Source organism: Salvelinus alpinus, chromosome 30 (genome assembly GCF_045679555.1).
Source record: "Salvelinus alpinus chromosome 30, SLU_Salpinus.1, whole genome shotgun sequence".
In the NCBI taxonomy this organism is placed as follows: domain Eukaryota; kingdom Metazoa; phylum Chordata; class Actinopteri; order Salmoniformes; family Salmonidae; genus Salvelinus; species Salvelinus alpinus.
In genome coordinates this window covers 46,143,611-46,287,789 of record NC_092115.1, presented here as the reverse complement: position 1 = coordinate 46,287,789, position 144,179 = coordinate 46,143,611, and the positions used below count along the sequence as shown (strand labels likewise).

At 43.5% G+C, this 144,179-nt stretch overlaps 2 protein-coding genes across 2 annotated transcripts; one reads left to right on the top strand and one right to left on the bottom strand.

Moving 5' to 3' along the window:
* Positions 1-18,063: 18,063 nt before the first annotated feature.
* On the bottom strand, positions 18,064-23,289 carry LOC139560237 (protein shisa-like-2A). The gene is made up of 3 exons (XM_071376824.1): positions 23,108-23,289; positions 18,809-18,950; positions 18,064-18,234 (listed from the first exon to the last, which is right to left on the bottom strand). Exons 1-3 carry the CDS (start codon positions 23,287-23,289, stop codon positions 18,064-18,066), a joined length of 495 nt encoding a protein of 164 aa, XP_071232925.1.
* A 19,279-nt stretch (positions 23,290-42,568) lies between these two features.
* LOC139560157 (excitatory amino acid transporter 5-like) lies at positions 42,569-121,127 on the top strand. The gene is made up of 11 exons (XM_071376702.1): positions 42,569-43,028; positions 50,021-50,100; positions 94,856-95,071; positions 101,325-101,367; positions 102,335-102,569; positions 102,965-103,064; positions 105,355-105,588; positions 107,074-107,268; positions 114,844-114,978; positions 115,322-115,421; positions 117,973-121,127. The coding sequence occupies exons 1-11, from the start codon at positions 42,888-42,890 to the stop codon at positions 118,216-118,218; spliced, it is 1,725 nt and encodes a 574-aa protein (XP_071232803.1). The 5' UTR covers positions 42,569-42,887; the 3' UTR covers positions 118,219-121,127.
* Positions 121,128-144,179: the final 23,052 nt, after the last annotated feature.

The window sequence follows — 144,179 nt, the reverse complement described above, 5'->3', positions numbered from 1 at the left end:
GTCAAAATAAAACGGATGTAAGCGGCCCTGTTGAGACAGTTGCCGTGGTTACGACAGCGTCACACAGACTGATTCAGACCGGGGACCCTGATGTGCTCTGACGCTTTTCGTCGGACACACACACACACACTAGTCTGTTGAACAACGTGCCTCAGTCTGTCATACAGCGGAGAGACATTATATTGTGTTTTTTCCCCCTGCAAAACCATTTCCTCTCCTGCCACTCGTGAGTGATTTTTCTCACACTGATGTAATGCTGATTTACGAGTTATTTAGACGGAGCTGAAGTTGAGCTTTTGCTTTAACGTTGTTCTCCAGATGCATTTTCTCCTCTTCAGAAAGGTGGGGATATCTACTAAGTCCTAGATCAACCATCATGAGCTTTATGATCTTTTCAAGGGGCAATCTGCAGTTCAAACAATAACGAAGCATAGGCCCCACCACTGTTTTGGTAAAGTAATGAGGGTTGGGGCTGGAGGAATGTAACCACTTCAAATTCATAGACATGGCTATGGATGTAAAGACTGACCATCCATGACATCAACATAGTTTTAACCATGTTTTGAGACTGTACAGTGTTTGTTTACATTCGCACAAACACATGGACTAGCCAGCCAAATAGAATAAGTAGCCAGCCAGACTCCCCCTGGGTTAATACATTTTTGCCGAACAAGCTCTATTTTGGTGGCCCTTGATTCCATCCAAAATACTCAGTGAAATGATTGAATACTTTATTGAGTTTACCTCGCAGATTGGAAAAAGGTTACATTTAAAATCAAACAAATTGTGTTGAAGGCCACTTTTTCAAATGACAAAATGGGTCTCTAAAATCAAACAGAACAGATGCTCAATTAAGTTCTGGGTCCACACGTGTTAAGGGAACAGAGAGAACGACATCAGTTAAATGACTGAATTTAAGTGTCGCAACTCTCTTTTGTGAATAAAAAAAAATATGACCCACAGATTTCTTCTTAACGGTCCAATGCAGCCATTTTTCTATCAATATCAAATCATTTCTCAGTAAAAATTAAGTACCTTACTGTAATATTAAAAAATGGGAGAAAAACAGAAAACTAGCTGTTATTGGCAGAGATGTTTGGAACTGCCTTTGTTATTGGTCTGTTAACCAATTTACCGCATGGTGATGTCACCATGGAAAGACAAAACTCCCGCCCATGCAAGCTATCTGATTAAAAGGTCCTGTGTAGATTATATTTTCTACCAGCAACTATAAGAAAATTACCGATCAAAATGTTTCACACTTTTACAGTGTTAGTTTCATCAGCTGTTGTACAATATGATATAAAACACAGACAAACTTCATTTTGACTGCACTGGGCCTTTAAAGAATCCATTGAGATTCTGCTGACTTCCACAGGCTTTGAGCTTCCTTTTAATATACATTTGATCAGTTATTTGCAATACAGGGATGATTGAAGAATGAAGCAGGTGTTGAACGTGGGCCATGCTACACAGAAAGCAGCAGTTGACTACACCATTGTCAACACTTTGATTAAATCAGTAGACCTATAGCAATATCTTGGAAAATATATAAGTATCATTAGCTTTTAAAACAATTCAATCTGTTTTCTTTTATCATTTTTTGGACCACAGTGAGGCTCTCTCTCCACTAGCCTACCTGTTTTTCCTGCAGTGAGGAAGATTCACCATCTTCATTTAATTTTTTGCTAGTCATTTATCTGCTGATAATCGGCAAAAAGCCAAATGAACAGCTCTCTTACCGATCTGGTAGGCTACTGACGAGTCACTCACTTCTATTGGACTTCATATGGAAAATAAAAAGGAGATCTTTAGGTTACTTGTCCCGATGCGATATAATAGACATAACTACATTGTGTGATTTATGAATGGCAAGGATACAGTGCCTTTAAGAAAAACATGATTTTTTAGCTCTTTTACATTTTTTTTTAAATCCTGAAAAACTCCCCAGTCCTTAAAGATTACAAGCATACCCATAACATGATGTAACCACCACTATGCTTGAAAATATGTAGAGTGATACTCTGTAATGTGTTTGTTTGGATTTGCACCAAACGTAACACTTTATATCGTATTACTTTAGAGCCTTGTTGCAAACAGGATGCATGTTTTGGAATATTTGTACTCTGTACATGCTTCCTTCTATTCACTCTGTCAATTAGTTTAGTATTGTGGAGTAACTACAATGTTATTGATCCATCCTCAGTTCTCCTATCACACCCATTCAACTCTAACTGTTTTAAAGTTACCATTGGCCTTCTGGTGAAATCCCTGAGTGGTTTCCTTCCTTTCCGGGCCACTGAATTAGGAAGGACGCCTTTATCTTTGTAGTGACTGGGTGTATTTACAATGCATTCAGAAAGTATTCAGACCACTTGACTTTTTCCACATTTTGTTACGTTACAGCCTTATTCTAAAATTGATTAATTGTTGTGGCTGTGTGCTTAGGGTCATTGTCCTGTTGGAAGGTGAACCTTCGCCCCCAGTCTAAGGATCGCTCTGGAGCAGGTTTTCATCAAGGATCTCGCTGTACTTTCCTCTGTTCATCTTTCCCTTGATCCTGACTAGTCTCCCAGTCCCTGCCGCTGAAAAATATCCCCACAGCATGATGCTGCCACCACCATGCTTCACCGTAGGGATGGTGCCAGGTTTCCTCCAGACATTACGCTTGGCCAAATAGTTCAATCTTGGTTTCATCAGACCAGAGAATCTTGTTTCTCATGGTCTGAGAGTCCTTTAGGTGCCTTTTGGCAAACTCCAAGCAGGCAGTCATGTGCCTTTTACTGAGGAGTGGCTCCCGTCTGGCCACTACCATAATGGTCTGATTGGTGGAGTGCTGCAGAGATGGTTGTACTTCTGGAAGGTTCTCCCATCTCCACAGAGGAACTCTGGATCTCTGTCAGAGTGACCATTGAGTTCTTGGTCACCTTCCTGACCAAGGCCCTTCTCCCCCGATTACTCAGTTTGGCCGGGCAGCCAGCTCTAGGAAGAGTCTTGGTGGTTCCAAACGTCTTCCATTTAAGAATGATGGAGGCCACTGTGTTCTTGGGGACCTTCAATGCTGCAAAAGAAATGTGGTACCCTTCCCCAGATCTGTGCCTCGACACAATCCTGTCTCGGAGCTCTACGGACAATTCCTTCGACCTCATGGCTTGTTTTTTGCTCTGACATGCACTGTTAACTGTGGGACCTTATATAGACAGCTGTGTGCCTTTCCCAATCATGTCCAATCAATTGAATTTACCACAGGTGGACTCCAATCAAGTTGTAGAAACATCTCAAGGATGACCAATGGAAACAAGATGCACGTGAGTTCAATTTCGAGTCTCATAGCAAAGGGTCGGAATACTTATGTAAATAAGGAATTTCTGTTATTTATTTTTAATACATTTGATAACATTTATAAAAACCTGTTTTTCGCTTTGTCATTATGGGGTATTGTGTGTAGATTGATGAGGGAAAAAATAATTTCATCCCATTTTAGAATAAGGCTGTACGTAACAAAATGTGGAAAAAGGCAATGGGTCTGAATACTTTCCGAATGTGTGGAAGAAACAGGCTCGTTTGGCCGACGATGTTTCTGACTCCTCAGATACAGAGAACTGAACACACACACACACACACACACACACACACACACACACACACACACACACACACACACACACACACACACACACACACACACACACACACACACACACACACACACACACACACACACACACACACACACACACACACACACACACACACACACACACACACACACACACACACAGACAGACAGAGGCATGCAAACACACTGACATACACGCAAGCACAGACACTGTCTTGGCTGGGAAGTGTATAGCAGAACAGTCACATGCTGAACAGGTTATGATGCTAAGTGACTGGGGTTTTCATGGGGCCCATGGATGATTGAGTTCACATGCAGCATATGTATTAGCGTAGTTATAATCTCTACTCTTTTGTAGTATCTAGTTACATTCCAAATATTTTAATTAAACTGACCTGTACAGACCACACAAGTTGAGGGAGATGCCATAGAAATAGAATGAGATAGAACCCATTCTAGTTCTGTGGATGATACTGTACATGTTTTTCACTCTAGGTTGAAAACCAATGGCCACTAGATGGCCATGCTGCAAAGAGAAATACACTGAGTGTACAGAACATTATGAACACCTGCACTTTCCATCACAAAGCTATGTCACTTGTTAAATCCACTTCAACCAGTGCAGATGAAGGAGAGGAGACGGGTTAAAGAAGGATTTTTAAGCCTTGAGACATGGTTTGCGTATGTGTGCCATTCAGAGGGTGAATGAAAAAGACAAAATATTTAATAAGTTCATTTGGGGTATGGTAGTAGGTGCCAAGCGCACCGGTTTGTGTCAAGAACTGCAACGCTGCTGGGTTTTTCACGCTCAACAGTTTCCTGTGTGTATCAAGAATGATCCACCACCCAAATGACATCCAGCCAACTTGACACAACTGTGTGTAACAGTATAACTTTAGTACCGTCCCCTCGCCCTGACACGGGCGCGAACCAGGGACCCTCTGCACACATCGACAACAGTCACCCACGAAGCGTCGTTACCCATCGCTCCACAAAAGCCGCGGCCCTTGCAGAGCAAGGTGCAACACTACTTCTAGGTTTCAGAGCAAGTGACGTAACTGATTGAAACGCTAGTAGCGCGTACCCGCTAACTAGCTAGCCATTTCACATCCGTTACACTCACCCCCCTTTCAACCTCCTCCTTTTCCGCAGCAACCAGTGATCCGGGTCAACAGCATCAATGTAACAGTATAACTTTAGTACCGTCCCCTCGCCCTGACACGGGCGCGAACCAGGGACCCTCTGCACACATCGACAACTGTCACCCACGAAGCGTCGTTACCCATCGCTCCACAAAAGCCGCGGCCCTTGCAGAGCAAGGGGCAACACTACTTCTAGGTTTCAGAGCAAGTGACGTAACTGATTGAAACGCTAGTAGCGCGTACCCGCTAACTAGCTAGCCATTTCACATCCGTTACATGTGGGAAGCATTGGAGTCAACATGGGCCAGCATCCCTGTGGAACGCTTTCGCCACCTTGTAGAGTCCATGCCCTGACAAATTGTGTTTTTTTTCTGAGGGCAAAAGGGGGAGGGGGATGTAACTCAATATTAAAAAGGTGATCTTAATTTTTTGTGCACTCAGTGTACATATTCTTCTATACATTACATTGCAGCCTGGCATAGTATTTATCTAACTTCCTGATGTTAAAGATATTCTACGGTACTTTTGTATACTTTTCAGCCAGTAGTTTTGAAAGTAGTGCCTACGAGCCAAGAATGGGTACTACGCCACAAATGTGCAGATACTGTATGTGCGCCATGTCATTGCTCTCTCTCACTCTACTGTGTGTGCATCTTGCTAGCTACCACTCAAATGGCGAGGGGCTGAAGTTCATTGGCTGAAACTCTAATATCTAGGGGGATGGCCCACATGGGGGTAAATGTAAAGGAAAATGACACGCACAACTTCCAGAAAACTGTTGCATTCAAAGTAGGGATTTCCTGGCTAGTTGAGGTAAGACAGTAATTCTGCTCATACAGTCGAAGTCGGTAGTTAACATACACTTAGGTTGGAGTCATTAAAACTCGTTTTTCAACCACTCCACACGTCTTGTTAATAAACTATAGTTTTGGCAAGTCGGTTAGGACATCTACTTTGTGCATGACACAAGTAATCTTTCCAACAATTGTTTACAGACAGATTATTTCACTTAATCACAATTCCAGTGGGTCAGAAGTTCACATACACTAAGTTGACTGAGCCTTTAAACAGCTTGGAAAATTCCAGAAAATAATGTCATGGCTTTAGAAGCTTCTGATAAGCTAATTGACAACATTTGAGTCAATTGGAAGTCTACCTGTGGATGTATTTCAAGGCCTACCTTCAAACTCAGTGCCTCTTTGCTTGACATCATGGGAAAATCAAAAGAAATCAGCCAAGACCTAAGGAAAAAAATGTAGACCTCCACAAGTCTTGTTCATCCTTGGGAGCTATTTCCAAACGCCTGAAGGTACCACGTTCATCTGTACAAACAATAGTACGCAAGTAAAAACACCATGGGACCACGCAGCTGTCATACCGCTCAGATAGGAGACGCGTTCTGTCTCCTAGAGATGAACGTACTTTGGTGCGAAAAGTGCAAATCAATCCCAGAAAAACAGCAAAGGACCTTGTGAAGATGCTGGAGGAAACAGGTACAAAAGTATCTATATCCACAGTAAAAACAAGTCCTCTATCGACATAACCTGAAAGGCCGCTCAGCAAGAAAGAAGCCACTGCTCCAAAACCGTCATAAAAAAAGCCAGACTACAGTTTGCAACTGCACATGGGAACAAAGATCGTACTTTTTTGAGAAATGTCCTCTGGTCAAAAATAGAACTGTTTGGCCATAATGACCATCATTATGTTTGGAGGAAAAAGGGGGAGGCTTGCAAGCCAAAGAACACCATCCCAACCGTGAAGCACAGGGGTGGCAGCATCATGTTGTGGGGGTGCTTTGCTGCAGGAGGGACTGGTGCACTTCACAAAATAGATGGTGTCATGAGGGAGTAAAATGATGTGGATATATTGAAGCAACATCTCAAGACATCAGTCAGGAAGTTAAAGCTTGGTCGCAAATGGGTCTTCCACATGGACAATGACCCCAAGCATACTTTCAAAGTTGTGGCAAAACGGCTTAAGGACAACAAAGGCAAGGTGTTGGAGTGGCCATCACAAAGCCCTGACCTCAATCCTATAGAAAATCTGTGGGCAGAACTGAAACAGCGTGTGCGTGCAAGGAGGCCTACAAACCTGACTCAGTTACACCAGCTCTGTCAGGAGGAATGGGCCAAAATTCACCCAACGTATTGTGGGAAGCTTGTGGAAGGCTTCCCGAAACGCTTGACCCAAGTCAAACAATTTAAAGGCAATGCTACCAAATACTAATTGAGTGTATGTAAACTTCTGACCCACTGGGAATGTGATGAAAGAAATAAAAGCTGAAATAAATCAATCTCTCCTATTATTCTGACATTTCACATTCTTAAAATAAAGTGGTGATCCTAACTGACCTAAGACAGGGAATTTTACTAGGATTAAATGTCAGGAATTGTGACAAACTGAGTTTAAATGCATTTGGCTAAGGTGTATGTAAACTTCCGACTTCAACTGTATATTATGCAACTACACATTGACACATCCAGCCCAAATCGGGAGGTTTAAAAAAGACACACTTGTCGCCAATGTTCTGGAAGCATGTCTTTAAGTCTCTGTACATGACAGATAGTTCCAATAGTCTCTCCCTCCTCTAGTTCACCACTCCCCACACAGAAAATTGTTTATATATTAAGTATTATTAAATGATTCTTATTTATTCTGTATATAGATAATATATTCAATCACCTCATTAATTATATCTATTATTGCACATATATCTCCTCCAGTTTAAACTTTGTATGTTTAGTGGTATTCTATATCTTTTATGAAGAGGTCAATTTACTGAATATTTAAAATAGGTAGGATACGATGGTGGCGAGAATTATGATCTTTTCGTGGTCACAACATGCCTTTCACCATAATGTTGGAGAGATTGTTCCGTTTTAAACGCATATTTGTCTTATTTAGGGTTGATTCTGTGCTGAAGTAAAGCTTTGTATCACAGTTACTTTGTCTCAATCTGTGTTCTTAATTTTTTGTGCACTCAGTGTACATATTCTTCTATACATTACATTGCAGCCTGGCATAGTATTTATCTAACTTCCTGATGTTAAAAATATTCTACGGTACTTTTGTATACTTTTCAGCCAGTAGTTTTGAAAGTAGTGCCTACGAGCCAAAAATGGGTACTACGCCACAAATGTGCAGATACTGTCTGTGCGCCATGTCATTGCTCTCTACTGTGTGTGCATCTTGCTAGCTACCACTCAAATGGCGAGAATTCTGATCTTTTCGTGGTCACAACATGCCTTTCACCATAATGTTGGAGAGATTGTTCCTTTTTAAACACATATTTGTCTTATTTAGGGTTGATTCTGTGCTGAATTAAAGCTTTGTATCGCAGTTACTTTGACTCAATCTGTTCTATTTGCCGACAATGTGAAATGATAGTCAGGTTTATACAGAGGTGTAATCCCTAGGAACCAAACGTAAGCAATCGAAGCAAAAGGGGACGGACCTAGCTTTTTTTGTCCAATAAGAAATGCTTGTCTTTGTTTTTCTGTTGCAAAGCGTTTTGCTTTGGTGTGCCCTTATGAATACACCCTCAGGTTTGCTTGTAAAGTAAGTACAATACACCACTTGTCATATCCACTAGGGGGATGTCTTTCACCACTTGGAATCCTTATTCGGCTGGTTCAAATCAAATCAAATTGTATTTGTCATATGCGCCGAATACAATAGGTGTAGACCTTACTGTGAAATGCTTAAGAAAATATTTACTAAGTAAACTAAAATAAGAAATGTAACGCAGCATTATCATGGAAACAAAGACCAACTAGGGCCATGATCCCAGGTTATATATATATATATATATATACACACAAACACTACCGGTCAAAAGTTTTAGAAAACCTACTCATTCAAGGATATTTCTTTATTTTTACTATTTTCTACATTGTAGATTAATAGTGAAGACATCAAAACTACGAAATAACACATATGGAATCATGTAGTAAACAAAAAAGTGTTAAACAAATCAAAATATATTTTATATTTTGGATTCTTCAAAGTAGCCATCATTTGCCTTGATGACAGCTTTGCACACTCATGGCATTCTCTCAACCAGCTTCATGAGGTAGTCACCTGGAATGCATTTCAATTAACAGGTGTGCCTTCTTAAAAGTTAATTTGTGGAATTTCTTTCCTTCTTAATGCGTTTGAGCCAATCAGTTGTGTTGTGACCAGGTGGGGGGATACAGAAGATAGCCCTATTTGGTAAAATACCAAGTCCATATTATGGCAAGAACAGCTCAAATAAGCAAAGAGAAACAACAGTCCATCATTACTTTAAGACATGAAGGTCAGTCAATCCGAAAAATTTCAAGAACTTTCGAAAGTTTCTTCAATTGCAGTCGCAAAAAACATCAAGCGCTATGATGAAACTGGCTCTCATAAGGACCGCCACAAGAATGGAAAACCCAGAGTTACCTCTGCTGCAGAGGATAAGTTCATTAGAGTTACCAACCTCAGAAATTGCATCCCAAATAAATTCTTCACAGAGTTCAAGTAGCAGACACATCTCAACATCAACTGTTGAAAGGAGACTGTGTGAATCAGGTCTTCATGGTCGAATTGCTGCAAAGAAACCTTGACTAAAGGACACCAATAAGAAGAAGAGACTTGCTTAGACCAAGAAACATGAGCAATGGACATTAGACCGGTGGAAATTTGTCCTTTGGTCTGGAGTCTAAATTGGAGATATTTGGTTCCAACCGCCGTGTCTTTGTGAGACGGGGTGTGGGTGAACGGATGATCTCTGCATGTGTATTTCCCACCGTAAAGCATGGAGGAGGTGTTATGGTGTGGGGGTGTTTTGCTGGTAAAACTGTCTGTGATCACACTTAACCAGCATGGCAACCACAGCATTCGGCAGCAATACGCTATCCCATCTGGTTTGCGCTTAATGGGACTATCATTTGTTTTTCAACAGGACAATGACCTTAAACACACCTCCGGGCTGTGTAAGGGCTATTTGACCAAGGAGAGTGATTGAGTGCTGCATCAGATGACCTGGCCTCCACAATCACCCGACCTTAACCCAACTGAGATGGTCTGGGATGAGTCGGACCGCAGAGTGAAGGAAAAGCAGCCAACAAGCATATGTGGGAACTCCTTCAAGACTGTTAGAAAGGCATTCCAGGTGACTACCTCATGAAGCTGGTTGAGAGAATGCCAAGAGTGTGCAAAGCTGTCGTCAAGGCAAAACTGTATATATACACACTACCAGCAAAACACTAGTCTCAATGTCAACAGTGGAGAGGTGACTCTGGGATGCTGGCCTTCTAGGCAGAGTTCCTCTTTCCAGTGTCTGTGTTCTTTTGCCCATCTTAATCTTTTCTTTTTATTGTCCAGTCTGAGATATGGCTTTTTCTTTGCAACTCTGTCTAGAAGACGAGCATCCCGGAGTCGCCTCTTCACTGTTGACGTTGAGACTGGTGTTTTGCGGGTACTATTTAATTTAGCTGCCAGTTGAGGACTTGTGAGGCGTCTGTTTCTCAAACTAGACACTCTAATGTACTTGTCCTCTTGCTCAGTTGTGCACCGGGGCCTCCCATTCCTCTTTCTTTTCTGGTTAGAGCCAGTTTGCGCTGTTCTGTGAAGGGAGTAGTACACAGCGCTGTACAAGGTCTTTTTCTTGGCAATTTCTCGCATGGAATAACCTTCTTTTCTCAGAACAAGAATAGACTGACGAGTTTCAGAAGAAAGTTCTTTGTTTCTGGCCATTTTGAGCCTGTAATTAAACCCACAAGTGTTGATGTTCCAGATACTCAACTAGTCTAAAGAAGGCCAGTTTTATTGCTTCTTTAATCAGAACAACATTTTTCAACTGTGCTAACATAATTGCAAAAGGGTTTTCTAATGATCAGTTAGCCTTTTAAAATGATAAACTTGGATTAGCTAACACAACGTGCCATTGGAACACAGGAGTGATGGTTGCTGATAATGGGCCTCTGTACGCTTATGTAGATATTCCCTTACAAATTAGCTGTTTCCAGCTACAATAGTCATTTACAACATTAGCAATGTCTACACTGTATTTCTGATCAATTTGAGGTCATTTTAATGGACAAAAAATATGCTTTTCTTTCAAAAACAAGGACATTTCTAAGTGACCCCAAACTTTTGAACAGTAGTGTATGTAATTTCCAGCTGCAGACTAGTAATTTTACGTCTGCTCTTATTCTGTAGTGATCGATAGTCTCAGAGTTGAACCATTTCCAGCTGCGTAGTCAAAACTACAGCTGTATGGTCTCCATGGCCTACAGAGTTGTAGTTCTTAGCAATTTCAACATGTAGCGTCAGCTCCATATTTTCTGGTCTAATGGTCTATAGAATTGTAGCCATTCTAACATGGGGACTCCGTCCCGGCGTTCTCTGACCTAATGTAAATTTTGTAGGAAGTGGGTTTTCTACTCTGTGGAAGAAGGGGCGGTTCTACGCCTAATGTGATGTCTGGGCTCACAGGGGTGTGGTCACTGACTAGTTAACCTTTATATGAAAATACATACTCTCATTAAGAAGGTTAACATCACATTACATCTTTTCACAAATAGTTTCATGTTTAATCACATACATTTCACAATATTTAGATGTAAACCTGACAGCTAGGAAATTTCCACTTTAATACAGTTATGTGTGTTTCCTGTCCTTCATGATATCACCAAATGATACACACTCATCATAACTGTCCCTGAAGTGTCCACGGACCATTCCCACAAATATTGTTTAATTATTCAAACTTTTGATGTCCATGTGTCTCTCTGTGTTCCACAGTTTACATTCTAATCTTGAACACTACAGAGCATAGGGGCAGCGTATTTTATGACCAACCATAAAACAGCCAACCTCCCGCTCTCCCCCTCTACGAGAGCGATCACGCTGTAGAGCAGACCCACTGTAACCTGATCCTTTAGATCACAGGTGTCAAACTCATTCCACGGGGGGCCGAGTGTCTGCGGGTTTTCGCTCCTCCCTTGTACTTGATTGATGAATTAACATCACTAATTAGTTAGGAACTCCCCACACCTGGTTGTCTAGGGCTTTATTGAAAGGAAAAACCAAAAACCTGCAGACACTAGGCCCTCCGTGGAATGAGTTTGACACCCCTGCTTTAGATCGTCACAGGAAAGTTATGACAGTGGGGTATTGTTTGTAGATTGATGAGGGGAAAAAAACAATTTAATCAATTCTACAATAAGGCTGTAACGTAACAAAATGTTGAAAAAGCCAACGGGTCTGAATACTTTCCGAATGCACTGTAGGCACCTGGCCCCCCTACAGTGTGCAGGACCCCATTGGTTCGCACAACTTATTTTTCTCATTTTCCGTCCGAAAGCTTGAATAAAAAGCCAATACAAAGTAACAAGATGTGATATCATGTCACATAAAAGTTCATTACTTACAGGCTTTAGGAAATGGTACAGAGATTGATGGGTAGGGGAGCGGGAAAGGAGGTGGACCCATGTTCCCCGCTTCAATTCAAGCAGGCTTTAGTCACCCACTTGGCTTCAGTCATCCACAAGATTGAAGAGGGAGACAAATCCAACTATGGCCTCCTTGTCAAGCCTCTCGCACTGGGCAGACAGGGATCCTGGGATGGACATCTCACACAGGTTCCTCACATACGGTGCTGGATCAAGGGTGACCTCATTGAAAAGGAGATCCAGGAGCCTGTCTACGTAGCCCGTAATGTATTTGAAAAGGGAAATGTTTATAAAACGGTGTCGTGACATGACTATCGTTAATGTGATGACTGCTATTTATCGAATAATTACTTACTACGTTTAAATTAATCATGTAACAATTAACCCATTAATTGTTGTTTACCATGTTACTCTCTCCCGACTTAAACTCTAAAGATGATCTAAATAAACCCAGCAAAAAAGAAACGTCCTCTCACTGTCAACTGTGTTTATTTTCAGCAAATGTGTAAATATTTGTATGAACATAACAAGATTCAACAACTGAGACATAAACTGAACAAGTTCCACAGACATGTGACTAACAGAAATGGAATAATGTGTCCCTGAACAAAGGGGGGGGTCAAAATCAAAAGTAACAGTCAGTATCTGGTGTGGCCACCAGCTGCATTAAATACTGCAGTGGTCCCAGACGTGCTCAATGGGATTGAGATCCGGAGTCTTTGCTGGCCATGGCAGAACACTGACATTCCTGTCTTGCAGGAAATCACGCACAGAACGAGCAGTATGGCTGGTGGAATTGTCATGCTGGAGGGTGATGTCAGGATGAGCCTGCAGGAAGGGTACCACATGAGGGAGGAGGATGTCTTCCCTGTAACGCACAGCGTTGAGATTGCCTGCAATGACACCAAGCTCAGTCCGATGATGCTGTGACACACCGCCCCAGACCATGACGGACCCTCCACCTCCAAATCGATCCCGCTCCAGAGTACAGGCCTCGGTGTAACGCTCATTCCTTCGACGATAAACGCGAATCCGACCATCCCCCCCGGTGGCTGGGGTGCCGCAGGCGGTGTAGTAACCAACGAGTAGCCAGCTGTTGAAGCTTAAATTGTTCTGGAGCCTTATTATTCACCTTTCTTTTGAGACTTTTTCAGAGGACATTCTCTTGATTGCAAGCAGTTTTCCCCCCAAACAATGCACAAAGAAATATAAAACGAATTGAATAGAGACATTGGTGATTTTGTCTGTGTAGTCAGATCGAAAATATTAGGATATGTTATTGACATTGTGTTGTTGATATTGAATGCAATTGACATAGAACTGATTAAATAGCCTACGCTGTGTGATTTAGTTTGTTTAATTTCCCTATGACGTGGGCCGCTATTATGTTCTGTCCTGGTGACTATTAGCTACTCACAGTTCAGTTGCAGTTGCCTAATCGTGCCTAACGGGCGGGCCAGCCGTGGGGCCTAAATCATAAAGACCATGGTGATTGTCAGAAACCTGTAGGCTACTATTCGAAGAAATTGGATGATATGGCGTTGGGATGGGGTCCCTGTCTCAGAGCTATGCAGGCTACTTACGTCGCTGTGTTGATGGTGGCATCGCTTGTTCTCGACCAACAGCTTACCATCAAGTGTCCACATGCTGTTCATACTCTTTTGACAATGAATTGAGCTGCACAGGTCACAGCTGCTCCATGGAACAAATGGTTGACTGTGTTGGAGGCTCCTAACATCATCATACAACGTGGCACACCATGGAATCCAGCTACTCTGATGCTTCCTCCAGATACCACATTCCTTGAACACGACTGCTGTGAGTCGGTTTTGGATCAGCTCTCTTGATGGGTTTATTAAGAGTCATTCGTTGGAAAACCCTGAGTTTGACTTATACACAGATGGTTCAAGCATTGTGGAGGAGGGTGTGAGGAAGGCAGGCTTGGCAGTTACTACAATGGACAATGTGATCGTGACAGGCACGCTACCTGCAGGAACATCAGCACAGGGGGCGGAATTGGTGGCTTTGATAGAAGCACGCAAACAGGCTGAAGGAAAAACAGCTAATATCAGAGACTCAAGGTATGCTTTTGGTGTTACACATGATTTTGGAAGAATATGGAAAAACTGAGGATTCATGACATCACTGGGAGCTCCTGTGAAGAATGGACCAGAGGCTATGGCTCTACTGATTGCGCTCCAGTTACCTGGACAAGTTGCGATTTTGAAAACACATGGAGAAATCATAGACAGACAAGTAAAAGAGGCGTGGGGAATAATTCCCGAGGGGGGACATGACGTAGTGCCAGAACAGTGGGCGATGGTCATAAAAAACATGTAACAGACACATTAGGGCCAAAGTCCAGGGAAAATCACGATGGATACATGGCGCTCATTGCAAGGCTGTCCATTTTGACGACAAAGCGGAGCCTGGAGAATAAAGAACTGATTGATTAGCAGTCGGGGGTCAATCTCGGGTGAAGAAGCATTGTAAGATGATCAGAACCTGATAAGCTTCTATGTTGTACACCGCAGTCATCCTATTAGGGATATCTAGGTGAAATGTCCAACTTTTCCCTGAAAATCGGGTGATGCTTACTTTGGGAAATCTAGGTGAAATATCAATTTCTCTTGAAACCAGGACATGTTTTTTTTCACTTTTTTGTTTCCTTCCTTACAGGTTATGAGAATCTATCATTTGAGGCTGCATCAATATCCCTTGACGCGAGGACTGTACCTGAAATGATACAAGATCCCCGGTGAAGTGTTCATTAGAGACGTCCTTATCAACCAGTGGAACAGAAGAAGAATTCCTCACTACCGGCAGACTGTCAGAATATAATTTCTAATAGTTATCTATGTGGGACTGATACCAGTGTGGAAGAGCTGGTCACGTTTAAAGGACTTGGTGAATGATTACCTTGCCGATAGGATGATTGATTATTATTGTCTTGCAGACAATTTTTCTTTTGGGTGTTTCCTCCTAATACAGGATGTGGTAGGAATCGTAAGGGACATCATCATTACACCTGTTAATACTTATTTTCTATGACTTTGTTTGAAATCTATTTCTTATTGCAACAGCAAGTATAATATGCACTTTGTGTTTTATGGAAATGCAAGGTGTTTAATGTGAATGATTTTATGCTTACTGCTGTTTTTTTATACTGTCTTTTTTCATGTTTTCTATTGTTTCTTTTTAAAATGGTCTAGGGGGAGTGTAAGAATATTTTAATATATATTAATATATATTAATATATATATTTTAAGGAATTAACAATCAATAGAAATCAACCCAATGGGTTAGAGTCATGGGAGGAATTTGTCTAGGCATTACGCCTGAAACAGGATACTTGTTATTTGTCCATTGGCCCAGTTTTATTGCCAGGAATTCTAATTGGTCAACCATAGGCTAGAGTTGGGTTATAAAACTACATCCTGTCTCTTTGTTCTGTGGAGAGAATCATTGAGGACAGGGGAGAATGAACATCTTCCTCTCAGCATAACATCTATGATTTGTCCTCTTTGAATAAACCAATTTCCCCCCCCCTGATTTGGGGTCTGTGTTATTGAAGAGTAACATCAACTGCTAACACTGGCTACCTATCAATAATAAAAAATAATAACACTTGTGCTGTCTGGTTTGCTTAATATAAGGATTTTATTTTATATTTTAGCATTTCCATTTCCATTTGATACTTAAGTATATTTAAAACAAATACTTTTAGACTTTTACTCAAGTAGTATTCTACTGGGTGACTTTCACTTTTACTTTTTCTATTAAGGTATCTTTACTTTTACTCAAGACTGAAAATTGAATACTTTTTCCACCACTTGCAGAGCGGCACCAGAATTAAAAACACGTCTTAACTTTTTGTAGTTAATAAATCCAATGTGAAACGTGATAACTATAGTATCCCTAGCTAACATTGAAAAAGCTAATCCATTCTTCTCTAATGAAAAATCTCTCTCCCTATCTTCTGAATGTCAGCAATCCTACTGTAGCCTTTGCCTTGGAGAGGGAGGGGCAGGTAGTCTACACATGCACAGTGCACACACACCGGCAAAGATTTTCAGCTGATAGGCAGACACTGGAAGAAGTTTTTGAGTGACAAAGTAAGGGCATTGAATAGGTGCTTATTTTTTATTTTTTTGTGGGACTTGAAAGAAATGCCTGGCATGTAAAATAACCAGAACAGTATAGATCACGTTCGATCCCGGTTATTTTTCTGTTCATCAAAACATTATTTTCCCGTTTAGGTTTTGGTCCCTGAACTGGTTCCAACCCCGGATGAACATACCCTCACATAAAAGGTGACATTCTGTACTGTCGCCTCATATGAAACATTTGATTTCTCCAAAATGCCAGAGTATAGAGCCAAATTGAACATTTAGCTTCACTGTCCAAATAAATACGCAGGGGAGTGTATTTGTACATTTACCGTTTACCAAACACCCACCCTTAGAGGAAAACTAGTGTGTGAAATGAGCTCCTAAAGAGAAGCTGCAGAATGATCAGAAGAGAGAGAGCGACACAGTGGAATCTGAATGCCTTAGGCAACCTCCCACACAACATCTAGTTTCAAGTTTTACATTTACATTTACATTTAAGTCATTTAGCAGACGCTCTTATCCAGAGCGACTTACAAATTGGTGCATTCACCTTATGATATCCAGTGGAACAACCACTTTACAATAGTGCATCTAACTCTTTTAAGGGGTGGGGGGGGGGTTAGAAGGATTACTTTATCCTATCCTAGGTATTCCTTAAAGAGGTGGGGTTTCAGGTGTCTCCGGAAGGTGGTGATTGACTCCGCTGACCTGGCGTCGTGAGGGAGTTTGTTCCACCATTGGGGTGCCAGAGCAGCGAACAGTTTTGACTGGGCTGAGCGGGAACTGTACTTCCTCAGAGGTAGGGAGGCGAGCAGGCCAGAGGTGGATGAACGCAGTGCCCTTGTTTGGGTGTAGGGCCTGATCAGAGCCTGAAGGTACGGAGGTGCCGTTCCCCTCACAGCTCCGTAGGCAAGCACCATGGTCTTGTAGCGGATGCGAGCTTCAACTGGAAGCCAGTGGAGAGAGCGGAGGAGCGGGGTGACGTGAGAGAACTTGGGAAAGTTGAACACCAGACGGGCTGCGGCGTTCTGGATGAGTTGTAGGGGTTTAATGGCACAGGCAGGGAGCCCAGCCAACAGCGAGTTGCAGTAATCCAGACGGGAGATGACAAGTGCCTGGATTAGGACCTGCGCCGCTTCCTGCGTGAGGCAGGGTCGTACTCTGCGAATGTTGTAGAGCATGAACCTACAGGAACGGGTCACCGCCTTGATGTTAGTTGAGAACGACAGGGTGTTGTCCAGGATCACGCCAAGGTTCTTAGCACTCTGGGAGGAGGACACAATGGAGTTGTCAACCGTGATGGCGAGATCATGGAACGGGCAGTCCTTCCCCGGGAGGAAGAGCAGCTCCGTCTTGCCGAGGTTCAGCTTGAGGTGGTGATCCGTCATCCACACTGATATGTCTGCCAGACATGCAGAGATGCGATTCACCACCTGGTTATCAGAGGGGGGAAAGGAGAAGATTAATTGTGTGTCGTTTTATTAGTCATATGTATGGGATACGCATGGTAAACATCATCTAACTAAACTCTTACTTGCAGGCCCCTTCTCAACAATACAACAACAATAAAAACAATACAAGAAAATAATATGAACATAAAGTGAATGGCAGTGGAATCGAATAAACATTTTTGCATAAGTATAATACAGTCCAATATTTACTTGTGTATTGGGGAAGGGGGGTGTGGAATACGTCTGAATAAGATTTTCCATGCCCTTTTACATCTGAGTCGAAACCTCCAAGCCCTTCTAAGCTCCCTAAAAAGTGCACTATGAAGGGCCCTCCATATTGACGGTGGCCATGAAGCCCCTCTGGAACAGTCTCTCGGGGTTGGGTGGCTGGTTGTCACAGTCCAGCTTCCTGCCGAGGAAGTGCATCCTGAAGCCCTGGCGGCCGGTGGGATGGGCTGGGCCGGAGTGACTGGGGTCCTCACTGGGGTCCAAAAGCACGCACGCACGCACGCACGCACGCACGCACGCACGCACGCACGCACGCACGCACGCACGCACGCACGCACGCACGCACACACACACACACACACACACACACACACACACACACACACACACACACACACACACACACACACACACACACACACACACACACACACACACACACACACACACACACACACACACACACACACACACACACACACACAGCAGCTTTACTTGTTCATAGTGGGACAGACACTTGTCTTCTTGCTGTCTTCTTTTTTAATTCTTTTTTAATTCCCAACCCCTCGGACACCACATATACACCCCTAGATTAGGCTAGGGGTGAAGAAGGGCAGAACGGTAGTAGATGCCACCAGTTTCTTCTCATCAGCCCAGAAGATTCAAACCGCCAGCCCTTCAGTTACTGGCCCGTTTCGCTAAGCTCAAGGTTCATTATTATAATGACATGTCGCTAGCTAGCCCATCGTCATGGTATGTCACTGGCTAGTCTATGATAATGACATGTCGCTAGCTAGTCTATGATAACAAAATATCGCCACCCCTGGCCAGATATGTTACCTGGTGCTCGTAGCGGCAGGCTATTGTCAAGGCGACTGGGCTTTGTGGCGATGAAGAGGTAGCAGAGAACAAATACGGTGATGAGGAAGGCCAGTAGGACCACCGCTGCTATGGACAGACCTATCAGAGCCCCAACACTGGGGAGGAAGGGAAGGGGGAGAGAGGGAGAGGAGGGGAGTGGGGAATAGAGAGAGAGAGAGAGAGTGATTGTGAGACGGGAAATCAAAGGGAGAGAGGGAAAATAGGAAAATAAGAGTGAAAGGGAGCGAGAGCCAGGGAGAGAAAAAATCACTTTCTCTATACCTGACAATGGTACTGTTGGATTTCTATGAGATATTTGCCACACAGCCACCTTAATCCATATTCACGACCCATAACAGACACCCTATTGGCCCTATGGGCTCTGGTTACAAGAAGTGCACTAACTAGGCAATAGGGTGCCATTTCGGATGCAGGCTTATTCATATGTGAGCAGCAGCCTTCCTGTAAGGACCTATCCCATTATAAGAAGATATCCCATTATCCCAATGGAAGACTCATCTCAGGAATAACAAACAGCCAGGGGCCACAATCATAGCAACACAGGTTGTGCCCTAAATGGCACCCTATCTCTTTTATAGTGCAGTACTTTTGACCAGAGCTACTTCAATAGAAGAAACTTGAAAAACTTGAGTTTCTATGGAGGTATGAATCAGACCAAAATGAAATGAAATAGAATGTTAAGATTGCTTATCAGAAATTGATAAGGTCATTCTCTCATTAGATGATTCATATTATGATGAAATCTCAACGCCCATTATTGGGGGAAACCAGTTTCCCATGATTTCAACTTTTTCTATTGAATTTTTCACATTTCGTTTTAATTGAGGTATTTATCACTTTCCATACGAATGGGATATAATAAGTAGCCTATGTATAGAGACCACCAAAAACTTCTGCAAACCCAAAATTCCATTGAAATGTGAATATACTATACATTTATTATCAGTAGTCTAAAAATAACCTTTATTCTAGTGTAGTAGCCTTTTCCTGCAGTCAATGACCATGGGTGGTGTCAGGTTTTGGCCAGGACTATTATGGTTTTGGTCACTAGATGTCCCCATTGCACCTTTTTTGTACCTTTTGTTTTTCTTGCTCTAATTATTGTTTGCACCTGTAAGTCATTCCCTTGTTAGTATTTAAACCCTGTGTGTTCCTCAGTTCCTTGCTCAGTGTTTGTATGTTAGCACCCAGCCCCAGCCTTTGTGAACATATATTCTCTAGTTGGATTTTCCAGAGGTTCTCTGGTTTTGTTCTTGTTTATTTTTTGATTAGTCTTTTGAGGTTTGTTTTTTCCCTGCTGTTCTTACCACTTTGTGGATTTATAATTTTGGCCTTAAGATTTTTCCTTTATTAAACCTCCATCTCTAGTACTGCTGTGTCTGCCTCATCTTCTGGGTTCTGCCAATTATTAGTGACTGTTTCTCGCACCGGGTCCTGACAGGTGGATCATTATTCATATTTGCATAATTTCACAATGAAGCTTATTTAAAAATAATGAAACAAAATTTATGTCAAACAGTTTTGTTGTATTTCATGTAAAGTAAAGTGTAATATTGGGATGCAAACTCAAAATGGAATACATTTCCACTCTATATTTTTTAAGCCCATAAACATGCGTGTGAGGTAGATTTGGTTAAGACTAACAATCACTCGGTGTGTCCCTGGCTTAGCCCACTGCAGTAAACTTATATTATTATGTGTGCGCATTGGAGTGGAGGATAAAAATGCTCAAGCTTTCTCATCTTGTAGTTTCTTGAGATTGACCCAAAATATGTGCAAAAGACAACGGAATTCTTACCGTTTTTTCCTACTGCTTACACACAAAATCTTTTCATGTCACACGATTTTTGAAACCTCTCACTCAAAGTGCAAAACTACACACCAAATATCCAAAACCATAAGCTATTTCTCAGCCTTTGACTCAGTTGTCAATTGCATAAAACACTTTTTTCAAAACACTACACACAATTCTCTACCTAAAACACAAAAATCGAACAGGAAGTGACTTGCTTTCCTTTTCCAAACACAACCAATCAAAATGCTACACTTATTCACCAGGTCACACACTCCTCACATGTGCAAACACTAATAGCTTAACTGATCACTAACCAATCACTGCTTTACTGTAGTATAGGCCTATAAATAGGTCAAAGGTCAGATTACCTGTTTTGAACAATGGATGCCAACAATGGACAGAGAGCAAGAGGAGTAGGAGGGAGAGGAAGAGGAAGAAGAGGACGAGGGCGAAGAAGAGAAGGAAGGAGAGCCATCTCTGATGAGATTAGGGCAACACTTGTTGATCATGTGATCAACCACGGTTTGACCATGAGAGAGGCTGGATTGAGAGTCCAGCCCAACTTGAGTTGATTTACAGTGGCGTCCATAATTCGAACATTCAGAAATGAGAACAGGTATGCAACTATCTAAATGACTATTTTAGCATTACAGTAATGTACTGTAAAATACGTATGACTGCATAGTATTGCATAAACATTTGTAACTCTAAGCCATCCATTTACTGCACTGCATTGAATGAATGAGGTTGGTTATCATGCTGTACTACATTTTTTGTACATTGTTTACAGTTCCTATGCTGAACACATACTGTGTTTGAATTCTGTACAGAGTGGAAAGGCAAAGACATCATGGAGGACGAGGACGCTTGTTTACAGATGTACAAGAGACTGCAATTATAAATATGGTTTTGGCCAACAATGCAATTAGGATTGAGAGATAAGAGAGCATATCTTGAATAATGACACCATATTTAACAACATCAATGCTGTAAGCCTGTCGACCATACAACGCATCCTCCAACGGCACCGAGTGATGATGAAACAACTTTACAAGGTGCCATTTGAGAGAAACTCTGACAGTCAAGAATATGCGACATGACTTTGTAGAGGTATGTATGCAACACTACTTCCAGTACTTCAGACATACCATATTTACTCATCTGTATATCCTTTTGTCTGTTACAGAGAGTATTGGAGCTGGATGCCCATGTAATTGGTTGGCTTCAACCTCACCAAAACCAGGCGCCGCGGAATAAATGTAATAGGACAGAGGGCTTTTGTCCCTAGACAGTGTCCCTGGACAGCGTGGGGGTAATATAACTATGTGTGCTGCCATCACTCAAAACGGGGTCCTCCATCACAATGCCACACTGGCCATACAACACCGGCCATATGCTCACTTTTCTAGATGCAATTTACACAATGCTTGTCCCTGATCCAGATCAGGAGCCTGCTAGATTTGTGGTTTTATGGGACAACGTTAATTTTCACCGGGCTGTTCTGGTCCAAAACTGGTTTGCCACCCATCCACAATTTGTAGTTTTGTACCTACCCCCATATTTACCTTTTCTAAATCCCATAGAGGAATTCTTCTCAGCCTGGCGCTGGAAAGTGTATGATCGCCAACCCTATGCCAGCATGCCGCTTCTCCAGGCAATGGAGGACGCATGTGGGGACATAGAGGTTGCCTCTCTCCAAGGTTGGATTCGCCACGCTAGGAGATACTTCCCTCGATGTTTGGCAAGAGAAAACGTATCTTGTGATGTAGACGAAGTATTGTGGCCAGACCCAGGCCGGAGAAGAGATGAAGCATAGCTTAGCACTGGTGACTGCCCCCCCCCCCCCCTACCAATTCCTGGACTACCCCCCCGGGACCCCACACACACAATTGTGTTCTTTACTGTATTCTAAAGAATATACTTTTGGTTTACATATGTTTATGGTTTTGTTGTATGATACTGTATACAACAGTAATGTTTGGCCTAATAAATATTTTCTGTTTCTACATTGCATTGGTGTTTACAGTGTACTTGTTACCCCTCTCAGCAGATTACTTTCACTGTAGAACATTGTATTGAAATGTAGATATAAGCCTATGAAAGACCAAAGAGCTTTAGATTTAGAACAACAGTGTTTACATGGTATATCCAAAAATGTACTATTATGAAAGCAGTGTTTTGCCATTTGATGCAAATGCTTCATTCTGACATGTGTTTATGGCATTTTGAATGCAGTGTTCCATTTTGAAGGAGACGTGAGGCATTTTGCATTTTGTGTGTGCAGTTTTGGGAATTGTGTGTAGAGTTTTGAAAAAAGGAGACAGTTTTGAAAACGTGTGTAAGCAGTTGGAAAAAAATGTAATACCATAGTTTACACTCATGTTGTCGTTTCTTGAGAATCCAAAAAGATAGGGGCAAAGCCCACCATCAGAGGCGTTGTAAAGATCCCTTACATACCTGAGCCACCACATGTATCCATACTCGTGAGGGAAAAAGCTGTTGGGATCATTACAGCAATACTTGATATCGTTAAATCCACAGCAGAACGCCGCGCGCGTATCGCCCCCCGCTTTAGGACAAGAAGAACCATTCACAAACACATTATCTGCGCTGTAGTAGCTCGTGCACTCTGCACTCATGCTGGTAGAAAATACACTCTCCGGGAGAAAAGACCGTGAGATCATTTCCTTAGATGTTAATGCAAGGGTTTCATTCCAATGCCGTCCACATAAGTGTCCCTTGCTCTGCTGAAAAGTGTAATGCATTTAGTTCGAGCATGCCAGTGAAATGGGATAAAACTTCGCATTTCGTCCTGCCATATAGAATTCTAGAGTCCCACCTCCATCTTTCTCTCTCCATCACTTAATTAAGAAAAAACGTAGCAGAATACACAAACAATATTTCTGAGTGAACTCTATCTAATCCAGATCTTCCTTTGTTGTTACAAGCCTTTCTCAAGACCAGTCTCCTTTGTGGAGCTGTCTGTCTGCTGAAGTGTTGATAAAACAGAAAAGCGCTCACCGGCGCATTCTTATAGTCGATACGTTACACACCTCTTAGCGCAACACCACACCGTGGCTACTGTCAGTTCGTTCCGGCCAATATAGCTTTTAGCTATATGTATCAGCCAACAGTCTGTCTCTCAACCAAAAGACTGGACGACCATTACTGACGTGAAGATACTAGAAGGCCTACACATTTGATGTAAAGATCCAATACCGAGTTAAACCAGCATATTTTTTCCTGGCTGCTGCTCTGTGGCTGATTGTCGTTTAGTCATTCATCACACCTCACTGACCAGCTGAGATTAGCACTCTGCTTGATAGATAGATTTTATTTGTCAGTAAAAACAAACTAAAACACAGTAAATAACACAAAGTCAGAGACTTAATTTCCATTGGTGTCCCTAGCGTCATGGACTCTGGTGATGATCAGGCCAACTAAATGGTACTGTAGACCTCAGAGCTACTGTATGTAAATATACACTGAGTAGACCAAACTTTCGGAACACCCTCCTAATATGGAGTTCACCTGGGCAGTTTATGTCATGGAAAGAGCAGGTGTCCTTAATGTTTTGTTTACTGAGTGTATGCCTCTGGTAGCTAGACCTCAGAACGGAATCAGATGAAAGTCTCACAGGTCAAAATATTGGCCTCAATCTCTTGAGTAAAGTCTGACGACTAATCTGAAAGTAACATGTACTGTCAGGGGACGACTGGGACCACAAACCGGACCATTTCTGTCCTCAAGGGCCCCATTATTAGCCAGATAATTGTCATTTTGCACAAAACCCCCAAGTTAGACAGGCCCACTAGGTTAAAAATGGCATTTTCCAGATGGCCAGTCCGCCCCTGCAGACTGCTGTGGGATACAGCCTCTTTCTCATCAGAATTTCCTTTCTATTCATGTATAGATTTATGGTTTTGTATAGCATTTGTTGACCTGCAGACTGAAGAGTCAAGGCCATTTTCAAGCAATCATTATCCATGGTCCTTTATTCGTGTATTGGTGATAGTTATTTACTCTGAGTAGTCTGTAACACATCATGTATTTCATGTACACTGTAGTTGTTTGAGACTTTCTTTCATGACTAATCCATTCTATTATTTTAATTGAGGTTAATGCATTCCTTGTTTTACAATGTAATTCTTTGATTGAATATACACTTATAATTGAGTAGGTCTATTGGTAGTTGTTACATACACTATACACATAGCATATGCTTTGGTCCCACCTTGACATCCCTGATCTGCTGCCTCGATAGATTCATTCTAGAACATTAGTCGCCAGGACTACCTATTTGTTTCTAGTCTCTTAATAATTGCAGAACAGTGCAAGTTAGACACATGTTCATTATAGTCATACCTAGTGCTGACGCAAGCCTCGCTACCTTGACTAGATCCTCTAGAGACATTTATTCACCTAATATTGGAGATATTGATTAATGTTGTTTATTATTATATTCAACATCATTTCTACATAATGGTTGGATCATTTCCATCCAACTACAAGAACAGCCCTTAGCCGTGGAATACAAACAGTGTAGCTATTCCCTCCGCAAGGCAATCAAACAAGCAAAGCGTCAGTATAGAGACAAAGTAGAGTCGCAATTCAACGGCTCAGACACGAGACGTATGTGGGTAGGGTCTACAGACAATCACGGACAGCAAAAGGAAAACCAGCCACGTAGCGGACACCAACGTCTTGCTTTCCGGACAAGATAAACACCTTCTTTACACGCTTTGAGGATAACACAGTGCCACCGGCATGGCCTGCAACCAACGACTGTGGGCTCTCCTTCTCAGTGGCCGATGTGAGCAAGACATTTAAGCGTGTTAACCCTCGCAAGGCTGCTGGCCCAGACGGCATCCCTAGCCGCGTCCTCAGAGCATTGCGCAGACCAGCTGGCTGGTGTGTTTACGGACATATTCAATCTTTCCCTTTCCCAGTATGCATGCTTCAAGATGGCCACCATTGTTCCTGTACCTAAGAAAGCCAAGGTAACTTAACTAAATGACTATCGCCATAGCACTCACTTCTATCATTATGAAGTGCTTTGAGAGACTTGTCAAGTATCATATCACTTTTACCTTACCTGTCATCCTAGACTCACTTCAATTTGTGTACCGCCTCAATAGATCCACAGACGATGCAATTACCATCACACTGCACACTGCCCTATCCCATCTGGACAAGAGGAATACCTACGTAAGAATGCTGTTCATTGACTATAGTTCAGCATTCAACACCATAGTACCCTCCAAGCTCATCATTAAGCTCGAGGCCCTCGGTCTGAACCCCGCCCTGTGCAACTGGGTCCTGGACTTCCTGACAGGCCGCCCACAGGTGGTGAATGTAGGAAACAACACCTCCACTTTGCTGACCCTCAACACTGGGGCACCACAAGGGTGCGTGCCTAGCCCCCTCCTGTACTCCCTATTCACCCATGACTGCGTGGCCAAGCACGCCTCCAACTCAATCATCAAGTTTGCAGATGACACAACTGTAGTAGGCTTGATTACCAACAATGACGAGACAGCTTACAGGGAGCAGGTGAGGGTTCTGTGAGTGTGGTGCCAGGAAAATAACCTTTCACTCAACGTCAACAAAACAAAGGAGAATCTCGTGGACTTCAGGAAACAACGGAGGGAGCACCCCACTATCCACAATGACGGGACCGCAGTGGAGAAGGTGGAAAGCTTCAAGTTCCTCAGCGTACACATCACTGACAAACTGAAATGGTCTACCCACACAGAAAGTGTGGTGAAGAAGGTGCAACAGCGCCTCTTCAACCCCAGGTGGCTGAAGAAATTTGGCTTGGCACCTAAAATCCTCACAAACTTTTACAGATGCACAATTGAGAGCATTGTTAGACATTACTTGTTAGATATTACTGCCCTGACAGAGCTAGAAACACAAGCATTTCACTTCACCTGCAATTACATCTGCTAGACACGTGTATGTGACCAATAACATTTGATTTGATTTGATAAGGTGCGGTAATCAGAGCAGGTGGTCAGTCCAGTTCAAGTGTTCAGCAATCTGATGGCTTGTAGATAGAAAGTCTCTGAGCCTGTTGATATCAGACCTCATGCTTCGATACCGTCTGCCCGATGGTAAGTGAGAGAACAGCTCGTGGCTGGGGTGTGTGGGGTTCCTTGATGAGGCTGCGTGCCTTTTTAGGCACGGTTTCGATTAGATGTCCTGGATGGGTGGAAGCACGGTCCCAATGATGTACTGGGCCATCTTCACCACCCGCTGGAGGGCCTTGCGGTCATGGACGGATAAATTCCCGTACCAGGCCGTGATGCCTCCGGTCAGGACGCTCTCAACGGTGCAGCGGTAGTATTTGGAGAGGACCCGGAGCGGCATGCCGAATTTCTTCAGCCGCCTTAGGAAGTAGAGATGCTGTCAAGTCAAGGGCATAAATGTCACGACTTCCGCCGAAGTCGGCTCCTCTCCTTGTTCGGGCGGTGTCCGGCGGTCGACGTCACCGGCTTTCTAGCCATCGCCGCTCCATTTTTCATTTATCCATTTGTATTGTCTTGTTTTGCACACCTGGCTTTCATTCCCCAATTACACTGCATGTATTTATTCCTCTGTTCCCCCTCATGTCTTTGTGTGATATTGTTTGTGTGTTACGTGTTTTTTGTAACGCGCCAGGCTGGCGTTCGTTATTTCCGTGTTATTTCATGAGGCTTGTTTGAATTGTTTAAAATTCATGTTTTGTGACTGTTTTTGCGCGCTTTACACTTTGCCTTGTTGGCTGGAGGTTTTTGACGCAGCTGCGTCCGTCTGTAATCTTTCTCCTGCCGAAATAAAGTGTGCGCCTGTTAACAATTCTCTGCTCTCCTGCACCTGACTTCACCACAAGTACGCACACGCCTGACAATAAATACTTTTTAAGGGCACTATGTAAAAAAAGGCTTCATAATTCATAAAGGTCATGTTAACTGACTGATATTCTCACAGAACAAAAAGGATACAATCTCCTAAGCCTGTGTTAACCTCAGACCTTATTTTTGTTGTTTATCCCAAAACCCCTTTCTTTCCACATAGATTTTCCCATTGGAAAGGCTGAACGAACCGGTTTTTAGAACTACAAGTTGGCAGCTCTATGGCTAGTACTTTCTTATTGGGGATAAAAAACAGATTACCATAATTTTTTCGATTCATTATTCCATGTAACAAATCAAATGTTAAACCACATATTCATCTTTCATTTCAGTTCATGAAACATGGGACCAACACTTTACATGTTGCGTTTATATTTTTGTTCAGTATATTTAGGAATAGCTTATTATTAGCCACCCATTCTAAAACTGACTGCAGCTTTTTGTTAAGGGTTGCAGTGATTTAACTTTCTGTGGTAGTATAATGTTGAGTCATCAGTGTACATAGACAAACAGACTTTATTCAAGGCTAGTGGTAGGACATTAGTCAAAATAGAGAACAGTAGAGGGCCAAGGCTGCTGCCTTGAGGTATACCACACTTTACCTGGTTTATGTTAGCATCTTCTACCAAGGATTACCGTTTTGGTCCTATACCTACTGAGAATTCAGATATCCACAAAGGACGGCGTCAATATGTACACTACCGGTTAAAAGTTTCAGAACACCTACTCATTCAAGGGTTTTTCTTTATTTGTACTATTTTCTACATTGTAGAATAATAGTGAAGACATCAACATTATGAAATAACACATATGGAATCATGTAGTAACCAAAACAGTGTTAAACAAATCAAAAATATATTTGAGATTTGAGATTTTTCAAATAGCCACCCTTTGCCTTGATGACAGCTTTGCACACTTGGCATTATCTCAACGAGCTTCACCTGGAATGCTTTTCCAACAGTCTTGAAGAAGTTCCCACATATGCTGAGCACTTGTTGCTTGCTTTTCCTTCACTCTGCAGTTCGACTCATCCCAAACCATCTCAATTTGGTTGAGGTCAGGGGATTGTGTAGGCCAGGTCATCTGATGCAGTACTCCATCACTCTCCTTCTTGGTAAAATAGCCCTTACACAGCCTGGAGGTGTGTTAGGTCATTGTCCTGTTGAAAAACAAATGATAGTCTCACTAAGCCCAAACCAGATGGGGTGGCGTATCGCTGCAGAATGCTGTGGTAGCCATTCTGGTTAAGTGTGCCTTGAATTCTAAATTAAATCAAAGACAGTGTCACCAGCAAAGCACCCCCATACCATAAACACCTCCTCCTCCATGCTTTACGGTGGGAAATACACTACCAGTCAAAAGTTTTAGAACACCTACTCATTCAAGGGTTTTTCTTTATTTTTACTATATTCTACATTGTAGCAGAATAATGAAGATATCAAAACTTTGAAATAACACATATGGAATCATGTAGTAAACAAAAAAGCATTAAACAAATCAATATTTTATATGTGAGATTCTTCAAATAGCCACCCTTTGCCTTGATGACAGCTTTGTACACTCTAGGCATTCTCTCAACTAGCTTCATGAGCTAGTCACCTGGAATGCATTACAATTAACAGCTGTGCCTTCTTAAAAGTTAATTTGTGGATTTTCTTTCCTTCATAATGCGTTTGAGCCAATCAGTTGTGTTGTGACAAGGTAGGGGGGTATACAGAAGATAGCCCTATTTGGTAAAAGACCAAGTCCATATTATGGCAAGAACAGCTCAAATAAACAAAGAGAAACGACAGTCCATCAATACTTTAAGACATGAAGGTCAGTCAATACGGTACATTTCAAGAACTTTGAAGTGCAGTCGCAAAAACCATCAAGCGCTATGATGAAACTGTCTCTCATGAGGACCGCCACAGGAATGGAAGACCCAGAGTTACCTCTGCTGCAGAGGATAAGTTCATTAGAGTTACCAGCCTCAGAAATTGCAGCCCAAATAAATGCTTCGCGGAGTTCAAGTAACAAACACATCTCAACATCAACTGTTTAGAAGAGACTTTTATAGGCCATCTCACATGCAGTTTTCATGACCTGAAAAGCATGACACACACACGCACAGGGAGGAGGAGGAAGGAGGAGTGAAAGGAGGAGGAGGATGGGGAGCTGTTCATAAGAGGTGGGTGAGATCCCCAAGGCCAGTATTCATTCATCATCTCATCTCTAATTTTCTCCTCTCTCGTCATACCCCTCCCATTCTCTCTCCCCCCTCTCTTCCTTGCTCTGACATAACATTTACATAAGTAGTCAGACCCAGTACTTTGTTGAAGCACCTTTGGCAGCAATTTCACCCTCGGGTCTTATTGGGTATGACGCTACTAGCTTGGCACACCTGTATTTGGGGAGTTTCTCCAACTCTTCTTTACAGATAATCTCAAGCTCTGTCAGGTTGGATGGGGAGCGTCGCTGCACAGCTATTTTCAGGTCTCTCCAGAGATGTTCGATTGGGTTCAAGTCCGGGCTCTGTCTGGGTCACTCAAGGACATTCAGAAACGTATGCCAAAGCCACTCCTGCGTTGACTTAGCTGTGTGCTTAGGGTCGTTGTCCTGTTGGAAGGTGAACCTTTGCCCCAGTCTGAGGTCCCTCCATTAATCTCTCCCTCTATCCTGACCATTCTCCCAGTCCCTGCTGCTGAAAAACATCCCCACAGCATGATGCTGCCACCACCATGTTTCACCGTAGGGATGGTGCCAGGTATCCTCCACACGTGACGCTTGGCTTTCAGGACAAAGAGTTGAATCTTAGTTTCATCAGACCAGAGAATCTTGTTTCTCATTGTCTGAGAGTCCTTTAGGTACCTTTTGGCAAACTCCAAGCGGGCTGTCATGTGCCTTTTACTGAGGAGTGGCTTCTGTCTGGCCACTCTACCATAAAGACCAGGTTGGTGGAGTGCTGCAGAGATGGTTGTCCTTCTGGAAGGTTATCCCATCTCCACAGAGGAACTCTGGAGCTCTGTCAGAGTGACCAATGGGGTCTTGACCAAGGCCCTTCTCCCTGATTGCTCAGTTTGGCCTAATTGCTAATGTTTTGTACACTCAGTGTATGACAGACTGGGAATAGGCTATAATCTTATTCCTCAACTCTGAGAAACAGCAGTCATTCATAACGCATTGTTTAGCATGCTAGCTCTGGTAAATAGTGAATTAGTTTGAAAAATTCCAAGTATGTGAGGATCTGTACTGGTATGTGTTTGGACTCAAAGGACATGACCAGTGGATGTTGAACATGTTGGTCAGATATTGTAAATGAATGAGGGACAGATAGACCAGCCCTCAATGGTCATTTTAATCCCAGATTATCTCCTGAGTCCAATCCTTATACAGGACAAAATTGGCAAAAGAAAGGGATTATTTGTCCATTGGTGTAGGGAATGTTGGTTGGGGGATGTGGTGGAGAAGGCATGTTCATCATGCTCTCACGCACACACAAGCGTGGGCACAGCTTTGTTTTCATCAAATTTCTGAACTTTTTGGAGCATAAAAATGTTTGCCCATGTGCCTCATGAGTGGCGCAGCGGTCTTAGGCACTGCATTGCAGTGCTTGAGGCGACACTACAGACCTGGGTTCGATTCCAGGCTGTGTCACAACCAGCCGTGACTGGAAGATGCATAGGGTGGTGCACAATTGGCCCAGCATTGTCTGGGTTAGGGGAGGCTTTGGCTGGGGGGGGCTTCACTTGTCTCATTGTGCTCTAGCAAGTCTTGTGGCGGGCCGGGCGCCTGCAGGCTGACTTCGGTTGTCAGCTGAATGGTGTTTCCTCCAATAAATATGACCATTAAAAATCCTATTTTCCCTAATCATAACCCCAATACTCCTATCCCTCTAGTGAGATAACATATAGAATTGTTTTCATATTGGCATGCCACGGATCATTTGGCTATTTGATTTAGAATTTAGAAAATTATATTAAAAAATGATTTGATAACATATTGAATTTGGCCTTAGCCCATATAGCCCATTGAATAACACATTCATAAACGGCAAAAAAGACAGTCAAAGAATACATCATAAGAAATCCTCCAACCAGGATTTCGGTAAAACCAGGGTCCAAAAAACAAAAATATTTCGGTAAAACCATGAGTCCAAAAAACAAAAATATTTTGTGAGCTTTCTTATATCTCCTAGATATACAGTGCATTCGGATAGTACTCAGACACCTTGACTTTTTACACATTTTGTTACTTTACAGCCTTATTCTAAAATTGGTTAAATTCGTTTTTTTCCTCATCAATCTACACACAACACCCCATAATCACAAAGTGTATACTATATTTGTTTACATCTCTGTTAGTGAGCATCCATCCTTCTGACAGGTGTGGCATATCAAGAAGCTGATTAAACAGAATGATCATTACACAGGTCCACCTTGTGCTGGGGAATATAAAAGGCCACTAAAATATGCCGTTTTTTCACACAACGCAATGCCACAGACATCTCAAGTTTTGAGGGAGTGTGCAATTGACATGCTGTCTGCAGGAATGCCCACCAGAGCTGTTGTCAGAGAATTTAATGTTAATTTATCTACCATAAGCTGTCCAACCATACTAAAAACCGCAGACCAAGTGTAACCACGCCAGCCCAGGACTTCCATATCCGGCTTCTTCACCCGCGGGATTGTCTGAGACCAGTCACCTGGACAGCTGATGAAACTGAGTAGTATATCTGTCTGTAATAAAGCCCTTTTGTGGGGAAAAACTCATTCTAATTGGCTGGGCCTGGCTCCCCAGTGGGTGGGCCTATACCCTCCTAGGCCCACCAATGGCTCCGCCCCTGCCCAGTCATGTGAAATCCAGAGATTAGGGCATAATGAATTTATTTCAATTGACTGATTTCCTTATATGAACTGTAACTCAGTACATTCTTGAAATTGTTGCATGTTGCATTTACATTTTTCTTCATTATAGATGTTCTTTCTGCCTCTCTGTCTGACTACCTCTCTCACATATTCCAAGGGCCAATATTCATTAGGCCTAAACTCAATGGTGAGTACTGCATAACTTCTCCGTATTTAACTTCTCCGTTTTTACCATAAATGTTCTGTTTCCTGGCAGTACAAGTGTGGCACCATGTTATGGTATTCCGCTAAAATCCACCTACATCACCATAAATATATGGTTGCAGAACAATTTACCTTCACAATCACGGCTTCAACAAAACAAACACCACAAAAACAACATTTACTTCTCTCTTTTAGATTTTTTTTTATAAACAAACAAACATTATGGGGCCACACTGTTGACCAATTGAAGATAAGGACTGAGTGCCTGTAATTTACCCCCCCCCCCCCCTCTCTTCCCCCCCTCACTGTGTAGCATTTCAACTAGATGACCTCTGTGTGTCACATACAGAGATCCCCAACCAACAGAGTAGATACAATAGCAGAGAGTACCACAGACGAGAGATGATTAAACAGAGCTTCGGGAGCTGTGGGACTCAATCAGGATTATGATTTTGGTATGTTATAATGTTATCTCTGTTTAGTTTAGTTAGCGTGAGTAGGCCTTGCTGTGAGCAGAGAGCATTACACTCGTAGAAAAAAGTTTCCATATAGAACAAAAAGTGTTCTGTCGCTTGCTTCATATATGGAACCCCTAAAAGTTTGATATAGAACCCTTTAATAGGGTTCTTTGTTCAGAACACCAAGGGTTCTTCTTCACGGAACCAAAATTGGTTCCATATAGAACCCTGTATGGTGACATTTATGAAATATGGCTACTACTAATGAATAATTATTTTTAGCAAAGAATATAATAGAATAAACAAGTAATGGACAAAATAATACCAGCATAGTTTTGAAATAGTATTGTCATTATATGCAAACATAGTTTGGAAATATGCACTGGGGGCCAGGGAGGCATCTCTGTTTAAATAATGGACCACGCCAATCTTGGTACCAACTCTAACTTCTTTATGGAACAGTCAGCTACAGTACGGGTTGTTGCCTGGCTGGTTCCTGAGGAGATTAAAAAATGAGCACTAACATGAGAAATGAGAAATAAGCATTTGTAAATCTGCTAAAATGAATACAAAATGCTCTGCAAACATATACTTATTATGATGTAGAAGAACAACTTACATGTAGCTGTTGTCAGCAGCAGCCAAAAGAGAGATCCTTTGCCTCTGATAGTTGGTTACTTCCAGACTGAGCAAAACATAGATAGTGTGTTAAAAGTCATGTAATGATTAACGAGCCTATTGAATCACCCAGAGTTATTATACATAATTTATTATGACTAATTTAGATACATACATGCTCTGTCAGCTCACTGCCCATTACATACATTCAACAGGGGTCAGCAACAGTCTAATGGCTTCATGAAACCTAATAGTTCCCTCATCTGACTCCACACTGAAACACTGAAATTAAAGTAATAATTAGCTAATTGGCAATGTCAGGCTTGGTCTGTAGCTCCATATGCCATAATACAAATTAAGTTTATTTAAAAGAGTTAGCTGGCTAGCTTGTAAAACGGCAAATTAAAGTAGCCTGGCTTTTTCCTGAGCGAACTATCTTACAAACGGTACTCAAATTCTAATACAACTTTATTTATCTAGCCTATAGTTTATCATTTGACTTTGGCTTCATTTATTTGAATCAAAAAAGAATTCGATCTCCCCCTGCCATAAAGAGTCATGCAGCAGCATCATTAATATTGATATATATGTCAATGCAAAACAGCTAAAACTGATGAATTGCTGCATCAGATGACCTGGCCTCCACAATCACCCAACCTCAACCCAATTGAGATGGCTTGGGATGAGTTGTAGGAAAAGCTAAGGAAAAGCAGCCAACAAGTGCTCACCATATGTGGGAACTCCTTCAAGACTGTTGGAAAAGCATTCCAGGTGATGCTGGTTGAGAGAACGCCAAGAGTGTACAAGGCTGTCATCAAGGCAAAGGGTGGCTACTATGAGTTATTTCATAGTTTTGATGTCTTCACTGTTATTATTTGTGTTTTATCTGTCGGCTCTGTGCTTTAACTCAGGATCTGTGTGTAGTTAATCCGACCCTCTCTGCCTAGTCGTCGCCATTTTTACCTGTTGTTGCTGTGTTAGACTAGCACCCTGTTATTGCTGCTGTTATCTTACCTGTTGTTTTAGCTAGCTCTCCCAATCAAGACCTGCAATCACTTTATGCCTTATTGTATGTCTCTCTCAAATATCAATATGCCTTGCATACTGTTGTTCAGGCTAGTTTTCATTATCATTGTTTTGGTTTGCAATGGACCCTGTAGTTCCACTCTCCGTACCTCTGATACCCCCTTTGTCCCACCCCCCACACATGCGGTGACCTCACCCATTGAGACCAGCATGTCCAGAGATACAACCTCTCTTATCATCACCCAGTGCCTGGGCTTGCCTCCGCTGTACCCGCGCCCCTCCATACCCCTGTCTGCACATTATGCCCAGAATCTATTCTACCACGCCCATAAATCTGCTCCTTTTATTCTTTGTCCCCAACGCTCTAGGCGACCAGTTTTGATAGCCTTTAGCCGCACCCTCATCCTACTACTCCTCTGTTCCTCGGGTGATGTGGAGGTAAACCCAGGCCCTGCATGTCCCCAGTCACCCTCATTTGTTGACTTCTGCGATCGAAAAAGCCTTGGCCTCATGCATGTCAACATCAGAAGCCTCCTCCCTAAGTTTGCCTTACTCACCGCTTTAGCACACTCTGCCAATCCTGATGTCCTTGCCGTGTCCGAATCCTGGCTTAGGAAGGCCACCAAAAATTCTGAGATTTCCATACCCAACTATAACACTTTCCGTCAAGATAGAACTGCCAAAGGGGGAGGAGTTGCAATCTACTGCAGAGATAGCCTGCAAAGTTCTGTCATACTTTCCAGGTCTATGCCCAAACAGTTCGAACTTCTAATTTTAAAAATTAATCTCTCCAGAAATAAGTCTCTCACTGTTGCCGCCTGCTACCGACCCCCCTCAGCTCCCAGCTGTGCCCTGGACACCATCTGTGAATTGATCGCTCCCCATCTAGCTTCAGAGTTTGTTCTGTTAGGTGACCTAAACTGGGTTATGCTTAACACCCCGGCAGTCCTACAATCCAAGCTTGATGCCCTCAATCTCACACAAATCATCAAGGAACCCACCAGGTACAACCCTAAATCCGTAAACATGGGCACCCTAATAGACATTATCCTGACCAACCTGCCCTCCAAATACACCTCTGCTGTCTTCAATCAAGATCTCAGCGATCACTGCCTCATTGCCTGTATCCGCCACGGGTCCGCGGTCAAACGACCACCCCTCATCACTCATCACTGCGCAGCACGCGCTCCAGCAGGTGTATCTCACTGATCATCCCTAAAGCTAAAACCTCATTTGGACGCCTTTCCTTCCAGTTCTCTGCTGCCTGCGACTGGAACGAATTGCAAAAATCTCTGAAGTTGGAGACTTTTATCTCCCTCAACAACTTTAAAAATCTGCTATCCGAGCAGCTAACCGATCGCTGCAGCTGTACATAGTCCATCTGTAAACTACCCACCCAATTTACCTACCTCATCCCCCATACTGCTTTTATTTATTTACTTTTCTGCTCTTTTGCACACCAGTATCTCTTCTTGCACATGATCATCTGATGATTTATCACTCCAGTGTTAATCTGCTAAATTGTAATTATTCGATTTATTGCCTACCTCATGCCTTTTGCACACATTGTATATAGATTCTCTTTTTTTCTACCATGTTATTGACTTGTTTATTGTTTACTCCATGTGTAACTCTGTGTTGTCTGTTCACACTGCTATGCTTTATCTTGGCCAGGTCGCAGTTGCAAATGAGAACTTGTTCTCAACTAGCCTACCTGGTTAAATAAAGGTGAAATAAAAAAAATTAATAAAAAATTCTATAATGTAGAAAATAGTAACATTAAAGAAAAACCCTTGAAAGACTAGGTGTGACCAAACTTTTGACTGGTACTGTATATAGAACCTTTATTAGTAATGTGTTCTTCAATCTCGTCCAAATAACCAAAAGGTTCTATTTAGAATTCCAAATAACTGTTTTTTCTAAGTGTACAGTATGGCGTGCGTGTGTGTGTGTGTGTGTGTGTGTGTGTGCCTGTGCTAGTGTGTGTGTGTCTGCTTGCTTGATCTGTGCTTTTGTAAGCGTTCTGTAGGTGCACACAGGCATTCGTGTGTGTGTGTGTCATCATACGCCCCAATCTGGGAATCCTGAGCACACAGCTGTATGTAGGATTACCATTACTATAATATAATCCCAAAGCTTGTTAAAATGTTAAGATAATACGAAATGCCATTTTCCCCTCATGGGGCTAAATGCTCCTAGGTTATTTTATTTCCTGGGCTGTATAAAAGGGGCAATCTGCTGTTAAAATAACAACAAAGGCACCACCCCGACTCTGTTTTGGTAAACAGCGGAGGGACAGTGCTGGAGAAATGCAACCACTCTCAAATTCATAGACAGCTATGGATGCAAGTACTGACCATCCATAGTTTGAGGATATACAGTGTTACAGTGATACAGTTGTAAAGCAAGCTTATATTTTGCGTTCTGATGGGATACGACAGTTGAACTAAGCTCATGAGGCAATTATAAGTTATATTCCTCAATACGTAATACAGTGCAATCGGAAAGTATTCAGACCACTTGACTTTTCCACGTTTTGTTACGTTACAGCCTTATTCTAAAATGTATTAAATTGTTTTTTTTCTTTCTCATCAATCTACACACAGTACCCCATAATGACAAAGGAAAAACTGTTTACATTTTTACTAATGATTAAAAAAAATCTACTGAAATCACAGTACAGTCGTGGCCAAAGGTTTTGAGAATGACACAAATATACATTTTCACAAAGTCTGCTGCCTCAGTGTCTTTAGATATTTTTGTCAGATGTTACAATGGTATACTGAAGTATAATTACAAGCATTTCACAAGTGTCAAAGGCTTTTATTGACAATTACATGAAGTTGATGCAAATAGTCAATATTTGCAGTGTTGACCCTTCTTTTTCAAGACCTCTTTAATTCGCCCTGGCTTGCTGTCAATTAACTTCTGGGCCACATCCTGACTGATGGCAGCCCATTCTTGCATAATCAATGCTTGGAGTTTGTCAGAATTTGTGGGTTTTGTTTGTCCACCCGCCTCTTGAAGATTGACAACAAGTTCTCAATGGGATTAAGTTTCCTGGCCATGGACCCAAAATATCGATGTTTTGTTCCCCAAGCCACTTAGTTATCACTTTTACCTTATAGCAAGGTGCTCCATCATGCTGGAAAAGGCATTGTTCATCACCAAACTGTTCCTGGATGGTTGGGAGAAGTTGCTCTTGGAGGATGTGTTGGTACCATTCTTTATTCATGGCTGTGTTCTTAGGCAAAATTGTGAGTGAGCCCACTCCCTTGGCTGAGAAGCAACCCCACACATGAATGTTCTCAGGATGCTTTACTGTTGGCATGACACAGGACTGATGGTAGCGCTCACTTTGTCTTCTCCGGACAAGCTTTTTTCCGGGTGCCCAAAACAATCGTAAAGGGGATTCACCAGAGAAAATGACTTTACCCCAGTCCTCAGCAGTCCAATCCCTGTACCTTTTGCAGAATACCAGTCTGTCACTGATGTTTTTCCTGGAGAGAAGTGGCTTCTTTGCTGCCCTTCTTGACACCAGGCCATCCTCCAAAAGTCTTCGCCTCACTGTGCGTGCAGATGCACTCACACCTGCCTGCTGCCATTCCTGAGCAAGCTCTGTACTGGTGGTGCCCCGATCCTGCAGCTGAATCAACTTTAAGAGATGGTCCTGGCACTTGCTGGACTTTCTTGGGTGCCCTGAAGCCTTGTTCACAACAATTGAACCGCTCTCCTTGAAGTTCTTGATGATTCGATAAATGAATGATTTAGTTTACTGGCAGCAATATCCTTGCCTGTGAAGCCCTTTTTGTGCAAAGCAATGATGACGGCACGTGTTTCCTTGCAGGTAACCATGGCTGACAGAGGAAGAACAATGATTCCAAGCACCATCCTCCTTTTGAAGCATCTAGTCTGTTATTTGAATTCAATCAGCATGACAGAGTGATCTCCAGCCTTGTCCTCGTCAACACTCACACATGTGTTAACGAGAGAATCACTGACATGATGTCAGCTGGTCCTTTTGTGGCGGGGCTGAAATGTTTTTTTGGGATTCAGTTCATTTTCATGGCAAAGATTGACTTTGCAATTAATTGCAATTCATCTGATCACTCTTCATAACATTCTGGAGTATATGCAAATTGCCATCATACAAACTGAGGCAGCAGACTTTGTGAAAATTAATATTTGTGTCATTCTCAAAACTTTTGGCCACCACTGTACATAAATACTCAGACCCTTTATTCAGTACTTTGTTGAAGCACATTTGGCAGTGATTACAGTCTTCTTGGGTATTACGCTGCAAGCTTGGAACACCTGTATTTGGGGAGTTTCTCCAGAGAATCTTATTTTTCATGGTCTGAGTCCTTTAGGTGCTGTTTTGGCAAACTCCAAGCGGGCTGTTATGTGCCTTTTACTGAGGAGTGGCTTCCGTTTGGCTTCCGTCTGTGAAACAATTAAAGGGGTCTGAATACTTTCTGAATGCACTGTATATACAGTACCAGTCAAAAGTTTGGACACACCTACTCATTCAAGGGGTTTTCTTTATTTTTTACTATTTTCTACATTGTTGAATAATAGTGAAGACATAAAAACTATGAAACAACACATATGGAATCATGTAGCAACCAAAAAAGTGTTAAACAAATCACACTCTTTGCATTCTCTCAACCAGCTTCACCTGGAATGCTTTTCCAGCAGTCTTGAAGGAGTTCCCACATATGCTGAGCACTTGTTGGCTGCTTTTCCTTCACTCTGTGGTCCAACTCATCCCAAACCATCTCAATTGGATTGAGGTCAGGTGATTGTGGAATGCCAGGTCATCTGACGCAGCACTCCATCACTCTCCTTGGTCAAATAGCCCTTACACAGTCTGGAGGTATATTGGGTCATTTTCCTGTTGAAAAACTAATTATAGTCCCACTAAGCGCAAACCAGATGGGATGGCGTATTGCTGCAGAATGCTGTGGTAGCCATGCAGGTTAAGTGTGCCTTGAATTCTAAATAAGTCACCAACAGTGTCACCAGCAAAGCACCCCAACACCATCACACCTCCTCCTCCATGCTTCATGGTGGGAACCACACATGCGAAGATAATCCGTTCACCTACTCTGCGTCTTACAAAGACACGGCAGTTGGAACCAGAAATCTCACATTTGGAATCATCTGACCAGAGGACAGATTTCCACCGGTCTAATATCCATTACTCGTGTTTCTTGGCCCAAGCAAGCATTTATTTGGTCTGTAATCTGAGGTGCAGTTAACTCTAATGAATTTATCCTCTGCAGCAGAGGTATCTCTGGGTCTTCCATTCCTGTGGCGTGAGAGACAGATTCATCATAGCGCTTGATGGTTTTTGTGACTGCACTTTCAAAGTTCTTGAAATTTTCCAGATTGACTGATCTTCATGTCTTATAGTAATGATGGACTGTCGTTGTCTTTGTTTATTTGAGCTGTTCTTGCCATAATATGGACTTAGTATTTTACCAAATAGAGCTATCTTCTGTTTACCACCTCTATCTTGCCACAACACAACTGATTGGCTCAAATGCATTAATAAGGAAATAAATTCCACAAATGAACTTTTAAGAAGGCACACCTGCTAACCGAAATGCATTCCAGGTGACTACCTCATGAAGCTGGTTGAGAGAATGCCAAGCGTGTGCAAAGCTGTCATCAAAGAAAAGGGTGACTACTTTAAAGAATGTCAATATAAAATATATTTTGAATCGTTTAACACTTTTTTGGTTACAACGTGATTCCATATGTGTTATTTCATAGTTTTGTTGCCTTCACTATTATTCTACAATGTAGAAAATAGTAAAAAAAAAACAAAAAAAAACTTTGTTTAAATTATTTAAATGTCCAGAAATGGATGTACCAATTTCAGATTGCTTACTACAGTATCTTATTTATCAGGTTTATACCGGTATCTATTGTCTATTTTTTAATCTCCCCTGTAATTATTATTATTATTATTATTATTATTATCAAGTGCTATCTTGCAATGGGTGTAAATGAATCTAAATATGAGCAGGCAGGTAGAGCTGTAATGAAAAAGCCCTCAAGTTTGGCGCAGGCTTTCATAATTAAGAGCGAGAGAGAACCTTTTTCAGTCCCCTCATCCGCCACCTCATGATCATACATTTGACATCTTAACTATGGGCCCTGGTCAAAAGTAGTGCACTACATAGGTAATAGGGTGTCATTTGGGAAGCAGGCCCAGTCTGCTCTGCTGTAGGCTTGGTAACAGCAGCAGGTGTGTGCGCCTGTTAAATTTACCTAGGATTAGGATTATAAAGTACCTCAGTATGTCACAGGAATTCACACACATTCTGCCTGCAGGGAACTGGAACTGGCGATGGAGGGCCATGTGTTTGTGTATGTCCGGGGCTGTCAGCGATGAGTGGAAAACACCTAATTAGAGTTTCCATCTAGTAGATCTAAAGTTGCCAAATTTTAAGACATATCTATCCCTCTCCCTCACAATCCTGCACAGGTGTGTGTCAAGGCAGGCCAACAGCCCAGACAGTCTGGCAGGGTCGCAGGGTGGCATCTGTGGGGCGCTGGGCATATAATTGAATACCTGTGTTAGAACTTTAGAATAGACATTGAGATCCTAGCAACATGACAAAAAATCATGCATCTTGGTAAAGGAAAACTTTAATAAAATAACTCAGAAAATATGATACAAAATTGCATAAAACAATGCATTTGTAGATATATCTGCACAATATGTTTGTTAGCTAGCTAGCCAGACAGTTTTTGATTCCATTATTTTATTTGTATTAACTGTCAATATAACGACATTCCATATTAATAATGGCTGTCGGTGGCTGTTGGGTTTGGGTGAATGGCTATGAGTGGCTCTGTGGTCACATGCAGTGTCAGGGAGGATCCAGGAGGCCTCATTTTACCTGATTACGCACATCGTCATGGGAACGAAGCTCAGCACACGAGTGTGTCTGGTTCCCTTGTCCCTGGTGTGAAGCAGTACGTCTCTCCCTCTCCATCACACACACACGCAGGTGTTTCATTTCTTTATTATTTGCCTTCTGTCCCCTTACAGCCGTCCTGTTGTGTGTGTGTGTCAGTGTGTGTGTGTGGTGTATGTGTGTGTGTGTGCGTACATACCTGTGTGCGTAAGCATGTGGTTGCTTGTGTGTCTGTGTGCAGTATGTGTACATTATGTGTAACACCACAGATCAATAACCAAAATATCCTTCATCAATCAAATCAATCAATCAAATGTATTCATAAAGCCCTTTTTACATCAGCCGATGTCACAAAGTGCTATACAGAAACACAGCCTAAAACCCCAAGCAGCAAGCAATACAGATGTAGAAGCACGGTGGCTAGGAAAAACTCCCTAGACTCCCTTAATGGGTCTCCACATCCCCCTCCTTTCCCTCCCCACTTCCAAGGCCAGTGGTTTTTCCCTCCTCTTGTTGTCTCCTCCATCTTTTTTGCAGTTGCCTGGCTGGAACAATCCTCGGTCTAATTGTTGGTAGGTCTTTAATCCTGCCAGATCCCAGTAATGCAGCACAGTGCAGTGTAGCATGGCCCGCTCCGCTCCTAATAGGATCTAGTGTATTAACCCTCAGGACAATACTGCCAGCTGTCGCAGACTAGAGCCCCCTACTGGCCGTAGAGAGAGAGAGGGAGAGAGGGAGAGAGGGAGAGAGAGAGAGAGAGAGAGAGAGAGAGAGAGAGAGAGAGAGAGAGAGAGAGAGAGAGAGAGAGAGAGAGAGAGAGAGAGAGAGAGAGAGAGAGAGAGAGAGAGAGAGAGAGAGAGAGAGAGAGAGAGAGAGAGAGAACGTGTGTGTGCCTGGAAAGTGTTCTTAGTCCTGTGTGGAATGACAGAGAGAGCAGCTCGTGGAGTCGCAGAAAACCCCCTAGAGTGCTTTATCCAAAGAGAGGACAACTGCCTTTCTCCCTACTACTTTCTCCTGCAAACCTATATCTATTCCACTTTCCATCTCGATCTTCCTCTTCTTAGTTATTTTTCTCTCTTTAATCACTTTTCAGTCCCTCCCTTCTCTCCCCGTCTCTTTGTCTCCGTCTTTCACCCAACCCTCTCCTGCTGTCCAGTCTGTCGCCTCTCTACTCGCTCCACATGGTTGACTGAGTGACCGACCAGGGAGTGAGTGTCCGTGTCCGGGACTGTGGAGGACTTTCCGGGAGAGTCAGGATGGCGGTGAACTTTGCGGAGGTGCGGGGCCGGGTGAAGAATGTGTGTGCGCAGAACGGGCTCCTCATCCTGTCTGTGTTGGCTGTGGTCATTGGCTGCATGATGGGCTTCCATCTGCGGGGCAAGCAGCTCTCCGACCAGGTCAGTGTCAAAACTAACACCCGCGGGGTGTCCTGTTCCCTCAACCAACCAACACCCTCCCTTCAATAGTACCCTTCCTTCAATAGTACCCTTCCTTCAATAGTCATTCCCACCATCCCATTAGGACCTGTTCCTTTACACCTCCGCTACAGTTACCACTCCTCTGTTGACCTGAAACACCCTGGGTCTCCTGTTCCCTTACCCCCCAACACCCCCACCCCACGACAGGTAGCCTAGTGGTTAGAGCATTGGGCCAGTAACCGAAAGGTTGCTAGATCAATTCCCCGAGCTGACTAGGTAGAAATCTGTCGTTCTCCTCCTGAACAAAGGCTGTTCACCCACTGTTCCTAGGCTGTCATTGTAAATAAGAATTTGTTCTTAACTGACTTGCCTAGTTAAATAAAAAATTAAAAAATCCCTGCTCCTTACAAATGTGGTGCCCCTGAAGTCCTTGACCCACAACTCTGCTGCCCCCTCTTCTCCCTGTCCGCTGGTCCCCCTGTCCTCCTATCCTTGAAAAACACCTTACATAAGAACTGTGTCCTCCCAAAAATATCCCCAAACATTCCCCTCTTTCTTAACACCAACCTCTCCTCGAACACAGCTGTTGTCCTACCATGTGAAAAAAAACGACCACCGTCTTGTACTACCAAGTGACAATACCAACCTCAACACTGGGATTGAATTGTGAATTACCACACACACTTATGTTGTAGGTGTGTGAGCGCTGAGGTGGGTGCAGAGAGCCGAGGGGGTTGAGAAAGAGGGAGATCGCTCTATAAGCTGTTGCTGAATACAGACTATCCAACAAAGCCTCTCTGCTCTTTAATGTCGCAGTGCCATTGGCTGCTGTTGCTTAGTGGCTAGACCTGAGGCTAGATCACGGTTTTGTCTCTAGGATGACACCGATCAGACTGACTTATGAAAAGAGACACATTTTCTGTTTACAAAATAGCTGGCATACTCAGTTAAAAAATGATGTTAATGTTCAAACTTTTCCAAACACAACTCATCCAGTGATTCATGCTGTCGGGTAATGCTCTCCGATCCTGTCCCTATTGATTCGTTTGGCTTCACTTGTCCTGTACGTGTTTGTTTTCAAAGTAAACATCGTCTCATCAGCCGCGCTCCATATTTGCGAGATGAAGTCTGTCAGTGGCTGTCGCTGTGGCTGTGGAGGCTTAGCTGTGAATCACATAGATGGGCTATAAGAGCAGCAGACTGCTGTCCTTCCCTGTTTTTTTTCTTTTCAATATTTGTTGAAAAGGTATATTCACTTGATTTGGACAGAGATAGATTTGAATAAGACAGGGGGATACAGAGAGGTGGGGAGCTGCAGAGTTACCCGCTAGACCAGCTTCAAGAATGGTATTCGCTGGTTTATCAGATAAAGAACAGAATACATTGAAATTGGACTAAGTTCATTTTGAGGGCATTCTGTTCAAATTAAATATACAAAGGTAATTACGACACACAATCGGCTGTGCTAATTTTACACATGGGGGGCGTGACAATCCACCAGCCCTGTGGGTTATGAAAATGAACATTGACTGTTTGTTCTTAGTGACTGTCTTATTACATTGTGTACCGGTGTACTGGTATCATGTAATTTCAATGATTGACGTAATAAAACAGGAGTGTATGAATAATTGGTTATGTGACATTATACATGATTTAGAATGTACACTGAGTGCACAAAATATGACAGAGTGACCAGGTGAATCCAGGTGAAAGCTATGATCCCTTATTGATGTCACTTGCTAAATCCACTTCAATCAGTGTAGATGAAGGAGAGGAGACGGGTTCAAGAAGGATTTTTAAGCCTTGAGGCAATTGAGACATGGATTGTGTATGTGACAAAAGATTTAAGTGCCTTTGTACGTGGTATGCCAGGCGCACCGGTTTGTTTCAAGAACTGCAACGCTGCTGGATTTTTAACGCTCAACAGCTTCCTGTGTGTATCAAGAATGGTCCACCACCCGAAGGACATCCAGCCAACTTGACACAACTGTGAGAAGCATTGGAGTCAACATGGGCCAGCAACCATGTGGAACGCTTTTGACACCTTGTAGACTCCATGCACCGGCGAATTGAGGCTGTTCTGAGGGCAAAAGTTGGGGTGCAACTCAATATTAGGAAGGTGTTCCTAATGTTTGATATACTCAGTGTATAATTCAAGAAGGAAAAACAACTGTGTACATCTATGGAGATGACAAACTTTGCAGAAAATAATATCCCAAATTGGAAAAGGAGGGTTTCCTGGGGACAAAATAATATGAAGTTACAAAACATGGATATCTCTTCCAGCAGTTACCGTCTGTATGTAGCCCACGAGACCGAGTGGATTTTGTCAAAGTAGTATATTTGATAAGAGTCTGAAGCTCTGATAATACCACAACATTGCAACCATTTAAAGATCCATTAGACTGGTGGATAAGAGAACAAGGAGAAGGAAATGGCTTCGGTTTACAGTAGTAGTGATGGTGATAAGAGCTACTCATTACTGACATTAAACATCCTAGTTGGTTTTCTTTGAACATTCCATATGTTCTAAACATTAGTCCCAAAAAGATCCCCCCCCCCAAAAAAACGTTATCTCTGGTGCTGTCATATAAGTGGGAGAGGAGACTTAGAAGAATATGATGGGAAAATCAACAAAGTGGAATTCAAGAGGCATCTAATGGTGCCTTTGGGAGGGTTTTGGTTTTCTGTTGAAGTAGTTCCTCAATAGCTACTCTTCTGTCTCAATTTTTTACCAAAAACATGCCTGTTCAAAGGTGCTGTATTTCTGCTCGTGGTGGAATTACACGTTTCTTCGAGATGGCCTTCCAAAATATCCAGCACTTCCTTCGTTTATATGACTGACCAAGTGGGATGTTGTTGGTTGTTTTTACTGAGCTTTGTGCTCCATTCCTACCTTCTGGCTAGTTGCTACTCACAGTGTTCTCTTGAACACAATTGCTACTCACAGAGTTTACATATGCAGCAAAATTCTGATCTTTTGCCAAATTATTGGTAAAAGATCTGATCTGATTGGTCAAAAAGATCATTTAATGCCAAAGATCCGAATTAGGCTGCCCGTATAAACGCAGCCTAGGAGAACACAGTGGGAAGCAACTTCCCACTTGGTCAGTCATATAAACGAAAGAAATGCTGGATATTTTGAAGACACTTGTAGTACTGCAGATAGAGCTCCACCAGGTCGAGCAGAAATACAGCACCCTTGAACAGGCACGTTTTGGCCAAGATTCTTAGACAGAAGAGTAGCTTTTCAGGAACTACTTTTAACAGAAAAACCAAAACCCTCCCAAGGCCTCTTCAAACACAGACACAAGGCTGCCTGTCTGTGTTTGGCTGCCTGTCTGTGTTTAGACAGGCAGCCCAATTCTGATCTTTCTTTCACCAATTGGTCTTTTGACTAATCACATCAGATATTTTTCAGAGCTTATCTGATTGGTCAAAAAAACAATGAGTGATTTTTTGTTGTTGTTGAATTGGGCTACTTGTCTAAACGCAGCTACAGAGTCACAGTGAATCCAGTAGCTATTTTACATGGATTAGACTAATGTTGTACTATGGAGGGGAAGCAAAGGAAATGTTTGAGGGGTAACCAATATTATACTATTATTTGTTATGAGAGTTGGTTTTCTATCCCCTCTCTCTGCTGTGAGGTGGAGTGGGTAGGAGAAAGTAGAGTACTGGAGGTGGAGGAGGTCCTGGGGGTGTAGCCATGTCGTCATAGGGAATGGGAGTGGGGGAGTAAGTGGATTGGTTGCACACAACATAACACCACCCCTACTCTCCCCCTCCACTGTCTTGAAGGTTATTTCTCAAACCGACAATGGTTTGTTCTGCACTAGCGCAAAAAAACAAACCATACAAAGTATACACATTGTTGAGGTAGAGGGAGGAACAATTGAATGTTTGTTTGTGTTGTATGTCTCCTGTTTCTCACACTGAGAGATGGGAATGGTTTATATACCTTTTTTCCCGCCACCTAAAACTAGCCTATAGCAAAAGGATCGTCTAATATAATTAACCAGATTAATAATTTGCTTCATTTGAGAGACTGTGATGTCACTGCTTTTAAGCCTTGTTCACTCTGGCAGTTTGAAGTCACTAAAATCACATTTTTATGCATATTTGAGTCGGTTCTTTTTCCTGTAGTCTGAACAGCCCAAAAGCACATCGAATCGGATATTTCAAGCCATCTTCGTATGTTGTTTGAAAGCAGATACTAATCTGATTCCTGGCCATACAACTTCACATTTATGTCATTTAGCAGACACTCTTATCCAGAGCGATTTACTGGAGCAGTTAGGATTAACCTCTCTTGGGTAGGGGGCAGTATTTTGATGTCCGGATGAAAAGCGTGCCCACAGTAAACTGCCTGTTACTCAGGCCAAGAAGCTAGGATATGCATATAATTGGTAGATTTGGATAGAAAACTCTAAAACTGTTAAAATTATGTATGTGAGTATAACAGAACTGATACCCCTATTTTCAATGGCTATCACTTTTATTATAAGGCCAAGTCCTCCCAGATTGCAGGTCCTAGGGCTTCCACTAGATGTCAACAGTCTTTAGAAAGAGTTTCAGGCTGGTTTTTGGAAAAATTTGCCAGAAAGTTTAGTTTTTCTAGGTGGCTCCCATTTTGGCTGTAGTGTTTCCAAGCGCGTGGAAGAGAGCGCGGTCTTTGGTATTTTTCTCCAGTAAAGACAATACGATTCTCCGTCTTAAATTTGATTGTTTATTTACATATTAGGGTACCTAAGGTTGGATTATAAACGTTGTTTGACTTGTTTGGAAAAGTTTGTTAGTAACGTTTGGCATTCATTTTGTATGCATTTTGATGGGGCGAAACTGGGTTGATTATTGACTGAAGCGCGCCAGCTAAACTGTGTTTTTATGGATATAAAGAAGGACATTTTTGAACAAAAGGACCATTTGTAATGTAACTGGGACCTTTTGGAGTGCCAACAGAAGAAGATCATCAAAGGTAAGGCACTTTTTATATCGCTATTTCTGACTTTCGTGTCGCACCTGCCTGGTTGAAATATGTTTTTCATTGCTTTCGCGGTAAAGCCTTTTTGAAATCTGACAAGTTAAGCTTTATTTTGATGTATTACACTTGTGATTTTATGAAAGTTAAATATTTATAATACTGTCGTTTGAATTTCGTGCTCTGCAATTTCACCGGATAAGAAGTTTTAAGTGACTTTCTCAAGGGCACATTGACAGATTTTCACTTAGTCGGCTCGGGGATTCAAACTAGCAACCTTTCAGTTACTGGCCCTACACTCTTAACGACTAGGCTACCTGCCACCCTCGTGTCTGAATGGTCAAATCTGATTTATTTGCCCTCAAGTGGTAGACTGTTATTTGGCATATCTTGTTGCTTGCTAGCTACTCTGTTGACAGTTTGACAAGAACATGTGGTAGCTAACTAGCTTGATAATTCTTTACAAACAAATTTGTGAATGTGCTTGAATGCTAAACAGATAGCTAGTTGACTGCTGTGGCTAGCCAAAAAAGGACTTGTTTGAACACACCCGTCGTTACTATGACAACTAGCGTAGCCGTGTCAGCAAATGACTGCTGTCTGAACACACATAAATCTGGATTGGTCACGTGTAACTTGTTGTTTGGACAGTCAGTTTCCAAAACGCATTTGAAAAACAAAACTGATTTGAGCATTAACGCCTGCAGTGTAAACAAGGCTTCAGAGCAACTGGCTCAAACTAATCTTCCCAAATCGAGATCTCCACACAATTATTGTAAAACCCTCTGAACCCTAACCCCGGTCCATTTTCCCTCCCATTTTGCTGTCCTGCTATCATGCAACAGATGTATTGCATGATATTAAATACAAGATGACCCTTCAGGTGTTGTATAGCGATACTTTATTGGTTATGATATGATCAACCTCCCAAAATGTCACTGGGTGTTTCATTTATTGGGATTAGGTGGTTATACTTGGGGCAGTGTGTGCATGTGCCACCTGTGTTCGGCAGATGCCAGGGCCTGATACCAGCTGTGTGTGTGTCTCTCTCACCCGTGACACACACACACTCACTACTAATCAGCCCGCCATTTGACTGCAGTGATCCTGATCTAATCTCCCTCTCCTCCTGTCTTTCCGCCCCCTCTTCCTTCCCAATATTAAACAACAGCTAAAGCTCTTTCTAAAGCTGTTATCATCTCTCAGACGTATTGTGTTTGAATTCATCCCTCTCTCTCCCTTCCTCTCTCTCTCTCTCTCTCTCTCAAAACCTTCTCTCTATCTCTCCACACCTCTCTGTTCCTAATATTTTTTTTTCTCCCACTACTCTCCATCCCCCCAACCATCCCTCTCTCTATCCTCCTCACATCCACATCCTAAGGAATTGTAAACACCTCCCGTCTTGGTAAATACAGTAGAACAGATGATAGAACATCCACCTCTCAGGTATTTACTAACAGATGCCTATTTAATTGTTTATCTGGATTGAATATTCCCATTCGTATCACAATGTAACTTGCCACTGAAGTTTTAAAGGGGATCATTTTATGTTGCTGAGTAATTTAGAACCACAATGTGCTCATTTGAAACACCACTCTAAAATACTTCAATACGCACTCCAGCAATAAAAACATATATACTTTTCCTGTTGAAAAACAATATCTGACATATAAATACAGTAATGTACACACACTTAAGGGTAAAAACATGTTTTGAGCAACGTAGTGTTTTTTTTTTTTTACACATATGCAAACTTCACGGAGTAGGCCATTCAAGGAGTTGGTCTGATGGTGGTCTCATTAAGTGTGTTTTTACCTTTCGTGTACATTACTGCCTTTATTCTTTAGGAATTGGTTAAGTTGGCTTTTTACAGTGTGGTAAATCCAAAATGCCTAACTACAGTAAGCCTACCCAATATTTACAGTAGGTCTATCTACCTATCTACCCTAACTAACATCCTGCTCTGTTTGTCTTCTCTGTGTTTATGTAGGAGGTGATGTACTTCCAGTTTCCTGGAGAGCTCCTGATGAGGATGTTGAAGATGCTCATTCTGCCCCTCGTCGTCTCCAGGTAGGAACACAACATAGGTAGTTAGGTAGTTAGGTAGTTCACACAACCCCCACCCTCCTTCCAACACACACACATACACAGTACTTGGAAAATATTTGTGCTTGTATTGGTATTCGCTGACAACAACAAAAAACAACTACATCTACTTCCATGCCCTGTCCTTCTGACTTGGAAACTAGCTGCAGTATGTCCTAGAATTTGCTGTTGTTTATTTACAAGATTACATTTTCAGGTCATGCAGATCTGCTGTTGTTTGCAGAACTGTGAGTGTATTTGGCGTTAACAACATATGACTGCTGAGAAATGTAAAAGCAAACGACATGAACACACTCAATTTCCTCATTTAAAGAATAACTAAAGACCTACCCATTCAAGCTAGCTTTTAAGGTTTGATTTCTTAATCTGTGTAAAGTATATTTTGCATTAGCGGGTAATGTTTTGATCTATTGTGATCGTTTTTTAAAAACGTTTTGATGTATTGTTGCTGTTTTTGTTGTTGTTTTTAGTTTTCTTATGCACATTGAGCATGGGAAATGTGCTCTACAATGAAATATTCTTCTTCTTCCATGGTCTTCACACAACCAATACTGCCACAACTTGAGGATCCTATAGATCAAATGAGTTACTGTCTTGCATTCTGAAAAATGAGGGAGTAAGACCACTCTGAATGAGTGGACACTGCAGTGTCCCAGAGGTTTTTCATGCGCACGACCGAGAGCGCGCCTTCCTTCTTTTCCTTTTATATTGACGAAGCTTTTGTCCGGTTGAAATATTATTGATTATTATGACTAAAAACAACCTGAGGGTTGATTATAAACATCGTTTGACATGTTTCTACGAACTCTACTGATACTTTTCGGATTTTTCGTCTGCCTGTTTTGACTGCCTTTGAGCCTGTGGATTACTGAACAAAACGCGCAAACAAAACAGAGGTTTTTGGATATAAAGAGGGACTTTATCGAACAAAACTAACATTTATTGAGTAAATGGGAGTCTTGTGAGTGCAACCATATGAAGATCATTAAAGGTAAGTGATACATTTTATCGCTATTTATGACTTGTGTTACTCCTCTACTTGGCTGGCAACTGTTTGTAATGATTTGTCTGCTGGGCGCTGTTCTCAGATAATCGCATGGTATGCTTTCGCCGCAAAGCCTTTTTGAAATCTGACACAGTGGTTGGATTAACAAGAAGTTAATCTTTAAACTGATGTATAACACTTGTATGTTTTATGAATCTTTATAATGAGTATTTCTGTTTTTGAATTTGGCGCTTTGCAATTTCACTGGATGTTGGCTAGGTGGGGACGCTACCGTCCCACACCCCCTAGAGAGGTTAATTAAGAGTCTGTTGATTCACTCGTGCGTCAAACTAAGTAACATAAAAATAAAAAAATCCCATAAAAATGCTTCAGCTTATGCTAGAGATATTCGTTTTTCTGCATGGGCTACATCCCGCATGCGCCTATGTCGGCCTTCCACATCCCCCGGTGGAAGGTGGTCGAGCTGCAGTGGTCTTTATCAGACCATGAGACATCCCGAAAATCAGTCTTCTTTAGCGTCCAACAGGTTTGGCATACAAACTAATATGACCCCACTGTGGAAAGGGGAGACTCTCATGAGTACGATAATGTCACGGGACTCGTCTCAAGGTAACCCACACAAAAGTAAAGAGGCAGTTTTACCTCAACGAAAATAAAGGGTGAAATATGTGTAAAAAAAACACATAGTGAATTTGGAAAGAATTCAGACCCCTCTACATTTTGTTATGTTACAGCCTTCTTCGAAAATGGATTAAATAAAAAAAATCCTCATCAATAAAAATACCTTATTTACAGAAGTATTCAGACCCTTTGCAATGAGACTCGAAATTGAACTCAGGTGCATCCTGTTTCCGTTGATCATCCTTGAGATGTTTCTACAACTTGATGTTAGTCCACCTGTGGCAAATTCAATTGATTGGACATGATTTGGAAAGGCACACACCTGTATATATAAGATCCCACAGTTGACAGTATATGTCAGAGCAAAAAGCAAGCCATGAGGTCGAAGGAATTGTCCATTTAGCTCAGAGACAGGATTGATACGAGGCACAGATCTGGAGAAGGGTAGCAAAACATTTCTGCAGCATTAAAGGTCCCCAAGAACACACTGGCCTCCATCATTCTTACAGGAAGAAGTTTGGAACCACCAAGACTCTTCCTAGAGCTGGCCACCCGGCCAAATTGAGCAATCGGGGGAGAAGGGCCTTGGTCAGGGAGGTGACCAAGAACCCGATGGTCACACTGACAGAGCTCCAGAGCTCCTCTGTGGAGATGGGAGAACCTTCTAAAAGGACAACCATCTCTGCAGTACTCCACCAATCAGGGTTTTATGGTAGAGTGGCCAGACGGAAGCCACTCCTCAGTAAAGTTTGCCAAAAGGCACCTAAAAATCTCTCAGACCACGAGAAACAAGATTTTCTGGTCTGATGAAACCAAGATTGAACTCTTTGGCCTGAATGCCAAGGGTCACGTCGGGAGGAGACCTGGCACCATCCCTACGGTGAAGCATGGTGGTGGCAGCGTCATGCTGCGGGGATGTTTTTCAGCGGCAAACTAGTCAGGATCTAGGGAAAGATGAACGGAGCAAAGTACAGAGTGATCCTTGATGAAAACCTGCTCCAGAGCGCTCAGGACCTTAGACTGTGGCGAAGGTTCACCTTCCAACAGGACAATGATCCTAAGCACACAGCCAAGACAATGCAGGAGTGGTTTCAGGACAAGTCTCTGAATGTCCTTGAGTGGCCCAGCCAGAGCCTGGACTTGAACCTGATCGAACATCTCTGGAGAGACCTGAAAATAGCTGTGCAGTGACGCTCCCCATCCAACCTGACAGAGCTTGAAAGGATCTGCAGAGAAGAATGGGAGAAACTCCCCAAATACAGGTGTGCCAAGCTTGTAGCGTCATACCCAAGAAGATTCAAGGCTGTAATCGCTGCCAAAGGTGCTTCAACAAAGTAGTTGTAAAGGGTCTGAATACTTATGTAAATTTTTGCTTTGTCATTATGGGGTATTGTGTGTAGATTGATGAGGGCAAAAACTATTTAATCAATTTTAGAATAAGGCTATAACATACCAAAATGTGGAAAAAGTCAAGAGGTATGAATACTTTCCCAATACACTGTATATATTTCCGGAGCTTTCTTTTATCTCCTAGATATATATCTCCTAGATATAAGACAGACACTTCAAAACCTTATTCCTTATGATTTATTTTTTGACTGTCTTTTTTTTGTTGCCATTAATTTTTATGGGCTATAGTGGTAAAGGCCAAATTCAATATTTTATCAAATGATTTTGTATAAAAAAAATGTATACATAAAGGCGACCTACAATTCAAAATCAAATAGCTAAATGATCCATGGTATGACAATCTTAAAACATTTCCATATGTAATCCTAGTAGAACCTCATAAGGTGAAACGTTTGAATGAAATATAGGCCTACTGTTTCTATATTCTTATATTCTAATAAGTCTTTTTTTATTAATCAGCTTCATGGTTTAATATACAGTTGCCTGTTTTTTCCGTGCATCGGCAAGACAGAACAGCTGGGGTAAGACAAGGGTTGGTGGTCTGTGTCTATTTGACAATAACAGTTGGTGCGCAAAATCAAATATTAAGGAAGTCAGTGGTGTAAAGTACTGAAGTAAAAATACTTTAAAGTACTACAGTACTTAAGTAGTTTTTTTGGGGTACCTGTACTTTACTTTACAATATATATTTTTGACAACTTTTACTTTTACTTCACTACATTCCTAAAGAAAATAATATACTTTTTACTCCATACATTTTCCCTGACAACCAAAAGTAGTCGTTACATTTTGAATGGCTAGCAGGACAGGAAAATAGTCAAATTCATGCACTTACTGTATCAAGAGAACATCCCTGGTCATCCTATTGCCTTTGATCTGGCGGACTCACTAAACAAAACAAGAAAATGTTGCAGTCTGGTTTGCTCAATATAAATAATTTGAAATTATTTATACTTTTACTTTTACTTTCAATACTTAAGTATGTTTGAGCAATTACATCTACTTTTGATACTTAAGTATATTTAAAAGCATAACTACAGGACTAAAATTGAAGGCTTGCAAACTATTACGGACTACAAAGGGAAGCCCAGCTGCAAACTTCCCAGTGACACAAGTCTACCAGACGAGCTAAATGACTTCTATGCGCGCTTCAAGGCAGCAAAACGAAAGCATGCATGAGAGCACCAGCTGTTCTGGACAACTGTGTGATCACGCTTGTTGTAGCCAATGTTATTTAACCTTTATTTAACTAGGCAAGTCAGTTAAATAACAAATGAATTACGATGACAGCCTACCACGGCCAAACCCTAACCTAAACAAAGCTGGGCCAATTGTGCGCCGCCCTATGGGACTCACAATTACAGCCAGTTGTGATACAGCCTGGAATCAAGCCAGGGTCTGTAGTGACACCTCAAGCACTGAGATGCAGTGCCTTAGATTGCCGCGCCACTCGGGACCCCTTTAAAAAGGTCAACATCCACAAGGCCAGGCGGATTACCAGGACGTGTACTCTGACCGACTTGCAAGTGTCTTCACTGACTTTTTTAACCTCTCCCTGGCCGAGTCTGTAATAACTACGTTTCAAGCAGACCACCATAGTCCCTGTGCCCAAGAACGCCTTAAATTTTTTCCCTTCGTTTATTTAGTAAATATTTTTCTCAACTCTTATTTTTCTTAAAACTGCATTGTTGTTTAAGGGTTTGTAAGGAAACATTTCACGGTAAGGTCTACACCTGTTGTATTCATCGCATGTGACAAATAACATTTGATTTTTTGATTTTAAGAAATCCAGCGGTAACCTGCAGGAGCACGTTTACCTTCTACCTGTGCGTTGCAATCGACGTTTCACAATATTGTTGTAGCCCTCAACTATCTCTCCTGATTCACTTATTCAAGGGATTAATGATTAGTTGACAAGTTGAATCAGGTATGCTAGTTTAGGAATAGTTAAAACTTCTCTGGGATATGTGGGACGCTAGCGGGACGCTAGCCAGTGAAATTGCAGGGCGCCAAATTCAAAACAACAGAAATCTCAACATTAAAATTCCTCAAACATACAAGTATTATACACCATTTTAAAGATAAACTTCTCGTTAATCCAGCCACAGTGTCTGACTTCAAAAAGGCTTTACGGCCAAAGCACACCTTGCGATTATGTTAGGTCAGCGCCAAGTCAAGGAAAAACATACAGCCATTTTCCAAAGAAGGAGAGCTTTCACAAAACTCAGAAATAGCGTTAAAATTAATCACTAACATTTGATGATTTTCACCGGATGGCACTCCCAGGACTCCATGTTAGACAATAAATGTGTGTTTTGTTCGATAAGGTTCATCTTTATGTCCAAAAACCTCATTTGAAATTGGTGTTCAGAAATGCATTGTCTCAAACAAACATCCGGTGAAAATGCAGAGAGCCACATCAAATTAGAGAAATACTCATAATAAACATTGATAAAAGATACAAGTGTTATGCATGGAATTATAGATAAACTTCTCCTTAAAATACATGGAACCGCTGGGGGTCCCCATGGAGAGGTTTGAAAACCCCTGGCCTCACTAAGTCCTGTGAGTTGCCTTTCCTCCTTGTTGCAATGTTGGTGTTTATGCAAGGCTTTCATGCAACAGAATGTCAGTGCAGTTCTACAAGTGATTATTATATAATTTCTACGTCAAAAGCGTTTTCACCTGATTTCTCCTCACAGAGAAAAAGCAGGGAATAATATTTATGTGGCGGTACTATAAATCTGATGCCGTTTTAAGGGGTTTGATAAGTTCTTGCTAATGGTGAGCCGGACAGATTCTCTCCAGTCTGACTCTATTTTGGAACAAAATCTTCTGTTCCCTGGCTACATGAGGCTGCAGCGATGTTAACCGGCAAAAAATGAAATAACAAATCATGAAAACGGACTGATTACATGCAGGACGCTTTGCGGAATAAGCTACTTACAATCCTTGCTATGGCAAAGACTGGATGAGAAGTTGATCCCCCTCTCTCTCTCACCCTCTTTTTATGTCTCTCTCTCTTGCTCTCTCTCACCCTATTTTTATCTCTATCTATCTCTACCTCTCTCTCTCTCTTTTGCTCTCCATCCCTCCCTCCCTCCTCACCTCTAAGCAGAAGGGCCAGGCCAGTCAGTGTTCTAGTCCCCCAGTCACACGCATAGCAGGGGTTAACTTTAGTCCACGCTACCAAAGAGGCACATGATAGTTAATTACAACTTATCTGATACTCTATATTATTGTATAAAGACTGTAGTATTACTATATTTACATACTATAGTATTCATTGTAGTGTTTTTGCAGACTTTACAGTAGTATTCACTGTAGTGTTTTTGTGGACATGACTGTAGAAAAGTTGTAATTAACGTAATGTGCCTGGATATGGGCTCTGTTCCTTGGTGTCCACATCACTAAGGACTTAACATGGTCCTCTTACACCAGCACAGTTGTGAAGAAGGCGTGACAGCTCCTCTTCTCTCTCAAGATCAATCAATCAAGTTTATTTTATATAGCCCTTCGTACATCAGCTAATATCTCGAAGTGCTGTACAGACACCCAGCCTAAAACCCCAAACAGCAAGCAATGCAGGTGTAGAAGCACGGTGGCTAGGAAAAACTCCCTAGAAAGGCCAAAACCTAGGAAGAAACCTAGAGAGGAACCAGGCTATGAGGGGTGGCCAGTCCTCTTCTGGCTGTGCCGGGTGGAGATTATAACAGAACTATGCCAAGATGTTCAAAATGTTCACAAGTGACAAGCATGGTCAAATAATAATCATGAATAATTTTCAGTTGGCTTTTCATAGCCGATCATTAAGAGTTGAAAACAGCAGGTCTGGGACAGGTGGCGGTTCCATAACCGCAGGCAGAACAGTTGAAACTGGAATAGCAGCAAGGCCAGGTGGACTGGGGACAGCAAGGAGTCATCATGCCCGGTAGTCCTGACGTATGGTCCTAGGGCTCAGGTCCTCCGAGAGAGAGAAAGAAAGAGAGAAGGAGAGAATTAGAGAGAGCCAAGATTTTCAAAATGTTCATAAATGACAAGCATGGTCAAATAATAATCAGGAATAAATGTCAGTTGGCTTTTCATAGCCGATCATTAAGAGTTGAAAACAGCAGGTCTGGGACAGGTAGGGGTTCCATAACCGCAGGCAGAACAGTTGAAACTGGAATAGCAGCAAGGCCAGGCGGACTGGGGACAGCAAGGAGTCATCATGCCCGATAGTCCTGACGTATGGTCCTAGGGCTCAGGTTCTCCGAGAGAGAGAAAGAAAGAGAGAACGAGAGAATTAGAGAGAGCATACTTCACACAGGACACTGGATAAGACAGGAGAAGTACTCCAGGTATAACCAACTGACCCTAGCCCCCCGACACATAAACTACTGCAGCTTAAATACTGGAGGCTGAGACAGGAGGGGTCAGGAGACACTGTGGCCCCATCCGATGATACCCCCGGACAGGGCCAAACAGGAAGGATATAACCCCACCCACTTTGCCAAAGCACAGCCCCCGCACCACTAGAGGGATATCTTCAACCACCAACTTACAATCCTGAGACAAGGCCGAGTATAGCCCACAAAGATCTCCACCACAGCACAAACCAAGGGGGGGGCGCCAACCCAGACAGGAAGATGACGTCAGTAACCCACTCAAGTGACGCACCCCTCCTAGGGACGGCATGAAAGAGCACCAGTAAGCCAGTGACTCAGCCCCTGTAATAGGGTTAGAGGCAGAGAATCCCAGTGGAGAGAGGGGAACCGGCCAGGCAGAGACAGCAAGGGCGGTTCGTTTCTCCAGAGCCTTTCCGTTCACCTTCACACTCCTGGGCCAGACTACACTCAATCATATGACCTACTGAAGAGATAAGTCTTCAGTAAAGACTTAAAGGTTGAGACCGAGTCTGCGTCTCTCACATGGGTAGGCAGACAGTTCCATAAAAATGGAGATCTATAGGAGAAAGCCCTGCCTCCCGCTGTTTGCTTAGAAATTCTAGGGACAATTAGGAGGCCTGCGTCTTGTGACCGTAGCGTACGTATAGGTATGTACGGCAGGACCAACTCGGAAAGATAGGTAGGAGCAAGCCCATGTAACGCTTTATAGGTTAACAGTAAAACCTTGAAATCAGCCTTTGCCTTAACAGGAAGCCAGTGTAGGGAAGCTAGCACTGGAGTAATATGATCAAATTTCAAGAATCCTAGTCAGGATTCTAGCAGCCGTATTTAGCACTAACTGAAGTTTATTTAGTGCTTTATCCGGTAGCCGGAAAGTAGAGCATTGCAGTAGTCTAACCTAGAAGTAACAAATGCATGGATTAATTTTTCTGCATCATTTTTGGACAGAAAATTTCTGATTTTTGCAATGTTACGTAGAAGGAAAAAAGCTGTCCTTGAAACAGTCTTGATATGTTCGTCAAAAGAGAGATCAGGGTCAAGAGTAACGCCGAGGTCCTTCACAGTTTTATTTGAGACGACTTTACAACCATCAAGATTAATTGTCAGATTTAACAGAAGATCTCTTTGTTTCTTGGGACCTAGAACAAGCATCTCTGTTTTGTCCGAGTTTAAAAGTAGAAAGTTTTCAGCCATCCACTTCCTTATGTCTGAAACACAGGCTTCTAGCGAGGGCAATTTTGGGGCTTCACCATGTTTCATTGAAATGTACAGCTGTGTGTCATCCGCATAGCAGTGAAAGTTAACATTATGTTTTCGAATAACATCCCCAAGAGGTAAAATATATAGTGAAAACAATAGTGGTCCTAAAACGGAACCTTGAGGAACACCGAAATGTACAGTTGATTTGTCAGAGGACAAACCATTCACAGAGACAAACTGATATCTTTCCGACAGGTAAGATCTAAACCAGGCCAGAACTTGTCCGTGTAGACCAATTTGGGTTTCCAGTCTCTCCAAAAGAATGTGGTGATCGATGGTGTCAAAGGCAGCACTAAGGTCTAGTAGCACGAGGACAGATGCAGAGCCTCGGTCTGACGCCATTAAAAGGTCATTTACCACCTTCACAAGTGCAGTCTCAGTGCTATGATGGGGTCTAAAACCAGACTGAAGCATTTCGTATACATTGTCTGTCTTCAGGAAGGCAGTGAGTTGCTGCGCAACAGCTTTTTCTAAAATTTTTGAGAGGAATGGAAGATTCGATATAGGCCGATAGTTTTTTATATTTTCCGGGTCAAGGTTTGGCTTTTTCAAGAGAGGCTTTATTACTGCCATTTTTAGTGAGTTTGGTACACATCCGGTGGATAGAGAGCCGTTTATTATGTTCAACATAGGAGGGCCAAGCACAGGAAGCAGCTCTTTCAGTAGTTTAGTAGGAATAGGATCCAGTATGCAGCTTGAAGGTTTAGAGGCCATGATTATTTTCATCATTGTGTCAAGAGATATAGTACTAAAACACTTAAGTGTCTCTCCCGATCCCAGGCCCTGGCAGAGCTGTGCAGATCCAGGACAGCTAAGCCCTGGAGGAATACGCAGATTTAAAGAGGAGTCCGTAATTTGCTTTCTAATGATCATGATCTTTTCCTCAAAGAAGTTCATGAATTTATTACTGCTGAAGTGAAAGCCATCCTCTCTTGGGGAATGCTGCTTTTTAGTTAGCTTTGCAACAGTATCAAAAATAAATTTTGGATTGTTCTTATTTTCCTCAATTAAGTTGGAAAAGTAGGATGATCGAGCAGCAGTGAGGGCTCTTCGGTACTGCACGGTACTGTCTTTCCAAGCTAGTCGGAAGACTTCCAGTTTGGTGTGGCGCCATTTCCGTTCCAATTTTCTGGAAGCTTGCTTCAAAGCTCGGGTATTTTCTGTATACCAGGGAGCTAGTTTCTTATGACAAATGTTTTTTCGTTTTTAGGGGTGCAACTGCATCTAGGTTATTGCGCAAGATTAAATTGAGTTCCTCAGTTAGGTGGTTAACTGATTTTTGTCCTCTGACGTCCTTGGGTAGGCAGAAGGAGTCTGGAAGGGCATCAAGGAATTTTTGTGTTGTCTGAGAATTTATAGGACGACTTTTGATGCTCCTTGGTTGGGGTCTGAGCAGATTATTTGTTGCGATTGCAAACGTAATAAAATTGTGGTCCGACAGTCCAGGATTATGAGGAAAAACATTAAGATCTACAACATTTATTCCATGGGACAAAACTAGGTCCAGAGTATGACTGTGGCAGGGAGTAGGTCCAGAGACATGTTGGACAAAACCCACTGAGTCGATGATGGCTCCGAAAGACTTTTGGAATGGGTCTGTGGACTTCTCCATATGAATATTAAAATCACCAAAAATTAGAATATGATCTGCTATGACTACAAGGTCTGATAGGAATTCAGGGAACTCAGAGAGGAACGCTGTATATGGCCCAGGAGGCCTGTAAACAGTAGCTATAAAAAGTGATTGAGTAGGCTGCATAGACTAGAAGCTCAAAAGACGAAAATTGAAATTGAAATTTGCTATCGTAAATGTTAGCAACACCTCCGCCTTTGCGGGATGCACGGGGGATATGGTCACTAGTGTAACCAGGAGGTGAGGCCTCATTTAACACAGTAAATTCATCAGGCTTAAGCCATGTTTCAGTCAGGCCAATCAAATCAAGATTATGATCAGTGATTAGTTCATTGACTATAACTGCCTTTGAAGTGAGGGATCTAACATTAAGTAACCCTATTTTGAGATGTGAGGTATCACGATCTCTTTCAATAATGGCAGGAATGGAGGAGGTCTTTATCCTAATGAGATTGCTAAGGCGAACACCGCCATGTTTAGTTTTGCCCAACCTAGGTCGAGGCACAGACACAGTCTCAATGGGGATGGCTGAGCTGACTACACTGACTGTGCTATTGGCAGACTCCACTAAGCTGGCAGGTTGGCTAACAGCCTGCTGCCTGGCCTGCACCCTATTTCATTGTGGAGCTAGAGGAGTTAGAGCCCTATCTATGTTAGTAGATAAGATGAGAGCACCCCTCCAGCTAGGATGGAGTCCGTCACTCCTCAGCAGGTCAGGCTTGGTCCTGTTTGTGGGTGAGTCCCAGAAAGAGGGCCAATTATCTACAAATTCTATCTTTTGGGAGGGGCAGAAAACAGTTTTCAACCAGCGATTGAGTTGTGAGACTCTGCTGTAGAGCTCATCACTCCCCCTAACTGGGAGGGGGCCAGAGACAATTACTCGATGCCGACATCTTTCTAGCTGATTTACACGCTGAAACTATGTTGCGCTTGGTGACCTCTGACTGTTTCATCCTAACATCGTTGGTGCCGACGTGGATAACAATATCTCTATACTCTCTACACTCCCCAGATTTAGCTTTAGCCAGCACCATCTTCAGATTAGCCTTAACGTCGGTAGCCCTGCCCCCTGGTAAACAGTGTATGATCGCTGGATGATTCGTTTTAAGTCTAATACTGCGGGTAATGGAGTCGCCAATGACTAGGGTTTTCAATTTGTCAGAGCTAATGGTGGGAGCCTTCGGCGTCTCAGACCCCGTAACGGGAGGAGTAGAGACAAGAGAAGACTCGGCCTCAGACTCCGACTCGCTACTTAATGGGGAAAACCGGTTGAAAGTTTCTGTCGGCTGAATGAGCGACACCAATTGAGCATTCCAACAGCATTTCCCTCCAGAAGCCATGAGAAAGTTGTCCGGCTGCGGGGACTGTGCGGGGGGGATTTATACTAACGTTACTATCTGTACTTACTGGTGGCACAGACGCTGTTTCATCCTTTCCTACACTGAAATTACCATTGCCTAACGATTGCGTCTGAAGCTGGGCTTGCAGCACAGCTATCCTCGCCGTAAGGCGATCGTTCTCCTGTATATTATGAGTACAGCGACTGCAATTAAAAGACATCATGTTAATGTTACTACTTAGCTTCGGCTGTTGAAGGTGCTGACGAACCATGTCCAGATAAAGCGTCCGGAGTGAAAAAGTTGAATGAGGGAAAAAAAAGTTGTGATGGAAAAACTAAAAATATAAACGGTAATTAAAAAGAAAAAAAACGTAAAGTTGTCAGCTAGCAAAGTAAAGTTGGCAACAAAACGCACAGCAACACGTCTGCAAATTCAAGAGGCTGAAAATATTTGGCATGGCCCCTCAAGATCCTCAAGAACCTTTACAGATGCACCATCGACAGCATCTTGACTGGTTGCATCACCAGCTGGTATTGCACCTGCAACGCCCTCAACCACAGGGCAAGCTCCCAGATATTCAAGACACTCATACCAGGCGGTGTCTGAGGAAAGCCCCAAAAAATCGCAAACAACACCAGTCACCCCAGCCATGGACTGTTCTCTCTGCTACCTTCCAGTAGGCGGTACCGGAGAACCGGGTCTCGAAACAACAGGCTCCGAGACAGCTTCTTTCCCCAAGCAATAACCCAGCAAACCAAAATTGGTTCTGTGAAAGTTCCCAGAACATTTGTTAGGTTGCGGCAAATGTTCTCATAACAAAGAAACTGTCCGGTTGTCCTGGTGATTGTATAGAAGATGATGTCCTTGCAAGAACGTTCCCAGAACACATTTAGTCTGTTTGTGTTATTACATTGCCTGGAACCTAATGAGAACCTAATGAGCACAACATTTTAGTGAATGTTAGGAGAACATTCCAAAGATCTTTAAAAAAAACTAACATTTTGTAATGTTAGATAACGAGAACTAAATGGGAAGCTTAGCTAATGTTCACATTTTAGCAGACACCCTTATCCAGAGAGACTTACATTGAGTAGTGAAAACATACATTTTTGTACTGGTCCCCAATGGGAATTGAGCCCACGACCCTGGTGTTGTAAGCACCATGCTCTACTAACTGCGCTACTCAGGACCAAATCTTCCCGGTTTGCTGGGAAGAGTGGTGAACGGTTAAACAACGGCTGCCTACCCTCTCTCATGGACTATCTGAAATGACTATCTGTACAGACTCTATGCATTTTTGTACTGGTCTCTACCCACGCATTCACACACCTAGACTGACACCCTGCACACACACACGCATACACATATATACACACGCGCACACACACTCACTTACTGACGTCACACACTTACACCCACACACACATTTACCACCATGCACCCACCCACTCACCTCGCTGCTGCTATATTGATTATTATTGACTATTATTATTATCATTATTTATCCTGCTACAGTCACCTTTACCCCTGTTTACATGCCCTGTACATATCTACCTCAACTACTCCAGTACCCTTGCACACTGTAATTATGGCACTGAGCCTGTATATAGTTTGCATTCTCGTGACTTTTTAATTCTACCTGTATTTCTTGTGTTCTTGTGTGTTTTTCATACTTGTTATTATCACTTTACATCATTTTGTGGGACACAATACAATATTTACAAAAATAACAAACCGCTCAAAGAGCAACAAAGAACATAAACTGAATCAAATATGAGCTCATTCTAAAGAAAACCCAGGCTTCAACCATGCCGGAAAAACCTGGCAGCATGCCAACCTGTTCCCTGTCTGCCTCCCTATAAAAAACAAAGAATTGCAGGGTTTAAATAAGACTCCCCATCATGCAACGGCCAATGAGAATCAGTTTCACATCAGGATATTCAATGAACATTACAATGCACAAATTACAATCCGGACATATTAAGATCACAATCATACATAGAGATTTATACCAGCACACATCTCAATACATGTGCCAACCCCACGTAATATAAAATCAATGAATGTGCGTTTTGTAAACAGTGTCTGGTTATTATAATCCTGAAATACTTTAGATTGTCTGATTGAGGACATACAGTATAGTACAATCGTCACAGTTCTACACATGATTGAGGGATACTACAGTGTGGAGTGTAGTATTCTATAGTATACTATATAAGTCTATAGTAAGTACTATAGTATTCTATAGTAAACTCTAGTATTTTTTCATGTGGGTAGGGTTGAGATTCGCTGTTTGGGGAACTATGTACAATTCCCACCCACCAGCCTACTCATCCGCCCATCCGCCCATGTCACGCCCTGACCTTAGAGAGCCTTTTTATTCTCTATTTTGGTTAGGTCAGGGTGTGACTAGGATGGATACTCTAGTTTTTTGTATTTCTATGTTGGCCTGGTATGGTTCCCAATCGTCGTCTCTGGTTTGGGATCATATTTAGGCAGCCTTTTTCCCACCTGTAGTTTGAGGGATCTTATTTCTGTGTAGTTGCATGTGAGCCCTGCTTGAACCACACGTTCGACTATTTTTTTTTTTTTTTGTGCGTTTCATTGATTAAACCACGTGGAACTCTACGCACGCTGCGTCTTGGTCCATTTGTTCAACAAACGATCGTGACAGCCCACCCACCTGAAGCTCATCATCCGCCCAAATACATCCACCCACCCACCCACCCACCCACCTCCAAGAAACTCACCCACCCACCAGCCTCCACCAGGGATCCCCATAAACATATGGAACAGGCTTCATACAACAAAATATGTTCTGAATTGATCAGTGGTTCCCTTTGTAGTTATTTTGTTACAGGTATCCGCATGGGTAAACAAGCCAACTCCAGGCTACAATCTAGTTGTTTGTTGCTATATATTTCCGTACTAATCAGTATGGATGGCATATTCTCTACATCTCTATGGTTCTGATGATGTTGATTGGCCAATTTAATAATCCTGACACATCAGTTTAACACCGAATGTTCATAACTTTCAACATAGTTGGAAATGGCATTGTCTAGGGCTGTCTGGTATCTTCATATCTTAATGTAAAATGTAATGTAAATGTCTGTGGTAATGTCATGTCTGTCAGTTTTGGGAGCTGAATGCCCAGTGATTCGACAGTGATTAATTCCCAGAGCATATATTTTCCAACTGATTCAATCCCTGTCGTTCTCTGTCTGCCCGTCCACCCGCCCCCCCCGTCTGTCTGACTCTACTAGTAATAAAAGGCCTCGGCCCTCTGATAAACCCCTTATGGAAGAAAATCCCAACTGATTATTAGTTCAGCAGAGCAGGTTAAACATTGTATTCAAGTCAGATGAAATATGAGTTTTAGAGTGAATTGTTTTTCTGGCTTCTTAATCGTGATGGACAGGACAGAGCTTTGGAAACGACTTGTATGGTGTTCTTGTAGGAAGATACTGTAACGGCTGTTGGAAGGAGAGGACCAAGGTGCAGCGTGGCACGTGTTCATGATCTTTAATATACTCAGAACACTAAGACAAAAACAAAAACAAAAGTGGAACAAACCGCAACAGTTCTGTCAGGTATACATACAAAACAGAAAACAACTACCCACAAACACAGGTGGGAACAGGCTACCTAAGTATGGTTCTCAATCAGAGACAACGATAGACAGCTGCCTCTGATTAAGAACCACACCCGGCCAAACACATAGAAAAGGACAACATAGAACAAAACATAGAATGCCCACCCCAAACCAAAATAGAGACATAAAAAAGGAACTAAGGTCAGGGCGTGACAGATACACTAGCTGCACAGCAAAGGGCAAGGAGGGTTGCTAGATTTGGAATAATATAGAATAGTGTCTGTTTGTTTTTTGTTTGTCCATAATAATAGTATTACCTCATGACAATTATTGTCTCATTTGTTATGTCACTGTAATCTTTAATAGCACTAATGGGGTATTGGTAATAGTCTGGATGGCCAGCTGTCATCTTCTGTATGTACAGTAATATAGTGGTCTTGTACTGCAACATGTCTGAAAATAGTATTCATGTATAATTATTTTTTCTGCTATAATTTAATCCTACTGTTTTTATGTTTGTTTGCTGACCATATTAGATGAAGGATGTGAGGGCTAGAATGTCATTGTTCTTACATAAAAGATATCAATAATAAGGATTTATGATGCCTCTGTGTGTTAATTATCTGATCCTTTGATTGTGCCTCCACATTTTCATGCAATATAAATTAAAGCAAAAAGACTGAGACCTAAGGTTAATGAGTGTAGGCAGGCATGTCATTTCTTTGAGGCTGAACACTGCTGCAAATCAAATCAAAGTTTATTTGTCACGTGCGCCGAATACAACAGGTGTAGACCTTACAGTGAAATGCTTACTTACAGGCTCTAACCAATAGTGCAAAAAAAGGTGTGTGTGTGTGTGTGTGTGTGTGTGTGTGTGTGTGTGTGTGTGTGTGTGTGTGTGTGTGTGTGTGTGTGTGTGTGTGTGTGTGTGTGTGTGTGTGTGTGTGTGTAGGTAAGTAAAGAACTAAAACAACAGTAAAAAGACATTTGAAAATAAGAGTAGCAAGGCTATATACAGACACCGGATAGTCAGGCTTATTGAGGTAGTATGTACACGTACAGTGGGGAGAACAAGTATTTGATACACTGCCGATTTTGCAGGTTTTCCTACTTACAAAGCATGTAGAGGTCTGTAATTTTTATCATAGGTACACTTCAACTATGAGAGACGGAATCTAAAACGAAAATCCAGAAAATCACATTGTATGATTTTTAAGTAATTAATTTGCATTTTATTGCATGACATAAGTATTTGATACATCAGAAAAGCAGAACTTAATATTTGGTACAGAAACCTTTGTTTGCAATTACAGAGATCATACGTTTCCTGTAGTTCTTGACTAGGTTTGCACACACTGCAGCAGGGATTTTGGCCCACTCCTCCCTACAGATCTTCTCCAGATCCTTCAGGTTTCGGGGCTGTCGCTGGGCAATACGGACTTTCAGCTCCCTCCAAAGATTTTCTATTGGGTTCAGGTCTGGAGACTGGCTAGGCCACTCCAGGACCTTGAGATGCTTCTTACGGAGCCACTCCTTAGTTGCCATGGCTGTGTGCTTCGTGTCGTTGTCATGCTGGAAGACCCAGCCACGACCCATCTTCAATGCTCTTACTGAGGGAAGGAGGTTGTTGGCCAAGATCTCGCGATACATGGCCCCATCCATCCTCCCCTCAATACGGTGCAGTCGTCCTGTCCCCTTTGCAGAAAAGCATCCCCAAAGAATGATGTTTCCACCTCCATGCTTCACGGTTGGGATGGTGTTCTTGGGGTTGTACTCATACTTCTTCTTCCTCCAAACACGGCGAGTGGAGTTAGACCAAAAAGCTCTATTTTTGTCTCATCAGACCACATGACCTTCTCCCATTCCTCCTCTGGATCATCCAGATGGTCATTGGCAAACTTCAGACAGGCCTGGACATGCACTGGCTTAAGCAGGGGGGCCTTGCGTGCGCTGCAGGATTTTAATCCATGACGGCGTAGTGTGTTACTAATGGTTTTCTTTGAGACTGTGGTCCCAGCTCTCTTCAGGTCATTGACCAGGTCCTGCCGTGTAGTTCTGGGCTGATCCCTCACCTTCCTCATGATCATTGATGCCCCACGAGGTGAAATCTTGCATGGAGCCCCAGACCGAGGGTGATTGACCGTCATCTTGAACTTCTTCCATTTTCTAATAATTGCGCCAACAGTTGTTTCCTTCTCACCAAGCTGCTTGCCTATTGTCCTGTAGCCCATCCCAGCCTTGTGCAGGTCTACAATTTTATCCCTGATGTCCTTACACAGCTCTCTAGTGTTGGCCATTGTGGAAAGGTTGGAATCTGTTTGATTGTGTGTGGACAGGTGTCTTTTATACAGGTAACGAGTTCAAACAGGTGCAGTTAATACAGGTAATGAGTGGAGAACAGGAGGGCTTCTTAAAGAAAAACTAACAGGTCTGTGAGAGCCGGAATTCTTACTGGTTGGTAGGTGATCAAATACTTATGTCATGCAATAAAATGCAAATTAATTATTTAAAAATCATACAATGTGATTTTCTGGATTTTTGTTTTAGATTCCGTCTCTCACAGTTGAAGTGTACCTATGATAAAAATTACAGACCTCTACATGCTTTGTAAGTAGGAAAACCTGCAAAATCGGCAGTGTATCAAATACTTGTTCTCCCCACTGTAGGTATGGTTAAAGTGACTATCCATATATGATGAACAGAGAGTAGCAGTAGCATAAAAAGAGGGGTCGGCGGGTGGTGGGACACAATGCAGACAGCCCGGTTAGCCATTGTGCGGGAGGACTGGTTGGTCGGGCTAATTGAGGTAGTATGTACATGAACGTATAGTTAAAGTGACTATGCATATAAGATAAACAGAGTAGCAGCAGCGTAAAAGAGGGATTGGGGGGGGGGGGGCACACAATGCAAATAAACAAGCAAGCAGCAAACAAAGAAGAAAGGCTTTTGAAAAAGTAACAATTTTTCATAAAATTATACCGTTTTCTTAGCTAGCTAAGTTGTTTACCTGTTGCTAGGCAGTTGCTAGGGACATTCCTGAAAGAAGCTAGCTAGCTAACAAGGAGTGTCTAGTTGGCAGAAGAGAAGAAGGGACAAAGAAGGGACAAAGTGGGACAAAATAAGGACAGAAGAAAAGGGAAAGGGGACATTAAGGTGAAGCAGTCCTCTAAAGACACAAAAGACAATAATACAAGAAACAACACTTCTATTGCCTCTCCCTCTACGATACGCACTTCCGGTTTGGTTTGGAGCGAGTAGTTGCATTCCGCTTTGCTCCACAGGTAGTATTACAGGTAGTATTACATTTCATTTCATTACAGTACAACAGTTTGATTTGTTTGATCTTAGCTGGCTACATAGCCGTCTTTGTATCCAAGATAATTGTGTAGTCTAGAGTAATTGTCGAGGTTACCTAGCCAGTTAGAGGTTACCTAGCCAGCTACACTTTCAAACAAAGTCAACAACGCAGCCACTGCTAGCTAGCCTATTTCACCAGCCAGCAGTACTATATCATTTTAGTCAATAAGATTTTTTGCAACGTAAGCTTAACTTTCTGAACATTCGAGACGTGTAGTCCACTTGTCATTCCAATCTCCTTTGCATTAGCGTAGCCTCTTCTGTAGCCTGTCAACTATGTGTCTGTCTATCCCTGTTCTCTCCTCTCTGCACAGACCATACAAACGCTTCACACCGCGTGGCCGCTGCTACTCTAACCTGGTGGTCCCAGCGCGCACGACCCACGTGGAGTTCCAGGTCTCAGGCAGCCTCTGGAACTGCCGATCTGCGGCCAACAAGGCAGAGTTCATCTCAGCCTATGCTTCCCTCCAGTCCCTCGACTTCTTGGCACTGACGGAAACATGGATTACCACTGATAACACTGCTACTCCTACTGCTCTCTCCTCGTCTGCCCACGTGTTCTCGCACACCCCGAGAGCTTCTGGTCAGCGGGGTGGTGGCACTGGGATCCTCATCTCTCCCAAGTGGACATTCTCTCTTTCTCCCCTGACCCATCTGTCTATCGCCTCCTTTGAATTCCATGCTGTCACAGTTACCAGCCCTTTCAAGCTTAACATCCTTATCATTTATCGCCCTCCAGGTTCCCTTGGAGAGTTCATCAATGAGCTTGACGCCCTGATAAGTTCCTTTCCTGAGGATGGCTCACCTCTCACAGTTCTGGGTGACTTTAACCTCCCCACGTCTACCTTTGACTCATTCCTCTCTGCCTCCTTCTTTCCACTCCTCTCCTCTTTTGACCTCACCCTCTCACCTTCCCCCCCTACTCACAAGGCAGGCAATACGCTTGACCTCATCTTTACTAGATGCTGTTCTTCCACTAATCTCATTGCAACTCCCCTCCAAGTCTCCGACCACTACCTTGTATCCTTTTCCCTCTCGCTCTCATCCAACACTTCCCACACTGCCCCTACTCGGATGGTATCGCGCCGTCCCAACCTTCGCTCTCTCTCCCCCGCTACTCTCTCCTCTTCCATCCTATCATCTCTTCCCTCTGCTCAAACCTTCTCCAACCTATCTCCTGATTCTGCCTCCTCAACCCTCCTCTCCTCCCTTTCTGCATCCTTTGACTCTCTATGTCCCCTATCCTCCAGGCCGGCTCGGTCCTCCCCTCCTGCTCCGTGGCTCGACGACTCATTGCGAGCTCACAGAACAGGGCTCCGGGCAGCCGAGCGGAAATGGAGGAAAACTCGCCTCCCTGCGGACCTGGCATCCTTTCACTCCCTCCTCTCTACATTCTCCTCTTCTGTCTCTGCTGCTAAAGCCAATTTCTACCACTCTAAATTCCAAGCATCTGCCTCTAACCCTAGGAAGCTCTTTGCCACCTTCTCCTCCCTCCTGAATCCTCCTCCCCCTCCTCCCCCCTCCTCCCTCTCTGCTGATGACTTCGTCAACCATTTTGAAAAGAAGGTCGACGACATCCGATCCTCGTTTGCTAAGTCAAACGACACCGCTGGTTCTGCTCACACTGCCCTACCCTGTGCTTTGTCCTCTTTCTCCCCTCTCTCTCCAGATGAAATCTCGCGTCTTGTGACGGCCGGCCGCCCAACAACCTGCCCGCTTGACCCTATCCCCTCCTCTCTTCTCCAGACCATTTCCGGAGACCTTCTCCCTTACCTCACCTCGCTCATCAACTCATCCTTGACCGCTGGCTACGTCCCTTCCGTCTTCAAGAGAGCGAGAGTTGCACCCCTTCTGAAAAAACCTACACTCGATCCCTCCGATGTCAACAACTACAGACCAGTATCCCTTCTTTCTTTTCTCTCCAAAACTCTTGAACGTGCCGTCCTTGGCCAGCTCTCCTGCTATCTCTCTCAGAATGACCTTCTTGATCCAAATCAGTCAGGTTTCAAGACTAGTCATTCAACTGAGACTGCTCTTCTCTGTGTCACGGAGGCGCTCCGCACTGCTAAAGCTAACTCTCTCTCCTCTGCTCTCATCCTTCTAGACCTATCGGCTGCCTTTGATACTGTGAACCATCAGATCCTCCTCTCCACCCTCTCCGAGCTGGGCATCTCCGGCGCGGCCCACGCTTGGATTGCGTCCTACCTGACAGGTCGCTCCTACCAGGTGGCGTGGCGAGAATCTGTCTCCGCACCACGTGCTCTCACCACTGGTGTCCCCCAGGGCTCTGTTCTAGGCCCTCTCCTATTCTCGCTATACACCAAGTCACTTGGCTCTGTCATATCCTCACATGGTCTCTCCTATCATTGCTATGCAGACGACACACAATTAATCTTCTCCTTTCCCCCCTCTGATAACCAGGTGGTGAATCGCATCTCTGCATGTCTGGCAGACATATCAGTGTGGATGACGGATCACCACCTCAAGCTGAACCTCGGCAAGACGGAGCTGCTCTTCCTCCCGGGGAAGGACTGCCCGTTCCATGATCTCGCCATCACGGTTGACAACTCCATTGTGTCCTCCTCCCAGAGTGCTAAGAACCTTGGCGTGATCCTGGACAACACCCTGTCGTTCTCAACTAACATCAAGGCGGTGACCCGTTCCTGTAGGTTCATGCTCTACAACATTCGCAGAGTACGACCCTGCCTCACGCAGGAAGCGGCGCAGGTCCTAATCCAGGCACTTGTCATCTCCCGTCTGGATTACTGCAACTCGCTGTTGGCTGGGCTCCCTGCCTGTGCCATTAAACCCCTACAACTCATCCAGAACGCCGCAGCCCGTCTGGTGTTCAACTTTCCCAAGTTCTCTCACGTCACCCCGCTCCTCCGCTCTCTCCACTGGCTTCCAGTTGAAGCTCGCATCCGCTACAAGACCATGGTGCTTGCCTACGGAGCTGTGAGGGGAACGGCACCTCCGTACCTTCAGGCTCTGATCAGGCCCTACACCCAAACAAGGGCACTGCGTTCATCCACCTCTGGCCTGCTCGCCTCCCTACCTCTGAGGAAGTACAGTTCCCGCTCAGCCCAGTCAAAACTGTTCGCTGCTCTGGCACCCCAATGGTGGAACAAACTCCCTCACGACGCCAGGTCAGCGGAGTCAATCACCACCTTCCGGAGACACCTGAAACCCCACCTCTTTAAGGAATACCTAGGATAGGATAAAGTAATCCTTCTAACCCCCCCCCCCCTTAAAAGAGTTAGATGCACTATTGTAAAGTGGTTGTTCCACTGGATATCATAAGGTGAATGCACCAATTTGTAAGTCGCTCTGGATAAGAGCGTCTGCTAAATGACTTAAATGTAAATGTAATGTAAATGTAAATGTAAATAGTCCGGGTAACCATTTGGTTACCTGTTCAGGAGTGTTATGGCTTGGGGGTAAAAACTGTTGAGAAGCCTTTTTGTCCTAGACTTGGCACTCCGGTACCGCTTGCCATATGCGGTAGTAGAGAGAACAGTCCATGACTGGGGTGGCTGGGGTCTTTTACAGCTTTTAGGGCCTTCCTCTGGCACCGCCTGGTGTAGAGGTCCTGGATGGCAGGCAGCTTTGCCCCAGTGATGTACTGGACCGTACGCACTACCCTCTGGAGTGCCTTGCAGTCGGAGGCCGAGCAATTGCCGTACCAGACAGTGATGCAACCGGTCAGGATGCTCTCGATGTTGCAGCTGTAGAACCTTTTGAGGATCTCAGAACCCATGACAAATATTTTTTGTTTTCTAAGGGGGAATAGGCTTTGTCGTGCCCTCTTCACGACTGTCTTGGTGTGTTTGGACCATGTTAGTTTGTTGTTGATGTGGACACCAAGGAACTTGAAGCTCTCGACCTGCTCCACTACAGCCCCATCAATGAGAATGGGGGCGTGCTCGGTGCTCCTTTTTCTGTAGTCCACAATCATCTCCTTAGTCTTGGTTACGTTGAGGGATAGGTTGTTATTCTGGCACCACCCGGCCAGGTCTCTGACCTCCTCCCTATAGGCTGTCTCGTCGTTGTCGGTGATCAGACACTGTTGTGTCATCTGCAAACTTAATGATGATGTTGGAGTCGTGCCTGGCCATGCAGTCGTGGGTGAACAGGGAGTACAGGAGGGGACTGAGCACGCACCCCTGGGGTGCTCCAGTGTTGAGGATCAGCGTGGCAGATGTGTTGCTACCTACCCTCACCACCTGGGGGCGGCCCGTCAGGAAGTCCAGGATCCAGTTGCAGAGGGAGGTGATTAGTCCCAGGTTCCTTAGCTTAATGATGAGCTTTGAGGGTACTATGGTGTTGACGCTGAGCTGTAGTCAATGAATAGCATTCTCACATAGGTGTTCCTTTTGTCCAGGTGGGAAAGGGCAGTGTGGAGTGCAATAGAGATTGCATCACCTGTGGATCTGTTTGGGCGGTATGCAAATTGGAGTGGGTCTAGGCTTTCTGGGATAATGGTGTTGATGTGAGCCATGACCAGCCTTTTAAAGCACTTCATGGCTACGGACGTGAGTGCTATGGGTCTGTAGTCATTTAGGCAGGTTGCTTTTGTGTTCTTGGGCACAGGGACTATGGTGGTCTGCTTGAAACATGTTGGTATTACAGACTCAATCAGCGACATGTTGAAAATGTCAGTGAAGACACCTGCCAGTTGGTCAGCACATGCCCGGAGCACACGTCCTGGTAATCCGTATGGCCCCGCAGCCTTGTGTATGTTGACCTGTTTAAAGGTCTTACTCACGTCGGCTACGGAAAGCGTGATCACACAGTCGTCTGGAACAGGTGGTGCTCTCATGCATGCCTCAGTGTTGCTTGCCTCGAAGCGAGCATAGAAGTGATTTAGCTCATCTGGTAGGCTCGTGTCACTGGGCAGCTCGCGGCTGTGCTTCCCTTTTTAGTCTGTATTAGTTTGCAAGCCCTGCCACATCCGACGAGCGTCGGAGCCGATGTAGTATGATTCAATCTTAGCCCTGTATTGACGCTTTGCCTGTTTGTTGGTTCGTCTCAGGGCATAGCGGGATTTCTTGTAAGCCTCCGGGTTAGAGTCCCGCACCTTGTAAGCGGCAGCTCTAGCCTTTAGCTTAGTGAGAATGTTGCCTGTAATCCATGGCTTCTGGTTAGGGTATGTACGTACAGTCACTGTGGGGACGACGTCCTCAATGCATTTATTGATAAAGCCAGTGACTGATGTGGTGTATTCCTCAATGTCATCGGAAGAATCCCGGAACATGTTCCAGTCTGTGATAGCAAAACAGTCCTGTAGTTTAGCATCTGCTTCATCTGACCACTTTTTTATAGACCGGGTCACTGGTGCTTCCTGCTTTCATTTTTGCTTGTAAGCAGGGATCAGGAGGATATAGTTGTGTTCGGATTTACCAAATGGAGGGCGAGGGTCGAAAAAAACACATAATAGCACATTTGGTTAGGAGACCGTAAAACAGCAGCCATCTCCTCCGGCGCCATTTTGTGTACACATAAGATCAGGAACTGTTGGCCGAGCTATGTTACTTCCTGAGACTATTTCAGCCTTGCGCGTGCATGTGCATGTGTGTTTAGATATGGATACAGTAAAGCAAAGGAGCACTCAGTCAGCTCCACTGTTTCCACTCGAGGAGGAGGAGGAGGGGTGGATTAGTATAAGTCTCTTGTCCAAAGAAGGGAAGGTAGAGTACAGTGCAGTAAGCCTCATATGGCAGATAGTCATATGAGAAAATATTGGCACCATTGATAAAGATGAGCAGAAAATACTGTTTAAAATAAATACTGAGCTATAGTGTATGCTTCAATTTTCTTTATTATTATCTTCTTTCGTACTAATACAATTGTTCAGAGGAAAAATATTTAGTGTAACAAGTAATACAAAAAAATCTCAAAAATATAGGTGTCGGTATTAATGGCACCCTTGTTTGCAATACTTTCGGCACCCTTCCCTTGCGAGGTTAACAGCACTTATTAGCCTTTTTGTCACGGGTGTGCGTACTGGTAGCGAAGTCAGGTGCAGGAGGGCAGAGAGTTGTGAACAGGCACACACTTTATTTAGGCAGGAGCAAACAGCAGACGGATGCAACTGCGTCAAAACCTCCAGCAAAAATTGCAAAAGTGCAAAGCGCGAAAACAGTCACAAAAGCTATGGTTACCAAATAAACATACTTTCGTGAAATAAACACGGAACATAGAAAACCAGGATGGCGCGTCACATAAAACACGTAACACAAAACAATTCCACACAAGGACATGGGGGGAACAGAAGAATATATATACACAATGTGATTAGGGAATGTAAACCAGGTGTGCGGGGAACAAGACAAAACAAATGGAACAATAAAAATTGGAGCAGCGATGGCTAGAAAGCCGGTGAAGTCGACCACCGAACGTCGCCCGAACAAGGAGAGGAACCAACTTCGGTAGAAGTCGTGACAGTACCCCCCCCCCCCCCCCCACCCACATGACGCGCGGCTCCGGGAGCTCGCCGACACCGGCCTTGGGGAAGACCCGGAGGGCGAGGCTCAGGGCGATCCGGCCCGGAGACGGTGGAACTCCCGCAGCAGTTCAGGGTCCAACACGTCCGCCACCGGAACCATGCACCTCTCCACCGGACTGTACCCCTCCCACTCCACGAGGTACTGAAGGCCCCTCACCCGACGCGTTAAATCCAGGATGGAACGCACGGAGTACGCTGGGGCCCCCTCGATGTCCCGCACCTCAGACTCCTGGAGCGGACCATCCACCGGCCTGAGGAGAGACACATGGAACGAGGGGTTAATACGGTAATCGGGGGGAAGCTGTAACCTGTAACACACCTCGTTCACTCTCATCAGGACTTTGAATGGCCCCACAAACTGCGGGCCCAGCTTCCGGCAGGGCAGGCGGAGGGGCAGGTTTCGGGTTGAGAGCCAGACCCGGTCACCCGGTGCGAACACCTGGGCCTCACTGCGGTGACGGTCTGCGCCCACTTTCTGGAGCAGCACGGCGCGCTGAAGGTGGACATGGGCGACATGAGCCAGAACCGGCTGATACCCCAATACACACTGGAAGGGGGTGAGGTTAGTGGAGGAGTGGCGGAGCGAGTTCTGGGCCATCTCTGCCCAGGGCCGGTCCTGGCAAGAGGACCTCAGAAACCTACCCACATCCTGGTTTACTCTCTCCACCTGCCCGTTACTCTCGGGGTGAAAACCTGAGGCAAGGCTGACCGAGACCCCCAGACGTTCCATGAACGCCTTCCAGACCCTCGGCGTGAACTGGGTACCCCAATCAGACACTCTATCCTCAGGCACCCCGTAGTGCCGGAAGACGTGTATAAACAAGGCCTCCGCAGTCTGTAGGGCCGTAGGGAGACCGGGCAAAGTGAGGAGACGACAGGACTTAGAAAAACAATCCACAATGACCAGGATCGCGGTGTTGCCCTGCTCTGTACGTAACGCCTGCCCTGACCCTAATGGTCGACTACCTAGGGCGTGCACGGGGAAGGGTTGGTCCATCTGAACAACGGGAATCCCTAACTTAAGCGCGAACCCGCGGTCCATAAAATTCCCCGCTGCGCCTGAATCTACTAGCGCCTTATGCTGGGAATGGGGGGAAAACTCAGGAAAGGAAATCAACACATACATATGACCAACAGGCAGCTCTGGGTGAGCCTGTTGCTGACTCACCTGGGGTGTCCGAGCAGTGCTCTGCCTGCCTTCTCGACTCCCAGACGAGCTCTTCCAGCACCGGTCGGCAGTGTGCCCTCTCCGACCACAACTGGTGCAGGAGGAGGCTCCTCCTCCGGTCGCCCTAGCTGCAGCACCCCCTAACTCCATGGGTGTTAGAGCGGGAGTGCTGGGAGGTGGAACGAACAGGACCCGATCTGGACACCCGCGAGCAGCCAGCAAGTTGTCCAGCCTGATGGACATGTCTATCAGTTGGTCCAGAGTGAGGGTGGTGTCTCGACAAGCTAGCTCCCTGCGGACGTCCTCCCGTAGGCTGCACCTATAGTGGTTCATCAGGGCCCTGTCATTCCACCCCGCGCTGGCGGCCAGGGTCCGAAACTCCACCGCGAAGTCCTGTGCGCTCCTCGTCTCCTGCCTCAGATGAAACAGACGTTCACCCGCCGCTCGGCCCTCCGGTGGGTGGTCGAACACAGTCCGGAAGCGTCGGGTGAACTCTGGGTAATGGTCCCTCGCCGAGTCTGGTCCCTCCCAGACCGCATTGACCCACTCCAGGGCTTTGCCCGAAAGGCAGGAGATGAGGACGTTGACACTCTCCCCTCCCGAAGGAGTCGGGTGAATGGTTGCCAGATAAAGCTCTAGCTGGAGCAGGAACCCCTTGCACCCGGCAGCCATCCCATCGTACTCCCTCGGGAGCGCAAACCGAATCCCGCTGGGTCCGGACGCCGCAAGAGAAGGTCGTGGTGCAGGCTGGAGAGTGGCTGAAGATGGGGTAGGGAGGCCACTCCTCTCCCATCTCTCCATTCTCACCATCACTTGATCCATAGCCGTCCCCAGACGGTGTAAAACGGCGGTATGCTCCTCCATGGATGGGGAGGGCACGTCCGCTCCTGCTGACTCCATGATTTTTTCGGGTGCGGGATTCTGTCAGTATCTCCCTTGGAGAGGTGGGTGTGGAGTCAGGAGCAAGAGAGCAAGAATTCCAAGAAGGGCGTTTTATTACTGGTCCACCAACAAAAAAGGTACAGGACCACAAAAGCAGTTACTAGAAAACAGGAACGCAGTCTAGTCGAAAACGGAGGAACACACTCCTCAACTAAAGTAACGTGCGGGAAAAACAGTGAAAATAAACCTGCTTAACAGGGAAAAACGCAACCCAAGCCAACGACAGTAATACAAACAATCCCGCACAAAACCTAGCGGGTAGAGCAAGATTAAATACCCCACTGATGAACCTAAACTAGACACCGGTGAACACAAGACAGACAAAACCAAACGAAAAAGAAAAGGGATCGGTCGCAGCTAGTAGGCTGGCGACGACGACCGCCGAGCGCCGCCTGAACAGGGATAGGAGCCACCTTCGGTGGAAGTCGTGACAATGTGTAAATATTTGTATGAACATAACAAGATTCAACAACTGAGACATAAACTCAAATCAAAATCAAATCAAATCAAATTTTATTAGTCACATACACATGGTTAGCAGATGTTAATGCGAGTGTAGCGAAATGCTTGTGCTTCTAGTTCCGACAATGCAGTAATAACCAACAAGTAATCTAACCTAACAATTCCACAACTACTACCTTATACACACACAAGTGTAAAGGGATAAAGAATATGTACATAAAGATATATGAATGAGTGGTGGTACAGAACGGCATAGGCAAGATGCAGTAGATGGTATAGAGTACGGTATATACATATGAGATGAGTACTGTAGGGTATGTAAACATAAAGTGGCATAGTTTAAAGTGGCTAGTGGTACATGTATTACATAAAGATGGCAAGATGCAGTAGATGATATAGAGTACAGTATATACATATGAGATGGGTAATGTAGGGTATGTAAACATTATATTAAGTGGCATTGTTTAAAGTGGCTAGTGGTACATTTTTACATAATTTCCATCAATTCCCATTTTTAAAGTGGCTGGAGTTGAGTCAGTATGTTGGCAGCGGCCGCTAAATGTTAGTGGTGGCTGTTTAACAGTCTGATAGCCTTGAGATAGAAGCTGTTTTTCAGTCTCTCGGTCCCTGCTTTGATGCACCTGTACTGACCTCGCCTTCTGGATGATAGCGGGGTGAACAGGCAGTGGCTTGGGTGGTTGTTGTCCTTGATGATCTTTATGGCCTTCCTGTGACATCGGGTGGTGTAGGTGTCCTGGAGGGCAGGTAGTTTGCCCCCGGTGATGCGTTCTGCAGACCTCACTACCCTCTGGAGAGCCTTACGGTTGTGGGCGGAGCAGTTGCCGTACCAGGCGGTGATACAGCCCGACAGGATGCTCTCGATTGTGCATCTGTAGAAGTTTGTGAGTGCTTTTGGTGACAAGCCGAATTTCTTCAGCCTCCTGAGGTTGAAGAGGCGCTGCTGCGCCTTCTTCACGACGCTGTCTGTGTGGGTGGACCAATTCAGTTTGTCCGTGATGTGTACACCGAGGAACTTAAAACTTTCCACCTTCTCCACTACTGACCCGTCGATGTGGATAGGGGGGTGCTCCCTCTGCTGTTTCCTGAAGTCCACAATCATCTCCTTTGTTTTGTTGACGTTGAGTGTGAGGTTATTTTCCTGACACCACACTCCGAGGGCCCTCACCTCCTCCCTGTAGGCCGTCTCGTCGTTGTTGGTAATCAAGCCTACCACTGTAGTGTCATCCGCAAACTTGATGATTGAGTTGGAGGCGTGCATGGCCACGCAGTCGTGGGTGAACAGGGAGTACAGGAGAGGGCTCAGAACGCACCCTTGTGGGGCCCCAGTGTTGAGGATCAGCGGGGTGGAGATGTTGTTACCTACCCTCACCACCTGGGGGCGGCCCGTCAGGAAGTCCAGGACCCAGTTGCACAGGGCGGGGTCGAGACCTAGGGTCTCGAGCTTGATGACGAGTTTGGAGGGTACTATGGTGTTAAATGCTGAGCTGTAATCGATGAACAGCATTCTCACATGGGTATTCCTCTTGTCCAGATGGGTTAGGGCAGTGTGCAGTGTGGTTGCGATTGCGTCGTCTGTGGACCTATTGGGTCGGTAAGCAAATTGGAGTGGGTCTAGGGTGTCCGGTAGGGTGGAGGTGATATGGTCCTTGACTAGTCTCTCAAAGCACTTCATGATGACGGAAGTGAGTGCTACGGGGCGGTAGTCGTTTAGCTCAGTTACCTTAGCTTTCTTGGGAACAGGAACAATGGTGGCCCTCTTGAAGCATGTGGGAACAGCAGACTGGGATAAGGATTGATTGAATATGTCCGTAAACACACCAGCCAGCTGGTCTGCGCATGCTCTGAGGACGCGGCTGGGAATGCCGTCTGGGCCTGCAGCCTTGCGAGGGTTAACACGTTTAAATGTTTTACTCACCTCGGCTGCAGTGAAGGAGAGCCCGCAGGTTTTGGTAGGGGGCCGTGTCAGTGGCACTGTATTGTCCTCAAAGCGGGCAAAAAAGTTGTTTAGCCTGTCTGGGAGCAAGACATCCTGGTCCGCGACGGGGCTGGTTTTCTTTTTGTAATCCGTGATTGACTGTAGACCCTGCCACATACCTCTTGTGTCTGAGCTGTTGAATTGCGACTCGATTTTGTCTCTGTACTGGGACTTAGCCTGTTTGATTGCCTTGCGGAGAGAATAGCTACACTGTTTGTATTCGGTCATGCTTCCGGTCACCTTGCCCTGGTTAAAAGCAGTGGTTCGCGCTTTCAGTTTCACGCGAATGCTGCCGTCAATCCACGGTTTCTGGTTTGGGAATGTTTTAATCGTTGCTGTGGGTACGACATCGTCAATGCACTTCCTAATGAACTCGCTCACCGAATCAGCATATTCGTCCATATTGTTGTTGGACGCAATGCGGAACATATTCCAATCCGCGTGATCGAAGCAGTCTTGAAGAGTGGAATCAGATTGGTCGGACCAGCGTTGAACAGACCTGAGCGCGGGAGCTTGTTGTTTTAGTTTCTGTTTGTAGGCTGGAATCAACAAAATGGAGTCGTGGTCAGCTTTTCCGAAAGGGGGGCGGGGGAGGGCCTTATATGCGTCGCGGAAATTAGTATAACAATGATCTAGGGTTTTTCCAGCCCTGGTAGCACAATCGATATGCTGATAGAATTTAGGGAGTTTTGTTTTTAGATTAGCCTTGTTAAAATCCCCAGCTACGATGAATGCAGCCTCAGGGTGTGTGGTTTCCAGTTTACAAAGAGTCAGATAAAGTTCGTTCAGGGCCATCGATGTGTCTGCTTGGGGGGGAATATATACGGCTGTGATTATGATTGAAGAGAATTCCCTTGGTAGATAATGCGGTCGACATTTTATTGTGAGGAGTTCTAGATCAGGTGAACAGAATGACTTGAGTTCCTGTGTGTTGTTATGATGATCACACCACGTCTCGTTAATCATAAGGCATACCTTATGTACATAAACTGAACAAGTTCCACAGACATGTGACAGAAATGGGATAATGTGTCCCTGAACAAAGGGGGAGGGTCAAAATCAAAAGTAACAGTCAGTATCTGGTGTGGCCACCAGCTGCATTAAGTACTGCAGTGCATCTCCTCCTCATGAACTGCACCAGATTTGCCAGTTCTTGCTGTGAGACGTTACCCCACTCTTCCACCAAGGCACCTGCAAGTTCCCGGACATTTCTGGGGGGAATGGCTCTAGCCCTCACCCTCTGATCCAACAGGTCCCAGACGTGCTTAATGGGATTGAGATTCGGGCTCTTCGCTGGCCATGGCAGAACACTGATATTCCTGTCTTGCAGGAAATCACGCGCAGAACGAGCAGTGGCTGGTAGCATTGTCATGCTGGAGGGTCATGTCAGGATGAGCCTGCAGGAAGGGTACCACATGAGGGAGGAGGATGTCTTCCCTGTAAAGCATAGCATTGAGATTGCCTGCAATGACAAGCTCAGTCCGATAATGCTGTGACACACCGCCCCAGACCATGACGGACACTCCACCTCCAAATTGAGGCTGCTCCAGAGTACAGGCCTTGGTGTAACACTCATTCCTTTGATGATAAACGTGAATCCAACCATCACCCCCGGTGAGACAAAACTGTGACTCGTCATTGCCAGTCCTGTCTGGTCCAGTGACGGTGGGTTTGTGCCCATAGGCGACGTTGTTGCCGGTGATGTCTGGTGAGGACCAGCCTTACAACAGGTCTACATGCCCATTGTGGACAGTCTGAGCACTGATGGAGGGATTGTGCATTCCTGGTGGATGGCAACAACAACTCGGGCAGTTGTTGTTGCCATCTTGTACCTGTCCCGCAGGTGTGATGTTCGGATGTACCGATCCTGTGCAGGTCTTGTTACACGTGGTCTGCTACTGCGAGGACGATCAGCTGTCCGCCCTGTCTCCCTGTAGCGCTGTCTTAGGCGTCTCACAGTACGGACATTGCAATGTATTGCCTTGGCCACATCTGCAGTCCTCATGCCTCCTTGCAGCATGCCTAAGGCATGTTCACGCAGATAAGCAGGGACCCTGGACTTCTTTCTTTTGAGGTTTTCAAAGTCAGTAGAAAGGCCTCTTTAGTGTCCTAAGTTTTCATAACTGTAACCTTAATTGCCTACCGTCTGTAAGGTGTTAGTGTCTTAACGTCCATTCCACAGGTGCATGTTCATTAATTGTTTATGGTTCATTGAACAAACATGGGAAACAGTGCTTAAACACTTTACAAGGAAGATCTGTGAAGTTATTTGGATTTTTACAGATCATCTTTGAAAGACAGGGTCCTGAAAAAGGGACTATTCTTTTTTTGCTGAGTTTAGAAATTGTACGATTTCGGGTGTGTTCGTGAATTCAATCTGGAGTGTCAGAGTGCGCTATGGGCATTCGTAAATCCAGAGCGTTGTCAGATTGTCCGTTCATAAATTCAGAGCATTGTCAGATTGTTCGTTCGTAATTTCAGAGCGTTTCGCTCTCGGAGTGTACACTGAACACTCTGGCCGAGGAGTAGGGCTGATCCGAGCGTTCTGACCTCACAACGGCAGTCAAGCACCCAAGCTAACTGGCTAACGTTGGCTAGCTACTTCCAGACACAAATGAGAGAACACCTCACTCTGAACGTTTTACTCACCCTAGGAGAGCTGGTTAGGCTGTTTTCATGTTATCCAGAGCGTTGGTGACTGTAACTGTGCGGCTGACAACAATTACATTTTTTATTTTTTTGCCAACGTTTACTGATACCGGCCATATTCAACGGGTGTTGAGCGTTCGTAAATTCAACAGTTATTATGCGCTCTGGCACACTCAGACGAGACGAGCGCTCTGAAATCAGAGTAGATAGCCAGAATTAACAATGTCCACTGAGAACGCACAATGACTATACCACTTAGCTAAGAATGACATGAATAATCAAGACAATAAACGTTGGGTAGTTAGTTAGATAGCATATAGTTAATACACTGCCTGGCAAGTTCGATGTATTATTAGCCAACCAAGGTTAGGTAACTAGCTAACATACCGGTACATGCTGTAATGCTATGCAGTTCGTAAGGATAGCGTAGCTAACAAATTGTCAGAGAAGATAACGTGTAGTGGGGGACCTTATTTGAAAAGTAATGAATTTATTACATTGCTCAACATTTTCTTAACATTCATCATAATTAGTTAAAGCAATGAATTTGTATCCGCTCTCGTCGGACTTTGGCTGCATATTTTCTGGCATTTTCTTCAAATCTGAAAACGTTGTGAAGCCACGCCCATTCTTCTTCTTCTATGATATCATGCTGGTCTGCAAACAATCGTTTAAGTGCATGTCGCCAACTACTGTGCTGCAAAGTACTACCATGAAAATACAATTCTAAACCAAATAAATCCCTCACTTCTACCGCACCCTCCCCCAAAACCCCTCCCCAACCCCATTAAACTTGATCTATATCATGCTGGAACACTCCACCCTTAGGATTGTTCAGCATGTCAATAACCATTTAAACAGTAACATGTGTTACCCCAAATATCTCTTTCGTCGTCTTCACAATAAACTTCAACCTGGCATTTCTGCTTTCCATAACCCGAGTCGTATTGATAACCCTACCAATAAAAGCTATGAAGTCAACTTTATTAATTATCAAAGTGTCCTTTGACATTGATGAGCACAAGATTTCTGAAAAGGCCTTGAAACCATGCCAGGACCATCAGAAGCACCAGCCCTGACAGCAGGTCCACTTACTACAGGTACATCCATGTAAGATCCATCAGTCTGACAGTATGTCCACTTACTACAGGTACATCCATGTAAAATCCAACGGTCTGACATTAGGTTCAGTTACTACAGGTACATTCATGTAAGATAAATTAGTCCACACTGTAGTTCTACCAGTCTGTTTTACGGCCTCTGCATACGATACATCATGACGGATCCTATATCTCCTAGCCTCTCTAGCCTCTCTCTGTACCTGACATCCACCAAATGCTGCACTGTGTTCTCCCCCACATCCCCCACATCCCCACATTCACATTGCTTCCACATTCACCGTAATCATGTGCTCCTCCACACTTGGAACATCTTTTCTTTCCTTTACATATGTTTGGGGAATCTCCCACATGCCTTTTGGCGAACACCAAACGTGTTTGCTTATTTTTTTCTTTAAGCAATGGCTTATTTCTGACCACTCTTCCGTAAAGCCCAGCTCTGTGGAGTTTAAGGCTTAAAGTGGTCCTATGGACAGATACTCCAATCTCCGCTATGGAACTTTGCAGCTCCTTCAGGGTTATCTTTGGTCTCTTTGTTGCCTCTCTGAATAATCCCCTCCTTGCCTGGTCTGTGAGTTTTGGTGGGCAGCTCTCTCTTGGCAGGTTTGTTTTGGTGCCATAATCTTTCCATTTTTTAATAATGGATTTAATGGTGCTCCGTGGGATGTTCAAAGTTTCGGATATTTAAAAAAACAACAACCCTGATCTGTACTTCTCCACAACTTTGTCCCTGAGCTGTTTGGAGAGCTCCTTGGTATTCATGGTGCCGCTTGCTTGGTGGTGCCCATTGCTTAGTGGTGTTGCAGACTCTGGGGCCTTTCAGAACAGGTGTATATATACTGAGATCATGTGACAGTTACATTGTACACAGGTGGACTTTATTTAACTAATTGTGTAACATCTGAAGGTAATTGGTTGCACCAGATCTTATTTAGGGGCTTTTTGGAATTTTTGGAAACAAGTAATTTTTTTCATTTCACTTCACCAATTTGGACTATTTTGTGTATGTCCATTTCATGAAATACAAATAAAAATCAATTTAAATTACAGGTTGTGTTGCAACTTAATAGGAAAAAATGCCAAGGGGGATGAATACTTTTGCAAGGCACTGTAAGCACTGTATGCTATTACCTGAAATCTTTCTTTAATGCCTTGTTTTCCTGTCTTTTTACGTACACTGAGGATACCAAACATTAGGAACACCTTTGCCCTCAGAACAGCCCCAATTTGTCAAGGCATGGACTCTACAAGGTGTCGAAAGCATTCTACAGTGATGCTGGCCCATGTTGACTCCAATGCTTCCCACAGTTGTGTCAAGTTGGCTGAATGTCATTTGGGTGGTGACCCATTCTTGATACATACGGGAAACTGTTGAGCGTGAAAAACCCAGCAGTATTGCAGTTTTGAACCGGTGCGCCTGTCACCTACTACCATACCCCGTTCAAAGGCACTTACATTTTTTCTCTTGCCCAATCACCCTCTGAATGACACACATACACAATCCATTGTCTCACAGCTTAAAAATATTTTTTTATCCTGTCTCCTCCCCTTCATCTACACTGATTGAAGTGGATTTAACATGTGACATCAATAAGGGATCATAGCTTTCACCTGGATTCACCTGGTCAGTCTATGTCATGGAAAGTGTTCTTAATGTTTTCTTAATGTTTTGCAGTACACTGTATATTGGAATTATTCTGTGAAATTGTGAAAATTACAAAAATGCCCCTTTAGTGTAGGAGCTGTTTTAAAAGGCCGACTGAAATGTCAGCCTGTTTTGGTGGGATGGAGTTTTGTCCCATCACCAGGCGGTAAATTAGTCAATAGAGTTCCTAACCTCTCTGCCAATTACAGCTAGCTTTAAGTTCACCTCTCCCCACTCAAACCACTCCCAGACAGTCCTAGCTAAATTCTTTCTTGTTTCTTTTGACCATTTGAATCGTAAACAATCACAGTAAGGTAATCAATTGTTACCCAGAAATGATTTGATGTTGAGATGAAAACGGCTGCGTTCGACCTTTAAAAAGTGTATTTCACACAAATGTCACAATACACTATACAGACGAGGACAAGAGGTAGCTAACCATTTCAACGACCGTTAGCACTCTCTCACCCTTTCTCTCGTTCGCTCACTCACTGTCTACAGTTTGATTTTCTAGTCTCTCTCTAACAATATACATGTTGCCAAAGCGTATTTAGGAGATTGAGTGATTCATTTACAATATTAACATAGTTAAAATAATAATAATCAATATTGTCAAAAGGACAGTCAGTAGCAACAATAATCAATGGTAAAAAATAATCATACAATGGAGAATAACAATGGCATAGAGGACATGTGCAGGTTGGTCTGTCAGACCAACAAATCCAAGATGGCGTAGCAGTCGGACGTGTCTTTGTCATGTCCTGTCCCGTGTAAATAGTCTTCGTATTTTTCGTGTACATTTCGTATATATTTTAATTTCACTTTCCATCTAGGAACTGAATATACATTCCTACATTCCGCCTCACCCAATGTGGTACGGACCTGCTATTTTTTTATACTTTAGAACCGTAACCCCAATCAGAAGCTAGCCAGATAACTAGCTACTAGCTAGTAGTCAGTTAGCCACTGCTGTGGTCTTCACCCTCAACTCGGACACAGCCAGCTTCAATACCGGGCCAATACCTGCCAGTCTGCAAGCGCGATATCAACCCAGAGCATATAGGACTGCTTTTTCTCTACCACATCACCGGATTCCTGACGCAAGCTCTGGACAATTACACCGTATCATCACAGCTAGCTAGCTGCAACCGAGTGGCTACTACTGGCTAACACCTCTGTCCCGAAGCAAGCACCAGTTAGCCTTGAGCTAGCCTCGAGCTAGGCCCATCTGCCGGCTAGCTGAAGAGGTCTACCAGCGAATTCTTGGGCTACAATACCAGCTACAAGCTAATTTAGCCATTTTTTTTTTTTTGCCGCTGCTAGTAGCGTTTACCTTCTGCACAGACACCAGCCCTGTTATTAGCCTGGATATTACTCACCAATTTACCAGCATCGGACTGTCTCTCGACAACAACGCCGGATTCCTGCCGTAATCCCTGAGCCACTACTTCTGATCCTCACAGCTAGCTTGCAGCTAGCGCTGCTAGCGCCACTGCCACGAAGCTAGCACCAGTTAGCAAACACAATTCTACAATTCACAACCTCTCTTTCGCCATCGCCATCTGGCTTGGATTCTCTGTCGACACGACCACGTCTGAGCAGACCCCCTCCGTCTGAGCAGACCACCCCCCGGGCTACTAACTTTAAACGCCGCGTGCTAGCTTAGTGGAGGCCTCCCTGCTCCATCTACGGCTGCCCCCTGGACACTATGATCACTTGGCTACATAGCTGATGCATGCTTGACTGTCCATTAATTCACGGTACTCCATTCTGTTTATTTGTGTTTTATCTGTCGGCTCTGTGCTTTAACTCAGGATCTGTGTGTAGTTAATCCGACCCTCTCTGCCTAGTCGTCGCCATTTTTACCTGTTGTTGCTGTGTTAGACTAGCACCCTGTTATTGCTGCTGTTATCTTACCTGTTGTTTTAGCTAGCTCTCCCAATCAAGACCTGCAATCACTTTATGCCTTATTGTATGTCTCTCTCAAATATCAATATGCCTTGCATACTGTTGTTCAGGCTAGTTATCATTATCATTGTTTTGGTTTGCAATGGACCCTGTAGTTCCACTCTCCGTACCTCTGATACCTCCTTGGTCCCACCCCCCACACATGCGGTGACCTCACCCATTGAGACCAGCATGTCCAGAGATACAACCTCTCTTATCATCACCCAGTGCCTGGGCTTGCCTCCGCTGTACCCACGCCCCACCATACCCCTGTCTGCACATTATGCCCAGAATCTATTCTACCACGCCCATAAATCTGCTCCTTTTATTCTTTGTCCCCAACGCTCTAGGCGACCAGTTTTGATAGCCTTTAGCCGCACCCTCATCCTACTACTCCTCTGTTCCTCGGGTGATGTGGAGGTAAACCCAGGCCCTGCATGTCCCCAGTCACCCTCATTTGTTGACTTCTGTGATCGAAAAAGCCTTGGCCTCATGCATGTCAACATCAGAAGCCTCCTCCCTAAGTTTGCCTTACTCACCGCTTTAGCACACTCTGCCAACCCTGATGTCCTTGCCGTGTCCGAATCCTGGCTTAGGAAGGCCACCAAAAATTCTGAGATTTCCATACCCAACTATAACACTTTCCGTCAAGATAGAACTGCCAAAGGGGGAGGAGTTGCAATCTACTGCAGAGATAGCCTGCAAAGTTCTGTCATACTTTCCAGGTCTATGCCCAAACAGTTCGAACTTCTAATTTTAAAAATTAATCTCTCCAGAAATAAGTCTCTCACTGTTGCCGCCTGCTACCGACCCCCCTCAGCTCCCAGCTGTGCCCTGGACACCATCTGTGAATTGATCGCTCCCCATCTAGCTTCAGAGTTTGTTCTGTTAGGTGACCTAAACTGGGATATGCTTAACACCCCGGCAGTCCTACAATCCAAGCTTGATGCCCTCAATCTCACACAAATCATCAAGGAACCCACCAGGTACAACCCTAAATCCGTAAACATGGGCACCCTAATAGACATTATCCTGACCAACCTGCCCTCCAAATACACCTCTGCTGTCTTCAATCAAGATCTCAGCGATCACTGCCTCATTGCCTGTATCCGCCACGGGTCCGCGGTCAAACGACCACCCCTCATCACTGTCAAACGCTCCCTAAAACACTTCTGCGAGCAGGCCTTTCTAATCGACCTGGCCCGGGTACCCTGGAAGGATATTGACCTCATCCCGTCAGTTGAGGATGCCTGGTCATTCTTTAAATGTTACTTCCTCACCATATTAGACAAGCATGCTCCGTTCAAAAAATGCAGAACCAAGAACAGATATAGCCCTTGGTTCACTCCAGACCTGACTGCCCTCGACCAGCACAAAAACATCCTGTGGCGAACTGCAATAGCATCGAAGAGCCCCCGCGATATGCAACTGTTCAGGGAAGTCAGGAACCAATACACGCAGTCAGTCAGGAAAGCAAAGGCCAGCTTTTTCAAGCAGAAATTTGCATCCTGTAGCTCTAACTCCAAAAAGTTCTGGGATACTGTAAAGTCCATGGAGAACAAGAGCACCTCCTCCCAGCTGCCCACTGCACTGAGGCTAGGTAACACGGTCACCACCGATAAATCCGTGATAATCGAAGACTTCAACAAGCATTTCTCAATGGCTGGCCATGCCTTCCTCCTGGCGACTCCAACCTTGGCCAACAGCCCCGCCCCCTCCGCTGCTACTCGCCCAAGCCTCCCCAGCTTCTCCTTTACCCAAATCCAGATAGCAGATGTTCTGAAAGAGCTGGAAAACCTGGACCCATACAAATCAGCTGGGCTTGACAATCTGGACCCCCTATTTCTGAAACTGTCCGCCGCCATTGTCGCACCCCCTATCACCAGCCTGTTCAACCTCTCCTTCGTATCATCTGAGATCCCCAAGGATTGGAAAGCTGCCGCGGTCATCCCCCTCTTCAAAGGGGGAGACACCCTGGACCCAAACTGTTACAGACCTATATCCATCCTGCCCTGCCTATCTAAGGTCTTCGAAAGCCAAGTCAACAAACAGATCACTGACCATCTCGAATCCCACCGTACCTTCTCCGCTGTGCAATCCGGTTTCCGAGCCGGTCACGGGTGCACCTCAGCCACGCTCAAGGTACTAAACGATATCATAACCGCCATCGATAAAAGACATTACTGTGCAGCCGTCTTCATCGACCTGGCCAAGGCTTTCGACTCTGTCAATCACCATATTCTTATCGGCAGACTCAGTAGCCTCGGTTTTTCTAATGACTGCCTTGCCTGGTTCACCAACTACTTTGCAGACAGAGTTCAGTGTGTCAAATCGGAGGGCATGTTGTCCGGTCCTCTGGCAGTCTCTATGGGGGTACCACAGGGTTCAATTCTAGGGCCGACTCTTTTCTCTGTATACATCAATGATGTTGCTCTTGCTGCGGGCGATTCCCTGATCCACCTCTACGCAGACGACACCATTCTATATACTTCCGGCCCTTCCTTGGACACTGTGCTATCTAACCTCCAAACGAGCTTCAATGCCATACAACACTCCTTCCGTGGCCTCCAACTGCTCTTAAACGCTAGTAAAACCAAATGCATGCTTTTCAACCGTTCGCTGCCTGCACCCGCACGCCCGACTAGCATCACCACCCTGGACGGTTCCGACCTAGAATATGTGGACATCTATAAGTACCTAGGTGTCTGGCTAGACTGCAAACTCTCCTTCCAGACTCATATCAAACATCTCCAATCCAAAATCAAATCAAGAATCGGCTTTCTATTCCGCAACAAAGCCTCCTTCACTCACGCCGCCAAATTTACCCTAGTACAACTGACTATCCTACCGATCCTCGACTTCGGCGATGTCATCTACAAAATAGCTTCCAACACTCTACTCAGCAAACTGGATGCAGTTTATCACAGTGCCATTCGTTTTGTTACTAAAGCACCTTATACGACCCACCACTGCGACCTGTATGCCCTAGTCGGCTGGCCCTCGCTACATGTTCGTCGTCAGACCCACTGGCTCCAGGTCATCTACAAGGCTATGCTAGGTAAAGTGCCGCCTTATCTCAGTTCACTGGTCACGATGGCTACACCCACCCGCAGCACGCGCTCCAGCAGGTGTATCTCACTGATCATCCCTAAAGCTAAAACCTCATTTGGACGCCTTTCCTTCCAGTTCTCTGCTGCCTGCGACTGGAACGAATTGCAAAAATCTCTGAAGTTGGAGACTTTTATCTCCCTCAACAACTTTAAAAATCTGCTATCCGAGCAGCTAACCGATCGCTGCAGCTGTACATAGTCCATCTGTAAACTACCCACCCAATTTACCTACCTCACCCCCCATACTGCTTTTATTTATTTACTTTTCTGCTCTTTTGCACACCAGTATCTCTTCTTGCACATGATCATCTGATGATTTATCACTCCAGTGTTAATCTGCTAAATTGTAATTATTCGATTTATTGCCTACCTCATGCCTTTTGCACACATTGTATATAGATTCTCTTTTTTTTTCTACCATGTTATTGACTTGTTTATTGTTTACTCCATGTGTAACTCTGTGTTGTCTGTTCACACTGCTATGCTTTATCTTGGCCAGGTTGCAGTTGCAAATGAGAACTTGTTCTCAACTAGCCTACCTGGTTAAATAAAGGTGAAATAAAAATAAAAATAAAAAGACACGGTCCCTCATCTTATTGCAGACAGCAATGTAGTGCGCTGCCAACCTACAGCTCTCTGTGTCTTCCCCCAACAGGACGGTAGCCTATTCTCATCCGAGAGGTCTCTGAAACCTTGAATAAGGGTTTCAAATTTGGGGAAATTACACTTTGAGATTGTTTTCTATGTTTTACATTTTGTCAGGAAATGCAGCTGTGTCTCAGGTCCTGCTGTGGTGCAGTGGTTGCACAGCCTTTCCTCTACAGGGAGCCATGTTTCCTGTGTCTACCGTTCTCAATGGCAAGGCTGTGCTCACTGAGCCTGTACTTTGTACAGGTTTTGATCAGTAACCATGGTCAAATAGTTTGCCATGGTTTACTGTTGATGTAGTGCCAGATAGCAATGCATTTTGCTTTATGCTTGTGTTTCCCAATAGGTAATATAGGTATGTTTTGACTGTGTTTTAATTTGGTTTATTCTGATTGATTGGATGTTCTGGTCCTGAGGCTTCAGTGTGTTCGAAGAACAGGTCTGTGAACTCAACCCCAGGATCAGTTGGATTAGGGGACTTTTTTCTTTGCTCAGTGTTTGGCATTGCAGAGCTTGGTAATGATATGAGAGGGGATCACTGTATTTTAGATGTTTCCAAAACTGAATTGTTCTTTTTTTAGTTTTTATTATTAGTGGATATTGGCCAAATTCTGCACTGCATGCATTGTTTGTATTTTTCCTCTGGACAAGTAGGAGAATATTACAGAACTCTGCATGCAGGGTTTCAATGGGGTTTGTCCCACTGGGTGAAATCTTGTTTTGCAAGTGGACTCCACACCTCGCTGCCATAAAGTGCAATTGGTTCAATGACACATTCAATTAGTTTAAGGTATTTCAATTTGAATTTGTTTTTTAATGTCGTAGAATGCCCTGCGCGCTTTCTCTCTCTGTTCATTCACTGCCTCATTTAGGTGTCCAGTTGAGCTTCTATTTAAACCTAAGTAATTGTAGTGATATATTTTGTACCAATTGATACCTTTGGTCAAATTCCCTGAGACCTGGATCTTCTCTGGAAAATCATTATTTTTGGGGTTTACTCCAAGGGCCCAGGTTTGGCAGTACCGCTCTAGCAGGTCCAGGTTCTGGTGTAGGCCATGTATTGTGGGTGACAGCAGGCACAGGTCATCTGTGAAGAGCAGGCATTTAACATTTGAATTGTGGAGACTAACACCAGGGGCTGAACATTTTTCTAGAATAGCGACCAATTCATTGATGTAAATATTGAAGCGCGAGCGGCTCAGAATGCAACCCTGGCGAAGGCCCCACCCCTGGTTAAAGAATTTGGTTATTTTCTTGCCAATTTTGATGCTGCACGTATTGCCAGTATTGCCATTGATTGAATTATGTCATATGTTTTACCAACCTACAACACTTTTAATAACTTTGTAGAACAGTCCTGTATGCCAAATAGAATCAAATGCTTTATGGAAGTCGACAAAGTAAGCGTAACTTTGGTGGACATGTTTATCTATCAGGTCGTGTAGGGTGTAAATATGATCGGTCATGCAATGTTTTGGTATAAATACAATTAGGCTTTTACTCAAGACATTGTGCTTTCCCCAGGTTAATGTTCACACAAATGCCTCTGTAAATGTTAGGGTCAAATTTGTCTCCGTTCTTAAAGATTGGGGTTATGAGTACTTGATTACAGATGAACCTACACTCAGGATCAAATGAAACAGTTTTAGCCAATAAAATTTTTGCACTAGTGAATTTGAGCATCTCATTTAGGAAACCATCAGGTCCGCATGCTTCTTCAATTTGAGGGCCTGAAGTTTCTAATAATGAGTGTATGTGGTATCTAGAAAGTTTTTGTGTTTGGATTTTTTGGTTACTGGTTGCCTTCTGGTATTCTTCTGTGCTGTTTTGGGCCCATCTGTATGAATTTCTGAAGTTGCACAGCTTTCTGGGCTGTGAATGTGTGGTTGTTTCCAAGTCTGTACTTTTGAGGAACAAGGTCATTTGTCCGTGGTCAGACAGAGTTGTTAGTGGCTTGATGGTGAATTAGCTAAGAGAGAAAGGGTCAATGTCTGTAATCATATAGTCTACTGTGCTGTGGCCAAGAGGTGAGTAATAGGTGAATATCCCCAAAGAGTCCCCCCGTAACCTACCATTAACAAAGTACAGACTCAGGCTTTGACAGAGCTGCAACAAATCCCTTCCGTTTTTGTTGATGGTGCTGTCACTGTTGTTTCTATGGGGCAGATTAAGACAGAAACAGTATGACCTGTAATAAAGCTGTCCCCTCGTGTGGTCGTTAGGTCAGATAGTGTGCCTGTGAGCGCATGTGTGTCCCCACAGATCAGCACATTTCCCTGTGCCTGGAAATGGCATCTCCTCCTCAATGGTGGGGAATATCTCCTCTGAGTAATATGGGATTCTGAGGGGGGGATATATATTGCACAAAGTAACGCATCTTTTTCTGTCAGTACAAGTTACTTTTTCAGTTTGAACCATATGTCATATGGCCATTTTGAGGCGATCAATTAGATTTTGTAGTTTGGGTTTGTGCCAAATGATCAATACTCCAGAGTCTCTACCTCTATTGACAGATCTGTGTTTCTGTGACGGCACAATTACCTCTCTGTAGCCTGTGGGACAGGGAGTGACAATGTCAGCCTTACACCATGTCTCCTGCAGAATGATGACATCAACAACTTTTCAGTGGTAAACTCTTCAGTCCAAAGATTGACAAGTTTAGGCCCTGAATGTTTCACATGCTAACTGATAGTGATTTCACGTAGCAATTAAGAAAGAATAGCACAGTAAAAAATACAGTAACTGCTAAGTTGTTAGGAGTGAGATAAACAATGGATAACTGACAAGAGAATTAGGTTCTCAATGTTCATAAACCCAATTCAATTAACTACTCGGTCTGCGACCCAGAATTTATAAGATACTGGTTAAATGAATCAGACGGAGGCCCAGCTACGATCGTCAAAATGTTTATTCACGAGAGCGCTAATTAGTTGTACAAAACCATTCATTTTATACTAGCTTCTTACGCACATACTTTCACGCACAAACATTAGGTATCCTACGCACACACTGTCCCACTACCCAGCCGACAAAGATTAGGGACCGTGAGAAGCACTCCCTGTCCTTTCCCAAATCTCTCAGTGGCCCCTAGCCACGGTCGGCACCGAATCTTGCTCAGACTGTCTGTGTTTAAGACACTTTAGAGACATATTGTTATATTGTTTTACCCTAATTCTGACTAAAACTACACACATCATTTCTTATAATTTTCCTGATTAAGACTACACGCATCATTAATAATAATTTGATGATTCTAATTGTATTTCATTGATGATTCTAATCAATTACATACAGTTATATAGTTTCAGGGTGGAACATTCTAATCATTCATTTAAACATATAAATTCCATCCACAATAACAGCAAACGTGTTCTCTTTTTCTTTTTTCCTTCTTTCTATTGAACAAGTAAACTCTTAGTATAGCAGTGTATGCGTGTGCGTTGAGTGGAGTTTAGTGCAGATATACTGGAGGAGCTGTTTAATCTCACTCAATCCTCCAGAGTTCTCCTTTCCTCTGAGGGCCTCAGCGTAGCTGCGCTGGTCCTGCTGTTGGGCCCCGTGGAGGGTGGCCAGATCTGGGCCGGGGGGGCTGCCTTTCTGGTCTGGTAGAGGTGGTGGTCTGGTGTGGGGCAGTAGGCTGGGCCCGGTCCAGTCTGGCTGTGCCGATGGAAGTGGTGATGCTCTGGTGGTGGGTAGGGCCTGTGGGGTGCGCTGGGTCTGGTGTGGAATTGAGGGGGCTTGGGGCTCCTTGGTGGTCTGGTAGGGGTCTCTGGGTGGTCCTCTGTCCAGTAAGACGTGGGGTGTTTGTCTACCAAGTGCCCCTAACCATTCTGTTTCTCTCTGTCTTCTCTCCCTGTGATGATCTGCCTGGCTATTTCACTTCCTAACCATTCTTTTTCTCTTCTCTCTCTCTCTCCAGTTTGATGTCGGGGCTAGCAGCCTTGGATGCCAAGTGTTCCAGCCGCCTGGGCATCATGACCGTCTCCTACTACCTGTGGACCACCTTTGTGGCGGTGGTGGTGGGCATCCTCATGGTTACCATCATCCACCCAGGGGGCGCCGCCCAGAAGGAGGACAACGAGGACAGCGGCAAGCCAATCATGAGCTCCGCTGATGCCCTGCTTGATCTGATTCGGTAAGAGACAGGAAGAAGATCATTACATTGACCTTTGACCTTTGTTGTTGCGTGTCCTACTGAATTGAATCGTTCTAAAATCAGCCTACAGGGAAGGTTCAATTGTTCAAGGGTTCCAATGTTGAGGGGTTATATTTGTCACGTTTACAATAAACATTTGTTTCTCCAGTGCAAAACATATTCTAGACAGGAATATTGCTATTACTTTGCCAGTTCCTCTTCAAGCCTCTGTACTCTGTGACTGTTGACATGCTAAAGGCTTTGCTGTTCAATAAATCAAATGTATTTACATAGTGACTTTTATAAAAGCAACATTTCTTACAAGGGTTTTACACAGTAACCTGGCAACTGCAGATTCCCAAGACTCTCTAGACCTCACTCAGTAAGAGACCTCCCCTTCATAAGAATTTGTTTGAGGCAGGCTTTAGAAAAATGATTTGATATGATAAATGATAAAACCATGCGTGTGTCCGTGAGTGTGTGCGTGCATGTGTGCATGTGCGTTCCGTGTGGAGATTGTAGCAGGCAGCTAAGAGGCTTCCAGCTCTTAGCTTCACCTCTTCAGTTAACAACAACAATCCTCAGCAGAGCCTTGGAATATAATTACCATTGGTTCCTATGGATAGGGTGCCATTTGGGATGTAGGCCATTTAGCAAATAACCATGGCCCTCAAAATGCCTTATGCACTCCAAGATCTTAAGCACAAGAAATGTGTAAGATATAGTGCTAAGTGGATTCGTAACATATCGTCCAAATTTTTTTATAAAAAATTGAAGGACGTAACAAATCATTCGAAATGGATGACGCCGTACACAATTTGATGACGTAGTACACAAAAAACGGGGACCACTTTTGGCTTGTGAACACCACTTTCAAAACTACTGGCTGAAATTATGCAAAAGTTCGAGAGTGCATCTTTGATGCGTTATTAAAAATTATTAAAAAAGCAGCATTTTTTATCTCTTTGTTTGTTCTCTTTTCCATCCAATGCCACCGTGTCAACGCTCCAGCTAATGGATCATTAGTGTTTCCTATATACAGTTGAAGTCAGAAGTTTACATACACTTAGGTTGGAGTCATTAAAACTCGTTTTTTAACCTCTCCGCAAATTTCTTGTTAACAAACTATAGTTTTGGCATGTTGGTTAGGACATCTAGTTTGTGCATGACAAGTAATTTTTCTAAAAATTGTTTACAGACAGATTATTTCACTTATAATTCACTGTATCACAATTCCAGTGGGTCATCTGTACAAACAATAGTATGCAAGTATAAACACCATGGGACCACGCAGCCATCATACCGCTCAGGAAGGATACGCGTTCTGTCTCCTAGAGATGAACGTACTTTGGTGCGAAAAGTGCAAATCAACCCCAGAACAACAGCAACGGACCTTGTGAAGATGCTGGAGGAAACAGGTACAAAAGTATCTATAGTCACAATAAAACGAGTCCTATATCGCCATAACTGCAAAAATCACTAAAGCTGGAGATTCTTACCTCCCTCACTAGCTTTAAGCACCAGCTGTCAGAGCAGTTCACTGATCACTGCACCTGTACATAGCCCATCTGTAAATAGCCCATCCAATCTACCTCATCCCCATACTGTATTTATTTATCTTGCTCCTTTGCACCCCAGTATCTCTACTTGCACATTCATCTTCTGCACATTCTACCATTCCAGTGTTTAAATGCTATATTGTAATTACTTCGCCACCATGGCCTATGTATTGCCTTACCTCCCTTATCCTACCTCATTTGTACATGCTGTATATCGACTTTCCTACTGAATTATTGATTGTATGTTTGTTTATTCCATGTGTAACTCTGTGTTGTTGTATGTGTCGAACTGCTTTGCTTTATCTTGGCCAGGTCGCAGTTGCAAATGAGAACTTGTTCTCAACTAGCCTACCTGGTTAAATAAAGGTGAAATATATATATATTTTTAAATAACCTGAAAGGCCGCTCAGCAAGGAAGAAGCCACTGCTCCAAACCCGCCATAAAATAGCCAGACTACGGTTTGCAACTGCACATGGGGACAAAGATTGTACTTTTTGGAGAAATGTCCTCTGGTCTGATGAAACAAAAATAGAACTGTTTGGCCATAATGATCATTGTTATGTTTGGAGGAAGAAGGGGGACGCTTGCAAGCCGAAGAACACCATCCCAACCGTGAAGCACGGGGGTGGCAGCATCATGTTGTGGGGGTGCTTTGCTGCAAGAGGGACTGGTGCACTTCACAAAATAGATGGCATCTTGAAGATGAAAATTACGTGGATATATTGAAGCAACATCTCAAGACATCAGTCAGGAAGTTAAAGCTTGGTCGCAAATGGGTCTTCCAAATGGACAATGACCCCAAACATACTTCCAAAGTTGTGTCAAAATGGCTTAAATGTTTTTGGCTAAGGTGTATGTAAACTTCCGACTTCAACTTTATGACCACCTCTGTCGCCTCAGTTCAACCCAATCATGTACATAGAAAACATATAATGTCTCTGGTTCAACCTCTGTTCACCATCACTGCAGAGAGGATAAATCATTTGGTACTGTAGCTTCCCAAGACAACATTTAACCCAGACCAATCCTTTTCACATTTCTCCGGTGAGAGTTTTGAACTGTTTAATTCAACTGTGCCATAGATATTTTGGTAATATTTGAAAAAATATTTGGAAATATAAGGCCAGGGCCTATATTTGGAAAATATTAAGCTATGAACTGCTTAACTGACAATATAACTGCTCTTTTAAAGCTAAGGTTCGCGATAGGCAAAACTGCACCACTGGCTGCCCCCAGCTGCGTTTGTTACTGTTTTTGTTCTGAGGAATTTAGTATCCAGCATCGTGGTATAATTATAATTTTTTTGTACATACTCTGATGTTCTACCGTGCGTGCAAATCTCCAGCGTTTGGTTGTCTCTCACCCAGCCACCCTGGTGGTTAACCATGTGTGCTGTGTCATGTGCCGTCTCAGTCTCACAGAGAGTGTGTGTGTGTGCATGCATGTGTGTTTCAGTGACACGAACACGCACAGGATGTAAAGCCTAATGCCTCCTCTGTCAGTGGGTCACAGCTAAGCGAATTAACCAGGTGAGGGATGGAGGGTGGGGTTAGGGTTAGGGTTAGACACAGGGACATGCTAGACTGGCTCAGAGCATCACAGTGTGTATGACCATAACAGTCGGTCAGTGGGCCACTGTCACATGCACATGCACACAGGCCTATGGCCCTACACAGCTCCCAGTCACAGGCCTGTGACCCTTACCTACACACAGGGACATCTCTTAGGGAGGCTTTACTACACAGACAAATGCACTTTATTATTACTTTATTATAGCTTAGTATTAATGATTAACAAACATTTACCATATGTTATAGTAGACGTAATAAATAAAAAAAGACAGTAAGTTGGCATACGTGTTTGTTCACAAACGTGTACATTTTTGACCTTGTCATGGGCTGTCCTGCATCAGAAAATTGTAACGGGTAATCAGATTTATGACGTGAAAAAGTGTATGTTAAGCCAGACTGAGGGATTCTGTGGCCCTTACCTACACACAGAGTCCTCATGTGAGAGACTCTACTCAGACAATGGCACTTTATTACTACATTATTACTATTAAGTGTAACTGATTACGGAAGACTGACTATCTTTTATTGTCATTGTGTAAGTACAGGTGGTACTCATTCAGGTGTATTTTGATTAGAGCTGAGCATGTGCATTAGCCTGTTACATGCTGTTAAACACAGGGAACTGATGCAGAGGGTAACCGCACAATTATTTATGGGGTCTTTTTCAACTTGAGAAATGATCAAATGAAAAGTGAGCGCTAAGCCCTTTGACATTTTGAAAATGTGTTGGGGAAAGGACCCGTGTTCAACCAGGGTTGAAGTCAATTCCATTTCAATTCTCGTTCATTCTGGAAGTACACTGAAATTCCAGTTACAATTCACTTGAATGCTTTTCAATAAGGAACTTGTGGAATTGTGATCGACCCCAACCCTGGTATCTACCTAGGCAGCAGCTATGGCACACGAACGTGAGGACAGGAGGAGTGATCCTGCCTGTCCTTGTTGTTGCTGTGTGGGTTTTTTTTTATCCCAGAGGACAGCTGTGCTCAGGATTTACCCTAAAGCTTTCGAGCCTCCCTCCCTCCCTGCCTTCATCTATCATGCCAGTGTATATACGCGCTTATGTTGGCGCGCCTCTTTTTGTGCGTGTTGGTGCGAGGTGTATGCGTGCGTCTGCGTGTCCAAGTATGTGTGTGCTTACGGCCGTGCGCTTGTGTGTGTGTGTGTGTGTGTGTGTGTGTGTGTTTTAATGTGATGTGTGTATGAACGTGTGTAATGGTGTGGGTGTAATTAGTGGCATTGAGGTCAGTGTTTCGTTCTGATCCACACTGGGTTTGATTATCGGAGTGGTTTATTGGCATGCTCGACTCTCACAGAGGACCGGAACGGATGACTTAGTAATGGAATCGACTGTAAATCAAGTCATATTCAATTCCAATTTATTGGTCACCTACACAGTTTACAGGCATGACCTGGTGATTAAATATACTGCACTTCAATACTCTATTTCAGTATTTTTATTTTAAATAATCATTTTTTGTTTTTTTCTTAAAACCATCAATCAACAAATGAATCACATTATATTTATACAGTGAATTTTACAAATGTTTAGCGAGCATGTTGTTTATTATTGCACTATATACATATATCTTTTTAAATGTTTATTGAATCATTATTTAACTAGGCAAGTCAGTTAAGAACAAATTCTTATTTACAATGACGGCCTACCACGGCCAAACCCTAACCTGGACGACGCTGGGCCAATTGTGCGACGCCCTATGGGACTCCCAATCGCGGCCGGTTGTGATACAGCCTGGAATCGAACCAGGGTCTGTAGTGATGCCTCTAGCACTGGCCATATGTTTGCATTTCAAATAGCGACGCTCATCCCGAGCTCGCACCTCCAGCCCTGGGAGGGACATTCCCGCAAAGTACAGATTCCATTTGTCTCCTGGTGCCTTCCAAGGCTGAAAGTGATTAAAACTGGACCTGAGGTTGTGAATGTAATTATGTGAATTAAATTGTTGCGCTTGGATTGTTTCAAGAGCTGTATATTAAGTATGTTCAGAGACACCGGGTCAAAATTGTATATTGGGTTGACCGGCACATTCCTGTTGTCTGGTCATAACATTCAAACGGTCAGAGTCTCCTTTGGTTTAACTGAGAACTTGTTTTGCAAGCTCCATTAAAAGACGCGTGTATTTCTTATCAGTTGAGAGTCATTTACTCTGTCTTATACTGTCATGTATAATGTATTTTTTTGTACAAAGTAATTGTTTGAGTGTCAATTAATTGGTGACTAATAAATCGTTGATTAGTTGATTTGAGTAAATGCATTCCTCGTTTAAAGAGTAACTCTTTTGATTGACTATACGTTCATAATTTAGTAGGTCTATTGGTAAATGTTATTTACACTATACACATAGCATTAGGCGTAGGTTTTAACTTTACATCTCTGGCTAAGATAGACCTAAATTAAAGCTTGGACTGTGGTTGCTATAAACAACTCATAAGTCCTATAAGCCACTTAATAATCACAATAAGCTATCTTAGAACACATATAGATACAGTACCAAGTGGTGACGTGCAGACTCTCAAGCAGGCTAGACCCTTCGGTATACAGTACCAGTCAAAAGTTTGGACATACCTACTCATTCAAGGGTTTTTCTTTATTTTTACTATTTTCCACTTTGTAGAATAATAATGAAGACATCAAAACGATAAAATAACACATATGGAATCATGTAGTAACCCAAAAAGTGTTTAACAAATCAAAATACATTTTAGATTCTTCAAAGTAGCCACCTTTTTCCTTGATGAATGCTTTAGACACTCTTGGCATTGCTACTACTATGTGTTCTACTGAAAATGCTACTACTGTACACATTGTGTACAACGTTTCTGGTTATCCACAAGATGATGTGAAAGAGAGAAGTGGTGTACAAAAAAAGGTTATAAATAAAGTGTAAAGCTTTTGGATGCGGTCAAGTTCTCTGACTCCTCATTTGGAACATTCTGTGCTTCCATGTCTGTTATTGGAAAGTCACAGATTTGAACATCACATGAAAAAGTTTGATTGAAAAATTGTGAATCATGCTTTTTCAGTTATTTCAACACTTTAATTTCTGAAACCTGTCAGCCGGCTACAGAGTTGAACACTTTTCTATATTCTTCCCTTCCAGAAACATGTTCCCAGCCAACTTGGTCCAAGCAACTTTCCAACAGGTGAGCAGTATGACATTATCATACTGTATGTAGTAGAAATGTAGCCGTTTCCATTTTAGTTTCCTAAAGAGTTTTAGGACGAGTGCCAAAGCATGAAATGCCGATAATAGGAGATTCATGAGATTATTTGAATGGAAGTCTGTATGTTTGAAATACAAATTCACCAAATTATGGGTGACCGTTGACCGGAATGCATTCAGTACAGTATATTTAACTAATTCCGACTCTTTTTCACACACGTACCATCATCATGCTTAGCTTGTATATCTATCTACACATAACATGTTAGATACTTCAGTATGATATTAATGTATATATTGTATATACACTGAGTGTACAAAACATTATGAACTCTCTTTCCATGACATAGACTGACCAGGTGAATTTAGGTGAAAGCTATGATCCCTTATTGATGACTCTTGTTAAATCCACTTCAATTAGTGTAGATGAAGGGGAGGAGACGGGTTAAAGAAGGATTTTTAAGCCTTGAGACAATTGAGGCATTGATCGTGTATGTGTACCATTCAGAGGGTGAATGGGCAAGACAAAAGTTTTAAGTAAGTGCCTTTGAAAAGGGTACGGTAGTAGGTGCCAGGCGCACTAGTTTGTGTCAAGAACTGCAACGCTGCTGGGGTTTTCACGCTCAGCAGTTTCCCGTGTGTTTCAAGAATGGTCCATCACCCAAGGACATCCAGCCAATTTGACACAACTGTGAGAAGCATTGAAGTCAACATGGGCCAGCATCCCTGTGGAATGCTTTCGTGAATGAATTGAGGCTGTTCTGATATTTGGAAGGTGTTTTGTACACTAAGTATATATCTGGTCTTGTTACTTTAGTAACGTCCCAGGAGTATTCTCATAATGAAGCCCCCCCTGCCCAAAGTGGCAGCTGCCCTGACAGAGAGCTTTATACAGTATATGTTGAATACTTGAATATGATATTCATGTATACATCTGGTCTTATTAGTACCGTACCAGGAGTATCCCCATCATGAAGGCCCCCCCACCCACGGTGGCAACCTCCCTGATGGAGAGCACCACCCGGAGGGTCTATATCTACGGTGTCCAGGACGACAACGGCACCGATATCCAGAACTTCTCCCTGGACATGACACCTCCGCCTGACATCCAGATGCGCACACTGCCCGGGACCAGCGATGGCATGAACGTACTGGGGATCGTCATCTTTTCCGCCACCATGGGTGAGTGACGTCATCACTGACCTCTGACCTCTGAACTCTAACCCTAACCCCCCAGACACCCTGTGATGTCATTATGGGTGAGGGACAGTTCCACTAACAAATGCACACACCGACGTGCACGCATGCATGCACACACACACACAAACACACACACCCCCTAAGGCACACTGCCTTGTAGTGTCATTATGTTTGAGTGACATCATCGACACTATCACCATCATCCTTGCCCTTCATCTAGTTAAACTTTACTTTACACTTTAGTTCTTTCCTCAATGTCTATCAATTCCCTATAGTAAAAGCAAACAAACTATTAGCAAATCAATCTGGCCCACGGTTTGGTGTCCATGTTGTCTCAGTCTAACACCATGTGTTGTTGTTGGTGTTGGACTCTCCAGGTATCATGCTGGGAAGAATGGGGCCTAATGGCAGCGCCTTGGTCAACTTCTGTCAGAGTCTGAACGAGGCTGTCCTGAAGATTGTCGCCATAGTGATCTGGTAAGAGCTAGAGGCCCCTCACAAAAAATAAGAAACTCAGTCGGGGTCTCAACTTACTGTTGAGTTAGAATAGTAGAATGCACAAGGTGCAAGATCAACATTTGGTTGTGGATCAGCAATTTTTCTCTTGTTATGTCAGTCACTGACAGTCACTCAATTAGCCATGTCAGCTTTAAAAATATACACTGCTCAAAAAAATAAAGGGAACACTTAAACAACACAATGTAACTCCAAGTCAATCACACTTCTGTGAAATCAAACTGTCCACTTAGGAAGCAACACTGATTGACAATACATTTCACATGCTGTTGTGCAAATGGAATAGACAAAAGGTGGAAATTATAGGCAATTAGCAAGACACCCCCAATAAAGGAGTGATTCTACAGGTGGTGACCACAGACCACTTCTCAGTTCCTATGCTTCCTGGCTGATGTTTTGGTCACTTTTGAATGCTGGCGGTGCTCTCACTCTAGTGGTAGCATGAGACGGAGTCTACAACCCACACAAGTGGCTCAGGTAGTGCAGCTCATCCAGGATGGCACATCAATGCGAGCTGTGGCAAGAAGGTTTGCTGTGTCTGTCAGCGTAGTGTCCAGAGCATGGAGGCGCTACCAGGAGACAGGCCAGTACATCAGGAGACGTGGAGGAGGCCGTAGGAGGGCAACAACCCAGCAGCAGGACCGCTACCTCCGCCTTTGAGCAGGAGGAGCACTGCCAGAGCCCTGCAAAATGACCTCCAGCAGGCCACAAATGTGCATGTGTCTGCTCAAACAGTCAGAAACAGACTCCATGAGGGTGGTATGAGGGCCCGACATCCACAGGTGGGGGTTGTGCTTACAGCCCAACACCGTGCAGGACGTTTGGCATTTGCCAGAGAACACCAAGATTGGCAAATTCGCCACTGGCGCCCTGTGCTCTTCACAGATGAAAGCAGGTTCACACTGAGCACATGAGCACATGTGACAGACGTGACAGAGTCTGGAGACGCCGTGGAGAACGTTCTGCTGCCTGCAACATCCTCCAGCATGACCGGTTTGGCGGTGGGTCAGTCATGGTGTGGGGTGGCATTTCTTTGTGGGGCCGCACAGCCCTCCATGTGCTCGCCAGAGGTGGCCTGCTGGAGGTCATTTTGCAGGGCTCTGGCAGTGCTCCTCCTGCTCAAAGGCGGAGGTAGCGGTCCTGCTGCTGGGTTGTTGCCCTCCTACGGCTTCCTCCACGTCTCCTGATGTACTGGCCTGTCTCCTGGTAGCGCCTCCATGCTCTGGACACTACGCTGACAGACACAGCAAACCTTCTTGCCACAGCTCGCATTGATGTGCCATCCTGGATGAGCTGCACTACCTGAGCCACTTGTGTGGGTTGTAGACTCCGTCTCATGCTACCACTAGAGTGAGAGCACCGCCAGCATTCAAAAGTGACCAAAACATCAGCCAGGAAGCATAGGAACTGAGAAGGGGTCTGTGGTCACCACCTGCAGAATCACTCCTTTATTGGGGGTGTCTTGCTAATTGCCTATAATTTCCACCTTTTGTCTATTCCATTTGCACAACAGCATGTGAAATGTATTGTCAATCAGTGTTGCTTCCTAAGTGGACAGTTTGATTTCACAGAAGTGTGATTGACTTGGAGTTACATTGTGTTGTTTAAGTGTTCCCTTTATTTTTTTGAGCAGTGTATATTGGTAAGTTAAGTCTAGCCAGCTATCTAAACTTGTAGTAATCATGGCTGACCACCGACCAGGCACAGAGGGCACGTTCCCACGGGCCCTGACCTCCAGGGGGGCCCCATTTATTTGGTTTGTCACTCTAACTCAGATATCATTAACATGGCATAAGTAATGGCAAAGGTGTGAAAAAATACATATCTTCAACGCATGGCAAAATGGGTCGAATTGCAGGAAATTAGATGTAAAACTGTAAAAAAAACAATCTCTGCCCCATGGCGAAATGAATAGAATTGCCTGACATGTTTTATAAAATTACCAGGAGTATTCTCACAAAATGTCTCTCCGCCTCATAGCAAAATGTGTAGAACTGCAGAAATCTTGCTTTAAAACTGCCACATTTTCTGTACACCGCAAATGTGTAGAATTGCAGGAAATTCACTTAAAAATCAAAATGTTTCTCTCCACCGTCAAGAGCAGGGCCAACCAAATCTCGCTTAGGCCCCCCAAAAGGCTAGAGCCAGCTCTGTTAAAAAACTAGCCTGTTTGAGTAAAAAAAAATGACCTACAATGAGAATCAACAATGTTTACAATGTAAACAACTCTTAATTTCCTGGTCCACCGCAGGTACTTCCCTTTCGGCATTGTGTTCCTGGTCGCCGGTAAGATCCTGGAGATGGACGACCCGTCGGCCATGGGGAAGAAGTTGGGCTTCTACGCTATCACCGTGGTGATGGGGCTGGTGCTGCACGGTCTCTTCATCCTACCAGCCATGTACTTCTTCATCACAAAGAAGAGTCCCATCGTCTACATCAGGGGCATCCTGCAGGCCCTGCTCATCTCCCTGGCAACCTCATCCAGGTAAACAACAACAACAACAACCATAACACTGACCCTAACCCTAACCCTAGCTTCATATCCACACACCCGCTCAATCCTAACCCTAGCTCCAGCCGCAATCCTAGCCGTAACCCTAGACATAATACTAACCCTAGACATAACCCTAACCCTAGCTCCAGCCACAGCCATAACACTAACCCTAGCCATAACCCTATAACCATAACCCTAGCTCCAGTCACATTCCCTAATCTAACCTAATACATGTGGTCACATCTTTTCTAAACATCATCATATGGCTCTGATCTCACTCAGATCTCATCGCATTTGTTGGTATGGAACCCTTGAGTCCCCTGTATGGCCCCAACCCGATCTCGTCGTGGAGACATCAACTAGGGGGACCGTTGAAAAAGGCATTAATAGATGGTGCAACTTTCACTATTTTCACATTGTGCTGCCTCAAAATGTCATCTAAAAAGGGACGCAATTTGATATTTTCCCTACAGTTCTACACAAACTACTCCACATTTTCAAAGTGAAAGAAAATTACAGAAAATGATTCTAATTATAAAACATTGAAAAACAAAGATGTCTTGTTTGCGTATGTCTTCACACCCCAGAGAGAATACTTGATGGAAGCACCTTCGGCAGCCTTTACAGCTGTGAATCATTTTGAATACGATTCTACCAACTTTGCACAACTCCTTGGGCAACATATATACATTGTTTATGTCAAAATTGCTCAAGCTCAGTAACTTTGGCTGGGAATCATTGATGGACAGCAATATTCAAACCTTGTCTCTGATTTTCAAGCAAAGTCCGGACTGAGACTGGACCACTAAGGAACACGCAACACCTCTTGGAAAGCAATTCTGGTGTGTCTTTGGCATTAAAATGTGTGTCATTGTCCCGAAAAAAAGCCAGGATTCAGAAGACTATGGCGGGTATTTCTCAAACTTTGACATGGGCTTTGCTCTTTTCATATTTATTTTGATCCTGACAAGCTCCCCAGTCTCTGCCGGTGACAACCATAACCATAACATGATGCTGCCGCCACAATACTTGAAAATACAGAGGGTTTCAATCTATATATAGTCTTTAATTTAGGACAAAAAGTTAATTCCTTTGCCGTGTTGTCTTGCAGCTGCTATGCCAAGCAACTATATTACTCATTAAGGAAAGCACTAAAATCTTCAAATACCATTCCTCAGTGAAATACTGTTACCTGAGTTTGTCAGTTAACACAGACTGCCTGCAGCTAAAATAGAGTTGAGCACAGCCCATTTCACCTTAATCTAATCATAGAAATAGAATCCCTAGAATGGACAAAACCCCTCAGACCATGCTGATTTGACTCATACACATAGGTACAATCAATATGGCCACCTGTCCACCCACCACTAATGTTGAATGGTAATGCCTGTTCAGTTTACAAGACAATAGAGTTGAGCGAGTTTAATCCAAAATGAATACTTATCTAAAACGCAATCTGCTCCTTTGTCTCCTCAGCTCTGCCACACTGCCTATAACCTTCAAGTGCCTCCTGGAGAACAACCACATCGACCGACGCATCATCCGCTTCGTACTCCCCGTGGGCGCCACCATCAACATGGACGGGACGGCACTCTATGAGGCAGTGGCGGCCATCTTCATCGCCCAGGTTAACAACTACGAGTTGGACTTTGGCCAGATCATCACTATCAGGTATGCATCCTATAATCTTAGGGGGAGGGGAGAGTCAACAAATTCTTGTGAGAGGGTTTCTAGTATTTTAGGCCGGGATTCAATCAGAAACCACACTGTAGCACGCTTACTTTTAAAGGGGCACTGCGGTTGTATACCCATTTTTGGTCTCATTATTTAATTATATGTACCCAATGATTCTTGATAAATATAACTTAAATGCCTCATGAGCTTACCCAATCAGAACCCAGAAATATAAGCTTGTTTTACTCCAATGTTTGTAAATAAAGTAAATGCAAACAAACACTATCTAGCCACAAAACATGGTTAAGGGCCCGATTCAATCAGATCCGCTTTAGCCGACGTCCACATAGCTTCTGTTTTGACGGTGCCGGATTGGAACTGGGTTAGAGCAGTCAAATCCACAAGCGGCTTCTGGCATTATACCTAAAGCGGACATTGCCATTGGCTACACGGAGTCTCATTAAGAGAAATCCCACGCAGCCTTGTTTGTAAGTTAGAACACTGGAATGTGAAAAGTAATCTACACCTTGATTAGGCGGATAGAAATCCTCATGATTTAGGTGAATGATTTTCCATTTGAGCGTCATTATTTCTATATAGCCTACACTTTCTCGTTGTACACTTTAACATGAGTGGGACGTGTGTGGCTTCGTGACAACGATCACAAGAGCAGCTGTTCACCGATTTGACAGCACCAACACAGTTTCACCTCCGACACCACCAAATCATCTGCTATGCAGGTGTCAGCTATCTCCGGTTAACGCTTGATCTGATTGAATCCAGGCCTAGAACTATCATTTTGAATATATACGTCCATATCATGAATGGTCAGTCCTTGCATCTATGGCTCTATCTATGAATTTTGAAAGTGGTCACATTTCTTCAGCCCCATCACAATAGCATTTTACAGAAACGGGCAGGGAGTGCGCTTTGTTATCGTTTCAACTGCAGAGTGCCGCTTTAATTAAAGGTTATTTGTAATTGAGCCGACATCTGTAGCGTTTGCCGTGAACGCGATCTCCACGAAGGCATTTAAAAGACATATTGTCTACGAGCGAAATTGGGAACACCGGCCTTAGTATGAAAATGGATGCATGGGGCATCTGGATTACAATTGCAGACCTGACTTATTAAACGTAGAAAGTATTTAGGATTACAACACGTGATGTAAACAAATAGGTCAAAAACCTGGAGAAATGTGGGAAGATCCGATTTTTCGCAATGGAATTTCCTGGAATGGAACGGGGTGGAAAATTCATGGTTATCATATTGATTGCTTAATCATCCAGTTATGTGTATTGCCTGTGCGGCTACAGTTTATAGGCACCAATGATAAGCATGTGTGGAATTATTTTGTCCAAAATAGCACCAAGGGTACAACAAATCTCTATCTGGTGTTACAGTTTTTAGGATGAATGAATGAATATTATGAGATTATACTAAATCAAACACGTAGATAAATGCAGGCAGGCAGGCAGGCAGGCAGGCAGGCAGGCAGGCAGGCAGGCAGGCAGGCAGGCAGGCAGGCAGGCAGGCAGACAGACAGACAGACAGACAGACAGACAGACAGACAGACAGACAGACAGACAGACAGACAGACAGACAGACAGACAGACAGACAGACAGACAGACAGACAGACAGACCCCTCCTCCACCACACCTGCAGATCTGCGGTGTAAAATGGCCTTGCTCTCCCCTAATTTAATGACATGTTAAACTGTAATAACATTAAGCAGACCTATCCTATCCTCCTCTACTCATCACAAACTGCTGCTTTCCAAAAGGAACCATATTCCCTATACAGTGCACTACTTTCGACCAGGGCCCACAAGGCTTTGGTCAAAAGTAGTGCACTAGATTGGGAATAGGGTGCCTATTTGGACGCAGACCCGACTGTGGCCAGGCAGGCAGTAATCTCCTGGCAGTAAGACCCATATGACCTGTATTACTCAGCTATCGTCACGGCAGAGTTATCAGGAGGGTTTTTATATTATTTTGTAGCGTCCTGTCTTTTCCTGTGACGTTTGGCTGTTCTTAGCGGAGTACTGGTCAATCTGTAGGCTGTAGGGTCTAGGGCTCCAGAGATAGACTGTGTGTCAGAGTGTATGTCCTAAATGGCACCATGTTCCCATTATAGTGCACTACTTTTGACCAGGTTCCATAGGGCTCTTGTTAAAAGTAGTGCACTATGAAAGGAATAAGGTGCTATTTGCAACGCAGCATGTGTGTCAGTCAGTGTGTTCTCAGAGGCTTCCCAAACAGCGAGGCCAAACGGGACAGAAACTCAGCCATCGTGTCAAATGTCAATTACTGTATCTGTATTTTTGTGTCTGTGTGGGTGCACGTAATATACAGTACGTGATGTGTATGACAGGATGACAGGTCAAGGATTAGTAGTAGGCCTGATTACCAACAATGACAAGACAGCCTACAGGGAAGAGGTCAGTTCCCTGGCAGAGTGGTGCCAGGAAAATAACCTCTCCCTCAACGTCAACAAAATGAAGGAGCTGATCGTGGACTTCAGGAAAAAGCCGAGGGAGCACGCCCCTATCCACATTGACCTTTGGCTTGGCCCCTAAGACCCTCAGAAACTTTTACAGATGCCCAATTGACAGACAAAGCTGGGACCGAGAGACTGATTAACAGCTTGTATCTCAAGGCCATCAGACTGTTAAATAGCTATCACTAGCCGGCTACCACCAGGCTACTCAACCCTGGTCCTTAGCGGCTGCTGCCCTATATACTGTACATAGATATGGAATCACTGGCCACATTAGAAATGGAACACTAGTCACTTTAATAATGTTTACATACTGTTTAACTCATCTCATATGTGTATACTGTATTCTATTCTACTGGATTTAGTCAATGCCAACACTCCAACACGTCCTATTTCTTAATATCATTCTTTTACTTTTAGATTTGTGTATTGTTGTTAATTGTTAGATGCTACTGCACTTTTGGAGCTAGGAACACAAGCATTTGTATGTGACCAATACATTTGATTTGATTTGATTGATTGATTTAATTGATTTATTGGTCAAATTCTATCAACACGTCACGCACCAATAACCAATGGTTTCATTAGTCAGTCTGTCTTTCTTCCACTCTCTTGTTTTAGTTATAACTATGTTTCGGCCCCCCGACCATCTGCTTAAGAAAAATCGGCTCACGGCTGAATGTAATTGGGGACCCTTGCCCTATGTACTGCATGGTTGCATCCCAAATGGCACCCTATTCCCTATTCAGTGCAGTACTTTTGACCAGAGCCCAGTATTGCACTGAATATGGAATAGGGTGCTATTTGCAACCATGCAGTACATAGGGCAAGGGTCCCCAATTACATTCATCCGTGAGCTGATTTTTCTTAAGTTGATGGTCGACGGGCCGGAACATAGTTCTAAATAATTTGTACACTGCAAATTGACCGCAAGAATCCCAAACAGATATAGCACTTAACAAAATCAGAATATTTTCAAACCTTGATTACAATAGGATACAATCACATATGCTCCTCTATTAAATGCATGGAATTACTTGGGAACAAATTTACTGTTGCTGCTACCGTCTCTTATGACCAAAAACTACTTCTGGACATCAGAAGAGTGATTACTCGCCTCGAACTGGAAGAAGCTTTTTCCTTTAACGAGTCTGACGCAAATGATATACAGTGATCCCTCGCCACTTCGCGGTTCACTTATCGCGGATTCGCTATTTCGCGGATTTTCATAATGCATTTTTTTTTTTTTTTTTGTGCATTGTGCTCTGCATTCTGATTCGCTAAAAACTCACTCCCGCTTCTTGTATCAAAACATGCTACGAATTGTGCTATCATTTTGTCGTCTCGTGCAGTTATGTGTACGTACATAAAACAGCTTGGCAAATTTACATTAAGTTGGCCAGGAAGGAAGGAAGGACTAACGCTTGGTCGCTTAGCAACCATGGTGCGAATGGCCACTGAACTTAAGCGAGTAGCTGAGGAATGGGACCCTTTGACGAGCCGTTCATTACAGTTCTCCAACGTAATCGATGGTGGCATGTCGGTGTACAAGGATCTTTTTGCAAAGAAGAAAAAAGAGCGACAACAGCTGCCTATCACTATGCTCTTCTCCCGAACAAACACACCTGCACCGCGGGCTTCAGAAGAAGAGAACACTGCAGAGCGCAGTCAGGATGCAGCGGCCCAGTCTGAAGAGCAGTGAAACGGCCTACACGTGAGTCACTGTATTTGTATACATGTAATAGTTGCTAATTGTAAAAAAAAAAGAAGTTTTCTATTTCGCGGATTTCACTTATCGCGGGTCATTTTCGGAACGTAACCCCCGCGATAAACGAGGGATTACTGTACTGCTTTCTCGGGAACAGCCCCAAATCCCCATCATTTGCGTGGAGAAAAGACAGAGAAAAAGGGGGCGGAGGTCGGACTGCCTTCTGCAATCATTGCAAAATAAAGATTATCTTACCAACGGGACATTAAAAACTGTAATATCTTATGTTTCACCGAGTCGTGGCTGAACGACGACACGGATAATATAAAGCTGGCGGGATTTTCCATGCCCCGGCAGAACAGAGAAGCTACGTCTGGTAAGACGAGGGGTGGGGGTGTTTGTCTTTTTGTCAATAACAGCTGGTGCGCGATGTCTAATATTAAAGAAGTCTCGAGGATTTGCTCGCCTGAGGTAGAGTACCTTATGATAAGCTGTAGACCACACTATCTACAAAGAGAGTTCTCGTCTATATTATTCATAGCCGTCTATATACCACCACAAACCGATGCTGACACTATGACCACACTCAACCAACTGTATAAGGCCATAAACAAACAAGAAAATGCTCATCCAGAAGCGGCGCTCCTAGTGGCAGGAGACTATAATGCAGCAAAAAATCAGTTTTACCTCATTTCTACCAGCATGTCACATGTGCAACCAGAGGAAAACAAATTCTAGACCACCTTTACTTCACACACAGAGATGCATACAAAGCTCTCCCCCGCCCTCCATTTGGCAAATCTGACCATAATTATATCCTCCTGATTCCTGCTTACAAGCAAAAACTAAAGCAGGAAGTACCAGTGACTCGCTCAATATGGAAGTGGTCAGATGACGCGGATGCTACGCTACAGGACTGTTTTGCTAACACAGACTGGAATATGTTCTGGGATTCATCCAATGGCATTGAGGTGTTTACCACCTCAGTCATCGGCTTCATCAAGAAGTGCATCGACGACATTGTCCCCACAGTGACCGTGCGTACATATCCCAACCAGAAGCCATGGATTACAGGCAACATCCGCATTGAGCTTAAGGCTAGAGCTGCCGCTTTCAAGGACTGGGACACTAATCCGGACGCTTATAAGAAATCCCGCTATGCCCTCAGATGAACCATCAAACAAGCAAAGTGTCAATACAGGATTAGGATTTAATCCTACTACACCGGCTCTGACGCTCATTGGATGTGGCAGTACTTGAAAACTATTACAGACTACAAAGGGAAACCCAGACGCGAGCTGCCCAGTGACGCGAGCCTACAAGACGAGCTAAAGGCCTTTTACTCTCGCTTCGAGGCAAGCAACACTGAAGCATGCATGAGAGCACCAGCTGTTCTGCACGACTGTGTGATAAAGCTCTTGGTAGTTGATGTGAGCAAGACCTTTAAACAGGTCAACATTCACAAAGCCGTGGGGCCAGATGGGTTTCCAGGACGTATACTCAAAGCATGCACGGATCAACTGGCAAGTGTCTTCACTGACATTTTCAACCTCTCACTGACCGAGTCTGTAATACCTACATGTTTCAAGCAGACCACCATAGTCCCTGTGCCAAAGGAAGCGAAGGCAACCTGCCTAAATTATTACTGCCCCGTAGCACTCACGTTGGTAGCCATTAAGTGCTTTGAAAGGCTGGTCATGGCTCACATGAACAGCATCCTCCCGGATAACCTAGACCCACTCCAATTCACATACCGCCCCAACAGATCCACAGATGACACAATCTCTATCACACTCCACACTGCCTTTTCCCACCTGGACAAAAGGAACACCTATGTGCGAATGCTGTTCATTGACTACAGCTCAGCGTTCAACACCATAGTGCCCACAAAGCTCATCACTAAGCTAAGAACCCTGGGACTAAACACATCCCTCTGCAACTGGATCCTGTACTTCCTGACTGGCCACCCCAAGGTGGTAAGGGTAGGCAACAACACATCTGCCACGCTGATCCTCAACACTGGGGCCCCTCAGGGGTGTGTACTTAGTCCCCTCCTGTACTCCCTGTTCACCAACAACTACGTGGCTAAACACGACTCCAACACCATCATTAAGTTTGCTGATGACACAACACCGACAACGATGAGACAGCCTATAGGGAGGTCAGTGTGGTGCCAAGACAACAACCTCTGCCTCAATGTGAGCATGACAAAGGAGCTGATCATGGACTACAGGAAAAGGCGGGTCGAACAGGCCCCCATTAACATCGACTGGGCTGTAGTGGAGCAGATCGAGAGTTTCAAGTTCCTTGGTGTCCACATCGCCAACAAACTATTATGGTCCAAACAAACCAAGACAGTCGTGAAGAGGGCACTTCAACACCTTTTCCTCCTCAGGAGACTGAAAAGATTTGGCATGGGTCCTCAGATCCTCAAAAAGTTCTACAGCTACACCATCGAGAGCATCCTGACCGGTTGCATCACCGCCTGGTATGTGGCCGTAAGGCGCTACAGAGGGTAGTGCGTACGGCCCAGTACATCACTGGGCCAAGCTTCCTGCCATCCAGGACCTGTATACTAGCCGGTGTCAGAGGAAAGCCCTAAAAATTGTCAGAGACTCCAGTCACCCAAGTCAAAGACTGTTTTCTCTGCTACCGCACGATAAGCGGTACCGGAGAACCAAGTATAAGACCAAAAGGCTCCTTAACAGCTTCTACCCCCAAGCCATAAGACAGCTGAACAATTAATCAAATGGCCACCGGACTATTTACATTGACCCCCCCCCCACACTTGTTTTGTACACTGTTGCTACTCGCTGTTTATTATCTAAGCATAGTCACTTCACCCCTACCTCCATGTACAAATTACCTTGACTAACCTGTAGCCCCGCACATTGACTCGGTACCGGTACCTCCTGTATATAGCCTCATTATTGTTATTTTAGTGTTATCATTTATAATTTTTTACTTTAGTTTATTTGGTAAACATTTTCTTAACTCTTTCTTGAACTGCACTGTTGGTTAAGGGCTTGTAAGTAAGCATTTCACGGTAAGGTCTACACTGTTGTTGTATTCAGCGCATGTGACAAATAAAGTTTGATTTGATTTGGTTCGAATCCAGGCTGTATCACATCCGGCTGTGATTGGGAGTCCCATAGGGTGGCGTACAATTGGCCCAGCGTCGTCTGGGTTTGGCCAGGGTAGGCCGTTATTGTAAATAAGAATTTGTTCTTAACTGACTTGCCTAGTTAAATAAAGGTTCAATTAAAAAAAACTATACAAAAATTGGGAGGTGTTGGACACTGTACAGATTTGTGCTAATACAGTTAAGGTCACTGGTTTAATTTCCTCTCTCTCCTGATCCCAGTATCACAGCCACAGCTGCCAGTATTGGTGCAGCTGGAATTCCGCAGGCAGGACTGGTCACCATGGTGATCGTGCTAACCTCAGTGGGCCTGCCCACTGATGACATCACACTCATCATTGCTGTGGATTGGGCGTTGTAAGTACACAACGCTTCTGTTTGATCTTCACCCCCAGTTTCAATTTATGTCTAGACATAATAAAGTTAAGCCTAAGCAAAGTTTGCCGTATTTTACATAGTCAATCAAAAAGTAGTCTTATAGGATCATGTTATTAAAAATAACATTGTACTGAGATATTACGACAAGTTGATTTTAAAATATATAACAAAGTGATCTCAATATGTCACAAAAACTGTGATACTGTAATGTGTTAATAGTGCTCTCACAACACTACTAGACTGTAGCTGCAGTGTGTGTGCAGTGCACCAACAGAGCCTCCCACCACCACCAAGACAGCTGAACCTCCATTTTGTGTTCCAGAGACCGTTTCAGGACCATGGTCAACGTGATGGGAGACGCTTTGGCCACGGGGATCATGGCTCACATCTGTAGAAAAGATTTTGTCAAGGAGGGAGAGCAGGTGAGAGAAACTCTGTTACTCAATATGCATTGCACCGTGCTCCACATGGTTCACGTGCTTCTCATGCTCCGAGTGCATTCTCCGAGGAAGTTCTCTTGAGTACGTTCTTGTGAGGACGAGAATGTGGAGAACGCATAAAACATGACATTTGAGAAGCACTTGCACTCTCCCTACTGTATTACCTCAAGCTGCACCTCCCCATTCACTGAACCAAAGAAGATATACACAACGCAAACGTTTTACTTCAAAACTATCAGCTAGCTATCTACAGAGCACTGGGAAAGTATTCAGACCCTTTGACTTTTTCCACATTTTGTTACATTACAGCCTTATTTTAAAATCCTCATCAATCTACACACAATACCCCAAAATGACAAAGTGAAAACAGGTTTTTAGAAATTCTTGCAAATTTATTACAAATAATAAACAGGAATAGCTTATTTACGTAAGTATTCAGACCCTTTGCTATGATACTCTAAATTGAGCTCATGTGCTTCCTGTTTCCATTGATCATCCTTGAGATGTTTCTACAACTTGATTGGACCTGGCGCCATCCCTACGGTGAAACATGGTGGAGGCAGCATCATGCTGTGGGGATGTTTTTCAGTGGCAGGGACTGGGAGACTAGTCAGGATCGAGGGAAAGATGAACAAAGCAAAGTACAGAGAGATCCTTGATGAAAACATGCTCCAGAGTGCTCTGGGCCTCAGACTGGGGCGAAGTTGGACAAGGCTAGAAAGCCTATAGGGCTCCGCTCTACTCATATACAGTAGCTCTGCATGGGTAAAATCAGAGGGGAAGCCAAACCAGAAGAAAAAAAACATATTACAATCTATTTTGTGATACTTGTGTTGTTTGCTCTATAACCCATTCGTCCATACGCCACTGTGATATACAATAACGCCTTGACAACAAAAAGATAGTCACACAGTGGCGGCAGATGAGCTAAATACCTTTTATGCTCTCTTCAAGGCAAGCAACACTCCACCGTGCATGAGAGCACCAGCTGTTCATGACAACTGTGTGATTATGTTCTCCGTAGCCGATGTGAGTAAGCCCTTGAAACAGGTCAACATTCACAAGGCCGCAGGGCCAGACGGATTACCAGGACGTGTACTTAGAGCATGCGCTGACCAACTGGCAAGTGTCTTTACTGACATTTTCAGCCTCTCCCTGACCGAGTCTGTAATACTGTACCCACGTGTTTCCCAGAAACCCTAGACCCACTCTAATTTGCATACAGCCCTAACAGATCCACAGATGATGCAATCTCTACTACACTCCACAGTCAGCTCAGTGTTCAACACCATAGTGCCCTCAAAGCTCATCACTAAGCTAAGAACCCTGGGACTAACCACCCCATTGATATTGACTGGGCTGTAGTGTAGTGGATCGAGAGCTTCAATTTCCTTGGAGTCCATGTCACTAACAAACTATTATGGTCCAAACACACCAAGATAGTCGTGAAGAGGGCACGACAATGCCTATTCCCGCTCAGGACACTGAAAAGATTTGGCATGGGTCCTTAGATCCTCTAAAAGTTATACAGCTTCACCGTTGAGAGCATCCTGACTGGTTGTATCACCACTCGATATGGCAACTGCTCGGCATCCAACCGCAAGACCCTACAGAGGGTAGTGCGTATGGCCCAGTACATCATTGGGGCCAAGCTTTTTGCCATCCAGAACACCTACACACACCTACTCTTTCAAGGGTTTTTCTTTAATTTTACTATTTTCTACATTGTAGAATAATAGTGAAGACATCAAAACTATGAAATAACGTAGTAACCAAAAAAAGTGTTAAACAAATCAAAACATATTTTATATTCTTCAAAGTAGCTACCCTTTGCCTTGATGACAGCTTTGCACACTCTTGGAATTATCTCAACCAGCTTCATGAGGTATTCACCTGGAATGCATTTCAGTGAACAGGTGTGCCTCATTAAATGTTAATTTGTGGAATTTCTTTCCTTCTTAATACATTTGAGCAAATCAGTTGTGTTGTGAAAAGGTAGGGGTGGTAAACAGAAGATCGCTGTCATCAAGACAAAGGGTGTCTACTTTGAAGAATCTTAAATATAAAATATGTTTTGATTTGTTTAACAATTTTTGTTTTTGCAATCAGACTGGATTTATTAGGGAATTACCCTCTTACTCAAATATTTAATTTTCTCAATTATATTTTCACTCCATCTCCCTCAACTAAACCTGATTAGTTTCCTAATTTCTCTGGACACAATACAAATATTAGATCAGGTACAGTAGTCACTGCCACAGCTATTTGTTTGCACAGGGAATTATCATTTTGGCTATGCAGACATGTTGTTATGAGATAAAAGAACATTAAAACAAAGTTTAAATTGCAGCTTACAATATATCCAAGTGTGTTGGCCATTTAAATGTGTTTTTTTTTGTACCTCCCATTGCATCCTGACATTTCAACCAGCAGTGGACCTATCCATTTCTTTTGCATAGGGAATTCTTTGCTTTAGCACAAATTCATGGATTGGTTCCTTCTTCTACCTCCCGTTGTCTTCTACCCCCTTCAGGTACCTTTGATCTGCGAGACCAAGCCCATGATCAGCATCCAGCAGATGACGTACCAGAAGAATGGTGTGTACCAGCCCCCTCCCTGCGGACCGGAGGGCCCGGACGTGGCTCGTCTGTTGCAGCTGGAGGAGGGCGTACGGCCGGAGCAGAGGAAGAGGAACCCCCTCGCTCCCCAACACAAGAGGGAGCACAAGGACAAGGACCACTGCTCCATCGACATGAATGGCCTGGAGACCAACGTATAGACATAGTTATCATTGCGCTGCATCCTGATTCGTCACACTTCTCCCAAAGAGTGCATTTGCACACTCTCCGTCGTGGATCTAATAATGGTGGATCTAACAACTCCCTCCAGCCAATTCTTAGCCGACACCAATCCTACGCTTTTAAATCCATGATGAGAAGTGGGAAAATGCATACTTTGGAAAAAGTGTGGAGTAACTGAATGGAGCCAGTATCATAGCTACAGGGGAGAGAGGGAGAGAGGAAGGACTGACTAACTGCACCGGGACGACCAACCCGACCCTTGCTGGCACATTATGGCCCACTGTGGGCCCACTGTGGATGCAATTCAGAGGATGTGTAAAGAAAATACGATTTTCTACATTACGTATATTACGACCCACTATGAGTGTGTATATTTTTGTGTATATATTTACAAGACTTATTATACTATGCATCAGCAGCAGAGTGATATGGTGGGAGACATTCTATACATTGAGACATTCTATATGAAGTGCAAACATTCTATTTATTGAGGAGACATTCTCTATGATGAGGAGACATTTCATACAATGAGAAGACATTTTACACAGTTTATTAGGTACACCACCACGTTCAATGGTTCGCTCCTACAGCCAGTAAATCATGTGGCCGTGGCTTGCTATATAAAGCAGGCAGACAGGCATCGAGGCATTCAGTTACTGTGACCTAAGCGACTGAGCGTAGTATGATTGTCGGTGCCAGGCACACCGGCTCCAGTACCTCAGAAATGGACGAACTCCTGGGATTTTCACGCACAACAGTGTCTAGGGTTTACTGAGAACGGTGCAACAAACAAAAAACATCCAGTCAATGGCAGGCAGTCCAACGGACAAAAACATCTTGCTGATGAGAGGTCGAAGGAGAATGGCAAGAATCGTGCAAGCTAACAGGCGGACCACCAACAGGCAAATAACGGCGCAGTGCAACAGTAGTGTGCAGAACGGCATCTCGGAACGCGCAACTCGTCAGTAATTGCCACAGATGGGCTGTTGCAGCAGGACACACCGGGTTCCACTCATATTAGCTAAAAACAAGAAGAGTCTCCAGTGGGCATGCCATCACCAACACTGGACAATTGAGGAGTGGAAAAACAGTGTCTGGTCCGATGAATCCCGGTTCCTGTTGAGTCATGCTGATGGCAAAGTCAGGATTTGGCTTCAGCCAGCATGAGTCCAAATCAAATCAAATCACATTTTATTGGTCACATACACGTGTTTAGCAGATGTTATTGCGGTTGTAGCGAAATGCTCGTGCTTCTAGCTCCGACAGTGCAGCAACATCTAACAAGTAATATCTAACAATTACACTAACAATTACACAACACATATCCAATCTAGTAAAGGAATTAAGAATATAAAACTGTATGGACAAGCAATGTCCATGGCCCCATCCTGCCTGGTGTCAATTGTGCAAGCTGGTGGCGGTGGTATAATAGTGTGGGGAATGTTTTCCTGGCACACGTTAAGTCCCTTCATACCAATTGACCAACATGTCCATGCCCCGAAGAATTCAGGCTGTTCTGGAGGCAAAGGGGGGTCCGACCCGGTCCTAGATGGGTGTACCTAATAAACTGACAGGCGTACCTAGTATATGACAAGTATCAGGAGACAGAAGGGGTAATGAAGAACTGTGGGAAACTTCAGAGAGGGCTTGGGGATCTGTGGACCTGTGGATGATGACAGGACATCTAAGCTTGAGCTTTGGCCTTCCATCTTCACCTTAGTTAATCAACGCCCCCCTCACAGTGGATGTGTGAGTCTGTCCGTCGAGCTGAGGTGAATGTGACGAACACTCTCCTTACATAGACAATGCTTGTGGACTATGGACAAAGAGGAAGTGTACATTTCATTTTTTTTTAAAGATATTATAAACTAAATGTTGCCTCTAAACCCCCCACATGGGGTTACGGATATTTCAGGCTAATTGGTTAGGCTTATATACTGAGCAGATTACTCTCACAATCATCATTGGAGGTTATTTGTAAAACTTTACAGCTAAGGTAAAATCTAGAATCCGTTTTTTTAATCTCCACATCTGAAACAAAAGGGATACATAGGCAATCTAAACGTTTTATTTCACTGAGAGTCTGGTCGGTACATTTACACTGGCTGTTAAGTTTTCTGAAGACCTCTTTTATTGATATCTAGAATGGCTTTTCAAGACATTCGTGTTCACATTCAACAGAGAAGGGATCTACAGAACTCAAATACACTCTACTCTGCTCTTCCTCAGCAGACTGACCCATATTGCATCTCTCTCACTGATTTCAACCTTTTGATACCTTTTCTCCTTAAAATGTCCTTCCCATTATCTTCTTTGCCTTTTTATCCCCTTAAACAAGGCAGTACACAACCGCCTCATATATGGTGACTGGCATGATGGAAACAGTTGCTGTGTACCAAACAGCATTCTATTCTCTATACAGCGTACTATATACGGTAGGGAATAAGATGCCGTTTGGGGGACACACAATGACAGGGACAGGTATGTGTAAGAGCCATACTGCTCCGGGAGGTGTTAACCGTTGTTGAAACATTTCTAGAGTGTCAAGTTCTTTGCACCCACCCTAGTCCCTCTTTGCCTTAAAGTACGAAGGAGAAGCATGTGGGGAGATAATACAGTATGGGTACACCACAAAACATATGGGGGTACACCTAATACATTCAAGGCAAGAGCAGCAAGCTGCAACAAAACAACCGCAGGCCATAATCTGAACTTCGCTTCATATGTACATATATTTATTTTAAAAGTGAAAAAGCAGTTTGTATAAACATACAGTATCACTCAACAGGCACCATTCTATCTTTGTTATGAAATGAACAATTATTAAATGTTTCATCTAGTCCAATTGCACTAGATGTTTTTCTGTATAAAAAAAGGCAAAAAATTAAAAAATATATTGTAAGGAAACACTAATACAAATTTTATTGAACTGTGGTGTGTAGTGTGTTTTGATTGTCTGATGAGTTGGTTTTCTTATTTGAAACCTGTATTTTTGGATTGCTAGTTGGATTGTTGGAGTTTCATTTTCTTGGCATCACAATAAAACATATTTGGCACCTTATGGTGAACAAAAAGACAGGAAATTTAAAGGGTTCAAAGTAGACCCAGAACACAAAAGCCACACAGGAAACTTGCAAAACACTTTAAATGCTCCTTCAATGGATCTATCAGATCTGTGCTAGCCCGCCACCCGCATAGTGGTTGTTTTGGCGGTGTCTCGGCATTTTATCTAAAGGGGACATTTCCATTGGCTTGTTTACAAGTTCAGGCACTGGAATATGAGATGTAATGTAATCTACACCTCGATTAGGCTGATAGAAATATTCATCATTTTGTTTAATGATTTTCCTTTTGAGTGTCATTATTTCTATATAGCCAAAGCTTTCTCATTCTGAACTTCTAACACGAGTGGGACAGGTGTGACAATGACCACATGAGCAGCTGCTCACCGATTTGACGCAGTTACACCTGTGGGCTATCGCTTGTTAACGCTTGATCGGATTGAATCTAGGCCATAGTTACAATAATCTATAGCAACCATTTGATGTACAGCACATGGCCCACCGCCTCAAAGAGAGATAAGATAAGCTCCTGTTTGACATGGTTTTCAATAGTCAAAAGTAGTGCACGACAGTGGTGGAAAAAGTACACAGTTGTCATACTTGAGAAAAAGTAAAGATACCTTAGTAGAAAATTACTCCAAGTATAAGTCACCCAGTAAATTCCAATTGGAGTAAAATAATTTGGTTTTAAAAATACTTAAAAAGTGTCAAAAGTAAATGTAATTCCTAAAATATTCCTAAGTATTAAAAGTAAAAGTATAAATCAATTCAAATTCCTTATAATTTACGAATAGCCAGGAGCACGCTCCAACACGGACATAATTTACAAACAAAGCATGTGTTCAGTGAGTCCACCAGATCAAAAGCAGTAGGGATAACCAGTGATGTTCTATTGATGCAGTGCCTTCAGAAAGTATTCAGACCCCCTTTCCACATTGTTACGTTACAGCCGTATTCTTAAATTGATTAAGTCGTTTTTTCCCTCAATCTATACACAATACCCCATAATGACAAAGCAAAAACAGGTTTTTGACATTTTTGCTAATTTGAAAAAAATATAAAACTGAAATATGACAAAAGCAAATCAGACCATTAACTGAGTACTTAACTGAGTACTTTGCACTTTTGGCAACGATTACAGCCTCGAGTCTTCTTGGGTATGACACTACAAGCTTGGCACACCTCTATTTGGGGAGTTTCTCCTATTCTTCTCTGCAGATCCTCTCAAGTTCTGTCAGGTTGGATGGGAGTGTTGCTGCACAGCTATTTTCAGGTCTCTCCAGAGATGTTCGATTGGGTTCAAGTCTGGGCTCTGGCTGGGCCACTCAGGGACATTCAGAGACTTGTCCCGAAGCCACTCCTGCGTAGTCTTTGCTGTGTGCTTAGGGTAGTTTTCCTGTTGGAAGGTGAACCTTCGCCCCAGTCTGAGGACCTGAGCACTATGGAGCAGGTTTTCATCAAGGATCTCTCTGTATTTTGTTCTCTTCATCTTTGCCTCGATCCTGACTAGTCTCCCAGTCCCTGCCGCTGAAAAACATCCCCACAGCATGATGCTGCCACCACCATGCTCACCGTAGGGATGGTGCCCGGGTTTCCTCCAGATGTGACGCTTGGCATTCATATCACATAGTTCAATCTTGGTTTCATCAGACCAGAGAATCTTGTTTCTCATGGTCTGAGAGTCTTTAGGTGCCCTTTGGCTGTCATGTGCCTTTTACTGAGGAGTGGCTCCAATCTCAAGGATTATCAATGGAAACATGATGGACCTGAGCTCAATTTTGAATCTCATAGCAAAGGGTCTGAATACTTAAGGTATTTCTGTTTTTAAAGTTTAATAACTCATTATGGGGTATTATTTAATCCATTTTAGAATAAGTCTAATGTAACAAAATATGTAAAATGTCAAGTGGTCTGAATAATTTCAGAAGGCACTGTAAGCGTGTGAATTAGACCATTTTCATTTCCTGCTAAGCATTCAATGTAACGAGTACTTTTGGGTGTCAGGGAAAACGTATGGAGTAGAAAGTACATCATTTTGTTTAGGAATGTAGTGAAGTAAAAGTTGTCAAAAATATAAAGAGTAAAGTACAGATATCCCAAAAAACGTACTTTCAAGTATTTTCACTGAAGTACTTTACATCACTGGTGCACTATAGAGAATAGGGGGCCATTTGTGATGCAGCCCAAACCCACACGAGAGTCCTCAGGAGTATTTAAGGGATTCCCTTAGTCTTAACATCAGCCTGCCCTGCTCCCAGATCACATCCCACTAGTGACCCTTATCTTTTATACGTTAATGTTCAGGAGCCATAAGTCTGGTGGCCCGGGACTGGGAGGATGGACTAAACAGTGACTAAGCCCGGCCAAACGGCCACAGCAGCTGCTAAATGCCACCAGTGCCACCAAGGAGGGGTGTAGGAAAATATTAAGACCCCAGGCTGTATCTGGCATAAAGTGCAGACCAGTGGGGATGGGAGCCAACAGGGACAGGTCTGGATCAGCTTAAAATGTCAAATGTAAAAATCCACAAGAAAAAGAAAAAAAAAGTAGGGCATCATGAGATGAATGTACAAAAAGACAATTACAAAAGCATCTGAAGGCATCTAGAATTTGTTATAATTTGGATCATCTGGAAACATTGCTTTTTGTTTTGTTTTGTTCTGTTTGTTTTGTTTTCCCAAAAGCCTCAAAGGCTTAGGCTGGGATTCAATCAATTACAGATAGTGGGTTTCCAGAAACCCAGGAGAAACATTTTATTTTTCAGAGAAAAATATAATCCTCCAAAGAGGTGTAAGAACAATTGTAAACTGGGTGGTTCGAGCCCTGAATGCTGATTGGCTGACAGCAGTGGTATATCAGACTGTATACCACGGGTATGACAAAACATTTATTTTTACCTCTAATTAGGTTGGTAACCAGTTTATAATAGCAATAAGGCACCTCTGGGGTTTGTGATATATAGCCAATATACCACGGCTAAGGGCCGTGTCAAGGCACTCCGCGTTGCGTCGTGCTAAAGTATACAACAGATGCACAAAGAAACCTTGATATAAATCCTCTTAAGGATCAGACCCTTTTTTTCAATTTTCGCCAAAAATGACATACCCAAATCTAACTGCCTGTAGCTCAGGACCTGAAGCAAGGATATGCATATTCTTCATACCGTTTGAAAATAAACACTTTTTTTGTTTGTGGAAATGTGAAATTAATGTAGGAGAATATAACACAACAGATCTGGTAAAAGATAATAAACAAAAAAAACATGCATTTTCCAAAAATGTTTTAGTACATCATCTTTGAAATGCAAGAGAAAGGCCATAGTATAATATTGCAGTTTAGACGCAATAAAGATTTTGGCCACTAGATGACAGCAGTGTGTGTGCAGCGTTCCAGATTGATCCAGTAAAGCATTGCAATACTGCACAGTATTTTGTATGTCTGCCCAAACGTTCCGAAGAGTGAGTATAAAGAGATGAGAAGAGGTGAGAGAGGGGTCAGAGAGAGGTGAGAAGAGAGAAGGTGCATAAATGTAGTTAGAATCTTGAGACAGGTTGATTTCTCAACGAATTTTCAAGTACATAATCTATTTCAAAGATTGAGACAGAGACACAGAGAACGAGACAGAGACAGAGAGACACAGAGACACAGAGACAGAGAGACACAGAGACACAGAGACACAGAGACAGGGAGACACAGAGACAGAGACAGAGAGACAGAGACAGAGAGACAGAGAGACAGAGACACAGAGACACAGAAACACAGAAAGGCAGAGATAAACACAGGAAAGCATCAAGAGTGAGTATAAAGAGATGAGAAGAGGTGAGAGAGGGGTCAGAGAGAGGTGAGAAGAGAGAAGGTGCATAAATGTAACATATGGCAGGAGTTCCAGAGCTGAGAGCCTATCAGCCAATCACAGCTTGGCTTTGGCTGGTGTCAGCTGTAGACTCTGGAGCTTCATGGCCATGCCCATGTTCCCCGTGATCTTCAGCTTGCCCTGGAAGAACGCCTGCAGTTTAAATTTTTAGAAGAGACTGGAGGTCAGATCTACTTTTAGTATTTCAAAGGTGGGAAAGTGGCTGTGGACAGGAGCTGTGGCTGTGTCCAAAATGGCAACATATTCCCTATATAGTGTACACTGCTCAGGCTCAGAGGTTTAAAGGGTTCAGGTTACCCAGTTGCAGGATTAATACGGTACCTTGAAAACTGGGACACCAACAGGGGACGTATCAAAATAAAATGGACAGAGAGGACAGAGAGGAGAGGGATGGGGAGGGGAGAAGAAGGGAGGGTGGTGGGAGTGAGAAAGAGGAGAGGGAGAAGGTGGGGAAGAGGTTCAGATAAAAACCCAGCACTGCAGAAAAGGTGATACAGGATTAATGGTCCAGTCCTAAATCCACCCTTTTAAACAACCATTCAATTACATGGTTCATCCCAGAGAAATTGAGTGACTGTACGTTTGTGTGCGTGTGTGTATTGTTTTTTAAAAGTTTTTCCAACCCCTTCTATTCTGTTTACTTCTGAATTTCAGACATTTTCAGGGGGGGGAAATCGAGGGGACAACAGAACTCACGAAAAACAAAGTCAAGTGTTGCTGAGAGGACAAGTTAAACCAAATAACTAAATTCCACTGGGCCCCCAGGCATGGGTGGGTGGGGTAGTATCACCTAGTTCTGGCCTGGGTACAAAGGTTAGACTGAAAAACACCCACTTTATCTGCCCAGAAACTTCCACCATCACTAATCACATTCTTCCCCTGTTGAATTTCTACCCTCTTCATATTGTTGTTTTTGTATCAATGGTGAAAAGTGGGATTGGAAAACACCCACCTGCTGTAAACTTCTGTGTTATACATTTTATTTCCCCACTGTTTAATTTCCCTTCCTCTCTCGACTCCACAATGTCAGACAATAAAACCTGGGAATTAGTTTTGTCCACCAGCCAGCCTGATGATGAGGTTAGTTCAATAGGAGCAGGAGACGGGTCATGGGCTGCATAGACATCGCCTCTCTGAAGACTTCATAAGTATTTCAATAATTTTGAGACCAAACCTGGCCTGTTATTCTACCTCTGGTACCTGGTGCCACTTGACCTCCGATATTTAAACACTTTCTGTCTTTGTCAGATGAAGACAGGTGATTGCCAAGTGCTTGAGGACACTCACACTGTTTTCTGTAGTTTGTTGAGTTTGTGTGTAATGTACATAGGTGGAAGAAGTACCCAATTGTCATACTTGAGTAAAAGTAAAGATACCTTAATAGAAAATGACTGAAGTAAAAGTCACCCAGTAAAATACTAGTTGGGTATTTTTTTTAAAGTATTTGGTTTTAAATATACTTACGTATCAAAATAAAATGTAATTGCAACATTTTTAAATATACTTACGTATCAAAATAAAATGTAATTGCAAAAATATACTTAAGTTTCAAAAGTCTAAATAATTGTACATTTCTTATGTTAACCAAACCAGATGGCACCCTTCTTGTTTTTTTGTTTTTTTACGGATAGCCAGGGGCACACCAACACTCAGACATAATTTACAAACGATGCGTGTTTTTAATGAGTCCGCCAGATCAGAGGCAGTAGGGATGACCAGGGATGTTCTCTGATAAGTGTGTGAATTAGGCAACGTTCGTGTCATGCTAAGCATTTAAACTTCTTAGGGATAGCCCCCTTTTTTTCTATTTTCGCCTAAATGACATACCCAAATCTAACTGTCTGTAGCTCAGGCCCTGAAGCAAGGATATGCATTCTATTAGTACCATTTGAAAGGAAACACTTTGAAGTTTGTGGAAATGTGAATTGAATGTAGGAGAATATAACACAACAGATCTGGTAGAAGAAAATACAAAGAAAAAAACAACCAGCCTTTTTCTACCACCATCTTTGAAATGCAAGAGAAAGGTAATAGCCATCAATCTGGTTGTAATTCCGATAGTGTTCACAAGATAGAAGCAGTGTATGTGCAAAGTTTCAGATGGATAACTTGAAAAATGAGTGAACAGCAAGACTGTGTGTCAAGTCCCCAGGTACATTTGAGCAAATCGTGAATGAGACATTCGCATTCATATTCAATTTTTCTGCAAGAATATCGTCATATCTGTATACTTGGACTTTGATTTAGCTTTCCAAGTATTAGTAGCCATACTATAAGTTCAACATTTGCAAAACAACCGGTTTTCATGACTTCATAACTCTGAATATTCTTATACGTTGTGTCCAAAAGGAAAAGGCATGCTGTTGCAAAAGATTAGCACCTACATTTTGCAACCGAGACGGGGTTCCCGGATACTCCCGTAAAGCGCAGCTCATTGACTATCTAGCTAGCTTTGTTTGACCCCGATTGGTGCTTATTTAACTAAGATGCAGTCCTTCAAGTGATGGCCCGCCTGCGTCATCGGTGTGCCATAAGCTTTCAGCCGATATAAGACACTTCTATGTACTGCCATTTGTTGCTACTCTAAAATCTGTGATCTTGATATAACGCACTGCATGATTTACAACTGTGCCCTTGATGGAACGCCGAAAATGTAACGAGCACTTTTGGGTGTCAGCGAAAATGTATGGAGTAAAAAGTAAAAAAGAACATCATGTTCTTTAGGAAAGTAGGAAAGTAAAAGTTGTCAAAAATATAAATAGTAAAGTTAAGTACAGATACAAAAAAACACTACTTAAGTAGTACTTTAAAGTGTTTTTACTTAAGTACTTTACACCGCTGTACATCGAGATCTGACCTCTATGTGTGCAATTCAGAGGGTGAAAGGGCAAGACAAAATGTTTAAGTGCCTTAAACGGTAGTAGGCATCAGGCGCACTGGTTTGAGTGTGTCAAGAACTGAATCGCTGCTAGGTTTTTCACGCTCAAAAATGTCCTGTTTGTATCAAGAATGGTCCATCACCCAAAGGACATCCAGCCTACTTGACACAACTGTGAGAAGCATTGGTGTCAACATGGACCAGCATTCCCGTGGAACACTTTCGACACCTTGTAGAGTCCATGCCCTGACGAATTGAGGCTGTTCTGAGGGCAAAACGGGGTGCAACTCAATATTAGGATTGTGTTCCTAATGTTTTGTACATTCAGCATATATTTGGCGTACAGCATGCTCCCTTTAGCAAGAATGATTTGAATTAAGTCCAGGAATCCATTGAAGGACCTTTCATTCTCAAGTGTAACATAACATGTTTGTATACGCATATGTGCTATAAAAAGGTCAAGTAATACCTGTATACCTCTTGAGGACTGAACAAGAGGACAATAGTCTTGGGCTTTATATCAAATGGTATCCCCCTGGTCAAAAAGTAGTGCACTATAGAGAGATTAGGGTGTCATTTGGGACGCACACTTATTCATTGTTGTTTTAAAAGAGACTCACCATCTGTGGATTCATCTTGCCTTTCATCTTCGTCTCCTATGGTGATAGTACGGTCCGCCTTTTTATTTGAATAAAAAAGGAGTTTCAATGATCGTGCCCTACAAAACCTTCCTTCTGGCATGAAATGACTACTGTACATGTGATATAGGCTGCGTTCCCTTTATAGTGTACTACTTTTGACAGGGCCCCATAGGGTGCCATTTGGGATGCAGATTTACAGTACACTTGAAGTCGGAAGTTTGCTTACACCTTAGCCAAATACATTTAAACTCAGTTTTTCACAATTCCTGATATTTAATCCTAGTAAAAATTCCCTGTCTTAGGTCAGTTAGGATCACCACTTTATTTTAAGAATGTGAAATGTCAGAATAATTGTAGAGAGAATGATTTATTTAAGCTTTAATTTCTTTCATCACATTCCCAGTGGGTCAGAAGTTTACATGCACTCAATTAGTATTTGGTAGCATTGCCTTTAAATTGTTTAACTCAAATGCTTCGGGTAGTCTTCCACAAGCTTCCCACAATAAGTTGGGTGAATTTTGGCCCATTCCTCCTGACAGAGCTGGTGTAAATGAGTCAGGTTTGTAGTCCTCCTTGCTCGCACACACTTTTTCAGTTCTGCCCACACATTTTCTATAGGATGGAGGTTAGGGCTTTGTGATGGCCACTCCAATACCTTGACTTTGTTGTCGTTAAACCATTTTGCCACAACTTTGGAAGTATGCTTGGGGTCATTGTCCATTTGGAAGACCAATTTGCGACCAAGCTTTAACTTCCTGACTGATGTCTTGAGATGTTGCTTCAATATATCCACATCATTTTCCTCCCTCATGACGCCATCTATTTTGTGAAGTGCACCAGTCCCTCTTGCAGCAAAGCACCCCCACAACATGATGCTGCCACCCCCGTGCTTCACGATTGGGATGGTGTTTTTTGACTTGCAAGCGGCCCCCTTTTTTCTTCAAACATAACGATGGTCAATATGGCCAAACAGTTCTAGATTTGTTTCATCAGAGCAGAGTACATTTCTCCAAAAAGTACGATCTTTGTCCCCATGTGCATTTGCAAACCGTAGTCTGGCTTTTTTAATGGGGGTTTTGGAGCAGTGGCTTCTTCCTTGCTGAACAGTCTTTCAGGTCATGTCGATATAGGACTCGTTTTACTGTGGATATAGATACTTTTGTACCTGTTTCCTCCAGCATCTGGGATTGATTTGCACTATTCGCACCAAAGTACATTCATCTCTAGGAGACAGAACGAGTCTCCTTCCTGAGCGGTATGATGGCTGCATGGTCCCATGGTGTTTATACTTGCGTACTATTGTTTGTACTGAGGAACGTGGTTCCTTCAGGCGTTTGGAAATTGCTCCCAAGGATGAACCAGACTTGTGGAGGTCTACAATTTCTGAGGTCTTGGCTGATTTCTTTTGATTTTCCAATGATGTTAAACCAAGAGGCACTGAGTTTGAAGGTAGGCCTTGAAATACATCCACAGGTACACCTCCAATCGACTCAAATTATGTCAATTAGTCTATCAGAAGTTTCTAAAGGCATGACATCATTTTCTGTAATTTTCCAAGCTGTTTTGTATGTAAACTTCTGACCCACTGGAATTGTGATACAGTGAATTATAAGTGAAATAATCTGTCTGTAAACAATTGTTGGAAAAATTACTTGTGCCATGCACAAAGTAGATGTCCTAACTGACTTGCCAAAACTATAGTTTGTTAACAAGAAAAATGTGTGTAGTGGTTGAAAAACTAGTTTTAATGACTCCAACCTAAGTGTATGTAAACTTCCGACTTCAAAAGGAACATTTGACATAGTTAGGATCTGGCTAAAAATACTTTAATCAGTTATAAAACCCATTGCCCTTTATGGTTGTGAGGACTGGGGTCCGCTCACCAACCAAGAATTCACAAAATGGGACAAACACCAAATTGCATGCAGAATTCTGCCAAAATATCCTCAGTGTACAACGTAAAACACCAAATAATGCATGCAGAGCAGAATTAGGCCGATACCCGCTAATTATCAAAATTCAGAAAAGAGACGTTAAATTCTACAACCACTTAAAGGGAAGCGATTCCCAAACTTTCCATAATAAAGCCATCACCTACAGAGAAATAAACCTGGAGAAGAACCCCCTAAGCAAGCTGGTTCTGGGGCTCTGTTCACAAACACAAACAGACCCCCACAGAGCCCCAGGACAGCAACATCTACAGTATCTACAGTAACCATAGATAAAAATATAATTACTTGACATATTGGAAAGAAATTACAAAAAAACTGAGCAAACTAGAATGATATTTGTCCCTAAAGAGAGAGTACACAGTGGCAGAATACCTGACCGCTGTGACTGACCCAAAATTAAGGACATCTTTGACTATGTACAGACTCAGTGAGCATAGCCTTGCTATTGAGAAAGGCTGCCAAAAACATCCTCTCTTCTCTTGAGAGCCAGGTCTATGTGCACACTGCCCACAAATGAGGTGGAAACTGAACTGCACTTCCTAACCTCCTGCCAAATGTATGACCATATTAGAGACAAATATTTCCCTCAGATTAGACAGACCCACAAAGAATTCGAAAACAATTGGGTGAAATTCCACAGTGTGCAATCACAGCAGCAAGATTTGTGACATGTTGCCACAAGAAAAGGTCAACCAGTGAAGAACAAACACCATTGTAAATACAACATATATATATACACTGCTCAAAAAAATTAAGGGAACACTAAAATAACACATCCTAGATCTGAATGAATGAAATATTCTTATGAAATACTTTTTTCGCTACATAGTTGAATGTGCTGACAACAAAATCACACAAAAATTATCAATATAAATCAAATTTATCAACCCATGGAGGTCTGGATTTCGAGTCACACTCAAAATTAAAGTGGAAAACCACACTACAGGCTGATCCAACTTTGATGTAATGTCCTTAAAACAAGTCAAAATGAGGCTCAGTAGTGTGTGTGGCCTCCACGTGCCCTTATGACCTCCCTACAACGCCTGGGCATGCTCCTGATGAGGTGGCAGATGGTCTCCTGAGGGATCTCCTCCCAGACCTGGACTAAAGCATCCGCCAACTCCTGGACAGTCTGTGGTGCAACGTGACGTTGGTGGATGGAGCGAGACATGATGTCCCAGATGTGCTCAATTGGATTCAGGTCTGGGGAACGGGCGGGCCAGTCCATAGCATCAATGCCTTCCTCTTGCAGGAACTGCTGACACACTCCAGCCACGAGGTCTAGCATTGTCTTGCATTAGGAGGAACCCAGGGCCAACCGCACCAGCATATAGCCTCACAAGGGGTCTGAGGATCTCATCTCGGTACCTAATGGCAGTCAGGCTACCTCTGGCGAGCATATGGAGGGCTGTGCGGCCCCCCAAAGAAATGCCACCCCACACCATGACTGACCCACCGCCAAACCGGTCATGCTGGAGGATGTTGAAGGCAGCAGAACGTTCTCCACGGCGTCTCCAGACTCTGTCACGTCTGTCACATGTGCGTGTGAACCTGCTTTCATCTGTGAAGAGCACAGGGCGCCAGTGGCAAATTTGCCAATCTTGGCAAATGCCAAACGTCCTGCACGGTGTTGGGCTGTAAGCACAACCCCCACCTGTGGACGTCGGGCCCTCATATCACCCTCATGGAGTCTGTTTCTGACCCTTTGAGCAGACACATGCACATTTGTGGCCTGCTGGAGGTCATTTTGCAGGGCTCTGGCAGTGCTCCTCCTGCACCTCCTTGCACAAAGGCGGAGGTAGTGGTCCTGCTGCTGGGTTGTTGCCCTCCTACGGCCTTCTCCACGTCTCCTGATGTACTGGCCTGTCTCCTGGTAGCGCCTCCATGCTCTGGACACTACGCTGACAGACACAGCAAACCTTCTTGCCACAGCTCGCATTGATGTGCCATCCTGGATGAGCTGCACTACCTGAGCCACTTGTGTGGGTTGTAGACTACGTCTCATGCTACCACTAGAGTGAAAGCACCGCCAGCATTCAAAAGTGACCAAAACATCAGCCAGGAAGCATAGGAACTGAGAAGTGGTCTGTGGTCACCACCTGCAGAACCACTCCTTTATTGGGGGTGTCTTGCTAATTGCCTATAATTTCCACCTTTTGTCTATTCCATTTGCACAACAGCATGTGAAATTTATTGTCAATCAGTGTTGCTTCCTAAGTGGACAGTTTGATTTCACAGAAGTGTGATTGACTTGGAGTTACATTGTGTTGTTTAAGTGTTCCCTTTATTTTTTTGAGCAGTGTATATATATTGTCCCTTTGGTACTTTAGCTATTTGCACATCATTACAACACTGTATATAGACATAATATGACATTTGTCTTTATTATTTTGGAACTTTTCTGAGTGTAATGTTTAATGATAATTTCACTTTTGTTTATTATCTATTTAATTAACTTGCTTTGGCAATGTAAACTAAACATATGTTTCCCATGACAATAAAGCCCCTTAAATCAAATTGGGGGGGGGGGGGGGGGGCGGGACAGAGAGAGAGTGAGAGAGAGCGAGAGAGAGCGAGAGAGAGAAAGCGAGAGAGAGAGAGAGAGAGAGAGAGAGCAACAATATCTTCTCACTGGACATTTTGAGCTGCATTGTTGGAATTTTTCGCTTTTTCAGCCTATATTCCTCTCTTACATATAACATATTTCCTGAAATGGGCTATAGCAAATAAGAATAGGCAAATTACTCAATGTCACTCGTATGCTCTTTACTGTGCGACGCCAGTCAAGTTCAAATAGGCTAAACCATCGTCACATCATGGTGTCGTCACCATGGACGATGGCTGTCAATCATCGTCGATAGATGATAATAGGGCTGTGAATTGCCAGGGACCACACGATACGACATTATCATGATACTTAGGTGCTGATACGATATGTATTGTGATTCTCAGGTTTCTATAAGTATTTCGATTCGATACTGTGCTTTTATTGCGATTCAATGTTCCAAACATATTGCTCACCATATGTCTACTGCAGAGGGACAAGAGAGAGCCATGAGAAAACGAGTTTTGATCAGTCATACAAATAAAAGCGCTAAAAACGAATTTGAGCCCCCTTTTTTTTTTTTTACATGGAGAACGAGCTATGAAGGAAAAATACTGGAGTTTTGGTGCAGGTACAGCCAAGTAGCAAAATTTGATATTGCGATATTGACCGAAGCGATACGATATAAAGTCAAAAATAATAATGTAACTGTAGACATTTTTTTAAATAAAAGAGCCACATGATGGTAGTGAATGCCCACTATTTATTCACATTACTTATACTGTACTTTTAGAAAATATTACAGTTGTGTATATTACTTCGTTTTATTTGAATACTTTATTTTTCATTCCTTAAAGTCATCATCTCATCTCTGCTAAGGCATTAGCAGCCAGTCAGCCAATCATCTAATGTTATCTCTGTGCACCCCATTTTACGAGTCATCCTATTTAGCTAGAATAGTAGTAGCTAGCGGACATGTTTTTATTTATCTCTAGAGAAATGGCGCGCTGAGCCACAGCTGCGGGAAGATGTTTCGGGGTGGGGGTGATGCGTTTTTTATAGGACGGGGCGGGGGGGGGGCGAGAATTTTTATATTTTGTTCATTACGATTTTTCAAGGGCTGCTGCAGCACCCTCAACACCAGGGTTGAATGGCGGGAATCCGGTAACCGGGATTTAATGCCCCAAAACCACTCCCTTTCCCGGGATAAATAACTGCGAGAAACCAGTAAATTATAATAAATGATTTATATGAACAGCATGGCGTGAAATGGAACTGTTAAATTATATGCGACCTATCATCTCAATCAAATGTATTTATGAAGCCCTTTTTACATACAGAAACCCAGTCTAAAACACCAAACAGCAAGCAATGCAGATGTAGAAAAACTGCCTAGAAAGGCAGGAACCTAGGAGAAAAGCTAGAGAGGAACCAGGGTCTGAGGGGTGGCCAGTCCTCTTCTGGCTGTGCCAGGTGGAGATTATAGGAGTGCATGGCCATTTAAGGCCAGGTTGTTCTTCAAGATGTTCAAACGTTCACAGAGGACCATCAGGGTCAAATAATAAACACAGTGGTTGTAGAGGGTGCAACAGGTCAGTACCTCAGGAGTAAATGTCAGTTGGCTTTTCATAGCCGAGCATTCAGAGGTCGAGACAGCAGGTGCAGTAGAGAGAGAGAGAGTCGAAAACAGCAGGTCCTGGACAAGGTAGCACGTCCAGTGAACAGGTCAGGGTTCCCTAGCTGCAGGCAGAACAGTTGAAACTGGAGCAGCAGCACAACCAGGTGGACTGGGGACAGCCAGGAGTCATCAGGCCAGGTAGTCCTGAGGCATGATCCTAGGTCTCAGGTCCTCCGGGAGGGGAGGGAGAGAGAATTAGAGGGAGCATACTTAAATTCACACAGATAAGACAGGAGAATTACACCAGATATAACAGACTGACGTAGCCCCCCGGAACATAGACTACTGCAGCATAGATACTGGAGACTGGAGGCTGATACAGGGGTGGGTCGGGGGACACTGTGGCCCCGTCCGACAATACCCCCAGACAGGGCCAACCAGGCAGGATATAATCCCACCCACTTGCCAAAGCACAGCCCCCACACCACTAGAGGGATATCAACAGACCACCAATTTACTACCCTGAGACAAGGCTGAGTTAAGCCCACAAAGATCTTCTCCACCGCACGAGCCTGAGAGGGCGCAAAACCGGACAGGAAGATCACGTCTGTGACTCAACCCACTCAAGTGACGCATCACTCCTAGGGACAGCATGGAAGAGCATTAGTAAGCCAGTGACTCAGCCCCTGTAATACGGTCAGAGACAGCAAGGGCAGTTCGGCGCTCCAGTGCCTTGCCATTCACCTTCGCACCCCTGGGCCAGGACACTCAATCATAGGACCTACTGAAGAGATGAGTCTTCAGTAAAGACTTTTAAAGGTCGAGACCGAGTCTGCGTCTCACATGAATAGGCAGATCATTCCATAAAAATGTAGCTCTATAGGAGAAAGCCCTGCCTCCAGCTATTTGCTTAGAAATTCTAGGGACAATAATGAGGCCTGCGTCTTGTGACCGTAGCGTACGTGTTGGTATGTACGGCAGGACCAAATTGGAGAGATAGGTAAAAGCAAGACCATGTAATGCTTTGTAGGTTAGCAGGAAAACCTTGAAAATCAGCCCTAGCCTTAACAGGAAGACAGCGTAGAGGTTAGCACTGGAGTAATACGATCACAATTTTTGGTTATAGTCAGGATTTCTTTAGCCGTGTTTAGCACTAACTGAGGTTTATTTTCTGATTTTTGCAATGTTACGAAGATGGGAAAAAGCTGTCCCTGAAAAATTCTTGATACACTATAGGTAAAAAGTTTTAGAACACCTACTCATTCAAGTGTTTTTTATTCTTTTTACTCTTTTCTACATTGTAGAATAATAGTGAAGACATCCAAACTATGAAATAACACATATGGAATCATGTAGCAACCAAAAAAGGTGTTAAACAAATCAAAATATATTATATTTTTGAGATTCTTCAAATGTGTCTTTTTGACAGATTTGCACACTTGGCATTCTCTCAACCAGCTTCATGAGGTAGTCACCTGCAATGCATTTGTCACAAATTATCCTGAAAGGTATCAGTCTAGTGTTTTCTGTAATGACCTTAGTGATCACAGTTTTACAGCCTGCGTTCGTAATGGCTGCTCAGTGAAATGACCTCTCCTGATGTGTCATAGACGCTTGCTAAATAACTTTAATGAGCAAGCTTTCCTTCATAAACTGGCCTCTGTAAAATGGTATAGAATCATCTTGATCCCCTCTGTCGAAGACGCTTGGACCTTCTTTTTTGATATTTTCAGTGGTATTGTTAACAAACACGCTCCGATAAAGAAAATGAGAATTAAAAACGGGTACAGCCCCTGGTTTGACCGTGATCTTGCAGAGTTACTCCACCTCAAGAATTGCATTTGGCGAAAGGCTCGGCACATGCATACTCTGACTGACTGGCTATCGTTCAGGCAAATGAGAAATAAGTGCACTAAGCCTATCCGGAAGGCCACAGTTAGTTACTTTAAGGAGCAGTTCTCTCTCTGTGGGTCTAACCCCAAGAAGTTCTGGAAAACAGTTAAACCTCTTGAGAATACAGGGGGTGCTATTTTCGCATTAGCATAATTTGCTCTACAGATTAAACTGCCTCTTATTCAATTATTGCTCTTACTATATGCATATAAATAATACCATTGGAAAGAAAACAATCCCTAGTTTCTAAAACCGTTTCAATTTTGTCTCTGAGTGATACAGAAGTCATTCCACAGCACTTTCCATGACCAAGAACATAAAATCAAGATGTGTTATGCTGGCTTCAAAGCTCTGCCTATATATGGTCGTGCCCCCTATGACCAGAAACACACTTCATTCGCCTTCCTCTGGTTGTCAAGAGGACGTCAGAGGAGAAATTCTTTGTTTATCTGGGACTGACGTGAAATAGGACCCATTTCTTTGGCGTGACCGACAACTTCCGGTTTACTGAATCGCTCGAATTTGAGCTGCGATTGTGTACTGTTTTGCTGGCGTTATGTATGACAACTATCTCCGTGTCGAATTTTGTTTGATACATGTGACCATATCATCGTAATGTATGTTTTTTCAATATAGTTTAATCAGATTATTTGAATTTTTCCGGGAGTTTTGCGGTGTTCCGTTGTCGGATTGTATTTACGTTTGAGAAATCCGTGCCACTCGACCGGTACCTGTGCTAAATGGAGTGGGCAACGAACAATTCTGAACGGAACCAACGACTCATCTTGACAAAGGACACTTTGATCAACATTCTGATGAAAGATCAGCCATAGTAAGACCCAATTTACGATGTTATATCATATCTGTTGTGCATGTGAACTGGCCGTGGGCGCCTAGCCGAATCTGCCTGGTAAAAATATCGTGTCCTTTGCTAACGTGGTTAGCTAATAGATTTACATATTGTGTCTTCCCTGTAAAACATTTTAAAAATCTGAAATGGTGGCTTTATTCACAAGACCTGTATCTTTCATCTGGTGTCTTAGACTTGTGATTTAATGATATTTAGATGCTACAAGTTACTTGTGACGCTATGCTAGCTATGCTACTCAGTGGGGTGGAGGGTGGGGGGTGCTACCGGATCAGGGTTGGTGACTCGTGAGAAGTTAAAGACCTGGAGAATAAACCCTCCTCCTCACACCTACCCATGTCCCTTAATGTTGATGATGTGGTTGTTACTGACAAGAAGCAAATGGCTGAGCTCTTTAAATCACCACTTCATTAAGTCAGGATTCCTATTTGACTCAGCCATGCCTCCTTGCCCGTCCAACATTTCCTCATCTCCCACCCTTTCTAATGCGACTATCCCTGATGATTCTCCCTCTTTTTCCCCTGCCCCACTACAAAGTTTCTCCCTGCAGGCAGTCACTGAGTCCGAGGTGCTAAAGGAGCTTCTTAAACTTGACCCCAAAAAACCATCTGGTTTAGACCCATTCTTCTTTAAGGTTGCTGCCCCTGTCATCGCCGAACCTGTCTCCAACCTTTTTAACCTGTCTCTCCTTTCTGGGGAGGTTCCCATTGCTTGGAAGGCAGCCAAGGTTCGTCCTTTATTTAAAGGGGGAGATCAAGCTGATCCTAACTGCTATAGGCCTATTTCTATTTTGCCCTGTTTATCAAAAGTGTTGGAAAAACTTGGCAATGATCAACTGACTGGCTTTCTTGATGTCTATAGTATTCTCTCGGGTATGCATTCTGGTTTCCGCTCAGGTTATGGATGTGTCACTGCAACCGTATAGGTCCTCAATGATGTCACCATTGCCCTTGATTCTAAGCAATATTGCGCTGCTATTTTTATTGACTTGGCCTAAGCTTTTGATACGGTAGACCATTTCATTATTGTGGGTCGGCTAAGGAGTATTGGTGTCTCTGAGGGTCTTTGGGCTGGTTTGCTAACTACCTCTCTCAAAGAGTGCAGTGTATAAAGTCAGAAAATGTGCTGCCTCAGCCACTGCCTGTCACCAAGGGTGTACCCCAAGGCTCGATCCTTTGCCCCACGCTCTTCTCAATTTACAGCAACAACATAGCTCAGGCAGTAGGAAGCTCTCTCATCCAATAATATGCAGATGTTACAGTCTTATACTCAGCTGGCCCCTCCCTAAATGTTGGGTTAAAAGCTCTACAACAAAGCTATCTTAGTGTCCAACAAGCTTTCTCTACCCGTAACCTTGTTCTGAACAGCTCCAAAACAAAGGTCATGTGGTTTGGTAAGAAGAATACCCCTCTCCCCACTGGTGTGATTACTACCTCTGAGGGTTTAAAGCTTGAGGTAGTCACCTCATATAAGAACTTGGGAGTATGGCTAGACGGTGCACTGTCCTTCTCTCAGCACATATCAAAGCTGCAGGCTAAAGTTGAATCTAGACTTGGTTTCCTCTATCGTATTCGCTCCTCTTTCAGTCACCCCAGCTGCCAAACTAACCCTGATTCAGATGACCATCCTACCCATGCTAGATTACGGAGACATAATTTATAGATTGGCAGGTAAGGGTGCTCTCGTGCGGCTAGATGTTCTTTACCATTCGGCCATCAGATTTGCCATCAACGCTCCTTATAGGACACATCACTGCACTCTATACTCCTCTGTAAACTGGTCATCTCTGTATACCCTTCACAAGATCCACTGGTTGAAACTTATTTATAAAACTCTCTTAGGCCTCACTCCTCCCTATCTGAGATTCCTACTGCAACCCTCATCATCCACATACAACACCCGTTCTGCCAGTCACATTCTGTAAAAGGTCCCCATAGCACACACACATCCCTGGGTCGCTCTTCTCTTCAGTTCGCTGCAGCTAGCGACTGGAACGAGCTGCAACAAACACTCAAACTGGACTGTTTTATCTCAATCTCTTCATTCAAAGACTCAATCATGGACACTCTTACTGACCATTGTGGCTGCTTTGTGTGATGTATTGTTGTCTCTACCTTCTTGCCCTTTGTGCTGTTGTCTGTGCCCAATAATGTTTGCACCATGTTTTGTGCTGCTACCATGTTGTGTTGCTAACATGTTGTTGTTATATTGCTACCATGCTGTGTGGTCATGTGTTGCTGCCTTGCTATGTTGTTGTCTTAGGTCTCTCTTTATGTAGTGTTGTGTTGTCTCTCTCATTGTGATGTGTGTTTTGTCCTATATTTATTTTGTATTTATCTTTAATCCCAGGCCCCCCGTCCCCGCAGGAGGCCTTTTGCCTTTCATTGTAAATAAGAATTTGTTCTTAACTGACTTGCCTAGTTAAATAAATGTTAAATACATTTTTTTCAATTAACAGGTGTGTCTGAACAGATGTATTTCCCACAGTAAAGCATGGAGGAGTAGGTTTGATGGTGCTTTGCTGGTGACACGGTCTGTGATTTATTTAGAATTCAAGGCACACTTAACCAGCATGGCTACCACAGCATTCTGCAGCGACACGCCATCCCATCTGGTTTGGGCTTAGTGGGACTATCATTTGTTTTTCAACAGGACAATGACCCAGCACACCGGCAGGCTTTGTAAGGGCTATTTTACAAGGAGAGTGATGGAGTGCTGCATCAGATGACCTGGCCTCCACAATCCCCCGACCTCAACCAAATTGAGATGGTTTGGGATGAGTAGGACCGCAGAGTGAAGGAAAAGCAGCCAGTAAGTGCTCAGCATATGTGGGAACTCCTTCAAGACTGTTGGAAAAGCATTCCAGGTGAAGCTGGTTGAGAGCATGCCAAGAGTGTGCAAATCTGTCATCAAGGCAAAGGATGGCTATTTGAAGAATCTCAAAAATAAAATATATTTTGATTTGCTTGATACTTTTTTGTTACTACATGATTCCAGTTGTGTTATTTCTTAGTTTTGATGTCTTCACTATTATTCTACAATGTAGAAAATAGTAAAAATAAAGAAACCCATTGAATGAGTAGGTGTTCTAAAACTTTGACCGGTAGTGTATAGCCCTATACAGTGCCTTCGGAAAATATTCAGACCCCTTGATTTTTTCCACATTTTGTTACGTTACAGCCTTGTTCTAAAATGGATTAAATAAAAAAAAATCTTCTGCAATCTACACAAAATACCCCAATGATGACATAGCGAAAACAGGTTTTTAGAAATGTTTGCAAATGTATTCAAATTAAAAACAAATACCTTTTTACATAAGTATTCAGACCCTTTGCTATGAGACTCGAAATTGAGCTCAGGTGCATCCTGTTTCCATTGATTATCCTTGAGATGTTTATACAACTTGATTGGAGTCCACCTGTGGTAAAATCAATTGATTGGACATGATTTGGAAAGGCACACACATGCATATATAAAGGTCCCACAGTTGACAGTGCATGTCAGAGCAACAACCAAGCCAAGAGGTCGAAGGAATTGTTCGTAGAGTTCCGAGACAGGATTGTGTCGAGGCACAGATCTGCGGAAGGGTACCAAAACATTTCTGCAGCATTGAAGGTCCCCAAGAACACAATTTAAAAACCAGGGGAAAAAACACAATTTGGTTAATCGCTCAGAACTAGTTGCTACTAGGGCTGACCAGGTGGGGTGGTGGAGGACCAGGAAGGGGAGAAAGAGGACAACAGCAGAACGGCACCCAGTTTAAATGGACAGTGCGAGATTCTGGCAGTTACCCAGAGTTAGATTAATTTATGGATATCATTTTATGTCTCCGCGTCCAGTTTGAAGTAAGTTGGAAGAAGTTTTGAGAGACAATGCTAACTAGCGTTAGCCTAATGACAAAGTCTACAGATACGCTAGCATCATATGAAACTAATTCCAACGCAGGCATAAAAATGGTATCCACGAGTTCATCTGACTCTGGGTAAGTAGAAAAACAGCTTTATTGCCATAATCTCACACTATCCCTTTAATATCCTCCTGTGACTACCTAGGAAAGCCTGCCAATGTCACAGCCTATCAGCCGGTCTCTCTGCTTGCCGGATTGTTACAAGCAAAGCAGGGATAGACAAGGCTGTCGGATTTACTGATTTCCCAGGAGACTAGTTCCCTCTGGTGGCCATGACTGATACACAGTTACATCAAATGTCAACATGTACACTTGCAAATATCCATAAATGACAATTATGATGTATCTGTAATAGTAAAATAAAAAGATTCCATGAGAAAAAAAAGGTGTACACCTGAATTTTGGTTGTGTTTACATGTTGCTCCAATGGGGGTCAGAGGTTAAAGGTCATGGGGGTTACAGGGTCCACAGCAAGTGGTTGTGTCAGAGACAGAAGAGGAAGTGAGGTATCCCACTCCCTCTTTTTTCTGGTTCAATGAACTAAGCAGAGCTGATGTTGCATTGATGTCTCCCGTTTTGGGCTGGATGTGTCAATGTGTAGTTCTTACATGCATAATCTATGAGCAAAATTTATGTTTTATAGTGTTACATGGTATACCAAAACTTTTTCAATACTAGAACATGAAAAACGGTTTGGTACTTCTATCAAATGTGTCTCTGAGAGAAGATCAAGCCTGTCTATCAGCGCAGCCGATGTCCCCTTACAGGGCAGTCCACTTGCTAATTGTGATGGGGGTCACCTTGGGGTCATGATAGGGGCTGCACCAAATGATTGATACACTGCTCAAAAAAATAAAGGGAACACTTAAACAACACAATGTAACGCCAAGTCAATCACACTTCTGTGAAATTAAACTGTCCACTTAGGAAGCAACACTGATTGACAATAAATTTCACATGCTGTTGTGCAAATGGAATAGACAAAAGGTGGAAATTATAGGCAATTAGCAAGACACCCCCAATAAAGGAGTGGTTCTGCAGGTAGTGACCACAGACCACTTCTCAGTTCCTATGCTTCCTGGCTGATGTTTTGGTCACTTTTGAATGCTGGCGGTGCTTTCACTCTAGTGGTAGCATGAGACGTAGTCTACAACCCACACAAGTGGCTCAGGTAGTGCAGCTCATCCAGGATGGCACATCAATGCGAGCTGTGGCAAGAAGGTTTGCTGTGTCTGTCAGCGTAGTGTCCAGAGCATGGAGGCGCTACCAGGAGACAGGCCAGTACATCAGGAGACGTGGAGGAGGCCGTAGGAGGGCAACAACCCAGCAGCAGGACCGCTACCTCCGCCTTTGTGCAAGGAGGAGCACTGCCAGAGCTCTGCAAAATGACCTCCAGCAGGCCACAAATGTGCATGTGTCAGCATATGGTCTCACAAGGGGTCTGAGGATCTCATCTCGACTCCATGAGGGTGGTATGAGGGCCCGACGTCCACAGGCCCAACACTGTCAATCAGTGTTGCTTCCTAAGTGGACAGTTTGATTTCACAGAAGTGTGATTGACTTGGCGTTACATTGTGTTGTTTAAGTGTTCCCTTTATTTTTTTGAGCAGAGTATATTAAGCATAATCAATTATTATATGTTGTATTAATAGAAGGGAAAGGGCTATAAGACCCTCTCCCACTACATTTATAGGGTCCTGGACCACAGATTAGCAATATATGCATTATAAGGTTTAATACCGTTTCACAGTTATTTTCTAGTCTCTGCCTCTTATAAAAAATGGTCTGAGAGATGTGTGAGCCAAAACAGGGTGTCTGTGAGAAAGCGCCTCAAGGCTAAAAGAGATACATAGACCCCCGCAGGGGAGTAAATAGATAAGAGACAAGTCAGACTCACCGCTGTAAGCCACACGGGAATGGAAAATTACTGCTGAGCCCTTAGAAAACACTGGACTATTGTTTTCTCCTGCAAGTTTGTATAACTGTATATGCATGGACTTGGTCTCATGAGTAGAAGGTGTTGACGTAGGCAGTTACATCACTAGGGGTTGACTGCAAGCATATTAAAGCAACTTTGACCTTTTTTCTTATTTTGCAGAACTTACTCTGAAACATACACGCTGTTTCCATTGTCAACTTCTGTCTGCAATTGCATTAATAAAGGTTTGATTGATTTACTTAAAGAAGATTGGCTTATTGGTGAAATCAGCAATCAGACTATGATTGACAAGGAACATGGAACCTACCCCAACAATTGCTAACTCTAGCCTCTCCTGAGGAACCACTGCACTGTCTAAACCTGTGTTCGAATACTCATAATAACCGCACCAATAGTACTATTTGTGATGTGAATTGAGTATATAGTATGCTTATTGGTCATAGTATGGATATAGTTAGTATGCCAAAAGTTCCCAGATGTTGTACTAAATTCGCCAAAATACAAAGTATACATGCAGTGGACACTATTTCTATGCTTTTAGGGCCCATAATGCAATTCTTCAGAAAATGGGTGTGGCTTCACAATGTTTTCAGATTTGAAGAAAATGGAGGAAAATATGCAGCCGAAGTCCGAGAGCGGATACAAATTCATTGCTTTAACTAATTATGAGAAATGCTAAGAAAATGTTGAGCAATGTAATAAAGTAATGACTTTTCTAATAAGTTACGTTATGTTGGCTGACAATTTGTTAGCTACGCCATC

Bases quoted from the DNA above. Each gene is read 5' to 3' on its own strand.
- LOC139560157 (XM_071376702.1), top strand. From the start codon at position 42,888: ATGGCGGTGAACTTTGCGGAGGTGCGGGGCCGGGTGAAGAATGTGTGT. The intron at 50,101-94,855 runs GTAGGAACACAA...CTCTCTCTCCAG, and splicing joins CTGCCCCTCGTCGTCTCCAG to TTTGATGTCGGGGCTAGCAG. The intron at 101,368-102,334 runs GTGAGCAGTATG...TGGTCTTATTAG, and splicing joins TCCAAGCAACTTTCCAACAG to TACCGTACCAGGAGTATCCC.
- LOC139560237 (XM_071376824.1), bottom strand. From the start codon at position 23,289: ATGAGTGCAGAGTGCACGAGCTACTACAGCGCAGATAATGTGTTTGTG. The intron at 18,951-23,107 runs GTATGTAAGGGA...CTTCCTCCCCAG, and splicing joins GGATACATGTGGTGGCTCAG to TGTTGGGGCTCTGATAGGTC. The intron at 18,235-18,808 runs ATATCTGGCCAG...TGCGTGCTTTTG, and splicing joins CGCTACGAGCACCAGGTAAC to GACCCCAGTGAGGACCCCAG.